At 48.2% G+C, this 132,580-nt stretch overlaps 1 protein-coding gene across 1 annotated transcript; it reads left to right on the forward strand.

The window, feature by feature from the left end:
- Positions 1-11,965: 11,965 nt before the first annotated feature.
- Positions 11,966-114,810, forward strand: WSCD2 (WSC domain containing 2). Its single transcript, XM_079942466.1, has 9 exons — positions 11,966-12,091; positions 69,559-70,506; positions 80,682-80,796; positions 83,898-84,082; positions 96,951-97,072; positions 100,045-100,219; positions 104,555-104,719; positions 106,438-106,638; positions 112,734-114,810. Exons 2-9 carry the CDS (start codon positions 70,128-70,130, stop codon positions 113,084-113,086), a joined length of 1,695 nt encoding a protein of 564 aa, XP_079798592.1. The 5' UTR covers positions 11,966-12,091; positions 69,559-70,127; the 3' UTR covers positions 113,087-114,810.
- The last annotated feature ends 17,770 nt before the right edge of the window (positions 114,811-132,580 follow it).

Genomic DNA, 132,580 nt, shown 5'->3' on the forward strand with positions numbered 1-132,580 from the left:
AAGCGAGGAAGCAGGAAAAACAATGTCCATTCCGACTCCTAGGTCTTCGGGTGCAATTGTGGGCAGAGTGGTGGGTGAGTTGGGCATGTTAAGGATGCCAAAAGCAGGGCTCACACGCTCTTCTTTCTGACTCGGAGTCTTTCCTGAGCTGTCTGGGAAGTCGGGAGCCAGGTGGCAGATTGATGAGGCCACACATCCTAGTAAGAGGCAGAGGCTATTTCCTGTTCTGTGAATCTGGGCCATGGTGAGTCGCTGGACCAGTAGAATGTGGCAGAAGTGATGTCCTGGGCCACCCGAGCCTGGGTTCGTATGGAGCCTTGCTGAAGTAGTAACCAGAACAAGCAGCGGCTCCCAGGAGGGCTGTGGACCGCTTTTTATGAGACCATCCAGGAAAATTGATACACTCTGATTAAATACACTTGACCCAGTAGACCTGCCTTCCCACCGCACACAAAGGGAGTTCCCCCCATGCACTTTAGCATTTAGCCCTGAGAAGTCCCACATTAAGGAATCCTTTCATCTCCAGTGAACCCAGAGTTACCTTGTGACACCTTCTAACATCTTCCGTTGTAACTTACTAACGCTTTAGGGAATGCTAGCCTAGACGCCCACATTAAAGATCTTTGGGGCAGAGGAGTTTTACAGCTTGGAGAAAAAGCCCTTGTTTCTCCCCCTGACACCCTACACACCCCCAGTCTTTTTAAAACCTCCCTCCTCTGTGAATGGGGTAGGGCCAACCTTGGCAAACCAGCGTCTACAGCCGTTCACCTGAACAGAATTAAAATGATATTACAGAAAGGGAGTCAGGCTATAGGCATCTTCGAATTACCTAGACTCTCGGGAGACACCAACTGGGGGTGAGGCCCAGAAATTGTGGAAATGCAATGCATAATAGCAACCATTCCCAAAAAAACTGAAGAAAATAATTTGGAGATTATTGAGTGCCAGAACCCCAAAGCTCTAAACAGGATGTCTGAAACCATTTCAAGCATAAAGATCACAATCTGCAATTTAAACGGATAGCTGTTGCCTTTTTTCTTGGTTATGGTTGGGTGCCACCAATTAGTCGAAGTGTGTGTGTGTGTGTTTTGTGTGTGTGTGTGTGCGTGTGTGTAAAGGTTTTTCAAAGAGCGCACTGGGAATCAGGCTGGGTTAGTTGACAGCCCCTAAGCCTGAAGCCCACACAGGGGTGGGCACATCCTTTACTGCATGAGAACACGCAGGACTCTCATGCTACACGGTGAGGGCCTTCTTCCTCATTCTGAAAAAATAAAAACATAACCTACACCCTGGATCACTGCAGCTCTCTGCAGGGGTTTTACCCTGAAGAAATGAATCACTGTAAGATCACCCCTGGGGTGGCATTGCCCACCCAGCCCTATGGTGGTTATTAACTTGCGTCCTATTTATCGACATGGCGAGGGCGATGGGAGGGAATCTCTTCAGTTGAAGATTGGCGTCAGTCCTTTGAGCCTTTGCTCTGTGGACAGACACCCGACAGAGGTTATTTTGTGGCTTGGGCAGGGCTCAGTGAGCCGATAGCCAGTGAGCCTGCATGTCCTTCTCAAGGTTGGGACCCTTTCTGCCATTCATGGGAGGGGGGCTGTGACAGAGTTAGTCAGAGGGGGACTGAATTAGGAGTGGCTGTCAGGACAGGGTCTCTTAAACTGTCATGTGCACATGAATCACTCGGGCATCTTTGAGGTTTAGGTAAACTACTTCCTAGCATCACTGCCTCAGCCTCCATTCTACATGGCCAAGTAACCTACAGGGACGTTGAACTCACACTAGCCCCTTCCACAAGTGCATGTCCTAGACAACAGTCTGAAGAGTCATGAGTAAACGTTAAGTTCCTAATATGACTCCCCCAAAGGCCCTTGTGGTAAACATCCTCCCCTGCCTCCCGGGACCATGAAGCTCCCCCAAACTCCACTCTTTCTGGTTTGAATTGACAAATCTGGCTTCAGTCTGGGAACCCCAAAGCGCTCTATCTGTGGACCCTACTAAAGGCATGTGCACTCTGCCTTGCCCTCCTCTCATGGCCCCTTGAAGTGGCTGCCTGTGGCCTCTGGGACCTGTGAGTAACAAACGTCTCTATTTATTTCCCTAGTGACTCTTTTTTAAAAACTGTGGCTCGGCATCCAACCCCCCAGGGCTCTACAACAAACGTTAATTTAACAAAGTCACAACAGTCTTATTGAAACGCAGGTTATGACTGAGTAGGTCTTGGATGGAGTTTGAGATTCTGCATTTCCAAGGAGGCTCGCGTGAGGCTGTTGCTGCTAGTTTTAGGAATAACCCTTTCACCGGCAAGCCTCTGGACCGGCACTGTTGGATAGAACATTCTGGGCCAACGGCAGTGTTCTCTATCTATGCTGCCCTTTATTGTAGCCAACAGCCTCCTATGGCTATTGAGTACTTGAGATACGGCAAGTGAGATTCAAAACCTGAATTTTAAATTTTACCTAATTTTAATTATTTTTAAATTTAAATAGCCACATGTGGCTAGCACAGTGAGCTCTGTATCAGCAGGGACCATATATATATATTTTTTAATTGGAATATAGTTGCTTTACCCTGCTGTGTCAGTTTCTGCTGTACAGGAAAATGAATCAGCTATACATATGCACATATCCCCTCTTTTTTGGATTTCCTTCCCATTTAGGTCACCCACAGTGCACCGAGTAGAGTTCCCTGTGCTATACAGGAGGTTCTCATTAGTTATCTATTTTATACGTAGGATCAATAGTGTATATATGCCAATTCCAATCTCCCGATTCATCCCAACATCCCCCCCTCCCCCTTGGTGTCCATACGTTTGTTCTCTATGTCTGTGTCTCTATTTCTGCTTTCAAATAAGATCATCTATACCATTTTTCTAGATTCCACATATATGTGTTAATATATGATATTTGTTTTTCTTTTTCTGACTTACTTCACTCTGTATGACAGTCTCTAGGTCCATCCAAGTCTCTGCAAAAAACACAATTTTGTTCCTTTTATGGCTGAGTAATATTCTGTTGTATATATGTACCACATCTTCTTTATCTATTCCTCTGTTGATGGACATTTAGGTTGGGACCATATTTTTATTTCACTTTTGTGCCCTCATCACTTAGCAGAATGTCTGGTCCACACCAGATCCTTAATACATATTTATTGACTACCTTATTACATAATATAAGTGGAGAAGGAGTTTTAAACCATGTTTGTTAGAACGCTATGGTTGTAAGTGACCAAAACTCACCTTGAACTTGAACCTACCAAAGACTTTATTTGCTCTTATGACCTAATGGCTGATCTTGGGGAGGATTGGAGCCAGGAACTAGTTTAGCAACATACTTCTTCTCTAGCCTTTTGTCTGCATTCTGGTTCATTCCTTCAAGCTAGTCATCCTCACTGGGCTCAAACCAATTTCACAAGTAGCTCTGGACCTCCAAATCTAGAGCCTTCCTCTGACCGCATGAAATAGGGCTATTTCCCACCAACATCAAGCAGAAGCTCCCAGGAAAGTTTTCTGATTGGCTGAGCTTGGGTCATGTGCCAATTTCTGGACCTATCACTGTGGCCAGGGCAATAGGATTCTAAGACTGGCCCAGCTAGACTCAAAGGTGCCCCTCCATATTCAGGGATGGCTTCTTCGTGACACAAGAGATTGGAGTGGGGAGGAGCAGTTCTCACAAAGATGGGGAATGCTCTTCTGAGCAAATAGAACGGTAAATGTGGGGAGGAGGGTGGAAGGAGGGTTCCCAGCTTCTGTAAATGGTTGTTGAAAGGTATTTCTTTGAGCTAAACTCAGGCTATGGAATTGCCTCCTCTGGTTATGGCAAAAGGCATAATGAGAATAATAAGATTCCTTTGGCCAAACTGGTATCCTTCTACTCTCCCTGACCCTGCTACGTAAGTGAGACAATGGGATTCTAGAAAGCAAGGCATCCCAAGGGAAGGCACCATTTGAAATTGAAAGATGACCAGGAGCTTGTTGGATGGAGAAGCGGAAGGAAGGAGATGAGATTTTGGGGAGGAAAAATAGCCCATACAAAGGTGAAGTGGGGAATGAGCAGGGCATGTGGGAGAGGGATGAAGAGTCTGCTGTGGAGGGTGGACGGGAGCAGAGGGAAGGGGTGCAGGAAGTGGGCTTGAGGCAAGACTTCAGGAGGCCTTGAGTGCTGGGTGAAGGAGTCTGGGCTTTCAGCTGTAAGAAACAGGAAGCCGTTTGGAGGTCTTTAGCAGGGGAGTGGTGTAGTCAGAGCTGTGTGTGTTCTAAGATATTGCTGTGGCTGGGTTTGGAGGGTGGACAAGCTGGTGATGCAAGGCAGGGTGCCAAGGATGAGGCTGTCCCAATAGGTCCTTAAGGAACAGCTGCCTCAGAGATGGGTGGTGGAACTCCAGGCTCCATTCTGCCTGCTGGTGTCCTTTCTCCCCATCTCATGCTCAGGCCTTGGCCGGGCTGGGCCCGGGTTTCAGCAGCACCACTTCCCATCTCTGTGATGGGTAGCTTACCTTATTTCCCGAGCCTCATTTTCCCCATCTGGAAAATGGGAGTAGGGATACCCACCTTGCATGGTAGTTGAGAAGCTGCGAAGTGAAATGCATGTGATGGCCTGAGACCAGTAGACCTCAGACCTGCACGTAGCAGGAGCTCTGCAAATGTTGCTGTTGTTATTAACGGACGGTTGCTCCTGAGTGTGTTTGCTTGGGAAAAGCTCAGTGAAGACGTTCAAATTACTGAAGCTTCTTAGGGCAACTCTGCAACCAGGTCACACTGGCTTCTCCTGAACCCCAAGGTAAAAATCCACCAACCCACAAGCCCATGGCTCTCTCTCCTCCCAGGAGACTCGTGTGTCCAAATTGGAAGATGCCAGAAAGGCTGGTTTCCAAGAACATTTCCCTGGAGGCCAGGCTGGAGTTTCCAGGGACAGTGAGGGTGCCATACTGCATTTTAGACTGCATCTTGGACTGACCTTTTTGCCAGGCTGACAGCCATGTGTCCCGGTGGAAAAACCCCAGTGTGGAGCCAGGCTGTCCCAGGCCTGAAACCTGGAAGTTCTTCAAGTTTAGGAAAGTAGCTTTGCCTCGATGGGACTCAGTTTCTCTGTTTGGAGGGTGGGAACAGTACTGTGCACGGGGAAGCTGTTATGAGGATTAAATCAACCAATGTAGGCGGCATGTGGTCACATGGCTGTGCGTCCAGATGGGGATGAGGAGTGTGCATTTACGGAGTCTCTTTGACGTGTAAGCTCCTTGCTGAGTGTGAACAATACACAGACAAGGAAGATATGGATCCCGGCTTCAAGGGCAAGCTTCGGATACACATAACTGAATGTACCACAAATGATGATGTGACAGTCTCTGCTTGGCACTGTTCCTCTCTATGAAAGGTGTGTCAGTGTATGTTGAATATGATTTTTCCATGGAAATCATGATATACTCTGAGATAACATTCATGTCTTGGAGACTGAGGCTTATTCTAATTTGTTTGACTAAGCACGAACACTAAAAGTAACCGTCTATAAATGTCTCCCTGGTGTAACAATAATGGTAAAAATACTGTGATAGCAGTATCTCATTTGATCTTTGAAACAGATGAATATCAATAATATCTAATGGGTAGATATTATTGTCCCCATTCTATAGATGAATAAACAAAAGTTCAAAAAAAGGGAGTTGACTTGCTTAAGGTCACACAGATCAGAAGAGCCGGGTCTAGAACTTAAACCCAGATCCAACACCTAATCCCTCATCCTTATCACAAAGATGCCGCATGGAACATCCTCAGGAAATGTGTGGCCATCAACAAACCCAGAGGAGCTGGTCAGGAGAGTTTGTCAGTCCACAGATATTAACTGAGCATCTACGACACGCCAGCCTTGCTCTATGCACAGGTTAATTCCTGCCCGTGTGGAGCTTACAGCCCAGTGGGTAAGACAGCCATCCAATAAATAATTAAAATGGGTGCTCTTAAGAGGCGCTCTGCACCCCGGCTCATAACCAATGTGCTGAGGAAACCGATGCTCATTTAGCCTTCTGTAAAATGTGCCGACATATCCCAGGGTCTGCTGGTCTGAAGACTAGCAGCCTGAGCCATCCCTGCCCAACCTGGGCTCCACCAATGGGTAGTCTTTGCTCTGGGGCTCCAGTTGGGCTGCCTAAGCCTTTCTCACAGTTGTGCTGTGTCTGAGGCTCTTCCTGCACAGTCTTTCCTCCTTCTCCCTCTCCCTTCCTGATGTCAGACTTGCATCATAGTCTGAAGCCTTTCTCTGCTGAATCCTGCTCCGTCTCTCTTTAACCTGTATGGAAGTTTGCTTCAATGAATCCCATGTATATCTCCTTCCATCTTGGTGTCTGCTTCACAGAGGACCCGGGCTCCCTGACTGTCCGCCGAAATGAGGTTCTCCCTGAGGCCTGATGCATGAGTAGCTAGAAGAGCATCCTTGGAGGAAGGAAGAGGAAGTAATGGCAGCAGGAGGTATGGCTGGTGAGGGAATCGGTTAAAAAATAAATGATTCCATTCCTTTCTGGTGTTCACTATAGGGTGACTCATTTAACCTCTCTGTGCATCAGTTTCATCCTCTGCAAAATGGGAATAATAATATGGATATTACTTCCTTCTTAGGGCTGTTGGATTAAATGAGATAATCCGTACTCTGTGGCTCAGAGCTGTGTCCGGGGGAGGCCGTGGGAGAGCCTCAGCATAGGACCAGGAAGGAGGCCTGCCTGGAGCCCCACAGGGATCCAGACTAGCTTACCTCTCTGTGGCCTCTGCAGAGTCTCAAAGAGCCCCCGAAGCTCCTCTTGCAGAAATTAGACCCGGGGCTGGCATAGGACTCTCTGCCCACAAATATGGCCCCAGGGAAAGAGTCTACCTTGTGGGTGTTTTGGCTGGGACGTGTGGTGTCACCATGGCAGTTTGACCATTATCTGGGTCATTTGATCCCAGGAAGCTGCCAAATCAGATAATTTGGGTGTTTGCCTGTCTCTCTGGATCGGGTGTCCTGAGTAATGGCCCTTGTCTCCACCTGGCCAGGTCCTGGGTAGACAATCCCCCTTTTCAGTGAGCCAGAAAGGGAAGCTGGTTTCAGCTGGTATGTTCAAGGTCAAGGCTTAAGAGAGGATGCTAATTTAGAGGCCTACACTTACCTCCTTCATTATGTGACTTGATCCGTGATGGAACATAGGCTTCAGTAACTAATAAAGGTTGAAAGACTGGAATTGGCAAGTTTTTACATTAAGGAACATTTTTTTTTTTTTTAATGTTGAGCCATCTTTTAATTTATTTATTTTTATTTTTGGCTGTGTTGGGTCTTCGTTTCTGTGTGAGGGTTTTTTCTAGTTGTGGCAAGCGGGGGCCACTCTTCATCGCGGTGCGCGGGCCTCTCACTGTTGTGGCCTCTCTTGTTGCGGAGCACAGGCTCCAGACGCACAGGCTCAGTAGTTGTGGCTCACGGGTCTAGTTGCTCCGCAGCATGTGGGATCTTCCCAGACCAGGGCTCGAACCCGTGTCCCCTGCATTAGCAGGCAGATTCTCAACCACTGTGCCACCAGGGAAGCCCAAGGAACATTTTAATTGAAGTGTAATATATGTCCAGAAGTGTACAAATAATAAGTGTACAGCTCATGCATTTCACAAAGAACACACCCATGTCACCAGCACTCAGATCAACAAAAGGAACATTATCAGCCCCTGGGAGCACCTCCCAGCCCACTTCCATCAGCAGCCTCCCACCCAAGTGTAACCACTCTTCTGACTACTAGCAGCCTGGTTAGTTTTGCAGTTTTTGAACTTTATATAAACGGCAGCAGACGATATCTCTGGGGCTGACTTCTTTTGTTCACATTATGTTTGTGACATTCATCCGTGCAGTGGTGGCAGCTGTAGTTTGTTCATTCTCACTGCTGGATCATATTCCTTTGAATGAATACAACAATATTTGTCTGTTCTTCGTTGACGGACATTTGAGTTGTTTCCAGTTTGGGGCGATTACAAATAGTGCCATCTAGTTACAGTAAGTGTATTTTTGTGAAGAGTGATGCATGTCTGTGTTAGGTATCAGGTTTTGTACTGTTTAAAAAAATATAAAGTAGAAAGGAATGAGCTCGTAAACATTCTTCTTCTCAATCTCGTTCATGATGATATCGATATACTTTGGGATTGGGAGAGGAAGGGGTGAAGCCACACCAGGACAGATCCCCCCTGCCTCTGGGGTCTATGTCTCAGTTTTAGCAGGTCTCACATATGACCATCATCGGTCCCTTGGAAGGAAGTGAGGGTTTCTACAGGTTTCATAGGAAGAGCTTTGGAGCAGAGACCCCATACCTAACCCAGAGGGGGTCCTCCTCACACAGATGCTCCTCAAATCTGCCTCCCACGTACCCCACCACCTCAGATGACTTGCTCAACCTCTCAGTCTCAACCATTTTATCTGCAAAGACAGATTAGAAATGAGTGATCTTGTTAGATGTTTCCAGTTCTCAAATGATTTGAAATTGACTGCTGTTGACAATTAATTATGATATGAACAGTTATTTGCTGAGTGCTTGCCTGGTTTTCAGCGTTTGTATACATTATCTCATTGAATACTTCCAAGGTTTATTATCCCCATTGTAATGTTGAGGAAACTGAAGCTCAGAGAGGCTAAATTCCTTACTCAAGACACACAGCAAATATCAGAACGGGGATAGGAATTAAGCCAGTTCTATTCTAGCCTTCACTCTCAACTGCTGCTTCAGTTTTCTTTGTTTTTCTTTAATGAAATATTTCAGGCACACCAAAAACTGCAGAGAACATTTTCTGTGCATCCACCAAACAATCTCAGAAATAGAACATTAAAAACATAGTTAAAACTCTCTGGAATCCTCCCAGTCCCACTCCCTCCCCCTAAGCAGTGGTAACCTATCCCCTGAATTTGATGTTCATCAGCCCCGCATGTGTTTCTATGCTTTTACATGTATGCACTCATAAAAATATTCTGAATTGTTTTTCAGACTTTCGAGCTTTATTAAATAGTATTATTCTGTCTGTGTCCTTTTGCAACTAGCTTTTTCTTTTCACTCAATACTAATTTTTGAGGTTTATTCATGATGATACGTAGAGTTCTAGTTCATTCATTTCACTGCTGCATAGCGCCTCCCTTCAAGGATATACCAGAAATGATCCATCCATTCTCCTGGTGATTAGCATTTAGATTCTTCCCACTGCTCTGCCATTAAAAGGTGCCTCAGTATACATTCTTCTACATTTATGTCTCTTTCCCTCTTTTACTGAAATTTTAATGGGTGAATTTTCTTAATCACACCAGGTTTTCTTTTAATCTGTATATATCTGTGGGAATACTGGACAGTTTCATTCATTCATCTATGTCTTCCTGAGCACCTGTGTTACAGATTGAATGTTTTTGTCCCTCTAAAACTCACATGTTGAAAGCTAATCCCCAATGTGATAGTATCAGGAAGTGGGACCCTTTGGCAGGTGATTTGGTTATGAGAATTGAGCCCTCAGGAATGGGATTAGTGCCCTTATCAAAGAGACCCCCAAAAAAACCCTTGCCCCCTTCCACCATATGAGAGCACAGCAAGAAGATGGCCATCTATAAACCAGGACATGAGCTCTCACTGGACACTGAATCTACCAGTGCCTTAATCTTGGACTTCCCAGCCTCCAGAACTGTGACATACATTTTTGTTGTTTATAAGTCAGCTTGCCTATGATATTTTTGCTATAGAAGCCCAAATGGTCTAAGACAACCTACCATGTACCAAGCACTGTGTTGGGTGCTAGGCGAAGAGAAGTGGTTAAAAGACACAACTCTTGATCTCTGGGAGTTTGCATGGTTGACCAAGCACCAGTTGCTGTCAGATGAGATGGGAGATGCTGGGAACTCACAGTAGGGCTCTGAATGGTGGGGTCAAGGAGCAGAGAGAGATTCCACGGAAGAAGCAGAAATGCAGGGTGTTAGAGGGAGTGACCAGCCCACCCTGGACGTCGTGCCCAAACTCCTTGCAGTTAGAAGACCTCCTCCATTGTGTATCTGCACCAGGACAAAATCACAGCAACCTTTGCAATTCCCCCTTCTCAACCTTAGTCTCTTTCCCTCACATTAACAGTGATGTGTGAGTCAGTTGCTTAATGCATAAAAAAAAAAGTCTGACTCTGGGAAACCCACACATGCTTGAATTGGAATTCTGTTCAGAGCCCTAAATGAATGGCATCCTCACATCGCCTTAGCTTTGTCCTCTCCATCTGGAAACATGATAATAAAAAGGTCATGGTTTATGTGCATAATACATGTACTGTGGGAAACAGTCTATATATGCCTATCATTTAATCCACACAAAATCCTCATTCTCTATTTTTTAAAAGATGAAGCCCAGAGATGTTAATTAATTTACCTAAGGCCACACAGCTAGGAGGTGGCAGAGTTGGGGCTGCATCCCAGGTCGGGCTAACTCCAGCATCCTTCATCTTAACCTTCTGACTTCTGCCAGGATTTGCCTAGCATTTCTGGAGGCAAGTTCTCCTCCTTTCCACTTGAGAAAAATGCCATCAAGTGGGGGGTTACTTACCGCCTGACACAGCCTGTTCTCTACTCTCATAGTCTCTCCATTTGCATCAGCTACTCAGGAAATGAGAGCAAATCCTATTTTTAGATGCTGGGGTCCAAATGACAGTGATGTATGGGTTAGTGGCTCATTTTTATGAAAGTAGCTCAGAGGTGTTACCTCTTCTCATGCTCAGAAGCTCTCTTACATCACCGTTTTGATCTTTATAGTTTATTTCAAAGATCGCTTTGTTTCTTGCCTCTCTTCTCTGAGTCCTGCAACAGACTTTAGCCAGAAACAATAACATTCTGAGCTGAAATAGATGGCATGGAGAGAGGATGAGACTCTTCTCAGAAACCTGAAGCACAGATGATGGCAGGGATAAGCAGAGAGTGGAGCAAGTCCTCCCCTCAAATTAGACTTTGCCCAGTGTTTGAGCCTAGAAGCAGCAGACTGGCCCTTCCTGCCAAAACTGTGTGTTTTAGTCCAAAAAACCCTACAACTTTGCTACTTACTTTTTATAGCTAATCACCATCTCTTAGTTTCAAAGGCCAGCAAGGGGGCTAAACTATGTTTGTGGGGAGCTCTGGTAACCCTAAGACTTAGGCAAGGAAAGAAAAAAACAGAAGAAGAGGGATGGAGATGATGGGAAGTGAAAGGAACAAATACAGAGTGTTCGATGCATGCCGGCAACAAATCTAATTTAATCAGTTTCATTCTCTTGTCAATACTGGAAGGGACCTTTATTCCCATTTTACAGATTAGGCAACCGAGGCCAGAGTGGTCAAGCAACTTACTTCAGGGCACACTGCTGGTAACTATGAGGTTAGGATTGCAAGGTTTGCAAAATAAAAATACAGGACACCCAATTGAACTTGAATTCCAGATAAACAATGAAAAAAGATTTAAGTACGTCCCATGTAAACTTATAGACTTATCCTAAAAATTTAACTGGGCATCCTGTCTTTTACCTGGCAACCCTCGCTGAGGTTCAAGCTCAGTTCTTTCCATTATTTCTCAGGCACTCCTTTACTTTATACATAATACTTTTATATATATTACTGCAGAATATGATTCACGATCATTGTCAGCCAATATTGGTTGAATGCAGTGCTTTGCATCTGTTATTTCACTTGAACCCCTATCATTCTCACAGCACCCCATCAAGTAGGTACAATTATTGTTCCTATTTTCTGGATGAGGAAACCAAGGCTCAGTGAGATACAATAACTTGACCATGGTCACATGGCCAGAAGGTACCAGAGAACAGATTTGAACCTGTTTCTGTTTTGCCTAAGAATTGTCACTTAAAAAACAGCTTTTTCAAAAGTGGAATTAACACACATGCAGAAAAATACTCAATATACAAACATAACTTTCAATGACTTATCACAAACATTTGTGTAGGTACCAACTGGATCAAGGAAGAAAAGATGTCCAGCACTCCAGAAAACCCATGCGCTCCCTCCCAGTTACACCGCTCATCCTCCTCAGAGATGCCATCATTCTGGCTTCCAACCTCCAGTTGAGTTTGCCTTCATCCAAACATTATGTAAGTGAAATCCTATAGGGGTATTCCTTGGTGTCTAGTTTCTATCACGCAACGCTATGCTTGTTGGATTTACCCTGTGGTGTATATCTGGAATCTGGGCCTTTTCATTGCTGTATAGTGTTCCACCAGCTATTATACACAGTGAATCCAACCTGTTTTTGGTGAACATTTGAGTTATTTGAGATTAGTTTAAAATGTGATTGTTTTAAAAAAAATTATTGAAGTATAGTTGATTTACAATGCTGTGTTAATTTCTGCCGTACAGCAAAGTGATTCAGTTATACATATATTCTTTTTCATATTATTTTCCATTATGATTTATCACAGAATATTGAATATACTTCTCTGTGCTATATAATAGGACCTTGTTATTTATCCATCCTATATATAATAGTTTGCATCTGCTAATCCCAAACTCCCAATCCTTCCCTCCCCCACCCCACCTTGTCAACCACAAGTCTGTTCTCCATGTCTGTGAGTCCATTTGTGTTTCATAGATATGTTCATGTGTGTCGTTAAAACGTGCTGTTGTGAGCAACAAAGATTGCTGTCTGCGAACATTCTTGTAAATGTCTTTTGGTGGACATAAGCATTCATTTCTGTTGGATATATACCTAAAAGTGGAAATGCTGGTCAGAGGCGGTATATAGTCAGCTTTGGTAGATGTGCCACACAATTTTTCAAAGCGTTTGTAGCAATTTACACTCCTAACAGCAGCACTTGGGATTGTCAGTTTTTGTAATTTTAGTGTAATGGTATCTCCTTGCAGTTTTAATAGGCATGCCCCTGATTTCTAATTAGGTTGAACACCTTTTAATGAGTTCATTGGCTCTCTGAACATCTTCTTTTGTGAAGCCTCTGTCCCAGTTTCTTGAGCATTTGATTTGGTTTTCTGTCTTTTACTTATTGATTTGTGGAAAGTTTTTTTATAAGTTCTGAATAGGAGCCCATAGTTCTGGGTGTTGGAAATGTCTGCTCCCGCTCTATGCCTTGAGTTTTCACTCTCTTAAATGGTGTCTTTTAGTGAAGAGAAGCTCTTATGATTTTAATATATGAAATATATCGGTGTTTTCCTTTATGAATAGCTCTTTTTCCCTTGTTTAAGTCTTTTCCTACCCTCAAGGTTATAAAGACTGCCTCTGCTATAGGCTTCTGGAAACTTCGTTGTTTTGCCTTTCATATTTAGATCTACAGTGCAATTGGGATTTATTTCTGTATATGGTGTGAGGTAGGGGGATTGGAAAACTCAATACTGTAATGATGGCAAATCTCTTCAAAGTGATATGTAGACTCAGTGTCATCCCAATCCAAACCCAACAGGAATTTGTTGTTGTTGTATGAGGGACCTGATAAACTGCTTCTAAAATTAATAGGCAAATTCAAAAGGCCAAGACTATCCAAGATAGTCTTGCAGAGAGAATGATGAAAGAACATGTTTTATTGATGTCAAGACTATTATAAAGCTATAGTAATTGAGACCATGCGATATTAACGTAAAGATAACCAAATCGACCAATGGAACCAAACAGAGAGCCCTGAACCAGTCTACGTGCACGTGGGGATATATGCTATATCCAACAAAGGTGGACCCACAGATCAGTGGGGGAAGGACAGTTCTTTCAGTACATCGTGATGGGTCATCCATATGGGGAAAAACAAACTTGTCTCCAGCGCTCCCACTCTTCAGCACTTCACAGGGCCATGGTACTCTGTTCTTATATGCTTGTATGATGATGACAGTAATGATTATAACATCACCATTATATATTTATGATTTTGCCACTCTCAAGGTGCTTTCCAATCTGTTATTTTCCCAAAACCCTAAGAAGCAGGCAGGAAAGACATTATTAGTCCTTTCATGGGTGATGAAGCAGAGACTCCAAGGGGTGAGTGACCAACCCAAGGACACTTGCCTAGCACTTGAGCCTCACCTGCTGGATTTCAAGCCTGCGGCTCTTTCCACTTTGTGAGGAGCCCAATTCCCATTCCTAAGGGAGATTAGGGAGGCACAGGAAGAAGTGGGCTTTGGCAGAGGTGGACTGGGAGTGGCTGGAGGTTAATCACACCCTCCTCAGACCCCCTACTATCCTGCAGTGGGCTCCTTGACCAGGTGCCAGTCCCCGGACATCTCCCCAGAGGAGGTTTGTCTCCAGGATAGAGCAAGAGGGTTGTGAGTTGTGGTGGGAAGAGGAGGGCATGGGAAAGGTGCAGAGGGTCTGCCATTTGGAATAATGCTGGCACCCAGTGGTGGGGTGGGCAGAAAAGCTGGGGTTCTAATTCAAGCTCTGCCATGAACTTGCTGTGTGCCTTTGGACAAATGACTTCACCCTTCTGGGCCTCAGTTTTCTGTGACTTCATCTTTCAATGAACCAATTCCAATATTTACCACCTAAGATGTTTGTAAAGAATTAACAGTAATTGTGCCTGTTGCTTAGCAAGGACTCAGCAATTCTTGGCAATCGATATTAGTATTATTCAGATCACTTCTTTCTGATAAAAAGCAATGGCCGCCATTGAGTGAGCATTTACGTGTCTTTTTCTCACGTAAAACTGGGAGCTCAGCCTTAGCAAAGGATTTATGAGTTGCATTTGCCAAGCCCTCTCCATCTCCTGATACAGAGTGGATGATTCTCTTTGTGCCAACCACTTTTACACGTAGGTATAGAAGAAAGACTGGAAGGAACTACATCCAGATGTTAATAATCATTATCTCTGGGTGATGGGAGTGAGGTTGATTTGCTTTTCTTCATATTTTTAGTGTTTTCTGAATTATCTGCATTAAACAATAATTAATTTTATAATTGGGAAAACAATCGCTCTGATAAAAGAAATGCAGATATGAATTCTTCTTGCTAGTCTCAATGAGGAGTAGTCTGCAAAGCCTCTCCTTGAGTCCCAAGCTTAACAGATAATGGTTTTGGAGTCAGAAAGTCCAGGGTACAAATCCCAGCTCTGCTACTTTCTAGCTGTGCTAAGCCAGGTGAGTCTCTGAACCTCTCTGAGCCCCAGTTCTCTCATCTGAAAGATGAAAATGGAACTAGCTGCCTCCTAGGGTTGTTTTGATGACTTAAGGAGATGTGTTTGAAAATACATAGCCAGGTGTCTGGCGTTTAGGAGGCTCTCACTCAGTGGTCGCTCTTCCATGAGATGGACTCCTTTCCCAGAGTTTCACTGGAGATCCTTTGAAGGCCGGCATTATCTACCATCCCACTCTACAGAGGAAGATACAGAGGTTCAGAGGGGGGACCTGTCCAACATCACAGAACTCGGAAGGAATCTTCTGAAACAGGCTCAGAGAGCGTAAGTGATCAGCCAGAGGTCACACAGCTTAAACTTACTGCCTATGTAGTTTGTAAAACAACAAACTAACACCACCACCCCCCAAAAAAACCCAGAGTGCCATTTATTGGGGGTTTACCATTGTGAGGCACCGTGTTAAGCCTCTTGAACAAAACCAGCAGCAACAATAACAAATACTCTGCCGTTTATCGAGTGCTTACTCAATGCCAGGCAGCTTGGCACTTCCCACAATCGTCTCAGTTAATTCTCCAGACAACCCTATGACGTGGGTCTCTAGAGCCCATTTTACAGACGAGGATACTGAGGCTCGGAGGCTGAGGCCCTTGCCCCAGCTCCGCAACAGGCCTGGCACCGGGTCTGCCCAGCTCCCCGGGAGGCTGCGGGAGGGCCAGGTGGCACGCAAGGAGTTAAGCGGTAGGCAGTGCTGTGGCTCCGCGCGGAGGAGCGCGCCGGGCTGAGGCGCGCTGCTGGCGGCGGCGGCGGCGGCGGCGCGGGGAGCTCGGGCTCCAGACGTGAAGTCCGGGGGAGCGAGCGAGGCAGCGAGGGAGGCAGCGAGAGAGAAGGAAGCGAGGCGGCGGGAGCCCCGCGCCCAGCCGCAGCCCGTGCTCGGCGCACAGCGGGCCCGGGCATCCCCGGGCGGGTGCCTGCGCGGGGCCTCGCCTTGGCGTGGGGCACCCGCAGTGCCGCCCGCCAGCCCGCCCGAGCGCCAGGCTCGTAGGAGCCCGGTTTTCACTTCCTCTCGCCTCCGCCCGCCTCCCCGGCTCTCCAGCTGGCGTCGCCAACCGCCTCCTCGTCCCAGGCCACCGCTGTCGCCGCTGCAACCCAGGACGTACACTCTTCCACTTTCCCGCTGGAGGCGCGGAGGATGTCCCTTGCACCACACCCGGAGAAATAGACCCCCGGGCCCGCCAGGAAGCGCCTTGGTGGCGAGAAAGAAAATCCAGTCTCTGCTTTCCTTGATGCCACTGCAGCAGCTGGCAGCTGGGAAGGTGCCCCCAGAGCGGGCGCACGAAGCGGGACGCGGGAGTCACAGAGACAGAGACCCCAGGCGCCTGCTGGGCTCCGCTGGCAGAGTTTGCAAGTGGCTGAGACCCTCAGGTAAGGGCTGAGGGGCCTGGACCTGTTAGGAGGGCACCATAATGGAGGGGGTGCAGAGCTGCTGTGAAAGGATTCCTGTCCCCCATCTGGGCTGCCTGTTCCAGCCGCTTCCTGGAGGCTGGGGTTCAGTGCCCAGAGCCAGGTGAGTAAAGAACCCTGAGTGGTGACAGCCCAGCTCTGGGTAGATGACAAACTTTCTCTCCTCTGGCAGAGGGTTGGACGTTCCGGCTCATCCAGGCGTCCTTCCTCCAGGCATCTCACTGGGTCCCCAAGGCAGGCACGTCCAGGGCTTCTCAGGATGAGCTGGGCCGGGGGGAAGGCAGTGGGCCCCTCTCATTTGGTTCATGAATCACCGCCTTCTTGGCCAGTTCAGAGTTCTGAGGGAGAAGGAGCTGGACGTGTTTTCAAGTTGACTTTACAAGGTGCTTGTCGGGGGTGATACTCTGGTGAATGAGATTCCCCGTCATTTGGAGCCAGCAGCCAGGGCTGCCTGGGTGATGGGCTCTGTGTAGAGTCCTTTGCAGTCTTGCTTACGTCCATTCTGGCGTGTGTGTGTGTGTGTGTGTGTGTGTGTGTGTGTGTGTGTGTGTACGTGTAAGGAGGAGGAGAAAGAACTGGGGGCGGGGGCCCGTTCAGCCAGATCGCCCCTATCCAAGCCCTTCCAGCAGCCCCAAGCGTCATCACAGGAGCAGAATCACCTCCTTGGCAGAGATACTAGGAGCGGTAGGGAATCACCTCCCGTTCCTTGCAGCTCCTTAGATGAGCAAAAGATTTGGGGGAAGTTTCCTGAGCTGCTCAATGAGACCATTCAGACTGGAGCCTGGGGGAGGTACAGACTTTTACAGAAAAGAGGTTGGAATTGACATTTTGGGTGGAGGCTCCTGGCGCTCGCATCCCCAGCTCTGAGGGTGTGGGTACCCCCCACCCAATCCAGGCCCCTTGAGGCTCTGCTGAGCCCAGCACATAGCTCATGAGTTTGGCCAGATTATCTTTCCTTCTAATGAAAAACATGCTCCAAAGAGGCCACCTGGTCTCCAAGGATCATTTTGGAGCCACCCCTGTGGTCACAGCCCCCTAGATGGCATCATGCTTCCTCCCTAGGGTTCCAGCCTAGGGCTGGGGTCATATCGATGGACTAGTTGGTCAGTGAGGCAGGCAGTGGAGGTGCTTCTGGCCATGACCTGACAGCTAGATGTATTTCCCTGGCCCTGTGGTCACTCTTGGCGTTTGCCTCTAGGGAATAACATTGCTGTGTGGTTCCTGGACAGTACTTGAGGCATGAGGTGGGAGTCTGAAGACCTCCTGCCCTTGCTTGGCATTCTGACCTGGGGCCAGGCTAGGAGCTGCTTCTCTAGGCTGCTGGGACCCATGGATTCCTCCAGGGTGTCAGAGGCCAGTACTTGATGTTCTGGGGAAACCCCATCTTTGGGTCAGGAGGTTGAACTTCAAGTCTGCCCTCAATTTGCTATGTGACTTTGGGCAAATCACTAGACCTCTCTGGGCCCATTACTGCTTCTGTAAAATGAAGAGATTTCACGTATCCTCAGAAATCCCAGTTCAGACACTCTTGTGGCCCTGAGTGATTGTCACAGATGCAATTTTCAGAATCCCAGAAGGCAATGTAATTTAGTGTTTAAGAGATCTAGGACTCAGATCCATCTGAGTGTGACCAGTCACTTCACCCTCCAAACCTCGGTCCCTCCATTGTAAAATGAGGAGTTCATAGTTCCTACTTCAGAAGGGTGTTGGGAGAACAAACTGAGATGGTGCATGGAAAGTGCTTAGTGTATCTAGTGAGCTACACGGATGTGGCAGCAAGGCTGTCTGCTTTGGGGTCTTGTGCAGGCGTCTGGGTGCTGTTATCCCCGGGGAGGCTGGCCCTGTCCTATCTGAGCACCAGGTGATCGTTGACTGAGGAGCAGGGTCCTTGTTCTCTCCAATCACCTGACACCTGCAGTCCCCGCCCCCTCACTGCTTCCTCATAAAAGTGCTTCTGGACCAGCAGCTCCTAGTGGGGAGCCCCAGGCGGTCTGAGAGGACTGGATGCATCCAGCTGTTGCATTGCCAGAACAACAGGAGATAGAGGTAAGCTGTCCCCACGGCTTCAACTTTGCAGCTGCGTAGGGACCCAGGACAGAGAAGTCCAGTATGTCTGCCCTCCCCAGACTAGGGTTTCTCTGGGACCATGCTAAAACCTCGACGGGGAAGGCAGACCTCATCTTGGCCAACACGGAGTGAGTTAACAGGCGTGCAGTCAGGACTGGGGCAGGAGGAACTCCACCATGTGTTAGCTCGATCTGCGGGCTCGCCTTTCAGGATGCAGAAAATGAACACTTTGCTTTCCTGGCCGAGTAGGATGTGTGTGTCTGTGTAGACACATGTGTGTGAACGTGTGCATATGTATGCATTCTCATGTAGGTATGTGTACGTGTGCGCATGTGAGTATGACTTACATAAAAGCCTTAAGTGTGTGTGGGCACATGTGAGACTAGTGTCAATATGAGAGTGTACTCGTGAGATTGCATGTCCATGGATTTATGGGTGTGTGTGCGTGTGCGCGTGCCTCTGTGAGTCAGTGGGAGTGTGGGTACGCGTATGCACTTGTGAGCGTTAAGCAGTTGTATGTATGTGATTAGCTGCACAGATGCAGCTGTGTGTTGTGAGGGTCTGTGTGCTGAGCCCTGTGTTTGAGGAGCGGTGCGGGTCGGCCTGGGCGCATGCTTTGGTAGCCGTACGTGCTGTCTGCACATCTGTGTGGGCATCTGTGAGTGCCTGCATGTGTGTGCATGTACACATGTGTGTTCAATGATGTAAGTGTAAACTTACGCGCGTATCTATCTACATGCTTTTCAATGTACCTTTGTGTCTCTGAATGCATATATGTGCATAGCACTGCACACTTCTCTCTGTGTATGTGTGTGTGACTGTTTGCCATGGTGGAGCCCCTGTGAGTGTCTCTATGTATACGTGTGAGTTTCTGAGCATGTGCATCTGAGCGGTAGAGGGTACATTTGATTGTGTCTGCGTATGTGTGTGTTCCTGTGGGTGTGTACCTGTGTGTCTTGCAGTGTTAACTTGTGTATCTTTGCGTGTACACACGTGTTTCTGAGTGTGTGTACCTATGTGAAGCATTGCGTGCTTGGTTGTATCTCTGTGTATATGCATGTGTTTCTCTGGGTGAGTTCGTTGCCGTGTCCATTTGAGTGTGTCTCGGTGTGCACGTGAGTGTCTCTGAACGTGTCTTCCTGGATGTTGCAGTGTGACTTTTGTGCATGTCTCCGTGCAGAAGTTTCTGAATGTGTGTACCTGGGGTGTTGCATTGCATCTTCTTATGAGTCCCTGGGTGTATGATGTGTGTTTCTGCGTGTGTTTGCCTGTCCGTGGGGCAGTGTAACTTTTGTGCGTGTCTCATGTGTACGTGTGCGTTTCTGAGCGTGTGCATCTCTGCAGGTGTGTCTGAGTGTCTGCAGGGCTATAAAGGTGTGGGGTGGCGGAGCTGTAAACACAGCCAAGAGCGTCCAAACAGAACACATCTCCGAACCTTTAAAGCTCCTCTTCTGTCTGCTCTGCACCTCTGAACTGTGCTCATGCGTGTACCTTCCGAGTGTTGATTCAGCGATCGGTGGTGCCAGGTCTGAGCAGAGCGTTGGGATGTCGGATGTTCATTTTCCCGAGTGCCTTTGCTCTGAAGCCCGTGCCTTCCTCTGCCTCCGACTCCTTTGGCCCCCACAATAGCCCACGTCTCCCTCACCAGAAGCCTGCGCTTAAGCCAGTCGCTGAACAGACTCACAGATGTTCAGAGCACAGGTATAATTTTAGGCAGAAGGTCTGAACATAGGCAGCCTAGGATGCACCAAACATTTCGACAGCAGTTTCTAATTAGGAGCAACTTGTTTTCCTTAAATAAACAAATCAAGTGAGGAAAGAAATTGCCAGAGATGAACGGCTCCCTGGAGCAGGTCCAGATGTTGGGAAGATGGGGATGGGGTCCCCACAGACTGCAAATGTTACTGCTCAGGGTCTTCCAGATTTTCACCAGGAGGTGATGAGGCAGGGGCTGCGGAAGCTGGTGAGGAGAGCGCGGCAGTGCAGTGTGGGAACCCTTTCCGAGGTTTGCCTAGTGTTTGGTTATTGGGGTAAATACATCACTGGCCCCAGTTCCTCCCTCCTCCCTGTATCCACGCCCTCAGCCATGCAGCGTTGCTGTTCTTCCCACTCAAGGGGCAGGCAGGGTTTATGCTCCTGATCCTTCACTTTGGGTTTGGCCATGTGTCTACCTTTGGTCACTGGTGGAAGTGACAGTGTGTCCATTCCAAGCTTAGGCCTCAGGGGCCTTGCATGTTTCAGCAATGGCTGGGAGAAGGGCTCCCCTGGGGTAGCTGCTGCCTCCTCAGCCTGGCCCCAGAATGAACACATGTCAACAGTGTTGACACAGCCTTAGTTTACCACCTTAGGAAATAAAATAAGGAAGGCATGTGCCTTAGTTTGCTCATCTGTAATATGGGAATGATAATAATAGTGCCTTCTTCTAGGGTTGCTATGAGTATTTACTAAGTAAATTCAGCCCATCTGCCCTCTCACCCACCCCCCTGGACACTGTAAAAGTGGGATTTGCCCGAGGTTGCAGAGGGTTGGTGGCAGACCTGAGGTTAGAACCTGAGCCTTCTACATCCCAACCCATGACAGGTCCACAGCCCCTTAGATCCCATGCTACTTTCACATGTGAGCATATTAGTTTCCTGTTGCTGCTGTAACAAATGACCACAAGCACAGAGATGTAAAACAATACAAACTTATTCTCTTACAGTTCTAGAGATCAGAAATCTAAAATGAGTCAGCAGGACTCTGTTCCTTCTGGACTCTCTAGGGGAGAATCCACTTCCATGCCTTTTCCAGCATCTGGAGGCTGCCCACATTCCTTGGCTCATAGCCCAACATCACTCTGACCTCTGCTTCCATTGTCATATCTCCATCTCTGACTTCTGAATCCCCTGCCTCCCTGTAATAAGGACACATGATGACATTGGGCCCCTTGGATAATCCAAGAGAATCTCCCCATCTCAAGATCGTTAACTTACTCACATCTGCAAAGTCCCTTTTACCATGTTGGGTAACATTGTCCTAGGTTCCAGGAATTAGGACATGGATATCTTTGGAGGGTAGCTGTTTGGCTACCACGGTGAAAAAAGTGAATGAATTATTCCACATTCGTTGATTCAACACATATTTACTGAGTGCTTAGATGCACCAGGCATGAATATTTACTGGGCACCTACCATGTACCAAGGTCTGTCTAGGCCCTGGGGATAAAGTGTTGAGCAAAGAGAGGCCCTGCTGTCCTAGGGGTGATTCCAGGAATGGGAGTTAGAACAAAAATGCATAAATAAATAACTGAATAGCTTCAATTTAAATAGTGATGAGTGCAGTGAGGAAAGCACAACAGGTGATGGCGGTGGCGTCTTCTGATAGCCCCTGTTGCGGTCCTCTGCATTCAGGAACCTCCCTCCCCTGCCCCTTCTGGTCTGGGGGTGGTCACGGCCCCTCTCTGTTGCCAGGCCCCAGGGGATGCACTACCCACCCCTAGTGGCTTCCCCACACTCTGCCCTCCCATCATAACTGTCCTTGGTCACACCGTTGGGGTGAGCCGTCTGTTATTACCTGATGGTCCCTGACTGATACAGGTGCTTTTACGTGCTGGGACGTGTGCTCTGCCCTTTTTGTGTTTCCATTCATTGATCTTTTTTTTTTAAATATACATTTATTTTTGGCTGCGTTGGGTCTTCATTGCTGCGCGCGCGCTTCCTCTAGTTGCGGCGAGGGGGCTACTCTTCATTGTGGTGTGCAGGCTTCTCATTGCGGTGGCTTCTCTTGTTGCGGAGCATGGGCTCTAGGTGCGCAGGCTTCAGTAGCTGTGGCATGTGGGCTCAGTAGTCGTGGCTAGTGGGCTCTAGAGCGCAGGCTCAGTAGTTGTGCACAGGCTTTGTTGCTCCACGGCATGTGGGATCTTCCCGGACCAGGGATCGAACCCATGTCTCCTGCATTGGCAGGTGGATTCTTAACCGCTGTGCCACCAGGGAAGTCCCACTCATTGATCTTTATAACATCCCTCCGAGGAAGATGCTCTATTATCCCTTTCTCAGGTAATATAGCCATGTTCATAGCACCGTTATTCACAATGGTGGAAAAGTGTAAGCAACCCAAGTGTCATCGGCATGGGATAAACAAAATGTGGTCCATCCACAAGTGGAATATTATTCAGCCTTAAAAAGGAACAAAATTCTAACGCACTACAACAAGGATGAACCTTAAGGATATTATGCTAAGTGAAATACACCAGACACAAAAGGACAAATACTGTATCATTCCACGTGTACAACATTCTTTTCTTTTTTTAATTTTTTATACAGCAGGTTCTTATTAGTTATCTATTTTATACATATTAGTGTATATATGACAATCCCAATCTCCCAGTTCATCCCACCACCCATCCCACTTTCCTCCCTTGCTGTCCATATGTTTGTTCTCTATGTCTGTCTCTATTTCTGCCTTGCAAACCAGTTCATCTGTACCATTTTTCTAGATTCCACATATATGCATTAATATACAATATTTGTTTTGCTCTTTCTGACTTGCTTCACTCTGTATGACAGCCTCTAGGTCCATGCACGTCCCTACAAATGACCCAGTTTTGTTCCTTTTATGGCTGAGTAATATTCCATTGTATATATGTACCACATCTTCTTTATCCGTTCATCTGTCAGTGGGCATTTAGGTTGCTTCCATGACCTGGCTATTGTAAAGAGTGCTGCAGTGAACATTGGGGTGCATGTGTCTTTTTGAATTATGGTTTTCTCTGGGTATATGCCCAGTAGTGGGTGTGCTGGATCATATGGTAATTCTACTTTTAGTTTTTTAAGGAACCTCCGTACTGTTCTCCATAGTTGCTGTATCAGTTTACATTCCCACTAACAGTGCAAGAGGGTTCCCTTTTCTCCACACCCTCTCCAGCATTTGTTGTTTGTAGATTTTCTGATGATGCCCATTCTAACCAGTGTGAGGTGATACCTCATTGTAGTGTTTTTTTTTTGGGGGGGGGGGTACGTGGGCCTCTCACTGTTGTGGCCTCTCCCATTGCGGAGCATAGGCTCTAGAGGTGCAGGCTCAGCGGCCATGGCTCACAGGCCTAGCTGCTCCGTGGCATGTGGGATCTTCCCGGACCGGGGCACAAACCCGTGTCCCCTGCATCGGCAGGTGGACTCTGAACCACTGCGCCACCAGGGAAGCCCCCTCATTGTAGTTTTGATTTGCATTTCTCTAATAATTAGTGATGTTGACCAGCTTTTCATCTGCCTCTTGGCCATCTGTATGTCTTCTTTGGAGAAATGTCTATTTAGGTCTTCTGCCCATTTTTGGATTGGGTTGTTTGTTTATTTAATATCAAGCTGCATGAGCTGTTTATATATTTTGTAGATTAATCCTTTGTCCATAGATTCGTTTGCAAATATTTTCTCCCATTCTGAGGGTTGTCTTTTCGTCTGTTTATAGTTTCCTTTGCTGTGCAAAAGCTTTTAAGTTTCATTAGGTCCCATTTGTTTATTTTTGTTTTTATTTCCATTACTCTAGGAGGTGGGTCAAAAAAGGTCTTGCTGTGATTTATGTCAAAGAGTGTTCTTCCTATGTTTTGCTCTAAGAGCTTTATACTGTCTGGGGTTACATTTAGGTCTTTAATCCATTTGGAGTTTGTTTTTGTGTATGGAGGTAGGGAGGGTGCTAATTTCATTCTTTTACATGTAGCTGTCCAGTTTTCCCATCACCACTTATTGAAGAGACTGTCTTTTCTACATTGTATATCCTTGCCTCCTTTGTCATAGATTAGTTGACCACAGGTGCGTGGGTTTATCTCTGGGCTTTCTTTCCTGTTCCATTGATCTATGTTTCTGTTTTTGTGCCACTACCATACTGTCTTGATTACTGTAGCTTTGTAGTATAGTCTGAGGTCAGGGAGTCTGATTCCTCTGGCTCCGTTTTTTTCCCCTCAAGATTGCTTTGGCTATTCGGGGTCTTTTGTGTCTCTATACAAATTTTAAGATTTTTTGTTCTAGTTCTGTAAAAAATGCCATTGGTAATTTGATAGGAATTGCATTGAATCTGTAGATTGCTTTGAGTATATAGTAATTTTCAAAATGTTGATTCTTTCAATCCAAGAACATGGTATGTCTCTCCATCTGTTTGTGTCATCTTTGATTTCTTTCATCAGTGTCTTATAGTTTTCTGAGTGCAGGTCTTTTACCTCCTTACATAGGTTTATTCCTAGGTATTTTATTCTTTTTGTTGCAATGGTGAATGAGATTGTTTCCTTAATTTCTCCTTCTGATCTTTTGTCATTAGTGTATAGGAATGCAAAAGATTTCTGTGCATTAATTTTGTATCCTGCAATTTACCAAATTCATTGATTAGCTCTAGTAGTTTTCTGGTAGCATCTTTAGGATTCTCTATGTGTGGTATCATGTCATTTGCAAACAGTGATAGTTTTACTTCTTCTTTTCCAATTTGTATTCCTTTTATTTCTTTTCCTTCTCTGATTGCCATGGCTAGGACTTCCAAAACTATGTTGAATAATAGTGGTGAGAGTGGACAGGCTTGTCTTGTTCCTGATCTTAGAGGAAATACTTCCAGTTTTTCACCATTGAGAATGATGTTTGCTGTGGACTTGTTGTATATGGCCTTTATTATGTTGAGGTAGGTTCCCTCTATGCCCACTTTCTGGAGAGTTTTTATCATAAATGGGTGTTGAATTTTGTCAAAAGCTTTTTCTGCATCTATTGAGATGACCATATAATTTTTCTTCTTCAATTTGTTAATATGGTGTGTCACACTGATTGATTTGCATATATTGAAGAATCCTTGCATCACTGGGATAAATCCCACTTGATCCTTTTAATATGTTGTTGGATTCTGTTTGCTAGTATTTTGTTGAGGATTTTTGCATCTATATTAATCAGTGATATTGGTCTGTAATTTTCTTTTTTTGTAGTACCTTTGTCTGGTTTTGGTATCAGGGTGATGTTGGACTCATAGAATGAGTTTGGGAGTATTCCATCCTCTGCAATTTTTTGGAAGAGTCTGAGAAGGATGGGTGTTAGCTCTTCTCTAAATGTTTGATAGGATTCACCTGTGAAGCCCTCTGGTCCTGGACTTTTGTCTGTTGGAAGATTTTTAATCACAGTTTCAATTTCATTACTTGTGATTGGTCTGTTCATATTTTCTATTTCTTCCTGGTTCAGTCTTGGAAGGTTGTGCTTTTCTAAGAATTTGTCCATTTCTTCCTGGTTGTCCATTTTATTGGCATGGGTTTGCTTGTAGTAGTCTCTCAGGATGCTTTGTATTTCTGCGGTATCTGTTGTAACTTCTCCTTTTTCATTTCTAATTTTATTGATCTCCCTCTTTTTCTTGATGAGTCTGGCTAAAGCTTTATCAATTTTGTTTATCTTCTCAAAGAACCAGCTTTTAGTTTTATTGATCTTTGCTATTGTTTTCTTTGTTTCTATTTCATTTGTTTCTGCTCTGATCTTTATGATTTCTTTCCTTCTGCTAACTTTGGGTTTTGTTTGTTCTTCTTTCTCTAGTTCCTTTAGGTGTAAGTTTAGATTGTTTATTTGCGATTTTTCTTGTTTCTTGAGGTAGGGTTGTATTGCTATAAACTTCCCTCTTAGAACTGCTTTTGCTGCATCCCATAGGTTTTGGATCATCGTGTTTTCACTGTCATTTGTCCATAGGTATTTTTTGATTTCCTCTTTGATTTCTTCAGTGATCTCTTGGTTATTTAGTAACGTAGTGTTTAGCCTCCATTTGGTTGTGTTTTTACATTTTTTTCCCTGTAATTTATTTCTAATCTCATAGTGTTGTGGTTGGAAAAGATGCTTGATATGATTTCAATTTTCTTAAATTTACCGAGGCATGATTTGTATCCCAAGATGTGATCTGTCCTGGAGAATGTTCGTGTGCACTTGAGAAGAAAGTGTAATCTGCTGTTTTTGGATGGAATGTCCTATAAATATCAATTAAATCTATCTGGTCTATTGTGTCATTTAAAGCTTGTGTTCCTTATTAATTTTCTGTCTGGATGATCTGTCCATTGGTATAAGTGAGGTGTTAAAGTCCCCCACTATTATTGTGTTAATATAGATTTCTTCTTTTATGCTGTTAGCATTTGCCTTATGTATTGAGGTGCTCCTGTGTTTGGTGCATATATATTTAAAATTGTTATATCTTCCTCTTGGATTGATCCCTGGATCATTAGGTAGTGTCCTTCCTTGTCTCTTGTAGCATTCTTTATTTTAAAGTCTGTTTTATCTGATATGAGTATTGCTACTCCAGCTTTCTTTTGATTTCCATTTGCATGGAATATCTTTTTCCATCCCCTCACTTTCAGTCTGTATGTGTCCCTAGGTCTGAAGTGGGTCTCTTGTAGACAGCAAATATATGGGTCTTGTTTTTGTATCCATTCAGCAAGCCTGTGTCTTTTGGTTGGAGCATTTAATCCATTCACGTTTAAGGTAATTATCGATATGTATGTTCCTATGACCATTTTCTTAATTGTTTTGGGTTTGTTTTTGTAGGTCCTTTTCTTCTCTTGTGTTTCCCACTTAGAGAAGTTCCTTTAACATTTGTTGTAGAGCTGGTTTGGTGGTGCTAAATTCTCTTAGCTTTTGCTTGTCTGTAAAGCTTTTGATTTCTCTGTCGAATCTGAACGAGATCCTTGCCAGGTAGAGTAATCTTGGTTGTAGGTTCTTCCCTTTCATCACTCTAAATATATCATGCCACTCCCTTCTGGCTTGTAGAGTTTCTGCTGAGAAATCAGCTATTCACATTATGGGAGTTCCCGTGTATGTTGTTTGTCATTTTTCCCTTGTTGCTTTTAATAATTTTTCTTTTCTTTAATTTTTGTCAATTTGATTACTATGTATCTCAACGTATATCTCCTTGGGTTTATCCTGTGGGAGACTCTCTGCACTTCCTGGACTTGAGTGGCTGTTTCCTTTCCCATGTTAGGGAAGTTTTCAACTATAATGTCTTCAAATATTTTCTCAGGTCCTTTCTCTCTCTCTTCTCCTTCTGGGACCCCTATAATGAGAATGGTGGTGTGTTTAATGTTGTCCCAGAGGTCTCTTAGGCTGTCTTCATTTCTTTTCATCCTTTTTTCTTTATTCTGCTCTGTGGCAGTAAATTCCACCATTCTGTCTTCCAGGTCACTTATCCGTTCTTCTGCCTCAGTTATTCTGCTATTGATTCCTTCTAGTTTATTTTTCATTTCAATTATTGTATTGTTCATCTCTGTTTGTTTGTTCTTTAATTCTCCTAGGTGTCTGTTCTTTAATTCTTCTAGGTCTTTGTTAAACATTTCTTGCATCTTCTCAGTCTTTGCCTCCATTCTTTTTTCGAGGTCCTCAATCATCTTCAGTATCGTTATTCTGAATTCTTTTTCTGGAAGGTTGCCTATCTCCACTTCATTTAATTGATTTTCTGGGGTTTTATCTTTTCCTTCATCTGGTACATAGCCCTCTGCCTTTTCATTTTGTGTATCTTTCTGTGAATGTGGTTTTCATTCCACAGCCTGCAGGATTGTAGTTCTTGTTGCTTCTGCTGTCTGCCCTCTCTATACAACATTCTTAAAGTAGTCAAATTCATAGAGACAGGAAGTAGAATGGTTGTCGCCAGGGGTTGGGGGAGGGGGAAATGGGGAGTTCGTGTTAATGGGGTAGAGTTTCCATTTGGGAAGATGACAACGTTCTGGAGATGGATGGTGGTGATGGTTGTACAACAATGTGAATGTAATTAGTGCCACTAAACTGTATGCTTAAAAATGGTTAATGTAGAAAATTTTATTTTACGTATATTTTACCAGAATAAAAATAAATAAGTTAAAAGTCTAGAGAGGCTGGGATTTGAACCCGGGTCTGACCCTAGAGCCTGTGTTCCTTTCTCCGTACAGTATGGTCTCAGCCCCAAAGCACCATGCACACCCAAAGGTGGGTGTGCAAGCAGATTTTGAAACAACATGGGAGAATATGGGATGGGGCTTTGGACGCAGCAAAGGGAAGACCCCCAGTGTTGAGGAGCCCATGGTACGCTGGTACCATGCACTCCCTTTCACCAAGGTTTACCCATTGGTCTATTGGACAAATTTCTATTGAGCACCTACTGTGTGCCAGACCCTGTGGAGATAGTGGAGAGAAAAACAAGATACTAACCTGCATATAATTCCTTGAAGTAACTGCCAGGAAGGAAGGTCTCTGACACTGGGGGTGCAGAAATTAGGGCCTTTGAAAGGAAGACTTCCTCGAGAGAGAAAAATGTGCTGGGCTCTGAAGGATGAATAGGATCCATCAGGTGAAAAAGGTTGGGAAGATAGCAGAACCAGCATGTGCAAAGGTCCTGAGGTGAGGAAAGTGGCATGAACCAAAGGCTTCTAGATTGTAGAAGAGTTGGTACACTGTCAAGCAGACAGTTCTCAGGGCCTTGCCAGCCCCATAAGTGTTTTGCTCTTTATCCTTCCAGCAGTGGGGAGCCTTGTAAAGGTTTGAAGTACAGTGAGTGAAATGAGTCTATTAAACCCTGACCAGAACAATAAGAAGAAACCACACCCCCGTGTGAGGTGGGAGCCCGTTGAAATCCCCACAAAGAAGGAGCTGGGTGGACAGCAGTGATTTCAGGATTTTAGCTTCATTATGCAAACTACACAGCTTTCCAGGGGAGAGGTGAGCTTTGGCAAAAAGAGTCAACAAATTAGTTTTTTAATCTGCTTTAAGTTGCTGAAATGCCTTTGTCTTCCTTCCATTGTCACCTGATGGCCCGTGGGCTATTTTAACTTTAATCAGAGAATTTTTTTTTAATTAAGGGTGTTTTTTCCTTTTGAAAAGCAAGTCCCAGCTGTGTTTTGATAAGATAGAATTAAAAATGGCATGGGGGAAATGCCACAGAAAGCTTTGATTTTTCTCCTTGTGGCATCTGAACTGATTTATATAATAATTATATATTTTACTTTGATGCAGCGTCTCCTCAGCCCTTCCTGGCCTCCCCCAACACACCACAGTGTACCAGTAGCTCTGAACACAGGCTGTTTCTAAAATCCCCAACTCTTGGCTCCTAGAGACAGAGGGACAGCCCTGTAAGAAACCAAGATTTCTGACCTAACAGCTTTAGGTTTAGGGGAAAGCTTGCTCACATCCAAGCGCTACCAATTCACAGCTGTGTGGCTTTGGATAATTTATTTCAATCTCCTTAGCTTCCAATTACTCATATGTAAAATGAAAATAATGATAGTATTTATATTCGTGGGATTCTTCTAGTTGTAAGTGACAGAAAATCCAGTGTAAACATCATTACACTCTTATTCTCAGGCATAAAAGGGACTGTATTGGTTCATGTAACTGGCAACTAGCTTCAGGTTTGGCAGGATCCAGGACTTTGACAGAGTCTCAGGGCATTCTCTCACTTTTTCTCTCTCTCTCACCGTCCTTCCCAGTCTCTTGACTCTCCTTTTTCTCTGTAGTGGGCTTCCTTCTCCAGCTGGCTCTGGCTATCTTCATCTGTGCACAGATGCCTACCAGTAACTCCATGATTACATGGTGTCGGCTGCAAGCCCTGTTCCCACGAGTCCTGGAATTGAGACCTTGTAGGTCTCCTGGAATCAGAGAAATGGACTATGCTGTTCAGTCAGATGGGGGTCATATGACCACCTTGGATCCTCCTGGTGGGGAGGGTGTGAATCAACCTTTGTGGTTTCCTGAACCACAAAGACCAAAAGTGGGAGTAGGATGGGTCCCCAAAGGAAAATCAGGACCCAGTTAACCTAAGAAGAGGAAGTAAATGCTGGTCACACTAAAATGACCTATTGGCAGTCCTCATCTCAGAGGGTTGTTGTGAGGTGAAGATTTAATGATATTGATCATGCCAGGTACTTAACACTGACCCCGGCATGCAGTGTACTCAGTAAATGTTATTACTACGACTACTACTGCTACGGCTCCTGCTCCTGCTCCTGCTACTACTACGATGTTATTATTAGCATGGTGATAATATAGGCCAGGGAGGGGCTCTTCAAGTGTTCAGGGCTATGGGAGACACCCATGACCAGAAGACTCAACCTGGACATCCCATTGGCCCCTATGAACCTTGGACCTGTCACTTTCCTTCCAATTTTGGTTGCCAAAAGCCATCATCCCCTAACAAACCACACCTCATGGATCACTTCACTGGCTAAAAGCCGTGATGGCTCAAAGGATGCAGGGAGTGGACGCAAATCCAGATGCCTCCAGGGGTAGGTGGGTCCCTTAGGAGCGAGACAGAGCAGAGGGTCAGTGGTGAACCAGAAACCCAGTGGACCCTCTACTGGGAGCATCCACTCCCACCCCAGCCCACCGTCTCCCCACAAGAACAGAGCCCAGGTGGCCACATCTCTCAAAGATTTTTTCCAAGAAGATTCCAAGGTATTACACAAAATCTCTGTGGTTGTAAATGTTGGTCACCAATTCAGGCAGTTTTGAAACACAGCACAGACCAAACAAGCATGTCTGTGGGCTCAGCTGGACCTCTGCTGTAGAGCCAGGTCTCCCCCATCTGGGGGACACGGGGCCTGTTCTTTCTGAACCACAGTGAGCACATGTTGGGGATGCCCTTGGAAAACACACCAGCCCATTGTTTTGAATCAGTTTGTGTGCTGCATGCCGTCAGCATCCCCTTGGATGACCACTGGAAGACCTTCTTATTCTGAGCTGCGCCATTTGTAATAGGCTCCGTGGATCGGATTCAGTGAGAACGGCTGCTTAGAAGCAGTTCATTTTGCTGCCTGAGATTATTAAGGTTCTCTCTGATTTCCTGCTTCACTCTATTGATTTCCTGGGATAAAACTTCCTCTGCAGAGGCTGCGAAGGTAATTCAGCTGCCATCCCTCCATGTGAGGGAGGGTTGGATCCTGGCTCTCCCATCCCACTTCCTGCTGTGTGACGGAGGGCAAATCACTCCACCTCTCTGAGCCTTGGTTTTCTCATCTGCAACCTCAGGGGGTCATCATAGCTCCTGCCTCCTGAGAAGGTGTCGGGCACATAGCAGGTACTCACCAACCTTAGCTCCTCCGGTAAAACTCCAGCCCCAGCAGCCTGGTGAAAGGGAGATAGAGGCTCATGCTCCTTGTATGTACTTAGCACCCTCTCTATGGCAGACCCTTTCAAACCATAGTCCCCTTCTTTTACTCACAGCAGCCCTGAAGCTTGTGGCTTTACATCACTCTCCTGTTTTACAGATGAGGAAACTGAGGCTCTGAGAGGTGAAGGGATCTGCCCAAGGTCACACAGCTGGGACATGCTGGAGCTGAGACTTGGACTTCAGTGTGCCTGAATCCAGCAGTCCTGCCTCTTGAGAGGGGCCCTACCTTCTAAGGCAGCCAGCTGCATTCACACTAACCCATGGGCCCCAAGGACCCCTTAGTAGTGGAATCTAGACCCAACTGTGCTATTAACTTGCTGTGTCACCTCAGGAGACTCTCTTGATCTCTCTGGGCCTTTGTTTTCTCAGCTCCTTAAACTCACATTGCTCCCTTCCACCTCAGGGCCTTTGCACATGCCGTGCCATCCGCCCAGCATACATCCCTCTCCGCCTCCACCCCTCTTTACCTGGTTAATTGCAACTCCTCCTTAGGGTCTTGGGTGAAGCATGATTTCTGAGAATTCCTCTGGGGCTCCCCTGGGCCAGGTCAGACCTCCCCTGCTGTGTACTTTACAAGATTCATCTCTTTCCTTCAGGGTTTGTGATTACAGTGCTGTGTGATGATTTAACTAACCTGTGTCACCTCTGCCAGACTGCCCACTTGAGGGGGGTCTGGAAGCCATTTAGCACCGTTCCTATGCTCACACTCCAAGCCTGCCACATACATACAGCAAAAAGCTGTGGTTATTAACTGAAATTTAAAAAGAGCTCTTAGGACCCTCAGATGCTGCTGATAGGAGTGTGAATTAGTACACCTGCTTTGGAAAACTGCTTGACCATATTTTCTTAAATGGCATGATACATCCTCTAATCTGCTATTCTACTTTGAGATATAGACTCAATAGAAATGAGTACATATGTTCTTTTTATATATGTTGTAGTCATAAGTGTGAGAAACCAGAAACTACCCAAATGTCCATTATGGTAGAATAGACAAGTAAAATGAGCTTCCATCATAACGTGGAATAGTACACAGCAGTAAAAATGGGCAGGCTATAGCTGCATGCCACAGAGGGATCATGCAAAAGTAATGCCTAGCAAAGGAAGCCAGACACAAAAGGGCATATACTATACAGTATTAATTACAGAAAGCTCAGAACAGAAGCCAGAGTTTAGGAATGCACGCATGCTTGGTGAACACATTATAAAGAGAAACAGGGAAGAAATAGGATGGTTGTGATCTTGGGTGAGGAAGGGAGGGGGGTGATTTTAAAAGAGCACAGGGCTTCCCTGGTGGCGCAGTGGTTGAGAGTCCTCCTGCCGATGCAGGGGACACGGGTTCATGCTCCGGTCGGGGAGGATCCCACATGCTGCGGAGCGGCTGGGCCCGTGAACCATGGCCGCTGAGCCTGCGCATCCGGAGCCTGTGCTCCGCAACGGGATAGGCCACAACAGTGAGAGGCCCGCGTACCACAAAAAAAAAAAAAAAGAGCACAGAAGGGGCTCTGGGGCGCTGGCCAGGTTCTGTTTCTTGCCCTGGAAGGTGGTTACATGGGTGTGTGTTCACTGTGCAATAATTCATCAAATTGTACATCTTTGTTTTATGTTTTCTTTTGTCTGTGGGTCATGGGTTCCATGGAAAGACCCCCTATGTCCCCCACCACCACCACAGATAATTACCTCTGGGGGGACTCCATCTGGACCACCCTGCTTTGGTTTATGCACAGAGAACATCTCTGCTATCCTGTTTAAGCAAGTTTTTTTCTACTTTCAGCACAAAAAAATCGTATGTGGTGTGGGGTGTGCCCCTCTCTGTCCTATAAGGCCACAGGGGTCCAAATTTACATGGGCAAAAACAACCCAGTAACTTTTTGTCTTAACACAGAGGCCACCAGCCCAGAGGACACAGTTAGCCCCTTTTTCTCAGACTGTGATAAGAATGGGGGCTGGGGGGCAGGGGGGTTGATGGCCCCAGAAGAAAATAAAAAAGAAACTACGAAAGAAAGAGAAAAATAAAACCTGAGAAGCATTTTCAAGTTTCTAGCTTTTCAGGCTACCAAAAGATGGAGGATCAGCTGTCCTGGATGGAGGGTCAGATAACAGGGCTGGGCCAGGAAAAAGAACGAGGACGTGGAGCTCCGAGGTGGGGCAGCTGAGTGCCAGACCCAGGGTGGGCTGGCCTCCAATCCAGGAGAATTAGGTTGGTGGACTCACTGCTCCAGATCTTTTCCTACCACCCTGACCTCCATTTCTGTGCAGACAGGAGGGTGGGCCTGGACCCTACTCTTGAACCTGGGCCCTAGCTGGAGAGCAGAAACACCGTGATTGGTAATGGTCCTTGGAGCTTGAGGCAGAATATAACAGGTCTGCCAGGGGCTTCTAGAAGTCTGGCTGATGGTTTTGGATTATTAACTCCTTGACAATGAACTTTCTCCATCCATTTAGGAAACATTTGTAAGTCTCCTACTTAAGATTCGTTAAACAAATATGAATTGTGCTTACCTTGGGCTGGACTCTGCTAAGCATCAGGGATAGAATTAGAGTGACCAGCTGGTTTTGGATTGCCCGGGATTTTCCCAGTTTAAGCACTAAACATCTAAGTGTCCTGGGAACCCCTCAGTCCCAGACAAACCTGGATTGTTGGTCCCTGGTGAGCAAGATTCTTCTGACGCCTGACCTCACAGCCCAGTGCAGGAGGCAGGGAATTACAAACCAGCACATCAGTGTTTTGGTGGAGGACGCATGGGGGCTGTGAAAGCCCAGAGGAGGTCTCTCATCCAGTGGAGGGTTTCCAAGAGGGCTTCCTGGAGGAGGTGACATCTGAACCAAGCCCTTCAAGAGGAGTAGGGTCAGGCAGGGCTGAAGGATGGGGGAGGGTGGAAGGCAGTTTTCCCGATAGGAGAGAGAGGCGAGAGGCTGGTGTGTTTACGGAGGTGAATCAGGTGAACTGTGGCTGGAGGTGGAGAAGAGTAGGGCTGGGGAGAGGGCTAGGGGACCTGGAGGGGTAGGTCATGGATGACCTTTTGGGCCTGGGTGGTACACCGGGCATTTGGGAAACCTGGGTGGGGGTGGATCAAATTTCTATGTAAAGGTTGCCCGGGCTGCTGTATGGAGGGGGAACTGGTAGTGGGAGGTGCAGGTAGGGAGGGGTTAAGCATGGCTATAAAGAGACTGTTGGGCAGGGCTGTTCATTAATCCTTCCACATGCTCAGGCCAAAAGCCTCGGAGTCATCTTTGACTCTGAGCTTCATCTCCTGCGCCACATACGACTTTCAATAAATGCAGCCCCTTCTCACCACCTCCATCCCCATTCCTGGCATCCCGCACCCTTTTTCTGCTTTTTCTCCACAGCTCCTATCACCTTCTAATCTACCATATGATTGACATATTTATTTGTTTACGCTCTGCTTCTTCTCTCAAGAGCAAGGTTTCTCAGCATCGGAGCTGCTGACATTTTGGATCAGATCATTCTTGTTGGTGCTGTCCTGGGCATTCTGGGAAGTTTTTGGAGCATCCCTGGCCTCCCTACCCACTAGATGCCAGTAGCATCTCCTCCCCAGGAGGTGACAACCAAAAGAAACGTCTCCAGACATTAGCCAGTGTCCCTGGCAGGGGAAGGGGGCAACACCACCCCAAGTTGAGAACTACTGCACAAGAATTTCCGTTCTGTGAGTGCTGGGATTTCTGTGTCCTTCATCATTGTTTGCCCGATGCCTAGAATGTGAAGCTTGGCTCGTTCATAGTGATGCTCAATGAACGTTCGTTGAATGAATGAGTGAGTGTGAGATGATGGGGGCCTGAGCAAGGGAAGGGTTTGGGAAATAGTGAAGTGAATGGATCAATAAATAGAACTACCATTGTATTTATTATGGCGATGATCCCAGGCCTTTTCTTTATCCTCTCCGGAGCTCATATTCCTTTCATCATATGACAGAGGAGGGTCAGAAAGGTTAAGTGATGTGAGTAAAAACCCTGCAGGAATGAGTGGTGGAACCAAGTTTGAATCCAGGTCTTTAGGAATCAAGTTCAGAGTCTTTTCAAGTGTCAGATACTGTTATATAATAACAACTGCTGTTTATTGAGCACTTGTTACATGCCAGGCACTGTGCTTTGGATGGATCGCCTCGTTAAAGCCTCTAACAACATCGTGAGATGACTACGTCATCCTGTTTTTACAAGTGGGGATTGTGAGGATCAGGGAGGTGGAGTGAGTTGTCCAGAGTCACACAGCCAGGAGTAGAGCAGACCTGTCTGACACAGGAGTCTGAGGCTGACTCCCAAGCAGGAGTCAAGGATGCACAACCCCTCCCCCCTCACACTTTAGGTAAAGGCATCACCCCAAAGTGCTTTTCCTTTCCCTCTTGTCTGAGAAGGAGAAATGATCAAAGGATTCCCACTGACGTGTTAAGTATCAAGGCTGCATTTCAAAGTGCCCTACAAGGAGACTTGGTAAATTTCACAAAGCCCCCGGGCCATGTGAAACCTCTTCCTCCTTAACCTCGATCTCCCGGCCCGGCTGCACTGGCCTGATATGGAAGGCTGTGCTCTTAACCACTCTGCTCTCCTTCCCCTCTGATCAGACAGATTTCAAATAAATAATTTCAGGGAAGCATCATGAACGTTTCCGAGGGGAAAGGCTGGTGCATTATGGGAACCTAAAGGAAGGAGACTCGGTTTATTTCAGGGATTCAAGAGGGGCTCTCCAAGGAAGAGGTGTGGATATGGGGATGGGAAGGATGTGTGGGAATCTGTTCAAGGGAAGGCTCCTTCAGACAAGGAGATGGAGTGTCGCATCCTGCATCCTGCATCCGGCCCACCTGTAGCTCCGAAGCAGAAGAGGGAGGAGGTGATGCAGAGAGGAGTGGGTGGGCCCTGGGTGCAGTAGGTGCGTGCTTGGGAACGGGTCCTGGTCCTCACTTTGGCCTTCCCTTCGGCAGGCTCTCTGCCCATCCCATCCTGACCCATCCTGGGTCCAGAAGCAACACAGACAGCCCCCTCTTGGAAGTCAGGCCCCGAGCCCAGTGTGTCTAGCTGTGGCCAGGCCGAGTGGGCACGCTGGGCAGACCTCCATGAGAAGCTCTTAAGAAAAGCCCGTTGTTGGAGTTATGAACTAGCCTCCTGCTGCAGCGGCGGGAAGGTCTGACGTCTGACCCTGGGTCCTCGCCTCATAAACCCTCCTTTGACCTGAGTTTCTCCTGAGATCGGGGCTCCTGGCCCCTCCACGGTGTTGTTCCTTCTCATCCCGCCCCCAGGGCTCAGCCTCTGCTCCGCTGGGGCTCCTCTGACTGTTCTTCACCGTATCACACACCATCTCCTAGGATTCTTGCTCCGTTGAGGTCCCACTTACTGGTTTACTGGTCTAACTACTGACCTGCCATCTACAGCAGCGTTTCTCCACCTCGGCCCTGTTGGCATTTGGGGCTGGAGAATTCTTGGTTGTGGGTGCAGTCCTGTGTGCACTGTAGAATTGGAGCACTGTCCAATGCCAAGGACACCTTCCCCTTTGACTGTGACGACCAATGTCTCCAGGCATTGCCACATGTCCCCTGGGGACAAAATCGCCCCCAGTTAAGACCACTGGTTTAGATCAGTCATAATGCGTTCCTTGAGAATTGGCAAATCGCTACCCCCTTCGAAAGATAGGGGTTCTGTTAGCCAAGTAGAAGGAAGGGGATATATATAAGGTACATAAGAGTGTATGCTACACACACTGCTGTAGAGTTTCTTTCTTTTCCTTCCTCACCACCCCGCCTCCCACCCCAGCCTTCCTTTCTTTCACATTCCAACAGAACCTTCTTTACATCATTTACAAACACAGGCAGCTGGATCTGGGATTTGACCCTGTGGGTGCAGTTTACAGGCTTTTGGAATAAAACAAACAAACAAAAAACAAAAAAACCTCTCTTCGTTGAGGTAAAGTGTCCCCTTTAAGGCAGGCACTGTCATATTTGCCACCTTCTTTGTATAGTGTTATCTACTTAATAGATGGTAAATCCATTCTTTTTAAATTTTTTACCTTTTTTCCCCAATTTTTAAATCGCAGTAAAATACACGTAAAATTTGCCGTCTTGACCACTTTGAAGTGTACAGTTCAGTGTATTCAGTACATTCATACTGTTGTGCTCCCATCACCACCCTCCAGTTCCAGAACTCTGCTCGGTCAGAGGTGGATGAGCCAGAATCACCTAGACCCACCCTCTTAGTTTATATCTGGAGAAATTGATGATGCCCAGAGGGAAAGGGACTTGCCAGGAGACATTGCCAGTTAGAATCAAAGTCAGGATTAGAATGTAGGGCTCAGTCTGCTCGGTGTCCCCTTCCATGTGGCCCTCCCAGGCATCTCCCAGAATGCCTCACACACAAAGTCACCACATAGATATTTAGTGACCGTGCTGGCCAGGGACTCCACCGGGGTGCCCCCTGGGACTAATCCAGTTCCCTCTCTAATCTCTGGGAGTTTGGGAGATGAAAACCTACTCCAGAGGCTAATGGCCAATTAATTGCTTTCTTTGGCCAGATAACACGTCTCATCTTTTTTTCTAGAAATTGCCTTACCCCCCACCCAAGGTCCTACCTGTTCTTTCCAACGGCTCTCTTTACTCTCTCCCTGCCCTCCCCCTGCCCACACTGGGGCCAGACATCAGAAGGGCTGCTCTGTGATAAGAGGGCCATCGATCCCCTTTCTGGCCTCCTGGACCCATCTCAAGGTGTCTGGGGTACTTCAGTTACTCTCACAATGAGGACATTTAGCCAGACCCTCCTCCCCTGGGATGCACAGAAGCAGAAACTGGAGGAAGAGTGAGAAGAGAAACAGAGGAAACAAAACCCAGGAAAACCGCCCATTCCGAAGGCAATGCGCTGGGAGAATGAGGCCCAGCCAGCTCTGATTTCTGAGATTTTTTTAGGAAGCGCCTCTGCGTGGCTTGTTTTCCCCGTTGGCAGGCTCATAGGGGATGGCGCCCAAGGCAGGACAAAGTTAGAGGCCCCACTCAGACAAGCGAGGCAAGGGTCCAGCCTGTGCTGGGAAGGGTGGGGGCCAGGAGAACAAGGGTTCTGTGTGTTCGTGGGCACAGGGATGGGAACCACGGGCTCCCACTGGCTCCAGCCAGGCGCTGGATGCCATCAGAAATGCACGAGGCTGGACAAATACTGGGTCAGGCGGCACTGGTGCTGGGCAATTGAGACAGCCGTGAGCAGAGCCCTTTCAAGTGAGCTGCATTTGAGATGATGACGAATTCCCCCTCTCGGTGGCCAAGACTGCTTGGGATGAAAATGACTGCCAGGAATGAGCCAAGCCCATCCCAGGAGGCTGAGGGGAGGTCTTCGGTCTTCTTGCCCTGGGAAGAAGAACCCAGGGAAGGGGTTGCAAACTCAGATGTCCTCAGGGGCCAGGCAGGTGACCTAACGCAGGTCACGTGGGGCTCAGTTTACCATAGTTGACCGCTGAGCTAGGTTCAGCTCCCAGCTCTTCTGCTTGCTTAGCCGAGTAACCTTGGACAAGTGATTTTAATCTTCGTGCCTCCCCATTTAATCCTCGTGCCTCCCCATTTCTATATGGGGAAATCTTCGTTTCCCCATATAGAAAATTGAGTTACTGCTAGTACTTACCTCGTTGGGGTCATTGAGAGGATGAAATGAGCTAACACACAAAAGCACTTAGAACAAACTGTGCTGGTTCGTTTTATCGTTCAAGAGAAGCGGACCTGTGGGTTTGTATTCCAAAGCTCCAAATCATTAGCTGTTAGCCGTGAGCTCAGATTGGAAAATGAAATACAACCTGTTCCCTGGCTCTCTGCAGCCCACAGCCCATGGGCTGCCCTGGCAACCTCTGGCCAAGGGCTTTGGACAGAACTGGGCTCCAGTGCTGTCTCTCCCACTGCCTGGTTCTGGATCCTGGACAAGTGACTTAACTTGTCTGTGTCATGTTTGCATCAACTATGGTCGCAGCAGAAGCCAGGGGGAAGCCATGACTCACTATCATGAAGTGGGGAAATCGCAAGGAATGGTGCAGCACATCAGGGTTTGTGCCAGAGGGGAGCTGTTACCACCTCTAGTCCTGAAAAGGCGGAGGGCGAGAGAGGTGACAGAAACCTGGAGAAAAGTGTGTGGAGAGGGCCACCTGAGGGACCGTGGTCTTTGGTAGAGGGACTCAGCCAAGCCTGGTGGCCCCACAGGGAGAGAGTGGTGCTGGGGGAGGGAATGCCTTGACCATTTTCTACCCACCTTCTCATCTCCTGCCCTCATATTGGCCAAACCCAAGTGGAAGTCAGAGAGCCCGTTGATGTGGTCCATGCAGACCACCGCAACTAAGGCAGAGAGCAGTGTGGAGAAGGGGAGGAGTCAGTGTGGAGGGGCGTATGAAAGACAGGTGATGCTACCACCTGCCTCGATTCTGGAAGGCTTTCCTCAGCTAGCAAACGTGTGACTCTCAACACACAGATGTGGCAATAGGCCGACGGTGTTCTCATTGTTACTGAAGGAGGGAAGGCAGGGGCACTGGAAGGGAGACTGAAGGATCCCTCTGGGTGTCCTCAGAGTATGTAAGCGGCCCCTTAGAGATGTTGAAGGGTGTATGTGTTTCCTATTGCTGCTGTAACAAATTACCACCAACTTGATGGCTTAAAATAGCACACATTTATTCTCTGATAGCTCTGAAGCTCAGAAGTCCAAAGTGGGTCTCACTAGGCTAAAATCAAGCTATGGGCAGGGCTCTGTTCCTTCTGGAGGCACTAGAGGAAATGGTTTCCTTGCCTTTTCCAGCTTCTAGAAGTTGCCCACATTCCTTGGCTCATGACCCCCTTCCATCGTCAAAGCCGGAAATCACATCACTCGGGTCTCGGCTTCTAATGTCCCATTTCCTTCTCTGACTCTGACCTCCGGCCTCCCTCTTCTAAAGACTCGCGTGATGACATTGTGCCTCTTGGATAATCCCCATCTCAAGACCCTTAACTTAATCGTATCTGCCAAGTCGCCTTTGCATGTAAGGGAGCAGAGTCACAGGTTCTGGGGATTAGGACGTAGACATCTTCGGGGGTCTTAATTCTGCCCACCATGAAAGGGATCTAGGAAGCTTCTCGGAGGGAAAATACCTTCCCACTGCCATGCCCAAGAATTCAAAATCCCCTCCATTAACATCTCTTTTTCAGACGAATGATGTTCCCAAACTCCAGCATTTCTTGATCTGCCTTCAGGGGTTTTCCCAGAGCTGCATGTTTCCCTTTAAATGAATCTTCCATCAACTCACTATTTTATTCAGCTTCATCCTAAGTAATAATACATGGAAAATCAAGGTTCGATATAAATAAATTAATTATAAATTTTAATTAAAAATTACTTATAAATTTTCTAAGTATTCCCATTAAAATAATTACATAACTATTGACATTTTAAGGAAACTTGATATGTGAACCACCTAAAAGTGCCTCATGGAATACTATGAGTGTGTGTATCCCACATGGCAGAGAACTCTGGATGGCCACAGGAAAGGGCAGATAGGTTTCCTAGATGGCAAATATGCCCTGAATCCCAGCCTACTGCCTGCACAGTGATTGCATTAGTCAGGGTTCTGCAGAGAAACAGAACCGAGAGAGACAGGAACAGAGACAGAAAGAGACAGAGATTTATTGTAAGGAGTTGGCTTACTCAATTTCAGAAGCTTTGAAGTCTCAAGATCTGCAGTCAGCAGGCTGGACACCCAGGAGAGCTGATGGTGTAAGGTCCAGTCTGAGTCTGAGTCTGAAGGCAGAAGACCCATGTCCCAGCTTGAAGACAGTCAGGCAGAGAGTGAATTCTCCCTTAGTCCACCTTCTCATGTCACATCTTCTTCTTTGACTCTGACCCTTCCACCTCCCTCTTCTAAGGACCCTGGTGATGACGTTGTACCCGCTGGATAATCTGGGATAATCTCCCCATCTTGAGACCTTTAACTTAATCATAGCTGCAGAGTCCCTTTTACGTGTAAGATAACAGTCACTAGTTCTGTGGATTAGGACATGGACATCTTTAGGGGTCTTAATTCTGCCCACCACGAAAGGGATCTAGGAAGCTTCTCACAGGGAAAACAATCTTCCTACTGCCATGCCCAAGAGTGGGGGCCACCCATATTGTGGAGGGCAATCTGCTTTCCTGAGCTACCAGTTCAAATGTTCATCTCATCCAGAAACACCCTCTCAGGCACACCCAGAGTCATGTTTGACCAAATATCTGGGCACCCAGTGACCCAGTCAAGTGGACACATAACTTTAACTGTCACAGTGCTCTTGTGGAAGGAACTCAGAGGGGAGTGAAGAGACCTGGGTTTGGGATCTGGATCTGTCTGTGACATTAGCCAAGTCTCATTCTTTCCTGGGGCCTTGGTTTCCAAATCTGTATGGTGGGGACAATCCGATCCCTAAGGTTCCCTCTAGCTCAGACGTGATATGGATTTGCTCTACGCCCATTGCTATGTCAGTAATCAGACACTGGAAGATGACAAAGGCCAGTTTTGACATGGATTCCATGGAATATGGCGTACGGTTGGCGGCATCGTAGGGATCCGTCCAACCCAGGACCAGCATTACTCATTCTTCCTGGACCTCACCTAGCACCATGTGCACACATAGATTGTGGCTCTTAGTGGGGAGACTATTTTATTCAGTCTTGTAGCCATCACACCAGACCTGGAAAAAGGACTCGGTATATTCTCTGGTTGTTGAATGACTGATTGACTGATAGAATAAAAGTCAGTGTGAGGTGTGGGATAGTGTCAAGAGGTCCACGTGTGCTGAAAGGTCCCTCATAGACTGGAAACCCCCATAAAATTAGTGGTGAGTATATGGGCTCTTTGAGTCCTGCAAACCTGGGTTCAAATCCCAGAGCCACTGCATAGGAGCTACGTGACCTTGAGCAAGGTACTTCACCTGTCTGAGCCTCAATGTTCTTTTCTGTTCAATGGGGATAATAATAGAACTGAACTCATAAGTTTGTGATGAGATTGAAATGAGATAATCTATGCAAAGGGCACAGCCCGGTGCCTGGCACATAGCTAGTGCTCCATAAATATTAAAAATGACAGCTATTAATGTTGCTATCATCCTGCCTTGCACATTGTCTGGGGAAGATGTAGATGATCCCATGCCTTTCCCAGGCCATGCAGGGGATGTAGGGGACTGTTGTTGACCCCATATATAAGAAGGCACGTTAGGTTCTTTGAACTATACACTGACCACCCTCCCCAATACAGGACACCCTACCCCATCGTTCTACATCAATGAGCCATCTGTGCTGTTCAAATATTGTTCAAATGTAATATTTTTGAAACTATTGTTAAGATGCTTCCTAAATGCTTGCCAAAACTCTAACAATCCCACGTGAACCAAAAATATAATTGTTCATTGGCTTTGCATTGTGGGAATGGATTGTCAGATGGAGATACCATGAAGGCAGTTGATTCAATTCACCACAAAGAGGAGGCGAAGATGTGCTGGGTGCACACCTGGCTCTGCCACGTTCGCCCAGGTAACCTCAGAACAGTCATTTAGTATCTCAGAGATGTTTCCTCCCCTGCACGATGGGTTACTCATAGGTTAACCGATCGGGTTGGCTCAGTACCTTGTAAGCCCAACCAGTAGTCACTGCTAAAACTGTTTAAAAGGATACTTATGAAGTGACCTTTGTAGATGTTAGTTTCGTCACAAGCTGGACCCAGTAGTAGAGGGATCAGTGGATGAATTTTGGATGGATTTGAGCAGAGCCTTTCTAAGAATGGGTTGCAATCCAGCCCTGTCTGTGTATTTGAGGAGCCAGCACATTTAAGAATTTGGTTTGACAGATTGCTGAATTCCATTGAGGTGGGAAGGTGTGGGTGGTGGGTATCAAGGAATCTATTTAAGGCCACAAATTCAGGTGTGCCAGAAGCATCCACCTTCTTAAATCTCTAAGTGAATTCAAATTAGACTTGGAGTCTCTCCTGGGTTGCAAGAAGCTTAATTTTCATCATTACTGGGTCTACCTGGTCACCATCAAAACCCATTCACCTATCCTGTTTCCTCCAAGTCTGAAAACTGCTACTTCTGGGCCAAGCTTGGAACGGGGGAATCTGTGCCTAGATCGGTATTTCTGGCATCAGGGGTCCACCCACTCCCCTTGGGGCTCTGCCAGGACTTATTTGCGACCTCTGGCCTGGTTCTCTGTCACAGAGAAATTGTTTCCTCTCCCCCAGCCTCCTCCCCAAGACCCCTCTGTAGGCCCATCAATGAGCTTTCAATAGGGTTTGCTAATAGTTGTAAGACTGAACGAGGCCCCCAGATGTTTCACTCTGGCTTGTGATGTTTGTTTATTTAATTAATAGACTTTGTTTTTAAACGTACAGAAAAATTGAACAGAAAGTGCAAAGAGGTCCTATATAGCCTTTCAACCCACCCCCATGCCCCCTCTGCCCAGTTTCCCCTATGATTACCATCTTGTATTAGTGTGGTTATTTGTACAACTGATGAGCCAGTAGCGGTACATTATTATTATTACCTAAAATCCATAGTTCACATCAGAGTTCACTCTGTGTTGTACATTCTATGGGTTTCGCCAAATGTATAATGACATGTGTCCACCATTCCTGAGTCATGCAGAATAACTTCATTGCCCTAAAAAATCCCTGTGCTCCATCCCTCCCTCCCTCCAACCCCTGGCAACCACTAATCTTTTTACTATCTCCATAATTTTGCCTTTTCTGTGTTTTTTAAATTAATAATTTAGCTTCCAAGATTTAAAAAGTGAAATATTTTCTATAAAAACCCAGATGTTCAATATCTCTCCAAAAATTGGAATAGCCCAGGTAACTCTGGGCTGGAGCTGAGTACCAGGTGCTGCCCTCTCAGAGGGGTGTGGGGTCTCCCATTCCTTCTTCTGCGTCAACTGACATGTGACCCCCATTCTCTTCCTTGGCCCCTGTAGGCATTTGAGTTTGCGACCACCCTCTGGCCCCCTGCACAGAGCAGAACAGCCTTTGACTCATGGGCTGCTTCTATTTCCTGCCCTGCAAATATATCCCTGAGGCCCGGTGTCACAACAAGATCAGATACCTGCTTGAAGTGGGGAAGAGAGAAACATATAGGGAAATCAGGCACAAATTAAACCCTCTGAAAATTGTCCCGTCATCCGTGGGAGGCTCATCTGAGGTCATGCAAACACCCAGCTGTAGGGATGTCTGAGGCTGGAACGAGGTCAGCCAACATCCTACACTTGGCAAGTTTCTTCTGCGTTCTCTGCACAACCTGAACCTACCAGTTGTCTGAGGTTGTGGGCCCCGGCATGGGTTACATGCAGTGTCCTTCAGTGGCCGCCACAGCATGGGTCAATAATTTATGCTAATGATGCAATTGACCCTACTGACCTCCTTCCTGGACCGTGTCAGGGAACTGGACACCCAGAGATTAAATTGCCCCTGGAGTGGGTGGAGGGGGGGGTGGAATGGAGTGGGTGGTGACGAGTGCACGGGGAGACAGTAGGAGGTTCAAGGCCAGAGCACCACCTGCCAAGACACAGCCAGAAATGAAGACAGCCCTTTAACGTGGCTGCAGGGTTTCACTTTGGGGAAGAACCCGAGTCTCCAAGCAGCGAAATGCGAACCAGAATGTTATGAGGGTGCTCCCAGCCTTCTGCCTACAGCAAAGCCCCTGGATGGTCCTTCTGCCCAGGGCCTCCGGGACAGACTGAGCAGTCAAAAGAGCACTAGAGGCAGAGTGCAGTATCTGCCCCTTCAGTGCTGTGTGGTCTTGGGCAAGTTGCTTTGTCTCTCTGAGTCTCCATTTCCATCTCTGACATGGAGACTCACACACACACACACACACACACACACACACAGACACACACACAATGAAGGTAGTAATAATGCTTGTCTCGCAAGAGAATAAATGGGGTTGTCATATCCCAGGGGGTCCTCTATATCTCCTCCCCACAGCACCAATATCTTGTCCGCTGCCCAAGTCATCATACACAAGTCCTTCCTCTTTTTTGCCCTCTATATTTATTCCATCCACAGCAGTTCATTTCTTTTTTTGTTTCATTTTCACCCACTCTCCTGTTGAAGAACACGTGGGTTGTTTCTCCAGCTTGGGGCCGTAGGGAGCTGCTAGGAATGTTCTTGTACAAGCATCTTGGTAGATAGAACACTCATTGCTTTTAGATGTGTGCCTGAGGACGGAATCGCAGGGTCATGGGCCAGGCAGATGCTTAGCCTTAATAGACCCTGCTGGTTCTCCAACCTGGAGCTCATCTTAGAAATGCCTTCCCTGCCCAAATCCACTTTCTCTCCAGAAGACCCATCTTCCATCTCCATACTGCAGTGGTAACTGGAATTACGAGACAACCCAGCCCAGCAGAGCATCTTCTGACTCAGAGGTTTGGGGTGGGTGGGACATCGGAGAGGATGGAGAGGAAAGAGGGGCCCACTCTCCTTTCCACTTGGGCCTCGTTCATTCTTTGTTAGACCCTCCCGTTTGCTGAGTTGATGAGACAGAAGTTTGGGGTTCATACGACGGTGTGGTAGAGACATCTCCCAGACTTAACTCATCAGCACACCACCTTTGTGATTTTTGCCGCATTTGCTTATTTGAATTGACTTACTTTTTAAAAAATGAAAACCGTTTACTTAAGAAGGGAACTTACCTTAGAATGTAAAATCAATATGACTTCCCCTAAATAGAGGTTAATCACTATAAATGCTAAAAAACAAAACAAAACAAGGTTGATCAATTCCAGCCAGACGCTGTTAGTGGCTGGGGACTATGAGCCTGAGACCTTCTTGTACCTGTAAGGTACTCATTCCATGACTCTGATCTTGGTATGATCATGATGGGGACATCTCATGAATCTTATGGCTGGCAGTAGGAATGAACGCCCAGGACGCGCCTGCATTGTGATTCTGTGAGGGCTTCCACTCCTCAGCAGAGTCATCTGTTAGCTTCAGCACAGTCCTCTGCCATTCTGGGGGAGTGTTTATTGCCCTTGGAATCCTGCCAAGGTTAAGTGGAGAAAATGGTCCTGGTGAAACTCACTCGCTTTGTCATTTGCTCACAGACACTCCAAGTAAACCCGTCCACTGGAGGGTAAACAGGCTCTACCCAGGGCACCTGCTATTAGAGGGGTGGTGACATGTTAGGGTCGGGGGTTTCCATGACAGACCCACCTGAGTGCCAAGCCCAGTTCTGCTCTCTCCTCACTGTGCGCCTTGAGTACAGTGGGTATACCACTTCTCCTCTCTGGATCTCAATTTGCTTATCTGTAAGTGGGAATACTCACCCCTACCTCATCGGATGGTAAGAATGATCAGATTAGGTAATGCACAAAATACAATAGCCAGATACTTAGTAGACAAAAACCATTATTACGGTTCTTCTTTCTTGAGGAAGCCATAGGCTGTATTTAAATTCTCTGCAGAACTGATTCTGCCTCTTGGAGACTCATAATCATCCCAAATCTTTGTCTCAGAAAGCCCCTCACCATCCAACTTCAGTTCCATCCCAGATTTCTGCTTTCCCCACGGCCCAGACCGCAGGTGTTCACAGATCTGGGTGAGAATCCTGTAATAGCTCTGACACAAGTAAAACTGTTTTTATATTCAAAGTGTCAATAACACAACTCGGATGGACTTTCTAAAATGAGAATAATTTATTTTGGCTCCAAACCATCAAAATCTGTAAGTATCTTGCTTTAGGTGTGGCTTGATCCAGGCTCAAAGGAAAACCATCATATCTTGGTTTCTCTGCATCTCCACCTTACCCTGGTCTTTGGCTGCCCCAATAATAGCGAGATGTCCCCAGGAGCCCAAGCTCATTTCTCCTATATGCACTAATCCATAAGAAACCAGAACCTCTTTCTCCCAGCCAGTCTCATTGGTTCTAATTAGATTAGCTGCCTGTTCCTGAGCCCTCCCTGTGTTGGGAAAGGGAGATGGCTACACTGATTGGCTCAGTCTAGTCAGGACTCATCTTTGGAGCTGAATGTGGGGCTAACCCTACTCAAACTACACTGGCTGGAGGAGATGTGGGTTCTGTAGGGTGTTGAAGCCAGAAGAAGGGGGGCAAGGGTCAAAGGATGCTGCAGTTGCATTAACCAGTGTCTTGAAAACTTTCTCAAAGAAACAAATTTTCCATTAGAAACCTAGTGATGTAACAAGATTGAAGGTGCTTCTCCCCCGCCCCCCCACCCCCCACCCCGCCCCGCCCCACCGCCTCTCTCTCTCAACTTATTCCCAGTGCTGTGTTGCCTGAAAATAACAAGGTTGGAGTCAGAGTGATGAATGGGGCAAGATTGACTCCGCACTAATTTTGCCTGGAAGCCATAGCTATTTTGGGCTCTTACTGAGCCCTGGTTTAGCTTAGCTGGTTAGAGAGCAGGGCTCACAAGGTCAAGGGCATAAAAAAGGAGCAGAAACATGGGCCTGGAGGCAGAGTCCTGGGGCCAGATCATGCTCTACCACTTTGAACCTAGAGTCTTCAAGTAGGTCACTTAGCCTCCCCCAGGCCACTATCTCCCCATCTCCCCCAAGTGTCCTTTCCTCCTGCCCCACCTCCTTCACCAGGCACCTCCTACACATCTCTCAGGTCACAGCCTGATTTCTCACTTCAAAACTAGATTGGATGCCCCTCCATGTAATTCTTAGCCCCAGGTTCCTGGGTTCAAGTCCCAGTTCTTCCAGTTTCTCAGTGAATGACTTGGGCCAAGTTTGTCAGCCTCACTGTGCCTCAGTTTTCTCATCTGTCAAATGGGGATAATGTAGGTAGTACCTGTCTCATGGGGTTGTTGCAGTAATTACATTGGGTGATTTTTGTGAGCATTTAACACAGGGCTAGGTTCAGTAAATGCTAGCTTAAAACAATGATGACTGAAATTCAGGCAGAATATTAAGCTAGTGAAATCAAGCTTCTGCTCTCTTATCATGTAAAATACACAAAACTGGGGTTTCGTTTCGTTCTCTCCTCTACCTCACTATCTAGAAATGTGCCTGGTGTATAGCAGATGCTCAATAGAATATGTTGAACAAATGTCCAGTTCAGCATGTTCTAGGGAATCCCCCTAGTTCTGTTGAGAGCCCAGAATTGCATGATTAAGTTTTGAGAGCCCAGAATTGCATGATTAAGTTATCTCAGGTCTCACCAGAAATGTCAAGTTTGCAAGGCCAGCGTGAACTGGGAGTGGGAGGCTTCCTGTATAACAGTTTGAGCAGTGCTTAAGTTACTTCCCTTCTTTGAAATTCCATTTTCTACTCTCTCCAGTTCCCACCCACCCAGAGCCTTGAAATTCAGGAAGATCCTGCTAACATGCAAATACCTGCGCATAAATTCATTATCACCTTGGTGTCACTGGCTTTAAAGAATTAATTAGAAGAGCAGCCTGGGGAGGGGATCAAGACACTGGGCTGATAAACTTTGTGGAGTCAGGGGTGGAAGAATGAAGAAGTCACCAAGAGGCTACCTCCCTGGGTGAGAGGAAAGGCAGCCAGAGAGGGCATCTTTGGTTCTGCCCAGACCTTGACCTATAGCAACTCTATATAAACTTGGTTGGCAGTAGTGCTAACAATGAATAAATAAAATACCCCATACAAGGCCCCCTCTGTTTGAGTGGCCCATTAAAGACCCAAGGGAGGTTATTTCACTTGGCATCTTCCCCCATGAGTGGCCAAGAAGCCGAAGTTGGAGGCTGTTTTTCCTGAGCCTTCTTTTTTTTTTCAATGAGCAAATTCCATCTATATTTATCAATACAGTAAATCTCAAAAACATAATGCTATATAAAGAGACAATGAAAGAAATGAGATTGAGTTATTTGCAGTGAGGTGGATGGACCCAGAGGCTGTCACACAGAGTGAAATAAGCCAGAAAGAGAAAGACGAACACTGCATGCCAACATATATATACGGAATCCAAAAAAAAAAAAAAAAAAAAAAGTGGTTCTGAAGAACCTAGGGGCAGGACAGGAACAAAGACGCAGATATAAAGAATGGACTTGACACGGGGAGGCGGAAGGGCAAGCCGGGACGAAGCGAGAGAGTGGCATGGACACATATACACCACCAAACGTAAAATAGATAGCTAGTGGGAAGCAGCTGCACAGCACAGGGAGATCAGCTCGGTGCCCTGTGACCATCTAGAGGGGTGGGATAGGGAGGGTGGGAGGGAGACACAAGAGGGAGGAGGCATGGGGACACATGCACATGCATAGCTGACTCACTCTGTTACACAGCAGAAACCAACACAACAATGTAAAGCAACCATACTCCAATAAAGATGTCAAAAAGAAGAGAGAGACAATGGTTTTTTGATGCTAAGTAAATACTAAAACCCCCGAATAATACATATTTTTAATTAATTAATTAATTTTATTTATTTTTGACTGTGTTGGGTCTCTGTTGCTGCGTGCCAGCTTTCTCTAGTTGTGGCGAGCAGGGGCTGCTCTTTGTTGCGGTGCACGGGCTTCTCATTGCGGTGGCTTCTCTTGTTGCAGAGCACGGGCTCTAGGTGTGTGGGCTTCAGTAGTTGTGGCACGCAGGCTCGGTAGTTGTGGCTCTCAGGCTCAGCAGTTGCGGCTCACGGACTCTAGAGCACAGGCTCCTGAGCCTTCTTGTACTGGGAAGGAGAGAATAAATTCCACAGGACCTGTGGCGGGTGACTTCTTTTTCTCTCCCCAAAGGCATTTTCAAAGCTGTGTGGTGCAGTGTTCTTTGGCCAAAGAAAATACTCCTGGGAGTATGTGTGTGTATGTGTTTCAAACAAGAATTCTCTTTCAGCCTTACCTTTTTTTGGTTGGATTTAACCTAATTTATTGCTTAACCTGCTTAAGAAACTTGCTTAAGGTAGGCTTGGCAACTCTGTGCCCAACACTGTGCTTTGTGCTCACAATACACATGGGGAGGTAGAAGATGAGGATGAGGATAACCGTGATAACATGGATGATGATGATGATGTAACTGATGATGACCATGATGGTGAGGGTGGTGATAACGATGGTGATGATGGTGATGAGGATGGTGGTGGTGATGGGACAGAGTCTACTGAGCATGTACTATGTGCCCAGCACTCTTCGAAGTGCTTTCATTTACTTTACTAATTCATTTAGTCCTCACAACCACCTTATGAGAAAGGGTCTATTATCGTTGAATCCATCATTTGCTAGTTGTGTGGTGCTGGGCAAGGTATTTCATCTCTCAGAGCCTCAGTTTCCCCATCTGTAAAATGGGGAGAAAAATAGCATTTCTCTGTAACATAGTCAGTGTTTGACATAAGTGTACAGGAGATAAAAGTGACACTTATAGTTCCTCATTTGACACTCCTACCAACCCTGTGAAGAAGGAGGTATTAGATGATACCAGTGTTACAGAACAGTGGGCAAGTTCTCCCAGTTAGGAGTGTCTGAGCTGCGGTTCAAAGCCAGGCGTAGACTCTCAGTCTTGTTGGCTCGCAGAAGTTGTTTCTGCAGGGCTGTTTCTGATCCACAGGATTCCTGGGCTTAGGCTGGGGTCCGAGGTCCACAGGAGCCCAGATTGGCTCAAGAACAATCTGGACTCAGTCAGCCCCCAGCAGGGCCCTCAGAGGGGGTGGCCTGGAGCTGCCCAGAGGGTGGGGGTCGGGCTGGAGGTCTTGGGCACATGGAATGAGTCACCTAGTACCTAGACTAGTCTGGATGCCAGAGAAACAAATTGTTCAGCTCCCCTCCCTCCCACATAAGGAGGCCATGGGGCAGCAGCACTGATGCTTCTTGACTTGGAGTCTGATGAGTCTAGATAGTTTTTCCAGCTCTGCAAATCCACAACAGGTATCCAGCTCTCCTGAGCTACACCATCCACTATGGTGGCCACTGAACTCTGAGATGTGCAGTATGTGTAAAATGCACACCAGATTTTGCAGTCTTCATATGAAGAAAAGGAATATAAAATATCTCATTGATAATATTATTTTATATTTCTGTCATGTTGAAATGACAATATTTTAGATATATTGGGTTAAATTAAATATGTTGTTAAACTAATTTCACCTGTTTCTTTTTACATTTTTTAACGTGGCTACTAGAGCATTTTAAGTTATGCGTATGGCTCATATTGTGTTTCTCTGCTCTGAAGCTTATAGTCAACTGGGGCGACTTAACAGCTTGGTTAAGAGTTTCAGCCCTAGAGTCAAACAAACCTGAATTCAAATCTTCAGTTAGCCCCTAAACAGCTGTGTGACCTTGGGTAAGCCACTGCCCCTCTCTGCGCCTCAGTTTCCTCACCTATAAAGGAAGGGTAATAAGAATATCTGCCTCATAGGGTTGTTTTGTGGGTAAATGAGAGGTGATGTGGACAGTAGTGAATAAGATGCCTGGCACGAGGTGAGCATTTCATAACTAAGAGCTGTTATTGTTGTTCCTTTAGCTGATATCAGCTAACCCCACAGAGCTCAAACCTCTCCAGACCTAAGAACTGACTTATTATTCCTCCCTTCTGTGATTGGAAGTATTTTTGTTTCTCAAACAAACTTCATGATTTTAAATAATTTTTTTTCACTAAATTAAAAAAAACTATCAGAGACACTGATATTTACTGATGAGGAATTCTGCTTGTCTTAAGAATGGACTCTAACACTGAGTCAATCCATTTCCAGCCAAAAAAAGCACAGAGTTGTACCATTTTTGAGGATTAAAGTTTAATTTCTAGGGTTTTGGAAATCCTAAGAGGTCCCATGGACCCCTGTGGTACCATTGGGGACCTTTAAGAGCTATGAGAGGGAGAGGAGGAGCATGATATCTTTCAATCTCCTCATCCTTATGGACAGAGGAACAGATGAGCAGAGAGGTTAAGCAACCTGTTCAATGTCACACAGCAAGTTGGTGGCAGGTCATCTGGCTCCAGAGTCTGTGCCTGGAGCCACTTGCTATACTGCATCATCATACCCAATCATCACAAAAATACTATAATTATTTCTTTTTAAAGATGAGGGGAAAGGACCAGAGAGGTTAAGTCATTTGTCTACCAACACACAGCTGCAAGTGGCAGAAGTAAAATTCAGTACCTGCTATGTTGGGTTGAAGAGTGTGCCCCCTCCCCCAAATTCATATCCATATGGAACCTCAGAATTGGACCTTATTTGGAAGTAAGTGTCATTCATTAAGATGAGGCCACAGTGGATTCAAGTGGGCCCTAATTCAATGAGTGGTGTCCTTATAAGAAGCGAAAACAGAGACACAGACACACAGAAAGAATGAATGCACGTGAAGATGGTGACAGAGATTGGAGTGATGTATCTACCAGCCAAAGAATGCCAGAGGTTGCCAGCAACCACCAGGAGCTCTGAGAGAGGCATGGAACAGATTCTCCCTCAGAACCTCCAGAAGGAACCAATCCTGCTTCCTGCTGACACCTTGATTTGGAACTTCTGGTCTCCAGAACTATGAGAGCCTAAATTTCTATTGTTTTAAGCCCCCCAGTTTTGGTAATTTGTTATAGCAACCCTAGGAAACATCCACCAGGCATGACATGCTGGCTGCCCCTTTACTGTGAAAGCCCCATCTTGTTCCTGGGAGCTGTCGAGATGTGCCCTCCTCCTGTCCCCAGACCCTCCCACCAGCCTGCAGCAGCTGCTGGTCCTCGAAGTGGCTCCACAGGCTCTGGGCTGTGAGAAAGGCTGGCTGTGGTGCAACTGTGCCGTTCCGTCTGCTCCTTGCATTGTGAGCTCTTGCAAATTACTGTTTTCAGTTGAAAAGAGGCTCCACGGAGCTCTTCAGCTGCTCAGCAGGAGCCGTGGATGCTCTTGAATTAACATGGAGAAGCAGAACCTTCTATGGCTGATGGCCCAGGGGGTCCCCCTTTGTCCTGTCCCTCGGTCAGGCCTGGAGGGACAGTGGTGCCTCTCGGTGTCTCCCACAAAGGCAGTCTCTGTTGAGACTCTGAACGCAGAGTTGCCTGTGTTCAGCATGTCTGTTGAGAAGGGGTCAAGGGATGCTGAATTAGGCTCTGCACTTTCCAGGGGTTAGCAGGCTTCTGACTCCTATGGTAGAAGGGCCTGCATGGGCCACTTACCTAATTGGCAGCCTGTCATTGGTCAGCACACACACAGTGGACCTCTATTTGGTCCAATCGGGCAGGAGGGCATTGAGGAATAACCAGCTCTGGCTCGTGTGTGTGTGTGTGTGTGTGTGTGTGTGTGTGTGTGTGTGTGTGTGTGGTGGGGACTGTCTGGGATTCAAACACCCTTGCTTTGCTGGGTGTTTTGATGTAAACTCACCTCTCCCTCTGGTTTCCACCTTATCTGGGTCCATTCTCCCCATAGCCTATTGAACGTATCTATCCAACTAATATTTATTGAGCTCAGGCCATTTTCTAGGCTCCAGTAAGCACTTTACAACATTATTTCGTTTAATCTTTACAAAAATCCTGTCCTGTATTATTGTCATTGTCCCCACTTTACAAATGCCAAAATGAGGCCCCCCCCCACTTGCCTGAGCTCACAGAGCTGGTAAGTGGCCAAGTGGGATTTGGATGCTGGTAGGTCTTGCACCTAAGTCCACACTCCTTACTCTATAAATCTCAGCAGATTTTCTGCTTTTCAACCACATTCCCTCCCCCATGCATCTAACAATAGATGCATGTATCTGCGTCTATTGTTAAAAAACAACCAGAGCTGGATAGTAGTTGAAGTGGAAAAGCAGATTTTATTCAGGACTATTGCAATGGGAGAAAAGAGACATCTGGACAGAACCAGCTCAACTCTGAATACAGCGTGGGCAAATGGGCATTTATAGCTAAAAAGCAAGGTGGGGTGGGGGGATCAGTGGATGGAAAATGATGAAAAGCAAACATCAGGAATAGGGGAGGATTCTGACTAAACCAACCTAACAGGATTAGTGCTGAAGGCAGACCAGGTGACCTGACATTACCTGGGATTGGTGAAGGGTGAGAAAACCTATTAGATTTAGCAGGTGACCAGATGTGGAGGATGGGAATTCTGCTAAACTGACTTAGCAGGATTCTTAATAAAATTGGACAATGCAGAGACACCTATGTGTAAAAGAATTCAGGGAAGCCTGAGTAGAGTTTGGTTAAGGAGGGAATCACTGTCACTATTTGTTCCCCATCTCATCCTTAAAAAATATTTAAGGCTGCAGCTGCCTTAAATGGAGTGTGATAATCAGAGACTGGGCCCTGGCATCGGACATCTCTAGGCTCAAATCCCAGCTCTACCACCCACTAGCTCAGTGCCTCAGTTTCCTTACCTGGAAAATGGGGATAATCATGGACCTCGATCCCGGGGCCAGGTGAGGTGATGTGGGAACAACCTGACTCATGGTGCAAACCCGCATGGTGGCCAGAGTCTGATTGCGGGACACTGTCCTCCAAACCAAGGCGGCTGGTGGCCGTCAGTATCACTCGTGCTGCCATGGTTTGCTCATCCCACAAAATGCCTTTGAGCCTCCAACATGTGCATTCTAGGCACTACGGAAAGAGCCAGGGGTGCGGAGGTGCAGGAGAGAGTGTCAGTGCTCTCTTTACGTGGGTCTTGGAAGGCAGAGGGATGCTGAGTTGAGCTCGCTTGTGTGTATCTTCACGCGTGTGCCAGTGGTTCTCAAGCAGGGGCGATTTGGCAACGTCTGGAGATATTTTTGATCGTCACGTCTGGTGGAGGGATGCTGGTAGGCAGAAGCCGGGGATGCTTCTGAACAGCCTGCAATGTACAGGGCAGCCCCCCTCAACAGCGAATCATCCAGCCCCAAATGTCAGTGGGGCTGAGGCTGGGAAATGCTGGTGCGCGCACAAGTGATTTCGGTGAGCACTTTTATCGCCTTTGCACAGAGACCCCAGGGCTCCCTTGGAGTGGGAGGAAATGCATGCCTACCGAAAGCATCCTCCTTCAGCCTGCCCTCTCCCATCAGCTGCTTCCAGCCAGATAATCAGCCCTTCCCACGTTTAATAGAATCCAGGCTGCTGAAGCAAATGTAAAAACAAAACCCCGTGCAAATGTGTTTTTTTGTAAACCCAGCAGGGGGTGGCGGCTGCCTGCAGAGAAAGTACCCTGTGGCTGGTACTTCTCAGAGCAAAAATAACCCTGAATGTGTTCCTGTTCTCGGAGCAGAGCAGACAATGAGATGACAGTCACGGCGGGAACCCAGGTGCTCATGGGAGCTGTCCTTGCCCTGGCTGAGCCATCCCTTCCCTCCAGGTGAGCATCCCAGGAGCCTGGAATGAGAAGTGAGCAGGTGTTGATTCTCTTGGAAGCATCCCTTCCCTTCGGGGCTCAGCCAGCATTGTAGGAAAAAGCACAGTGGGTTGGGATATTTTTTTTAACGTTTCTTTCTGAGTATCATTTGCCTACAGTAAAATTCACCCATTGTAGTTTATAGCTCTGTGAGTTTTTAACAAATACATTCAACCATGTAACAAACCACCAGAATCAAGATATACAACAGTTCCTTCACCCTCAAAAATTCCTCTGTGGCCCTTTGTAGTCAGTCCCTCCCCTGATCCTAGCCCCTGGCAACCACCAATCTGTTTTCCCTTGGCCTTTTCTAAAACGTCATGTGGATGAACCATATAGCCTTTGAGTCTGGCTTCTTGCACTCAACATAATGCCTGGGAGATTCATCAGTGCTGTCGCAGATACCTATCAATAGTTATTCCCTTTTTATGGCTGAGTAGTACTCCCTTGTATAGATGCACCAGACTGGAGTTGTGGGGAGAATCCTGGGATCCTGTGGATGAGATGAGGAAAGAGACATTTTCCCCCACAGATGATGCATTTGTGAAGGTTTTGCATGATAACCTCTCCCCATGGGTGGATCTGCTGGTTCAGGCCAGGCCCGTGAGCAAACCTTGGCTTGGCAGATGGCTGGCACTCAGTGAATGTTTGTTGAATGAATGAATGAGTGAGTGAGTGAGTGAATTGTAATTAGAACTGCCAGGGTGAGAGGGAACAATAAGTAGGAACCAGAAGAAAATTTAAGGTAGTTTTTGTTTTTGTGTTTTACGAAGGAGAAACTGAAGGCACAGAGAGGGTAATCCACTTGCCCTGGGCCACACAGTCATAGATTGAGCTTGAAAGATGGGGCAGGAAGAGGAAAGGAAGGGAGAGACCAGGCTTGCATCTCCACCCGGTGCCCTGCATGGGGCTAGGAATTTTAGTCACGAGCCTCCTTCCGTTTTCACAACTACCCCAAACCAGCTACCTACTTTGCAGGGCCCACTACAGAATGAAAATGCCCCTTGTCCAAAAATTATTACGAAATTCAAGACAGTGACAGAAGACAATTAAAACCAAGTGCAGAGCCCTGTGGGACCACACAGGTCACATGCCCTTGAAAATGACCCTGCAACAATTTCAGTTATAGATGAGGAAACCCCAGCTCAGAGAGGCTGCACGTCTCACCCAGGACACCCAGCCTGTCTGCAGGGGTATCCACATTCAAACCCACAGACCTTAGTGATCATCTAGTCCACCCCTTCACTGAACTAGCCTTGCTGGTGAGCCCCATGGATCTAGCATCCGAGCACCCTGGCTTTCCATCCAGCACTCTGGGCGGGGAAGAGGGGAGCTTCCCTCCCCGCAGGGCCCTGGCTGCTGAAGCCTCCAGCGTCAAGCCAGCTCGCCTGCCTCCCTCTTCCTCCTGGAATGAGGAAGGTCGGTAATGAGACAGACCTTCCTCTCTCCCACCCTGGCAGATTTATTCCTGGGGGTGTGTGGGTGGATGTGTGTTTGTGGGGGCATATTCTAAATTTAAAGACATCATGACAGCAGCGACCTATTAATGTTGGGGCTGGGGAGGCCTCTCTTGTAGAAGAATCAGAAATAAGTTGAGAGATAAGGTGCCTCCTCCAGTTCCAACTTCTGCCCCAGGCCCACCCCGCCTGGCTCTGTGCCCGCCAGCCCTCCGGAATGGGGTAATAACAGTCAGGCACTGACTGGCGCCAGATGCCCGTGGGCGACCTTGAGAAGTGGCGTGTTCCTGCCCATTTTACACCTCAGGAAAAGGGAGGCTCAGAGAAGGGACGTGCCCTCCCAAGGTCTTGACTTATAAGGTGACAGAGCTGAACTACTAACATATTCCAGAACCCATGTGCCTTCAGCCGTGCTGTAGCTGCCTGGGTTGATTCAAAAATGAAGTTAACCGTAATTGTGATTATGCTGAGACCCACAGCACGCCTGACCCCGAGCTAAGCATTTTACACGCGTTACTTGAACTAACCCTCTAAACAACCCATGCAGTGGGTACTGTCATCCTCATCCCATTTTCTGAGTGAGGAACCTGCAGCTTAGAAAAGGTGAGTGGCTTCTACACGTTCTCAGTGCTAGTAAGTGATGAAGCCAGTTCCAGCCCAAGTCTAACGGACATCAAAGTGCACATGCACTCTCCATCTCTTTCTCTAAACCCCAGCTGATTGTGAAAAAAGAAAATGCAGATAAGCCAAGTGAAAAAAAAAAAATCTACTCCGACACCTACCCTGCGAGAGGTAACATCTTTATGTACATTGGTGAGTTTCCATCCAGCTGTTTTTCTCTGCTGAAGGGGAGGTTCTTGCTCCCAGCACATGACCCTTGGTGTTCTGTAATTGCTGAGCAACTTAGAGATCACAGGAAGTATATAATTCATGGGTGCATCTTTCATCCTGGTCGCTGGAAGGCAGCGAGGCATGGCTGTCTCCCAGGGAGAGTTGCAAGCTGGACATGGGAGGAGATGGGATCTTAGGGGCTTAGAACACAATTTCAGAATCAGAGAACCTGCCAACGTTGAAACTGACCCTGGAATCCCAGCACAGAATGCTAGAAGTCGGGGCTCCTAGTATGGAAACTTCTAATAGCATCTTTTGAAAGAGCACTAGGATAAAATCTAGAACTGAGCTTTAGAGTTGGAGACTGCAACTTTGAAAAGCTGGAGTCAGATGGGTCAAGAGTGGTGTTCTGGTCCACTCTTCCTTTATTCACAAGGGCAAGATCTAGAACAATGTCTAGGGACATTTTGCATTGTCATAACTGGGGGGTTGGGGAGTTGTGGGAGGACAACAGCGGCATCTAACGGATGGAGGCCAGGGATGCTGCTTTAACATCCTACAGTATACAGGATGGCCTCCCACACCCCTGCCAGCAAGGAATTATCCAATATTCAGAATAGTGGTGCTGAGGTTGAGGAACTCTGGCCTAGACTTTTGAAGACATGTGCTGGCTTATGCTTTTGACAATCCCAGGGGCTAAGAAACTATGTTTGGTCAAAGCGAGAAGCTTCAGCTTCTTGTTTTACCTTCAACACTAAACATGTTTCTTGGGCAAGTCACAGAGCGCCCTCTGTGTCTCATCTGTGAAGTGGGCTGAAGGATTCCTGCCACGTGCTGTAAATGGGGATGGACCAGTAGGGATGGGTACGTGTGCATATGTGCTGTGAGGGACGTGGGGGATGCACATGTTCACACACGCGTGTCTCGGTTGGCACATGCACCTGTGTGGTCGTGTGCCCCCTCAGTGGTGTCCAGATGGTGATCCAAGAGGCTGTCGTGTTGGTCAGTTTCTGGCGGTGGTTGCCCGCGTGGGATGGGACATCTTTCTGTTGGATGCCAGAACTCCTTGGGCCACGGAAGGACATGGTGAAGATACCCCAGGGGTCTGGGGACCCCTATGCCTTCTAGAAGAGGTTCACTTCCCTCATTCCCAGCTGAGGAGCCCCAAGAAGGGTGCCAGCTTACCGAGCAGACTCCCTGGAGAAAGACCCCTGGACGTGAGGGCTTCCTAATCAAACCACTCACCCTGCAGAGGTCAGTGGAGGGCACTGTTGCAGGAGGTTATGATTAACATCCTGGAGTCAGACAGGCCTGGGTTTGAGTCTCACTCTGCCGCTCCCCAGCTCTGCCTTCTGGTGAGTTGGCTGACCTTTCCTACCTCGACTGCCTCATCTGTACAGTGAGAAAACCAACCTACCGAGCAGAGTCACTGGGGACAGTCAATGACACCGTTTAATGGAAGGGCCTGGCACATAGTAGGTGTGCAATAAATAGTGGTGCATCCACTTTCCTTCCTCCCCAGGTAAGGTGCCAAGGCTTAAGGTCTGGGTCTGGGTAAGTCACTGGATGCCTGTGGGGAGTCCCTCCGCCTTACCCTTTAAGCCTCAGTTTCCGCATCTGTCAGTAAAGAAGCTGGCCTGGGGACTGTGAAGGGTCCTCCCTCCAGCTCTGATGGGCTCTGAGCCTACCTGTTAGTCCTCCTCTGAGTCAGCTGCAGGGGGCCGGTGACCCCTCCAAGGGCACTGGGTGCTCCATGCTGGAAGAGAACTTGAACCCGTACAAATGGGCTGTGGGCAGAGACCCCTCCCCCAACACACATATACACACACACACACACACATACACACCTACACACTGGCTTAGACAGAAAATCTAGGCTTGCTTGATTGGAGGGTAGGGACAGTGGTTCTTGCTGGTGAAACCCCTGGTGGAAAATTCCTCTCTGGGAAGAGTTGCTAATGAGAGCTATCACTATTCCTAAATTAGCGCTTGAACCTCCATGGCCAGCATGGAGCCTGCAAGCGGCAAGTCACCCGTCACGGTAGGGTGGGAGGTGACGGGGGCTGTCAGGGAGAGGCATGGGCACTGGGAAGAAACCTGGAACCAGCTCAGCCCTGGCCTGGCTGTGTGACCCTGGGCAACTCTCTCAGCCTCTCTGAGCCACTGAGGCATGGCCATAGCCCACTGGGGCAGGGAGGGTCCTTAGGGGACTCCTCCCCCACCCTCCACGTTGTGTGCCAGAAGAAACAGGTGTGGGTCACACTGCAGTTCAGAAACAGTCCTGAGCAGAATCCGTGGCCCCCGCAGGATGGGGTCCTGCTCCCCAGCCCCTACTCTCTCCACTCTGACCCTGCCCCCGATTCAGGTTCCTGGGATGTTTGGGGCGCTTTCCCACCTCGCAGTCTGCATTGTGTCTTCCCGGCCTGCAAGAGTCTTGCCCCAGATCTTCCCATGGCTGTCTCTCTCTCATTTTTCAGGTCTTCGCTCAAATGCCTTCTTCTCAGTAGGTCCTTCTGTGACCACTCTACCCAAAGTAGCTCTTCCCTACTATTCTCTCTCAAATGATTTTTATGGACCTACAGGGAGAAATGCACTTTACATTAGGATCCAGTATATACGCACACAACTAAAGCAAAAGGTTCACAAAATCATACTCCTTACTGCATGTGAGTCAGGAATGATTCACTCTGTTCATTCCCTTCCATCCCATTCCTTCCCCTCCCTCCTTCCTTCTTCTCTGTTCTCTGCCACCTCCTGTAGGTCTGCCCTGTAGGTAAACATTCTGCCCAGAACCAGTAGAGTCATCCATTATCTCCCCCAGACAATTAGCAGCCTATTAAGGACCTCTATGCAAATGTGCACTAATTGACCCACAAGACAGCATCTCCTGGAGGAGGAGGACTCCAGATGACTTAATGATAGGGATTTAGGGCCTTTCTTTAGAAGTCCCTGTTGGGGAGGAAAGTGATCTGGGCTCAGAGAAGGGCTGCCAGCTGCCTGACAGGGAAGACCAGTGGATCGGGTGACCCTTTCATCAAACCACTGGACAAGGGGAACTGTCAGTTTATCATGACCTTTATCCCCTGCCCCACCCCTGTTCCTTCCTGCAACTCTTTCCCTTCTCCCCAGCTCAGAGTTTAAATGGCTCACTGACATCTACTCCAATGGGTCCGTGCCTTTTCAAGTATATAATTGCCTCCCCTTTTTAAAAATTGACTTTACTTTTTAGAGCAGTTTTACGTTCACAGCACAATTGATCGGCAAGTACAGAAATTTCCTGGACATCCTGCTGCCCCCCACCACAGACAGCCTCCCCCGCTATCAGCGTCCCCCAGCAGAGGGGACATTTGTTACAATTGATGAACCTACCCTGACACATCATTATCACACAAAGTTGATAGTTTACATTAGGGTTCATTCTTGGTGTTGTACATTCTACAGATTTTGACAAATATATAATATGTATCTACCATTGTAGTATCATAAGAGTTTCCCGACCCTAAAGATCATCTGTGCTCCACCCATTCATCCCTCCCCTCCTAACTCCCGGCGACCACTGATCTTTTTGCTGTCTCCATAGTTTTGCCTTTTCCAGAATGTCATATATTTGGAATCACACAGCATGTAGCCTCTTCAGATTGGCTTCTTTCACTTAGGAATATGCATTGAAGTTTCCTTCGTGTATTTTCATGGCTTGATAGCTCATTTCCTTCTAAAACTGAATAATATTCCATTGTCTGGATATACCACAGTTTATTTATCCATTCACCTACTGAAGGACATCTTGGTTGCTTGCAAGTTTTGTCAATTATGAGTAAAACTGCTATAAACAGCTATGTGCAGATTTCTGTGTGGGCATAAGTTTTCGACTCCCTTGGATAAATACCAAGGAGCATGATTGCTGGATCATCTGGTTAGACGATGTCTAGTTTTTGTGTAGTGTACCTTTGAGGACTAACTGTAGCTAACTCTTATTGAGTCCCCTTGGTTAAGAGTGCAGGTTCTGGAGCCAGATTGCCTGGGTTTGAACTCTGCTCCACCATTCCTAGCTGTGTGACCTTGCACAGGTGACTTAACCTCTCTGAACCTCAGTTTTCTCATCTGCAAAATGAGGCTAACCAATGAGACCTTTCGTATAAGATTGTTCTAAGGATTAAACAACGTAATATGTAGAACAGTGCCTGTCACATAGTAGGTGCTCAATAAATATTAGCTATGTATTTTAAACACATTAGCTCATTTAACCCTTATACATTCCCAATGAGGCAGAATAGATTGGTCCTGTTTTACAAGCGAGGAAACTGAGTCTCAGAGAGGCCATTTGCTGAAGATCACACAGCCACCATGTGGCTGAGGCAGGTTCAAGCCAGAAACGTCTGACACTAGATATGACCTCTTTCCATGTTTCTCACTATGGCTCAGCCTGATTCCCTGTAACAAGTGATGATGGCCATAAAGTTTGCCCATGGAGCAAGAGGCACTGAAGTCATTACCCAGGGAAACAAAATTTTAATATTTATTTATAATGGGCACCATATGTTCCCTCTGATTTTTTTATTTAATTACATCATGGCAGATGGCTGGATGTTAAAGGACTTTAAGCTAATGGCACTTTGCCTTCTCATTTATTTTCTCGAGTTTTGGGAAAGACAGATGAAAATGGACATGGATGGTGAGCTGTGAGTGCTGGGCGGTGGCAGGTGAGTCTCTGCCCTGGAAACCAAGGGAAGGGAGTGTAGGGGTTCTGGAGACTCTTCCTGGGAGATGGGTGAGGATGCAGGAGGCAACACGTCCTGTGATCAGGAGCCCGGAGCAAGGTTCCCCCTGTGTGCACACACAAATATGTGGAATCTTGGATGAAAGCAATCCCCTTTTTTTTACCCAGGAAGTAAGTCTATATGTACAGAAGTGCCCATTGCAGCTTTGCACAGAGTGGCCAAAAACTGGAGAAAAGAACACAATATGTCCATCCTGGGCACGATGGGCTCATTACACTATAGCGCACCCATGAGTGGGAGGGTGTGTCCTGGAGGGGGTTCACACACCAGGTAGGGGTGCGAAATTCTTCCCCAGGGTTTGTTGGGGTAATTAATTTCTGGATTCCTAAAGACCATGAGTGAAAGCCACAAGACTGACAATTATAATGGTATTTCTCAGACTATTTCATTACCTCTTTCACTGGCCAAGTGACTGGTCCAGGAGCAAGAAGGATGAGAAGGAACTTTGATTTAAAGGAGTGGGGGGTTCATTTACCTGGAGAAGAAGTGTTTGAGGGATGTCTCCAAGCTCAGGAAGCTTCCTTCCTTTGAGGCTGGGATTCAACTGAGAGATGCAGAGTGTAAGAGAAAGGACTAGCTCTCCTGGTGGTCTGCACCATGCGTGCCATTACATCATGACGTTGAGACTTAGTTCTGCACTTGAATTCATGCCCCACTTCTTGCTATCTGTATGTGTGGGCAAGTGACTTAATCTCTGTGAGCCTTAGCTTCCTCATCTGTAAGATGGGTATAATCGTGCCTACACTTCACATTCATGAGAGGTCCTATATTGCCTTCCAGGAGTCTGGTTAAGATCTACGTTTGGGAGGTTTAGCATAGCACGACTTATTTACAAGGAATGAAAACTGGAAATATTTTACACATCTGATGATAAGGAAAAGATTGGATGACTCAAGATATATTCCAAGTAATGGATTGCATGAGTAAGTAGTTTATTTAGGTGAAGAGCACGCTAACCCCTTTCCTTCCCTGAGTGGGCAAGGAAGACAGGGAAGGGAAAACACCAAATAGAGTGTGGTGCTGTTAACTCAGTTACCACTCAGGGTGACTGAGGCTGGGGAAACTCAAGGAGCCTGTGCAAACACAGCCTCAGAGTTATTCTATCAGTGGGGTTAGGGAGCTGGGGCATTTATACACCAACTCCCATCAGTCATTCCTTGAGGCTGCTTCCGAATGGCATTTGGAAGTCAACTCTATAGGTAGGGCACATACAGTATCTATTACAGATCTACCAGACTGGCAGCAGTGAAGAAGGGTAACAACATTAAGTGCTGATGGGAATTGTAGCCATAGGCATGTTCATACACTACTGGGGGGAGTTGTCACTACAGCCACTTCAGAAAACAAATCAGCATTTCTCGGGGTAGTCATAAGATGCTCTCACAGTAGGGCCCAGCAATTTCACTCCCAGGTATATACACACCCTACGTTAATTCTTGTACACATATATCAAGAGATAAGGACGAGAGTGTTTGCAGCAACCAGGGAGGGGATTCCGTTCTGCCCAAGCCATGTGAGCTGAGAATTAATGATGAGGAAGCCCTGTGAAGGAAAATGGGATCCTTATACCAGGAAAAAAGGGGCATTGGGAGGCAAAACCACATATATTCTCTACAAATTATAATAAGAGGTAACAGGTAACACTTGTACCTAATAATTCGATTTAATATTTAGTCCTCACACCAACACTATGAGATAAGTACTGTTATTTCCCTCATTTTATGGATGGGGAAAGTGAGATTAATAACCATCTCAAAGGGTTCTCGTGAGGATCAAGTGGTGCAATGGAAATAAGATACTCAGCACAGTGCCTGGCACATAGTAAATGCTTAACAAATACCAGTGATTTCTGATGTTGTTATTATTTGGCCTGGGCTCTCCGTTTCTTGGAGAAAAACTGAAGAAACTGAACTGTCACAAACCTGGTTTCTCAGCAGCTATTTCTTGGCAAGTTTAGATGGTCAAGGGGTCAGTTGGTGCCTGGGCTTATGCCCTCAAGTCAAGTTCAGGGAGTTGTGGAGGGAGAGCCGGCTCCTGCCCAGCCTTCTGGGCTTCTAGCCAGACTTACCTGCTCCCCAGAATCTCCGGCCCCTCCCAGGGAGGGAGCCATGGGGCAGGTTGCACCTCCCGGTTTCCCTTCCCACAGGGCAGCTCTGCCCTGTCCATCATTCTCTTGGCAACTCAGCACCCGAGGTTCATTCTGGTGCTAAAAATAGGCTGTGTTTAGACACTCCAGGGCTCCGGCTGGAAACACAGACTACAGTAACCAAATACTGTCATGCCCGCAAAAGGGGGCCTCTCAGCCTCACCCTCGTGGCAGCTCACACTACCCTGGGGGCAGGGTAGGGGGCATCCACCACTTTCAACAGATGGGGAAACTGAGGCTCAGAGGGCGGTCTCATGTAAAACACAGAGATATGAAGCAATGACAGCCAGCTTTTAGCGAGTGTCAACTCCGCCCCTATGGGTTATCTCCTCAAGTCCTCCCTAAACGCCGGGAGGGAGATTCTATGGGCCGCCCACTCTGCAGAGAGAAATCGGCAGCTCAGAGAGGTGAAGACACCTTCCCGACTCTCACACCCATAGGTGACGGGAGAGGATGTTAATGTGATTCTGGCTTCCAGCATGTAATGAACAAACAGAAACTGAGAGGTGAAGGGGCGTTCTGGAGGCCAAGCCATGCCCCCTGCCCAGGGTTGGACAGACACAAGCTGTGGAGTACGGGGAACCATCACACCTGCCTTGCAGGTTGCCAGGAGGGAGGAGTTTGTGAGAAGATGTTTGTAAAACCTTTAAACACAGTGTTCAGCCTATGGTAGGTTTTCAGCCAATGGCAGTCAGCTTCATTCCCCAGTTCTGTCTGGACAGACAGAGGCAAAGAGAGATTGAGAGAGACTTGGAGAGAGAGAGAGGGAGAGACAGGAGAGAAAGGATGATGGATGGGCATGAGAGAGAAGGTTCCCTGGGGGAAGTGGGACTGTGGCTCAGCGGGGGCCCCTGCACCCCAGGACCACACAGAGCTGCCTCCACAGCGCCCTGAATTTACGGCTCCCTTAGGCTGTCACGCGGGGCGTTTGGCACATGGCATGGACCCACTGGTGTAGGTTTAAGCCCCAGGGAGAGGTCAGTCCTCTGAGTCTTCTCACTCATTTTCTGCACTAGTGTTTCTTGGGGACCTACTGTGTCCCAGAGGCTGGGGCTGACACTGTGAGAGCACAGGTCGGGTCCCACTTACATAGGGCTCAGATTCCAGAGTGTTCTCCGTCCAGGTGACCCCCCCACCTCCTGGCACTGGCAGGATGGTGTGGGTGACTCAAGTCAGAACCCCCCTTCTCCCGCTCACTCTTCCCACCACTGCTGCCTCAGTCTCTTTCTGTTCCCTGCCAGCTTCTAATGAGCTCATTATCCTCTTAAAACCCATTTGGCACCCACTTAGAGGAAAGATGTGTTGAAATATAAAAGAATGAGAAGGGAACAACAAAAAAGAACTACGCCCAGAAATATCCTCAGAAAGACAAAAAGCCACAGGGAACAGAACAGCTGAAATCTTTGCTGTCTTCATGCCCGCAGCAAATGTGCTGCTGTAGCAAGTGACTCTGATGGCAGCTCACATGTGCTCACGAGAGGGACAGTGGCCGGAGGCTTTTCTTGAGCACCTACTATGTGCCAGGCAGTCTTCCTACAATTTTTAATGCAATCCTGCCGGCAGTATTTGCGGGGCAGGGGTGGTGTCAAGCTTCTTATTGTCCACTCCCCAGGAAAGGAGCCTCAGTCAGTGAGAAGAGGTGTCTTGCCCCAATCACATAGGTGGCGGGCGGAAGAGGGAGGGTTTGACCCCAGGTCGGTCTGCCTCCAGAGTCCATGCTCTTGCTTGCCTGTCTCTGGAATGGCTGGTGTCCCCTGCACATTCCCTTGAGGGCTGCTGGCCTTTTTTCATCCTGTCCCAGCTGCAGAAATCTCTGCCATGTGTGTGATCTACATGAAATACCGTGGGGCACAACCCACTGCCTGGAGGTTTTCTAGCTGATAGGAGACTGGTGAAACTTCAGTTAGAGCACAGTCCAGACTGCTGAGCTTGGCATTCAAGGCTCCCCATGGTCTGACCCCACCCAGCGCTTCTCTGCATTCTCACCATGGCCTAAGCTCCTTGGCTGCCTCCACCCCTGTGCCCTGCCGGCCGCGTGTGCTGTTCCTCCTCCCTAAGGTGTCCTTCTGCTGTTCCTTCACACAGAAAGCTGACTCCCCTTGCAAGACCTGCCAGCTTAAAGACCCCTCCTGGGAGAAGCCCTTCAGGGCAGCTACAGTCCCTCACTTCTCTGGGCTCCTGCATTCCAGGGCCTCTTACCCCGGGGTCCAGAAACCCCTTGACATTGTAAGCCAAAATCTAGGAGCTTATGTGCAAGGGCTCTTTTCTGGGCATATGTCTGTAGTTTTCGCCATATTCTCAAAGGGATATAAGTCCGGAATAGGCGTGTGGTTAGGAATACAAGCTGTGAAATCAGATGGGCCTCGGTTCACAATCCAGCTGCAACTTCATAGCTGTGTGGCCCTGGACAAGTTGCTTAATAATTCTGAGCCTCGTTCCTCGCCTCTGTAAAGTAGATACAGATCTCCCTCATTGAATTGTTATGAGGATTAAATCAGAGTATGTAAGCATTTAGAGCAGTATCTGGCACATAATAAGTGCTGGGTAAACATTAGCTATTAATATTAATTGCTGCTCTATATCATATATACATCTACTATGGGATTTATCATTGTCTATGTAGTATAGTGATTTAGTATAGTGATTGTTTAAATCGCTGGCCCCCTCAGTAGACTCTGAATTCTCTGAAAGCAGCAACTCTGAATTATTTATTTCTGCATTCCAAGCACACATACAGTAGGCAAGCAACACATGTTGTTAAATGAATGGAAGAATGGGTGGATGAATGGATGGGTGGAGAGTCGGATGGATGAGTGGGCTGCTACAGTTCAGATGAATGGATAGATGGATGGATGGGTGGATGGATTAATGAATAGATGAATGATGAATGGATGGAGGGGTAGGTGAATTGACAGATAGATTAAAGAATGGTTGAAGGATGGGTGAATAGATTGTGACTTGACAGATGGGTAGGTGGACTGCTGGATAGATTAAAGGATGATGGATGGATGGATGGATGGATGGATGGATGAACAGATAGTCTGACCCCGCGAGAGCATGGATTTGGGGCTGTTTTGTTCATTTAATTATTCCAAGTGCCTGCAACAGTAGCTGGTGCATGTAGGTGCTCAGTACTTAGTTCCTGAATGAATAGGATGGCATATGGAGGGACACTGGACTCTACCTTGAACCACAGTTACACTCCCATGCTGCTGTCTGGATTGGTAGGGGCTGTTACCATTCAAATCACCCATTGGCTGACAGCTGAATTCTTTGCGCTGGGCAAGATTGTCACGAGGCCCCCTGCTGGTGGTACAATGAAACAACATAGGCCAAGTGGAGTCTTCTATTTTCTAATTTAGATTCTATTTTCCTCCTGGCTGATGATTCTGAATGTTGACTCATAAAGCCGTGGTTCTCAAACCTTTGTGCTCATTACCATCACCTGAGGGCACCTTGTTACACCTGTAGGTGTCCTCTTCAACCAGAGATTCTGGTTAGAGAGGTCAGGAAACTTCATGTTTAACCAGGCTGCCAAGTGTTTCTGAATCAGATGCTCCTCAGACCACACTCTGAGGGACCCTCAAAGGATGAGCCACTGCTGGTCATTGGAAGGCAGTGGAGATGGGCTGCTGCTTCGGGGGCTGTCTCTGGATTCCCAAGTGACGCCCAGACCATCACTTGGAGAAAGAGCGTCAAAAAGGCAGGGGTTCAGAGCTGTGGTTTTGTGTTTGGACCATCCTGGGTTCAAATCCCACCTCCACCACTCACCAGCTGTGTGTCCTCAGTTTCCTCATCTGTAAAATGGGAAATAGTTACTTCCCACAGGAACATGGGGAAGAATCATTAATACACATAGAAGGCTTGGCACAAAGCAGGGCATACCAGAGACACTCAATAAATACTGAGTGAATGCGTATGTTGCTAAATAATTCTGCTTTCCTTCCTTCCTTTCTTCCTTGGATAGAAGAGGGGGGCTATGGATTTGATCTCTCCCATTACAATGTGAGCCCTGTGAGGGATGGGACTGTGTCTCTCTGGTTTACAGCTTTATTTCCAGCACCTAGGACAGTGCCTGCTACACAGTAGGTGCTCGCTAAACATTTGTTGGGGAAAAAAATGAATGAATTTGATCTGGTTCAGTACCAGCCAGGTCCAGCAGACAGTTCAGCAAGGACCTAGGAAGTACTTTTTGGCCTTGAAGTAACCCACGAATCAGTGTATATTTGACAAATATGCAGACGTGTGGGGCATAAGAACCTGTGCTTGTCCAAGATAAAGCTTGCCCTCAAACCAGGACCCAGTAGGATTCGCTTCTACCCAGCACTGCTGGGTGCTTTGAGCCGCTGGTTTCCTCCCCTCTCTGACTCTGCATCCCCCCTTGAGAATGTTCAAGAACGCTTCGAGTTCTGGCCTCTATGAGGAGATTTCTTATGCCTGTACCTGTGCTGTTTTGCAGGTGACAGCCCTGAGCCCGAATGCTTAACCGGATGGAAGCCCGCTAGCTTCTGTTTCTGCCAGGTGGACACGCTGAGCTTGGTCCCCAGCTGGGGAAGAGGCCAGACACGGCCCTCAGTGAAATAATCCAGCCCCTATAGGCCTGAGCAGCTGAGAAAGGGCGAGAAGCGAACTCCAGCTGCTAGTGAAGCCTCCCAAAATCCTCCTCCGATGGCTGTTTTCAAAGTTCTTCGGGAACGCTGAGGCAAAGAACAAGATGTAGGAAAATGGGACCAACTCCTGCGTGGCCCGAGCCTCAGAACCCCTGTCATGGCCCAAAGAAGCTCTCCTTGGCTCCGGGAGGGCTGGTGAACTCTGTCCTCTATTCTCTTGGCTTCAGCCAGGCATTGGACTTGCCCTCCTGCTCTGATCTTGGCAGTCATCTTCGCAGATGGATTAAGACTGAAGACCCCCAGGGGCTCCATCCCTAAGGGAAGCTTGAGAAGCAGAGCCCTGCCTCCATTCCCTCCCTGGATCACACCCCTCAGCCCCCAGCGGAGCCGAAACGATCCAGTCCGGAATGATCCCGCTATGGCCAAGCTCTGGTTCAAATTCCAGCGGTACTTCCGCAGGAAGCCTGTACGTTTCTTTACCTTCCTGGTGCTCTACCTGACAGCTGGGAGCCTCGTCTTCCTTCACTCTGGTTTTGTGGGTCAGCCTGCTGTCTCCCAGAACCAGGCCAACCCCGCTGCGGGGGCCCCAGTGGAGGGCGCTGAGCTGCCCTTTTTGGGTGACTTAAATCTGGGCAGAGCCTTCCGGGATACAGGTGAAACCTCGAGCATCGCCCGCAGGTATGGACCCTGGTTCAAGGGCAAGGACGGGAATGAGAGAGCCAAGCTGGTGGACTACGGGGGAGCCTGGAGCCGGGCCCTCAAGGGGAGGGTCATTCGGGAGAAGGAGGAGGAGCGAGGTAAGAGGGGTGAGCATCTGGGCTTGGAAGGTGGCTGAGGAGAAGGGAAGGGGGATGATGATGATAATAACGTAATAACAGCTGCCAGTGTTCAGTGTTTAATAGGAACCGGTCATCATACATGCAAGAGGTTTCACAGAGGAGAAAATTGAAGCTCAGAGACATTAAGTAGCTTGCCCAAGGTCACACAGCTTGTAAACAGCCAAGCTTAGATTTGAACCCTGAATCTGTCAGAGTCCAAAGTCTGACCCTCCCCTGCAGGCGTTTTTAGCCCTTGTTACATACACTTGAAAATCAAAACACCTAGCATCTACTGAGCACTTACTAAGGGCCAAGTACTTTTCTAAGCACTTGACATGCATTGAATTATCACCACAACTCTATGTGATAGGTGCTGTTATTCCCATTTTAAAGGTGAGGAAACTGAGGCACCGAGAGCCCAAGTGTACACAGCTAGCTAGTGACAGAGCTTCTGCTCCGCTGCATTGCTTCTCAGTTCACTTTGCTGGATCTCTCAGTGATGGCACTTGGGGAACCTCATCGCCCTGGGCATACTTCGTTGCATTTTCTTAGCCTGTCACAGTCCAAAAGGGCTTTTCTTGGGCTTCCCTGGTGGCGCAGTGGTTGAGAGTCCGCCTGCCCGATGAAGGGGACACGGGTTCGTGCCCCGGTCCGGGAAGATCCCACATGCCGCGGAGCGGCTGGGCCCGTGAGCCATGGCCGCTGAGCCTGCGTGTCTGGAGCCTGTGATCCGCAACGGGAGAGGCCACAACAGTGAGAGGCCCGCGTACCGCAAAAAAAAAGAAGAAAAAAAGGGCTTTTCTTCGTAAGTGCATTACCTCATTTGATTTTCACTACACTCCACGGACTTAAACAAGGAATATGAACTTATGCCCATTTAACAGACGTGGAAACAGGCTTGAAGAAGTGAAGACTCTTCTCCAGGGCCGCATAACTGGTAAGTGGTAAGTTCAAATCAGACCCATCTGGCCTGGATGCTGGCTCTATGACTACCTCCCAGAGTCAGCCAATGTCTCCCCATCTAACCCGCATTCTGGGGAGGACCCCACAACCCCTGCAGTTCGTGAGATTAACACGAATGGATGTTTCCAGAATCTGGGACAGATGGTTTGGGAGGATCTACGACCAATCGGGACAGAAGGAAAACCTCCCTAGCCCTTGTGTTCCCTGCCACGTGCCATGCTTCTGCTGTGATTCAACCTATGAAAAACCCCTTCTCCCACCGCGGAAGGAAGCAGGACTAATGGAGGGGACTCATCCCGGGGAGCACATTTCCCTGCTTCAGTCCCACCCTGCACCTGGCTCAGGAGCCTCCAGCAGACCCTACCGTCTCACCCTCAGGAATTTCCTAGAATTCTGCCTCTTCGAAAACTTCACAGGGAGGTGAAGGGGATTGTGGGAGGTGGCAGAATGGATTGGAGGACTTGGATTCATAGTCCAGGTCCACTCCAACCAGCCGTGTGGTCCAGGCAAGTGGCTTTACCTTCTCATGCCTCAGTCTTGTCATCTGTAAAATGGGAATAATGACCCCCTCCCCGCCAGGTTTCTCCGGAGAGTTCAATGAGACATGGTTATGGAAACACTTAGCACACTGCCTGCACACAGTAAATCCTTAGGGATGATCAGGAAATTCTTGTAATCTACCTGGGTAAGGGACCCCATCTTGTAGGCACAGTTGAGGTGTGAGGTGCTACAGTGATGGAGAAATCATGATGTGGGTTCCCTCTCTACCTTCTCCAATCAGTAAGCTTCGTCTCACCCCAGCCACACCAAACTCCTGCTACTTTGCAAACCCCAAAGTTTGCCACAAGCCTGCACCTTAGGATATGCTCCCATCATACTTAGGATAAATTCCGGAGTCCCCACCATGGCCCACCAATCCAGCCTCACGTTATAACATTTCCTACCCCTCCTCACCACACACTCCTCTCCGTTGTCCTTCTTGCTGGTCATTGAACACACCAAGTCTTATCCTACCTCGGAATCTTTGTATAGATAGTCCTGTCCACCTGGGGTGTTCTTCCCCGTATCTTTGCATGGCTCCCTTCCTCCCTTCCTCCTGGACCTCAGTCAAACCTGGCCACCCTGTAGAGGTCTTCCTGGACTGTCCCAAAGTAGCACCACTTTGTGCCTGGTCAGGACCAGGTGCCCCAGCTCTATTTTTGTCACAGTACTTACTGCTATCTGAAAGTATCTCGTTTTTACTCGCTTTCTTGTTTATAGTCTGTCTCTACTACTAGACCGTCAGCTCCAAGAAGGCAGGGATAGTGCCTGTCCTGTCACCTCATTCTATCAGCACCTGGGACAGCACCAGGAACAAAGATGGCGCTCAATACCTACTGGTTGAATGAATGAGTGATTGGATGGACAAATGAATGAATGGCCAGCCCTCTGCCTGGAGTGTCTCCACAGGCTTGGCTCTACTCTTCCTCCAGATCTCAGCTTAGCTCACCTCCAGAAAATTGTCCCTGACCCCACCTCCAGGCTTGATCGAAGGTTCCTCTTCTCTACTCCCTGTCATGGCCCTTATGTAAATGGTAATTGCCTGTGTTTATCAAGGTCCTTTGGTAGAATATGATTCCCTAGTGGCACAGTTGATCTATCCAACGACAATAACAACATCCCCCCATTTGTTATGAGAATGAAATCCCACTGCCACTATCACGAGTAATTATTACCATTTCTTGAGCACCTGCTTCATGCCAGTCACTGTCCCACTTGCTTTTCATATGTTATTTGCATGGAACGATATATGTAAAATGCTTATTACACCTCCTGGTTTATAATAATAGGTCACTTAATAGTTTCTGCTGTTAGTAGTAGAAATAATAGCTAAACATCTGTTGAATGGTCATTATTGGCTAGACCATGCTATAAGTGCTTCATTGCCTTATGTAATTATCACAACAACTCAAAAAGTTAGAGACTATTATCCTATTTTACAAATGGGAAAATTTAAAACTCAGGGAGAGGTCACTTACCCCAGGTTACACAGATAGTGAGTGGAAGAACTGAGGTTTGAAACAAGGTCCATTTAACTCCAAAGCTTGTGAGCCTTCTTCTCTACCACACTAGCCCCGCTGCCTCTGGAAATCTTATGTATTTTATAAAATATAAAGAGAGAAGGAAGAGAAAATAAGAAAGAAGCCTGGACCCCAGAGCTCTCATCAGGCAGCTTTAGAATCAGGTGGTCTTAGTAAGAAAACACAAATTCAGACTGTCCTTGATTAACTTATTCCAAGTTCAGCAAGGAAATACAACATATTAGATTAACGCTAATAAAAACGAGACACTTCTTTGACCTGATGCTACACCCATTTGGCTTTTCTCTGAAGCTGGCAAGGGCTCTGCTTGATGCAGTGATGCAAGACTTAAGCTGTAAAGGATTCGGAGCCCATCACTGCGTAGTTGGTGAGGGTGGAGCTGCTCCCAGGCTGGGCTGGGGCTGGGCAGGAAGTCTGACTTCCTGGGTGGAGCTGGCACCTACAATGTGCCAGTCACCTTGCTAGGCTTGCGAAATCCTGTGCTCTGAGCAGCCAAATGAGGGTTCAAATCCCAGTTCTGCAGCTTGCTGGCTGTGCACCTTTGGGCAGGTCACTTCACCTCTCTGAGCCTCAGTTTCCTTTGGGAGATAAAAAGTACTTAACATCAGATGACTGATGTGATGATTATATAAGATAAATCGATAGCATGCTCTCTGAATGCCAGGCACTGTTCTAAACCCTTTGCATCTATTACTTCATGTAATCTTCGTAGCAACTCAGTTAAGTAGACACTGTTATTAACTCCCCCATACAGGGAAGAAACTAAGGCACAGAGAGGCTAAGTAACCTGCCCAAGGTTATCCAGCTGGAGGAGTGGGTAAACCAATATTTGAACCCAGGTGGTTTGAATCTTACACCTGAACCTTAAGCACTACATCATCTCCCTTCTCAGCACACAAGTACTCAGCACAGAGTGTGGCACACAGTAAGCAGTTAGTATGTGCTGGTTATTATTATTAATATTGTAATTCTGTAGGACAAAACAGAGATGATTTGACTTACCTTAGGTGACCCAGTTGTTGGGACCAGAGCCAGGAGCCAAATCCAGTTTGATTTCAAAGTCTGTGCTGTTTCTGTTCCCCCCAGATTACAGAAAGGGTGGGCTGGGTGTAAAGAAGGACACGGGGATATTTAGTCAGCATTTTTGGAAGGGGCAGCAGGGGACCCACTCCCCATCTCCTCCAGCTGAAGATGCAATCTCTGCAGATTACGGAGGGTCTGCTCTGTGTCGGAGACTGTGTGCTCATACTCAGCCTCACATCAGGTAGGAAGTATTAAACTCTTTTCATACATTAAGAAACAGAGGCTCAGAGAGAGTAAATGACTTGCCCCCCATGTCACACAGCTGCTAAGAGGCAGAGCAGACTCCAACCCAATTCTGTCTGAATCCAAAGCTCTTATTCTTAACCACTGAGCTATAGAATCCCCAACTGCAATCATTCATTCATTCATTCATTCATTCCATATTTACTGCACGTCTGTATGCCCCACCCTGTGCTGGGAGGTGGAGACACAAGAATGATTCAAGCAGTGTTTTTTTTTTCCTCTGAGGAGTATTCACACCCTCCTGGGGGAAGACAGGCAAGTAAAAGATAAATTATGTTTTCAAAAATAACTTTTTTCTTGATTATCAAAGAAGAAAAATTAGAATACATAGCAAAAAAGAGATGAAAATAAAAATAGCCCAGAGTCCCACCATCCAGCAACAGTCCCAGTCAACACTGTTGGTGTATCACCTTTACCTTCCTGTCTTTTTCCTCTATGTGTGTATTTCTAAAGAATAGAATGGTGTATATATAGCATCATATCCTGCTTTCCCCTACGATAGCACTTTTTCATTTTATTAAAAATTCTTCCCCAATGGGCCTAAATTATTTCTAATTTGACAAAATAATGGACAATACTTGGAAAATTGTTTCAGAAAAGTGTTAAGGTGGGGTAAGCCAGGGGACTCTGGGATCCCAAAGGAGGGATCGTGTTCGGTCATGGGGCTGTATCATGGCTGCCTTCCTGGGGGAGGTGATAGTTGAGCTGAGCCTGCAAGATCCGTGGGCCTTGACCAAAGTGAAAGATGCATCCCTTCTACCCCAGGGAAGCCTAGATATGAGCAGGAAATTCCATTCTCTCTGCAAGGAAACCCAGACAGCACTGGAGTGATCCTCTTGAAGGACAACTTTCCAAGATGGCGGAGAATCCTCAGCAGGAATATACAGTTTCTCTTCTCCATGAAGAGATCAATCTTACAATCAATCTTAAAATTACCCTTGTATTAGAGTCTGAGGGCTGCTGTAGCAAAATACCATGAACTGGGTGTCTTGAACAATGGAAACGTATTACCTTGAAGTTCTGGAGGCCAGAAGTCCAGAATCAAGATGGGCTCTCAAAGGCTCTAAGAGGAAATCTGTCCCAAGCCTTTCTCCCAGCTTCTAGCATCAGCAGGCGCCCTTGGCATTCCTTGCAGCTGTATAACGCCAGTCATTACCTCTGTTTTCCCATGGCCTTCTCCTTGTTTCTCTGGGTCTTCAGAGAGCCACTTTCTTACAGGGACACCATTCACATTGGATTGGGACCCACCTGCTCCAGTATCACCTCATAGGTAATTACATCACCAATGACCTTATTTCCAAATAAGGTCACATTCTGAGGTACTGGGCTTAGGACTTCAACCTATCTTTTTTTTTTTTTTTTTTGATGAGGGGCACAATTCAACCCATAACTATTCTCACTTTTCAGGCAGGAGCTTGAGTAATTCTGCAAGGCTACTGCAGTGTCAGGATTAGAACCCCGATCTGGTGGACTCCAAAACTCTTCTTGTAGGACACTGTAGTGCCTCCTGTCTGTGAATCTACTCACAGACGGTAAATAAGAGGAATACAAATTAGCATACGTGTAGCTATCTTTTTAACGAATTACTTTCATTGAAGAGAGCAAAATTTCTTGAAAAGGAAGATTAATTGAAGCAAAAGAAAAAAAAAAGGAAAGGAAAGGGGAAGAAACACAGTCAGGAGAGCTCCTTTCCAGATGCCTGTGCTCTCCTGGGCTCACCCCTCACTGGTTTCTGTGCTTGAGATAAATAGGCGGACTGGGACAGGACTTGGCCATTTCAGCAATATTTAGATGGCTGCAGAGATAAACTGACAGATTATGTGAACTCGGCCATTAATTCACCCTCGAGTGACCTGTGATTTTTGTCCCTGTGCTACATATTCGATCTCCACCTCATCTCCGGGAGATTCTGCCACCACAGCAGAACTTGAGGCGGGCCTTTGGAAAATGGTGGAAGTGGGTTGGACAGTACCCTTGCTGATGAGCTCATTGCTAGCAGGGTGATAGAACTCCAGGGACAGGGTCACCGGTTACGTTGGCCACAGCCTGCACTGAAGGGTCAGTGGGGAAAGAGTCACCAGCACTTGCCCAGGGCAAGGAGGAAACAGATTCAATATCCATTTCCTGACCCAAAGAGCTCAGCCCGTCCATCAGGTCACAGTATGTAACACGCCCATTCTTCTCCAGAGCATCAGTGAAGGTACCATGTATCTCTTTTTTCCTCCTGTTGACAGATGAGGAAATGGAATGTCATCTGTTCACCCAACAAGTCTTTGAGCACCTGTTATGTAGGACATCTCAGTCTGATGCCTGGCCTGTGGGAGGGTTAGGGAAGGGGTGGTATAACATTTAAAAGCCCAGGCTTAGGGGCAGTTGGACCTATGGTCAAATCTCAACTCTTCTCCCAAAAGACCCTCCCTCTCCCATCATCCCTCCAGGAAGGCCTCTCTTGGAGGATGGAGAAGCCCTTCTCCCAAGCTGAGACTGAATGTGGTACATGGGAAAAAGCAGCCTAGACATGGTGTAGTCTAGACTCTCCAAGCTGGGTGGACTTAAGCAACTTAGCTTGACAATCAGCATATTAGTCAGTGCACCTTTGGTGGCAAGGGACAAAAACCCATCTTGAATCAGCTTAAGCTAAAGAAGAAAATGTATTGTGTCTTGTCTCCAAACTACCAAAGGGGCTAGATTTTCAAATGAGTGATTTGTGCCCTTCTCTTCCTAACTCTCATCTCTGCTCACCTCTGACTTAGTTTGGTTCTTCTCCTGTACAGACTGACTTTGATGCCAGGGATTGTGGCTGTTGGTAGCTCTGGGCTTAGAGAATGCCAGTGTCATAACCCAAGGGAAACAGATTTCTTTCTCCCAGCTTTAATCTATAAAAATCCAAAGAATGGGTCATGTGCCCTTCCCTGTAGCCATCAATCACTGGCTGGTGGCAGGTGCAACATGATTGGCTCTTTCAAGTTCAGTGTCTCCTCATGGTCGGGGCAGCTAAGATCTGTTAACAGAAAAATAGGAAGAGGGGGTGCTTTGAAGGTACAAACAGTACCATTACAGTCTTCCCCTTAACCCCGCAGAGGACGTGTGTGTACATACACTCGCACTCCTATTAATTTGATTATAAAAATCTCATCTAACACAATCCACTATCCCATATATGGCCAAATGCACCTACCCTCACCCTAAGGTGAGACCACCCATGGTCATAGTACACCCAACTCCAAGCCTGGCATTTCTGGGTCACGAGTGTTACTCTCCATCAGAACTCAGTGTGGCCTCCTGTGATCCTGAAGTCTGTGGGCCAAATGGAAGTGAAGCCCCCCCCCCAAATGTAAAATGGACGGAGGACAGATCTGGGCTTAAATTTTAAGTGAGACACTTCCAAGCTGTAGTAACATAGGCAGACGACATAGTTTCGAATTCTACGTAAAAACGAGTAACATGGAGTAACATGAGTGGTTACCAGTCAGAACATATACCATATGCCAAAAGAAAGGTTTGCATCTAAGACAGAGAGATGTAATAGTCATTAGGATCAGCCTCTTCATCTATAAAATGGGTTAATAAGAAGGGTGTGAGGACTGAATTTTTTTAAATAAGGCATGGCACTTAGTAAAGTAGATAGCACATAGTAGACACTCAATACATATTCTCTCCCCTCTCTCTCTCTCTCTCTCTCTCTCTCTCGCTCTCTCTTGCTCGCTCGCTCTCTCTCTCTCTCTCTCTCACACACACACACACACACACACACACACACAGTTTTTGATCTGATGACAGTGACCTCATGCTGACAAAGTAAAACAACCACTTCCCCCTTTCCCCTCTCCCTCCCTCTCCTTCCTCCTTTTTTTTCTCCTCCTGCCCATCCTTGGACACTCTGTCCTCTAGTGACCTATTGAGCTGAAGTTGGTGTGAAGCTGTCACCACCATGGCCCATGGAAGTTCTCGCTCCCAGCCCAGATGTAAGCAAGCATCCGTGCCCCAGGGCCATGGTTCCTTCTGTGACACAGGAGGGACATACATTGTTGAACAAGCAGTGACAAGATGTAGGCTTTTCCAGAGCTGTCACCATCTGATGCGCCCGCTCCAGGGAGGCAATGTTTCTTTTAAAGATGGACGGACTGTTCTTAGTTGACCAAATCACCTCTGTCTTATGAAAGAAATTCAAGGTGATCAGGGATGAGACGCATCTCCAGCGAGGCTAACAAATTCTGCACTTACCAGGGTGGTGTTGAGGGAAACAATTGCTCCATAATGAGCCTGTATCCTCTGCTAGACCCTGCTCTCCACCATGAGTGAGGGGGACAAGAAGCCCACAGTTTAAATAGATAGCAGCCCACCCATGAACCAGATCAAGTGGCATGTAGTATTTCCCTCAGTCGTTCCCTATGAGGGCCATTTAATTCCAAGGGCTGGCTGGGTCCTCGGTCTAACCTTCAGTTATTTCCAAGTGCAAGGGTGGAAAGAGCACTGGTTTGGGGTCCCATAGATCTAGATTTAAGTCTTTGTTCTACCATCAATTAGTTTCAGGTCTCAGACAGCTCACTTCACCTTTCTGGGCCTCTGTTCAATCATCTAAGAAAACAGTTTAAGATGCCAAGGGTCATTGCACCTGGGTCATTGCAAAGATCCTCGGATTCAAAGAGAAACAAGCGGTAGTTCAGAACATGGGCTCTGCAGCCAGATTGCTTGGGTCCAAACCTAACTCCACAGGTATAAGCTGTGTTTCCTTGGGCAGGTGACTTAGCCTCTCTGGGCCTCAGTTTCCTCTTCTACATTGAGTGGGAATATTAATACTTACCTCATAGGGGTCATTCTAAGGATTCGCTGAGACAATATGTGTAAAGCAGTTAGCAAAGTGCATGTCCAAATTAATGATTATAAGAACATATGGGAAAAGACTTTATAAACTGTAAAGTACCATCTTTGTGTAATATTTACCAGGAAGTACAGGAACACGTGTACTACTTTAAGAAAACTAAGTGAATGGTTTGTACTTGGATAGTTGTTTTACATTATTTAAAATTTTCCTTTTGGATGAAAGCATTCACCTTGGCCCACAAGGTGGGCAAACTGTAAAGTACTTATACAGCACTGTGAATGGCCGGTTTTTTATTCCACTCACCTTAACTTTGTGCCTGTTATATTCAAGACACTGTGGTAGAGACGTTTATACAAATAAGTCCATGTTAATCTCGTTGGGCTGACATTTTCATCCCCACAATGAAGAAAAGTAGGCCTCAGGGAGGTAACTGGCCTAAATGCACTAGGTCAGCACGAGAATGTTACCAAAGTGATACGACAACCTAGATCTTGAGATATCCCAGGCCAGTGTTCCTTCCAAGGGAAAATAACACCTTAAGCCATCTTGCAGAAATGATAACAGGCTGTCAACTTATCAGGCTCTTCAGAGCTGTCCTAATACAGGTCTCATCTGCTTGGTGCTTAGGGAATGATGCTGGCTTGGGTTACTGGGTGCCCAGTTGTCACCAGTAGAGCCCAGGGGCATGACCTTAACCCTGGCCTTGGAAAGGTCCCTCCCTCCTCTCTGTTGACCTCCAGGGCCCACAGCCTCACCCATGGGACACCACTGCCCTTATAGATCATGTTCTGCCAATGCACATGAGTTTCAGTCTCTCTTGTTTCTACTTTACTGCTCAGAGGAAGGAATTGGTACCAAAAGGTCAACAAGGCCACATAGCCAGAGGCACACTGGTTACTCGTGAAACCCTTTCAGCTTTGTCCCCCCTGCCAAATCTGACTTTTCTCATCTCCCCAAAGCTAAGTACATCGGCTGCTACCTGGATGACACCCAGAGCCGGGCCCTTCGAGGCGTGTCCTTTTTCGACTACAAAAAGATGACCGTCTTCCGTTGCCAGGACAACTGTGCAGAACGGTAGGGCCCCACCAGTGTCCCAGGCATTCAGATCCCTTCCTTCTCAGATTCCTACCTGTGGTGGTCTTTCTTTTTCCATGGGAGGGCATGATGGAGGATGAACATGTGGACAAGGAAAGGGTGATGTGTGTGTGTGTGTGTGTGTGTGTGTGTGTGTGCGCGTGTGTGCATATGCATACGTGCATGCAACTGAGCAGGGAGTTGGTCTGTGGGAATTTGTGAGACTGCCTAGGAGTGAGTTTGCAGTGTACTACCGTATGCAGGGTCATATGTTTGTAAGCTTAATGCCAGTACCTAACTGTCTTTAAATAACAGTAGCTCTGAGTGCAGGAGTCTCTGTGGATATGTTTGCAAGGGTCCTGAATTGTGGGGAAAGCACAAGTGGCTGTTTACACGCAGGCAAGTGTGAGTCTGTGAGCGTGAGGCTTGTGTGGTGCCCGTGGGAAGGGTGAGGTGGGAGCCCGGGATCAGGGCTATTTAATGGTTTACCAGCCAAGAAACTATTTGTTTCTCTACCAGAGAGAAACACTCACCTGTCCAGACAGTGTTTTCCAATCTAAGAATAAAATGATGTTCTTGATTAGAACATGCACTGCGGGGAGGGCGCTCACTTTCCAAGAGTGGATGAGGCCCCAGAGGACTGGCGAGTTGGGACCCTCAGTCCAGGCCTGGGAACCAGCACTGCTGCCCTAGAGGCACTGTGGAGTGAGCTGACCTTCTCCTCCCCTGTGCCCTGGGTCCCCTGATGTGTGATGGCTTGTGAGAGGCCTCTAACATGCTCATCTTCAGGCTCTAGCCTGATCACAAGCTCTGAAGGAGCTCCACTGCATGGCTGGAGTGGAAATGGGCAAGTGGGTGGCCAAGGGACTCTTCCCTCAGTTCCTGACTAGAACACACTGTCCCCTTTATAATCAGCTTCCATAAGAGTTCACCATTGAAATCCTGAGCCCAGGACCATCTCCAGCTTGGGAAAGACTCCAAGCTCTTGAGGATGTTGATTCTTTAATTTATTTATTGAACGGTGGGGAGACAGAAGTGAATTTCAGAGTCCATGCCCTCAGAGAGGTCTTGTGGGAGTTGAAGAGTTAACATTTGCAAAGCAAATATTTGAGTGCCTGGAAGAGAGGAAGTGTAAGCTATTGGCATTCTGTGGCCCAAACCCCGTTCTTGCTTCTGCCTCCCCAACTAGCTGGGGAGCCCCTTGGGGGCAGGGCTGCAGCTGGCTCATCTCTGCATCCACCTGGTAACCCATGTGGGCAGCGCTGAACCAGAGTGAATTACGCGAGTTGATCTGACTCGTCTTCTGAAGCTCCACCTTGGCTGTCACCTCCTCTGAGAAGTCTCTCCTGACATCCCAGGCAGGTTGGGGGCCTCTTCTGCATTTCCACAAGCTGAGACTTACCCCGTCTCAACCCTCATCTCACTATGCCGGCGTTTTCTGGTTAAGCGCTTGTCACTCCATCTGGGCTGTGACGCACACGTCAGCATCACCTGGAATCTCTCAGGATTGCCGGGCCCCACCCGCAGCTTTTGATTTGGTGGGTTTGAGGTAGGGCCCAAGAATCTGCATTTTTAACAAGTTCCCAGGTGACACTGGATGCTGTTGGTCCTGGAACTATGGTTGGAGCACCACTGCTCTGATTTTCACACCCAGCTGGGAAATTTTAGAAACTCCTGCTGTCCACTGTTCCTTCTATCAGTGGGTCCATTTATATGAGACGGGCCCCAAGGGCACCTGAGAACCAAGGCTTGAGAGAGACAGCGACAGACAGGTGGAAGAAGGAGGCTGGCCCAGCTCCAAGATGCCCAGATAGTTTAAGCTGCTCTTCCTGCGTCTGCCCAGGTGACCGTGTGATCACACGCTACCCGAGTAGTAGGGGTGTTTGGAGACATGAGTCTGGGTGGGTCTGTCCCTCCAGCCCAGCCCCTGGAAGTCCCGAGTGATGGCGTGAGCTGACACCTCCCGTAGATCCAGCCTTGCATGACCAGTATTTTGCAGGCTGCTCCCCCAAGGAGCTTTCACGATTCTGGAAAGTGCCTCAGAGGCCACAGTGGGCAAGAGGACTGCGCAGGGGTCGTCCTACTCCCCTCTCCCCCACCACTTCGTACCTACCCTGTGAGGCAGAGCAAGCGCTTCCCTTTTCATCTGTTTACAGAACAGGTCCTCACTAAAAGTCCTTTTTAGGAAATGATTCCAGAGCTATGAAAAAAAATTGACAATCTTGCAGTGCCTGGATATTTTTTTTTGTTGTTTTAAGGAAAGGAATTTTTTACTTGGCCGGATACGTGACCTTGGTTTTGCCACCTTCCAAAGACATACGAGAGTCCCTGCCCCCTCCCCTGGGTCCAGCTCCTCTCAGGGGACATAGAGGCATCATTCCTGGGGGATGTTTCCTGGAATAAAGAGGCTGGACTTTGCAGATAGGATTGGCTTGTGGCTCTAGACAGGGAAGAGCAAGATAGTGGGTGGGGCAGAGGGACCACAGGACCAGAGGGGTGTGTGTGTCAAGTGTCCTGTGTGTTGAAGGTATATGTAGATGGGTGTGAATATGACGTTGTGTGTCTGTGTGGGTAAGTGTATGGGGGTGTGAGACATGAGGCAGGAATGGAAGCAGGTGGTCCCTGGGGTCTTGTCCCCTTCCAGAGTCTCCCTGTCCCCCAGGGACCTCTTTGTATTCCTTCTTGGCTTCCTGCCCATCCCACCTCCAAGACTTTCTAACCCCTTAGCCTCCCTGACCCTCTCAGGGTCTCCTTATTCTCAGTCCCGATCCCCCTGTCCCTTGGAGTATCCCTGTACCTCAGATCTCCTTGGGTCTCCCTGACGCCCAAAGTCTTCCTTGTTTCCCCTCTTCCAGGGAGATAGGGAGACCCCCACCCCAGTCTCCTTACTCCTCTGGGATCTCCCTGTCTCCTGGAAGCCTCTGTCTCCTGTCCCGTGAGGTCTCCCCTGTCCCCCTTCCATCGTCTGTCTCTCCATTTCCCCTGGGACCTCCTGGTCCCCAGAGCCCTCCCGTCCCCCAGGCCTCCTCACTAGGTGAGTCACCCTGTCCCTGGGGTCTCCATGGTGGCAGTTACCCTGGCCTGACAGCAGCCTCCCCCAGGGGTTACCTGTATGCTGGGCTGGAGTTCGGCGCCGAGTGCTACTGTGGCCACAAGATCCAGGCGACAAACGTGAGCGAGGCGGAGTGTGACATGGACTGCAAGGGCGAGCGGGGCAGCGTGTGCGGTGGCGCCAACCGCCTCTCCGTCTACCGGCTGCAGCTGGCCCAGGAGTCAGCCCGCAGGTGTACGTGAGTCGGCCCCTCCCCTCTCTGCCCTCGCCCACCTGAGCGCCCACCTGTACCTTCCACGGCTCCCCCCCCCGCTCCTAAGCCCTCGGCTGCCCTCCAAGGCTGCCACCATCCTGCCCCAGCCTCACCTCCAGCCACGCCCCTCTTCCTCCTTAACAAACAGCTAGAGCCTGAGCTGGCCTGTCCTTCCTCATTTTCTGAAAGCAGCTTGTGTCTAACGATGGTGACAATGACGACAGCAAACACTTCATCGTTTTCCAAGTGCCTCCTATGGGAGAGCACATCTAATCCTCGTGATGACCCTTGAAATCGCACTGTTATCCACCCACTCCCATTTTACAGATGAAGAGACTGAGGCTCGATGTCACACAAACAGCAGAGGATTGAAACCAACTCCAGAGCTTGTGTCTTTAATGCTCCTGTAGAGAGAATTTATCCCTCGCCTGCCAGTGCTTCAGTCTTGTTGGAAAAACTCTCCAGTTTCCAAACTGAGGGAGGGAAGGGGATGAATAGCCGAGGACAAGAGCCACCCCTTCTTCTGCGGATATTGTCCCGTTGTCCCCTCTCTGGGTGTTTAATAGCAGTTAATGTCTATTTATCAAGCATCTGCCGTGTGCCAGGCACGTGCTGAGCCCACTGCAAGCCTGATTTTGTTTCCCTTCCCTACAGACTTTTCAGGCAGTTACCATGGTTAAGTATCTCCATTTTACAGTGAGGAAACCGAGGCTTGATGAATTTAAGTAAGCCTGCCCAAGGTCACACAGTCTTGTGACCTCAAAGGTGACCTTCAGACCTATACGAAGAGCTAATGGCCTTGACGAAAGACAGAGGGCTGAGGTTTGTCCTGGTTACTCTTCTGATGCGGGCCTGAGGTAGGAATAGGAATCCAGAACTAAGAATCCCAAATCTGAATGCTCCAATGAACCCTAGGGAGATCTTGTTAAAATGCAGATTCTGATTCAGCCGGTGAGATTCTGCATTTCTAAGGAGTTCCCAGGTGATGCTAGGTTGCTGGTCCATGGACCACACTTTGAATAATAAGGCCTTAGACCTCCATGGAACTGACAAGTTCCGCCCAGAATGTCAGCCTGCCCACCCAGGTGGATTTGGCAGAACCTTAATGCCTGTCTGCATGCCGCCTTTTCCGTATGAATGTCATTGTTTATAAGAATTCCTTGCTGGTGTGCTTGACACTGTGTTCTGTTTTCCAAACCCCGTGTCTCTGAAGCCCTGTTCAAGCTTTGCTTTACAACGGGGTCCCGCATGCCGCCAGTTTACAAAGTGGCTGATTTCTAGAAACAGAGGCACCCTCTGCCCCCGCATCGTTGCCTCAGTTCCTCCAGCTCTGCAGGTCTGGCTGGCAGAGGGCGGGGAGGGTGTGTGAAATCCAGGCTGGATGGTGTCCATACAGCAAGTCTCTGGTTTGGCCATTAGTGTAATGAGGTTTTAATTTGATAGCAGATTTATCATCCCCAATACTGATTTCTTTATGCCAATGTTTACATTATTTTGATGGTGACGTTGACCATATGAAGAGATGGCCTTAAAGTTGTGTGTATTTAGAGGGAAAGCTGATGCCACTAGAACATTCTAGTGGATGATGCTGAGCTGGATAACAAGAATTGGGCTGTGTATGTCATCAGCCACTATCAGCTAGACCTCCTTTTGGTTAATGTTCAGATTGGTGGAGTAATACGAACATTCTCCTGTCTTTCTCTCTCTCTCTCTCTCTCTCTCTCTCTCTCTCTCTCTCTCTCACACACACACACACACACACACACACACACACACACACACACACACACACACACACACACACACTATTGAGATCACCTGGTATAATAACACTCTCATGGACCAACAAAGATTTTTCAGTCATCAGGTGAAATATATAAACCTCGACACACCGAGACCACTAGATCCCGCTACAATTGGGTGTGTTTTGCCCTGGTAGCAGTGGGAGGGCTGTCTGGGTGGTGGCTGGTGAGAAACCCCTGAGGCTGATGGGAATGCTGCTGTGCCCCTCAGCTTGCCCACCTCTGCAGTGGTGTTTTGTTCCATCTGAGAAAGGAATCTTTGTATTTATGTCGAAGACGGGACCCCATTCATTTCTACTGAGCGGGGAGTCCTGGATTCTGTAAGTCCAGCCCAGTTGTTCTGAATCGTCGCTGTACAAGGCTGGAAGCTTGGGCACCTTCAGCTGGAAACTCCAGAAGGAAAGCTAAGCCTTGCTAATCTCAAGGCTACTGTGGCTGAGATGAGAATGGAAGTGGCTTGGATAAGGAGACAGATGGTTTGTCACATTGGGACTCCTGGTGGGCTCCCAGTTGGCAACATGGTATTTGGAGAGAGCGTGGGGACTGTTCATTAAACACGTGATTGCTCCCATGTGCATTAGGCATGGAGAGGACAATGGGGAATAAAGCACAGTCCCTGCCCTCAAGGAGACCACCGTCTAGTGGAGAGACAGACCCAAGACGAGTGGGATCTGTTCAAGCATGGCGGGTATATATAGGAGCCACGGGAGCAACATTTGAGCTGAATCTCATTCTAAGATTTCCAGGTGAAAGGGAGAGTCGTGTATTCAGCCATGAACAAAAGGATCCTCAAAGGTGATGTTCTGAATGACCTGTTGGAAGCCCTTTCCTCACTGATGCTTCATTTTACGGCTTTAGAAACTGAGGCCCAGACAGCACAAGTGGCTAAATTGAACAGCCCTGCGGGAGGCTCCACAGAAGAGGGCTGACTGATTAAGGCCTTGAAAGATGTGTAAAAGAGGAGGATATCCAGACTCAAGGAATTGCCAGAGGGTGGGGGAGAAATCTAGGCAGAGGGAATAGAGTGTGCAAAAGCTGAGAGGTAATTTCTAGACGTGACGGGCAGGCATGATCTTTCCAAGGCCACAGCGCTTCTTAGGGACTGAGCATAGGCTGGAACCCAGGTCTCTGACTCCTAGTCTGAGTGCTAACTCTATATAGTGCTGTAGACACCTTGACCTCTTGTATCGGATTTTGGACCCCATTGCCTCTCCTTTGGGAGTGTTCCTTGGATTTAACTTACCTCCTCTCTTCCTTGACTCCTGACCTCTCCTGCTGCCCTGCGTCCTGACTCTACACCATACAGAATATCCAGTGCCTTTGTTCTGACTCAGTGGCTTCCCATTCCTGAGATCTGATTTATACACAAATAAGTCAGAAAGGGAGGCCTTCCACTGGCACACGACACTAGCATGTATTACATTAGGGAGGGCAATGAGCAAACACTCCAGGAAACAGGTATGGTGGAAACCAGATTCCATTTGTAGGGTCATTAGTTTGTATTAACACCGTGTCCTAATTGTGTTTCCCTGAGCAGTGGCACAGAACTCTTCATAATTGTGAAGATCCAAAGGAGGCTTATTATCGCCCAAGCACCACTCTGGTGGGGTGTCCACCTTGCGTGGGGTGCCAGCCTGCGTGTTTCCGAGGTGACGGAATGCTCCGACAGTAGTGAGAGCATTAGAAGGTTGGCAGAGCAAATGTCTGCAGGCATCCTGCTCTTCTTTCTTGCCACAGACACTCGGGCACACGGACTCTTTGCCCTTGTTAGAAAAGAACTGAGAAATGGACTTCCTTCTTGGTTGGCTTACATTTTTTCACAGCAGTTTGCTAAATGTGTCAGCAAGTGTAGCTTCTCCTCCCAGGGGCAGAGACCTGCTGGTGATTCGAGAGTATTATGGCTTTATAGGGTGTTGCAAGAGATTTCATTTGCCTGAAAGATTCTTGCAAGATTCGCATTGCAAGGTTCATTAGAATTACACAAAATATACAATATGTATGTGGGTCCCGTGGGTGGCTGTCCGTGGTGCTGACAATCCTTTAGTGCTGCCTAAAACCCCCATGACTGCAGACCAGCCTCTCCCAGGACCCGGCACTTTTCCCTCTTGTTTTTTCTTTTCTGTCTTGGTGAAAGTATTATGAAGCCATGTTGTCACCGAAACAGTAGATCTTGACTCGTGGGTCACACTGTACCTGGTGACTCTTGTGTACTGTTGCTAGTTCTGGCGATTTTTTGTCTTTGAAGGTTAGAAGGGAAACGTTGTGCAATGCTTGTAGTTTTTGTTCACTGATACTCCGTTTTAACCAGTTCTGCTGAGAGGAGCCTCAGATGACCATGGAAAGTCATATTGGATGGGTGGGCTATGTCTAGCTCCTTCTTTGCCGGGCCTGGAGGCCTCTCCTTTCCCTTGATATATGCCTGGGACCCCTGAATTTTATAATTCATATGGGTCTTCGTGTGTTCTGCTGTGTAGGGCCAAGGAGATGTTAGCTAGAAAATTTTTTCTCCTTCTGCATCATGATGGGGGAGAATTGGTTTGCTCTTCTCCGTGAACCGTAATCCAGGAAGGCTATGGGAGCAATGATTGTAGATTTTGAAATCAGGCAGACATTGTTTCTATCCCAACTCCTTCACTTACTTGCTGTGTTGATTTTGGTCAAGCCACTCATTCTGTCTGAACCTCAAATGCCTCATCTGTAAAATGGGGACAATTCCAACCTTGAAAGATTGCTCTGACCACCAAGTGAGATAAAGTTGAGAAAGCACATAGCACAGTGCCTGTTATGAAGTAGTGGTGATGCACCCTCCTTCCTGAAATGAAAATTCCTCAACTCACTCCGAGTAGCACCCAACTCAAGCTATTTGAATTTCCAACAGCTCACAGGAGCCGCTGGTGATGCCTAAAAATAGCTGGTTTGAATTCTCCTCGGACAGTTAGGCTCTTTGTGTAATTCAATCTCTCTCTGATTATAGGTAGCCATTAACAGCTCCCAGCTCACTGCCTTTCCTCCTCACCAGCATCTTTAATGCAGTAGAGCTCGGCCTAATTACCCGGGGGGTGATGGCCTCTTTCAAACCAAGGAGAACTCTTCCACGCCTGCCTTTAAGCTGATGCCTGGTGGGATTTACCTCATCTTTGTGAAGCCCCAGAACAAAGAGATGATGGACTTCAGAGATACTTGCAGCTGGTTCCAGGATGTTCTTCATCTGCCCCCAGTAAAGGGAGTTGATGAACAGTTGCTCTGCTCGCCTCTTGCTAGTAGAAACTCCAAGCTTCCGAGGTCATGCACCATCCCAGCTGGCCTGGCAATGAAGAGCTGACATTATCAGAATGTGGGGCATGGACTTTTGTGATCCTCGGACCCCTACTGTGGCGCCTCAGAGGGTTTCTGGGAAATTCAGGTGGCTGGCATGGGGTCTCTGGAGCCCAACCATGTTGGAATTCGGCAGGCCTCCTGCAGAATAGCAGAGAGGTGGGAACCTAGGATGTGATGTCAAATAAGATCAGGGTCAAATCCCTACTCCGCTCCCCACTAGCTGTATGAGCTGGAAAAGTGACCAAATCTTGTTACGTCTCGGGGTCTCCACCTGCAAAACAGGATAATAGCATCCTCTACCTCTTAAGTTGTTGTGAGGATTAATTGAGGTGTGATATGTGTAACATACTTAGCACTAAGGACATACAGTAAACAGCTGTTATTATTACCTTTGTTGCTACTCTTCAGCAAGGGTTGGTCGTTAGGAAGACACTACTCAGGGTTGCTGCTACTGTCCACGGACTCTGTACTGCACAACTCCAGGGAGCGCCCTTCTCACAGGCTACAGGCTGTGAAGAGCAGTGGCTCTGAACTCTGCAGGATTTCCCTTGTGAATTAAGAATGCTCAAAGATCCAAGATATTTTAAGTTGGGTTCTCCCAGAGACAAGGATGTGAGCTCTGGTTTACTTGAATCATGACCCCAGGATGCACCTCCAGGGGAGTGGAGACGTGAGAAAGGGAAGGGAAGGAGCCAATACTTGCCCTTTACAAAGCAGGTCACTGCTGAGGACAGCTGAGGCTTAATCCCACCGGGGAGCTGTGGGAGGTGGTGGAGAGCGTGCTTCAGAGATGTCCCATTGGAGGAGCAGGAAGCTGCAGTATTTATCCTCCAGCGTTCACCCATCATTGGCTGAGGGTGGCTCCCAGGGAGATTAACTCCCTGGCAAGTGCAGTCTGTCCCTCACATACCCTAGGTGTTTACAGTAGGTCACTGTCAGCCTGTACTGGGATGGTGAGTGCCAGGAGTGTATTAATGGGGCACTGATAGTGTCTCCTACCTGCAATCTAGCCACCCTTCACATATCATGAACGAGCAATGAAGAAGGAGCAGGAAGACACATTGACTGAATCCTGGTAGGTCTCAGGCACTGTGAATGTCACTGCATCGCCTTCTGTCCCACCTGTGCAGGGTAGAGATAATCATCCCCATATACAGATGAGGAAACCGAGGCTCAGTCCAAGGACACACAGCTAAGTAAGTTGCTGACCCAGGCCTGTCTGAATTCAAAACCAAGGCCCTTTCTGCTGGGCACGAGAGCTTTTTTGCAAACAGGAAGGCATCTACCTACTGCTGTGGAAGTCCAAAATTCTTTGTATCACAGGAAGAGTGTTAGGAAGGTCAGGGGACCCAGGCTGGCCACTTCTCTTTTGTTTTCAGACGTAAGAGAAAAGAAAACCTCTCACCACTGGTGTGGAGAACCGGTGACGCAACCCATTTTACAGATGGAGGAAATGAGGGTAGCAGGAGGATTCAACGTGTTGGCCACCGTGCATGTTCTCAGTGTTCCAATCACCAAGCCATAATGGAGAGCAACCTGCAGAGAGAGGTGGACTCCAACGTGTTCCCCAGATCCCTGGGAGTCCGACCTTCCCGTTAGACATCACAGAATTCTCTGTGAATCCATGTGGTTTCCCTCCAAAAGCAGAATGGGCAAGACTGTAGGAAGACCCCACATCCAGCAGGTTTACTGTTCCTAGAACTAACTTCCCAAACCTGTTCCCCTCCCCCCACCACCCCAGTGCATACCTTGACCAAAGAGAGACTCACAGCAGCAGCTTCTGATCCCTCTCTGGCCCTTTAAGGCCTCTGAAAACGTCACCTTACTTGGTATTCAGGGCATTCAGCTCAGCTCTGCTTTCTAAGGTGGGAGGGTCAGGGACTCATTAGCGGATGCTTAAATGTCAAAGGGAGACCTGTCTCAGCAGAGCTGGGCTTACAGAGTCTTCCTTCCTCTTCCCACACTTGCAGTCTGGCCTCCTGGCATCCAGGAAGGCAGGAGAAAATCATCTGGGGAGAAGCCAGGGTAGGAATTCTACTTCCTGTAAGGAGACAGATTCACAGCCCCTTGCCTGTCCCTTCCACTGTACTGACAAATCTCATTCCTGTCCGGCTCTGAATGATCCACCCAGTATTTATGCCTCCATTTTAGAGATGAGAATACTGAGCCTCTGAAAGGAGAGGAAACATGCCAAGGTCAGTGAAGCAGGGTGGAGCTGCCAGTGTGCACTGTGTGGAGGAGAGCTGCCCGTTTGACAGGTGAAGACGCCACCTTTCAGGGAGGAGAAGCAAAGTCGGGATTAGAACTCGTGTCTCTGAGCCACTGGTCTTCTGCTCCTTGGCCAGGGCAGCTCATCCAGAAAAGTGCCATGGTCCTGGGAAGTACCGTGGCCTTCCGGTGTGGTGCCAGGCCGGATGGCCTCTTCTGGAGCCCTTGGGTCAGAGTTGGGCCCTCGGGGCCATCTGGAGATGCGTGCTGATCTGGCCCAAGAGACGGGCATCCAGCTGGGGGTGATAGGAGGGCAGAGCATTTGGCCAGAGGCCTAGATGAAGAGCCTGTGGGCTCACAGGGCCCTGAGTGATACCCCAGTGCCCTCAGTTACTCAAGGTCACATCTGCAAGAGGATCCAAGGGTGAGCCCCTCATAGCAGGTGACTCCAAAGACTACCATGGGTGGACTCCTGCTCTCACATGCCTACGGTCAGACACACACACTCCTGTACAGAGACCCGTATGCAAGGTGTTCTGTGATATGCAGGAGCTGGACCGATACCACCAGGGCACCTGTCTGTGGGCTCCAGGTGGAAGGGTCTCTGTGGTCTTGACACCCTGGGGAGAGACTCAGTCTGGGCTGGACTCCAGCAGAGGGGCCCACCCTCCTGTTCTGCTCTCTCGTGTGGCTCAAGCATGAAGTGGCCTTGCACTGAGGAGACGAAAGTTTTTGTTCGAATCTGGGTGCTGGCTGTTCAGGGGTTGCTGGGAAATGCCCAACCCTGGTGGCATTGGGCCAGTCCGGTGGGAGGCTGGCTGAGGCTCAGCCAGGCCTTCTGGTAGAAGAGGGGGAGCTCTTCTCTCTGGTACATGGTTGCCAGGCAACCCAGAGAGAGCCTCCAAGATTATGTCTCCTCCCCTTGATAAGACTCATCCCGTAGAGGTCCAGTGCACAACCATACAGTCACAGCCCGAAGCACACAGCCACAGCCAGGTGCCCACTGTCACGAGGCCAGGCAGGCAGGTGGACATACACCTGCTCATACAGGGTCCTAGACTCCCACGTGGACAGACCCAGATGCGCTCAGATGAACCAGGTCCACGGGGGCCCATTTGTGGTCTCAGAGCTCAGTATCCATGCACCCAAATAGGTAGATCTCTACTCACACCATCACAAACCCAGTCACGCACACACGCGCGCGCACACACACACAAGATGCACACACTGCCTCCCTGTCACACACACTGCACAAGTGTCCCACCTCCCAGACACACCCTCACTACAACCAGGCCCAAGCTACCCTCATGGTCTGCATCTCCTGCCCCATCGGTTCCCTCACACCCACACATACCCCCAAACCTCCAATGCCTTCTGATACAACTCTGTCTTCCCCTGCACAGTCCTGGGTTGGGGAGGGTCTCAGACCCCCCAGGGTGGTGGAAGAGGGCTCCAGGAAGGATCCACCCTATAGGATAAAAGGTGGTGGGCTTTGCACCCCTACAGTGTACCCAGGACCACACCAGTCCTGAAGGGGCCTCCCTTGGCCTCAGCCCCAAAACCATTGCCCCAGCTGGGGCCCAGGAGGATTATAAGGTGGTCCGTCGAATAGGGTCCTGGTGGGGAAGGGGCAGGTTAACAACTTGAATATGGTTCTAGAGACTCAGTGTCAAGTTCTAGGCATTTTTAGGTGCTTAAAGAGAAACCAACTCCAGAGTTGAGAGACCCCAGAGTGACAGCCTTTGTGAATGATTCGTGGTCAAAGGGGAGTGAATATATGTCTCAGTGTTTTGAAAATGCTCAAACAGGGCCTGGGGGTGGTTCCTTAAAGAGGGACAGCCCAGAGTGTGAGGACTCTGAGCTCAGACGTTCCCAGGTTAGAATCCAGATGCTGCTAGTTGTCAGCTGTGTGACCTTAGGCAAGCCACTTACCCTCTGAACCTCTGTTTCCCCTTCTGTATAATGGGGAGAGTGAGACTTTCTTTATAGGAATTAGGAGGATAAAGTATATCAAGTGCTTACACAGTGCCTGGTACGGCGAGAGCATTCGATAAGATCGTCAAGAATGGAAGCATCTCAGACTTAGATTCCAGTCTCAGCTCTGCCTCTTATAAGCTGGGTGACTTGTGTCAAGCGGTTTCAGCCCTCTGAGGCTTGAGTTTCTCCATCTGTAAAAATGGGGATCCTTATACCACCAGAATGATGCAAGGGTTCAACGGGGCCACATGTGTGAACAGTTTAACCTAGTTCCTGGCTGATAGCACGTGACCCATATATGGTGGCTGTGATGATAACAATGATACTGTGATATGACTATAAGCATCTAATCATCATAGTAGCATTATTATTATTGGAAGAAGCGTAGACTTGGGAGACAGAGCAACTTGGCTTTGATCTCACTCTGTCCTTAGACAGCTTTGTGGCCCTGGACGCCAGAGCGCCTCCTTGAGCCAGCCGTGGCAGCTACTGCTCGTGGCTGCTGCGAAGATTCAGTGGAGCCAACGCGCCCAGCTTGGAGCCTGGCATCCGTGTGGGCTCAGTAAACACTGGTGGAGTCTAAAGAGAAAAGGCGAGTCCCCTTACTTCTGAGAGTAAGTCCAGCGTCTCTGCCCTGGGACCTGATTGGCGTCCAGCTAACTAAGTTTCCTGGTTACGTGAGGTTTCGTCCACACTGCTTCCGGCTTCTCATCTCATTGCTGTAAATCTTTAGCTTAAACGCCTGACTCCCCTCCGCATCCTCACCTCGTACGGCACGTTCTCTGAGCATCGTTAACTCTTCCTCAGGGTGACCAATGAAATGGCGCGTCCCTCGGTGCATCCTGGGCCACGGGATGGGAGACTGTCCCGTGTTCCCCCACGGGACACTAGTGCCATTTGGGGTCTGGCAGTTCCTCATTTGGGGGATGGAGGGCTGTCCTGCACAGAAGAGACTGCATAGTCTAACCCCCTCCCTATCATTTACATGTGGGGAAACTGAGGCGTGGACCACAGCGTCCACCACCGTCACTTCTCACCAGCCTCTCGCAGCAGCCTGGAGTGAGAGGTGGGGAGTGGAGGAGATGGTGCTGGGTGGCGGGAGCCTGCAGCATGCTCTGGAAATCAGTCATTTAACCCAATTCCAGATGTCTTCTCAGCTTGCTAGATTTGCCTCCACGATGAGCAATTTCAGGCTACAGGGTGCCAGGTGGCAGAGGTAATCACTAGGGTGCCTTTGACAGCTGAGATTTAAAATTTTCATTCCTAGACTCCCTCCCCGCTCCTCCACCATCCTTCTGCCCGGGGAGTAATTTCATATCCTTTTCTCTGCACTTAAATATAGATATATACGTATATGCTAAAAAAAAGAGGGCTCCTTCCTGGGGGATCTGAGACCCTCCCCAGCCCAGGACTGTGCAGGGGAAGACAGAGTTGTATCAGAGTTGTTGATTTTTGTAGCTTGCTTCACTTTTCCCCAAGGATTAGCATTGTCTTTCTGAGATAATCCTTAGCACGTTTTCGCTAACAGTGGGTCCCTAGTATTGTCACATAACCTCCCCTCTCTAAGCCCTGCGTCTCTCATCCGTAAAATGAGAGTTTACTATGGACCCTGCAGAGTTCCCAGGAAGGTAAAATGAGACGGCATTCGCAAAGTTCTCAGAAGAGTGGATCACACATGGTAGGTGCTCAGTAAATGGCACCTACTTTTGTGCTCCTGATTTTGATTCACTGCATCAACAGTGTCCTTTATTTCATGTGAAAGCTGTGCTTCTAGAAAAGTGTATACAGCTCAGATTTGAGAACAGTGGAACCCAATTGAAAATGGGCACCATGAGTCTTTAGATAAATTTGACAGGGGCCACTTATAATTTTTAAAATTTGTCTTTATTACATTAAAAAATAACTATGCACTGTCGAAGAAGTTAGAAAGCGTTTTACAAAAAGGTGGAAATAAAAATTGCCTATATCCTATCAGAGTTCCCCAGAGAAACAGAACCAGTAAGATATATGCAAATATATAAATCAAGAGATTGATTTAAGGAATTGGCTCATGCAGCTGTAGAGGCTGGCAAGCCTGACATCCAGAGGCTGAATTCCTTCTTCTCTGGGAAACCTCGTTTTTTCCCCTCATCCCTTCAACTGATTGGATGTGGCCCACCGACGTTTTAGAGGGAAATCTCTGTTAAGTCTCCTTAAAGTCAATGAACTGTAGATATTAATCCTATCTTCAAAAAACCTTCACAGCAACACCTAGACCAATGTCTGACCAAACAACTGGGCACCATAGCCTCACCAGGTTGACACAAAACTTAACCATCACGTCTGCTATTAAGAGATAACCATGGTTGTTAACGTATTAGTCTATGTCCCTCCAGAGATTTACACTGAGAGAGAATTTGCGGACACAATTGATATTTTATAATATGTGGAGTTTCATGGTCTCAGTTTTTATTTAACATTCTATCTCGAACACATCTTCATCTCTTTAAAGTAACCTTTAACATCATTATTTTTGATGGGGCATAGAATCCCATTGTGTTGTCATTCCCTACTTTATTTGTCCAGTACTTCATTGTTGGACAGCAAGGTTGCTTCCAGTCTTTCACCTGTTAATTTAAATAAATGCTGCAGTGAGCATCCTTATTGATGTCTTTGTGTACACCTGTAATGGATGCAAAGGGTACCCACCCAAATCCTCTTTACCACCAATGGCTCACATCTGCCCCCTTGCCCCAGCAGCCTTCCAAATGACAGACGTTGGGGAGGGGGGCACATAGGGCCAAGGTCGGCCCCTTTCCTTAAAGTGGGACCAACTCTGTGGTACAGTTTACCCTCCGGGCTGGAGGTGGGACCCAGCCAAGATCACATGCTTACTTAGCTCCTCCTCTGCCCTGTCCTGCTTCTCCTGAAAAGCCATAAAACATTGTCTCAGGTTCAGCTTCAAGTAAACCCAGCTGAAGACAACATCTCTGAGTATTGTTTTGAGGATGACTTCTATTAAAGAGATAGCAACATCTTCTGAATTTTCTGTTGCGTAGCTGGGATGTTTCCAGATTAGGTTATCTGAAGGGGAATCTCTCCAACAAGTCAGTCCCTTAGAGCACTGATGGGGCAGAGGCTCCCGAGGCCCCGGTTTTTCCCCTAAAGCCCAGGACAATGGGAGGGAGAGGGGGCACCCCAGTGCTGGAAGGAGGGGCAGGAGAGCTCTGGACCCTTTGCTTCCCTCCGTCCCAACCCTCTCCTGATGAGATCACGAAAATCCTCCATGGCATCTGTCATTTCCCTAAATGAAAAGTTGCCACCACCAAGAATGGGAAAGCGAGACATAGGAGTGGTGACAAAGAAAAGGGGATTATATGGCCCAGCAAGAACATCTCAGTGACCTGTGTTGTTGACAGAGATGCCAGGGTTGAGGACATTCTTTGAATTTTCTAGCTCATGAGTCTCCACTGTGGCTCACTGCGTGACCTTGGGCGAGACTCTTGCCTAGAAGGTGGCTCTCCCAGCCTACATCTGACTAGTTCTTTTCCCTCTGTCTCTCCAGATGGAAGTGCAGTCTTCCGAGGCTGCTTCCGCAGGCCCGACAACCTCTCCCTGGCCTTGCCCGTGACGGCTGCCATGCCCAACATGTCTGTGGACAAGTGTGTGGACCTTTGCACAGAGAAGGTGAGCCTGGTTCTGTGCACGGAGCTCTGGGGAGGGTGGTGTGGAGCAGCTGGAGGAACGGGATGCTTGGCTGGAGGAGCAGCAGCCCAGCTGGGATGAGAGAGGTCATTACTGTGATCTGTGATCTGTGACATGGGGGGAATGTGACTGTTTCATGTGGATCCGGAGGGTAGGAGTTACATGGGGCCCATTTCTTTCCCTCCAAAGAAGTGTGTTTGTTCTAATAGTGAGGACTGCTCAGGAATGAGGGCCACATGTGAACTGGGCCGAGAAGCGTGTGTAGAAGATTGCCAGGTAAAGGCAAGGACAATCCCACCTTGTGACAGTGTGAGTTCCCCGTCACTGGAGGTATGCAAGCAGAGGGAGAGCGGCTGTGGCATACGGAACTTTGGACACTGGATATCAGTTGGACTGGATGATCCAACTGGCTGATCCTTTCTCAGCCTGAGATCCTTGATGGGTGACTGTTTATCCTTCCTCCCAAGCCAGACAGGGAACACCACAAGAGCAGAGACTGTGGCCCAAAACATTTTGTGACCACTCCCAATACCCAGCACAGAGCTAGGCTCATCGCTGGCATTCAGTGATGTCTGAGGAGCTCCCTCCTTCACTCAAGGTGAGCTAATTACACGAGGGTCCAAAGGAGAACCAGCCCTCCCCAACCACAAGAAGGTGGTTGCCCATTTCGTTCATTCACTCAGCTAATATTTGATGAGAACCTGCTTTGTGCCAGGCCCCTGTGCTCAGTGCTGGGGGTGCAAAGTCAACAAGATATGGTCTTTATCCTCCATGATGCTGACATTTGCTGGGGGCCAACTTTGTGGCTCTTCCTGGGTGCTCAGCGTGTGCCCCAACTGCTGAATGCCCCCACCTGCTCTGACTCATCCTGCTTGGCTTTTCTTTCATCAAGGCTCCTAATTCACAAAGCATGTCTCAGGAAGACTGAAAGGATCATCATAGAAACTGCCACTTACCGAGCACCTCCTCCATGCAGCCCTCTGCCCTACGGGTCACACAGTTTACCTCTCACAACAAAGCTAGGTGTTGGGAATTTTCATCCCCATTTCACAGATGACAAAAACAAGGCTCAGACAGATGAAGTCACTTGCCCAAGCTCACAGCGCAAGCAAGTGGCAGAACTGGGACTGACACCAAATCTATTCTCTTGACTTCTGAGCTACCCTAGAGACCCCACAGAGAGGCTTCCAGGAACCATTCAAGGGCAGCCAGGCCACTTCAGGTCACCAAGCATTTCCTGAGTGCTTGCTCTGCTCCCAAGAGGCATCCTGGAAGGTCAGGGGCGATGTTCATAAGAATGAAGGAGGTTTGACCATCTTTTTGTCCAGCTTTCTCTCTTGGGCAGGAATCCCCCTCCCATGGCATCCCCTCCAGGTGGACATTCCTCTGTCCTGAGGGCTCTGGAGGAACCTACAGATCAGCCAGAGGTGGAGGACAAACACAAGACAGTGAGGTCACAGGGCAAACCAGGATGGAAGAGGGTCCAGCTGCACATAGGACTGGAGGGAAGCAAAGGTGTGGGCAGGTTGTGTGGGCGGGGTGGGGGGCGACAGGAAGACCCCGCTGCAAACCTCCCTCTTCTAGTTTCTTCTAATCTCCTTAGAGCACCACAGGAGGAAAATTGAGGGGATTAAGTGGACAGGGGTCCAGAGCTGCTTGTGTCAAGTGGTGGAGGGTCTGAAAGACTTAGGGTATCAGAGGAGGCTTCAACATGGGTCACCGGCTAGAAAATACCATCAGTCCCAGCCCAGGTCCACCCACCTGTATCAGCATCTCTCTGATCTTTGGCTACGTGCTGTAGCTCATATTTAACACCTGTGAGAAATAAACCAAACCTACCTACCACGGCAAAGCTCACCGGAACCAGCCACGGCGGTATGACCTTGGTTTGTTACCACATTATTCCTGGACCAGCTGCCAGGGAGAATTCAGCTTCATGCGTCTGAGCAGAAGCAAGTTGGACCAAGGACGGTCCATTGCCCTCCAGATCTCAGGCCCAGCCTGCTCCCACTTAGCTCTTTCATAGAACAAATAAAACAATTAGGAGCAGCTCTCCCAGCAAAGACTGCGGCTACGGGTAGGTATCAACATCCTCTTTGGCTTAAAAGGAAGGATTCAGACAGCTTTTCCCAAAGCATGGGCTTCATATCACTGTCAGACACAGAGGATTTACTCTGGCATAATGCATGGCCATAAGAAAAACTTTTCTTTTTCAGTTTTCTTTCAAGACCTCCAGGAGAAAGCTGCTTTTCAGTGCTAAAGTATCTTTAACACCTCTCTCCCCTCACCTAATCTCCCTTTTGCAGGAAAAACAGAGTCGACCCCAGGCTCAAGTTCTTGGCAGGCAGAGTGCCTAGTTAGAATTTAATCATGTGGTTTTCTTTCTGCAGTATTGGGGTTTACAGTATGGAAATGTATGGAAGTGATACTTCTCAACCAGTGCTACTTTCAGGAGTAATAAATAGTTCCTTTGAATAGAGAAAGCCCGTGCGCAGCAACGAAGACCCAACACAGCCAAAAATTTTATATATATATATATATATATATATATAAATTAATTTTAAAAAGTGACTTGACACATAAAGGAAACAAATAAATGAATAATAGTACAGGAAAGCAAAAAAGAAAATGGTAACTGTGAGGTGATGGGTGTGTTGACTAGCTTGATTGTGGTGATTATTTCACAATGTATACATACATTGAAACGTCAAGTCGCACATCTTAAATAGATGCAATTTTTTACTTAATTATACCTCAAAAAAGCTGGAAAATATAATAGTACAGGAGGTACGCAGGTAGGGCAAAATCTTGCTGCTGAAGCTTGGGGACCCTTGAGCTGGGGAGAGTGATGGAGAAGGGGACGATTGGAACGCAAATCCTGTTCTGCACCCAGAGTCCGGGCTGTCCAGGGATTTGGTGACTTTCTTCCCTTTCCTCTCCTGCTTCATCCCCAGGAGTACCCACTGGCAGCCCTTGCGGGCACCGCCTGCCACTGTGGCTTCCCCACTACGCGATTTCCCCTCCACGAGAGAGAGGACGAACAGCTCTGTGCCCAGAAGTGCAGCGCGGAGGAGTTTGAGAGCTGCGGGACACCCAGTTACTTCATTGTGTATCAGACGCAGGTCCAAGGTAAGCCAGGTCCGCCCCGACCCAGCAGACCCCCAGAAGCTCTCCCAGCGGCCTCCCTCCCAGAGATGCTCCAGCCAGTCCATTCCAGCCAGCCTGTCAGCAAGAGGACTGTGCAGGCCAGAGAGCAGAGGGCAGAGGGCAGAGGCAGGGCTGGTGAGCATAGCCAGGCTTAGAGATCCTGCATGGGCAATGGAGGGAGGGCCCCCGGGGGGCGATGGTTCTGAAAACCTTCATCTCTATCCCTTATACTGAAGACCCCCTTGGTGGCTCTTCCTGTAATGGGGGCTGTGAGCTTGAATGGGAAAACATCTGATCTGGGAGTAGGAGACTTGGGTCTTCAACACAGACCCACTGCATGATCCTGGGCGAGTCATGTCCCCTTTCTGGGCCTCAGTTTCTCCATCTGTAAAATGAAGCTGTAGATGGTTAGCCTTCCAATTCTAAGATTCTGCAAATTTACCTGTAACTTTTTCTTCTCTTTCTCTGTCTCACTCATCCTTTCCGCTTTTATCCTTCTTCCTCTGCTAGTGGAACCCACACTCAATGTTTATCTCCTCTTCCATCTGTTGGGGTACCGGACTGTGATGACGATGGTGGTGGTGGTGGTGATGGTGGCACTTAGGGACTTTCTTTGTGCCAGACTCAGTGTTGAGTCCTTCGTATGCATTTTCTCACTGATTCCCCTCAGCTTTCCTGTGAGGCAGGAATAGTCATTATGCCTTCTTTACAGGTAGGGAAACTGAGACTCAGCACAGGTAAAGGACTTGCCTGAGGTCATGGTGTTTATAATATTTCTAGATGAAAATCTTTTCTCCTGCTGGAGGCATCATGAAAGGTGGTGGCACTTGGAAAGGTGCCTTGCTGGGATGCTCAGCCCAAAGGAAGCCCGTGAAGGATTACCCCAATATCTGAAAAAACTGTCCACCTGCGACGTGCAGTCCTGTGCCAAGCTTCATCTCATTTAATGATGGGAAGCCCACAGTAAGCCTATGATCAGGATGATACCATCCCCGTTTTACAGATGGGAGAACCAAGACTCAGAGAGATTGAGAACTGGCCATAATCACACATCTACAAGAGTGATTTGCTTTCAGGTCTCTGACTCCAAAGTCCCTGCTAGAAACCTCTACCCACAGTGCCAAGGACACTCCCCGCACCCTCTGAAGCCTGGAGAGCTAACAAAACACCACTGGGCTAGACCTCCTCTTCATCTCCCAGGAACTAGACTGCCATATATGGTCGGGCAGGTTGCGCACTGCACAGGCATAACCTAGAAGAAAAGTAATGCCTGAAAGCCAGCCTGTGCTCTGCCTGTCATGCCGTGCACTCTGGATGGCCGCACATCTGCCCAGAGGAAGGGGAGGGAACCTTTACCTGATTTTTACAAAGGTGCTGTAAGAGCTAGTGGCAGCTTCACCAACAGCCTGTCCCCTGTTTGGCCTGATGGGGGTACCGGTGGTGGCCAACTGCGGCTGCTTCCATGGCAGCTGAATATTGCTCAGAGCCCAGTGAGCAGAAATGTCTTTAGCCAGTGTGGCCCTTGGCTTTATTTACACTCTGGTGAGGAAGGATGAGTGTTTGTTAGTTTCCAGGAAGTGTTGGTTACTCTGTGCAGAACTGTGTTACCCCAGCTTGGGGGAAGGGTCATACACAGCTTAATTATCCCGTGACCATGAACAGCTTTGATGTGGACAGAACCGACACTGGAGCCTTTTCAATAGCCCCTGATTGATGGGTTTGCTCATTCCCAGTGCCTGGCCCCAGGCCATTACTGATGTTCAATTTCCCATGTCACACTTGCAGGCCCTACACACTGGGGTGGCTTGAGAGTCATGTGGTTCATGAGGCCGCCAAGAGTCTGGTCCACGATGGCAGCCATTTATTGAGTACCTACTGTGTGCCGGGTACTGTCTAAGCTCTTTAGACTGAATTAACTCATCTAATCCTCATAACAGTCCAATGACATAGGTGCTGTTATTATTACCGTTTTACAAGTATGGCAACTCGGCACAGAGAGGTTGAGGAGCTTGGCCAGAGTCACACAGCTGGGACAGAACAGAGTTGGGATTCAGACCAAGGCAATCTGGGTCCTGAGCCTGCACTCTTAATCTCAGCTTCTCAACATATACTGCAAATACTTCACATGCATTATCCATCTAATCCTGTAAGGTTTATTAGCCCCACTTTACAGGTGAGGAAACTGGGGCTCAGAGAGGTGAAGAGCCTTGTTCAGTGTCACACAACTAGGCCATGATCATCCGAGATCGAAACACAGGTCTGTCTGATTCCAAAACTATATACAACACTGCCTCCAGCATCTGTTTCGATTTGTGGAGCTTAAGAACCAAATCAACTTCCTTTTTAGTGCTGAAAATAACCAGCTTTATCCTCGCCGCCCAGGCAGTATTTGAATGGAGAATTCTGTTTTCAGGGGAAATTGAGGGGCCAGGTTCTTTCTCTCTCCCAACATTTTATTATGAAAAAATGTCAAACCTCCAGAAAAAAATGGAAAGAATTACACAGTGAACCTGCTAGACTTATCCTACAGATTTTACATCTGTCGACATTTTGTTCTGTTTACTTTATCATACATCTCTCCATTTCTCCATCCCTCAATTTTTATTTTTGGATGCATTTCGGAGTAAGTTGCAAACATCATTACACTTCAGTCTGCATATCACTAATTATAATTCAATATTTACTTATGATTTTTTTTTTTTTTTTTTTTTTTTTGCGGTACGCGGGCCTCTCACTGCTGTGGCCTCTCCCGTTGCGGAGCACAGGCTCCAGACGCGCAGGCTCAGCGGCCATAGCTCACGGTCCCAGCCGCTCCGCAGCATGTGGGATCTTCCCGGACCAGGGCACGAACCCATGTCCCCAGCATTGGCAGGCGGACTCTCAACCACTGCGCCACCAGGGAAGCCCCACTTATGATTTTTTGAAGTAGCATTTACATAGAGTGAAATGCACAAATTTTAAGTGTACTATTTGATGCCAACTGGGTCCTATGAAATCCACACCCCTGTCAAAATATAAAACATAACCACTCTCCAGAAAGTTTTGCATCTAGGCTCCTTTTTGCAATGTGTTCCCGTGAAGACCATTCCCAGACACCTACTTGGCTTGATAAAGATGCTTTTTGGTTTGTTTTTTTCCAAAATCTGCTCTCCTCTGAACAAACAGATTAAACCTGCATGACGGGGAAGAGACCTGGTCTCTGGCTAGCAGCATCAATACTAAGAGCTCACAGCATGTGAGCCCTGTGTTAACACTCAACACCCATTCTCTCTTCTAACCCTCCTAACCAACCCCCAGGATGTCATCATTATCAGCATTCCCATTTTACAGGTGAGGAAACTGAGGTTTATTCAGATCCATCATTTTTCCAAGGTTACCCAGCAAGGAGATGGCAGAATTGGAATTTAAATTTAGGACTTCAGACTTTTCCCTTGAAGCGCTATTGTGAGAAAGCAAGTAAGGATAATAAATGTTTCTTGGATGGATGGGTAGATGGATGGTTAGGTGGATGCCAGATAGTATGGAAAGTGCCAGGAAATCAGCAAAGGACAATATGGGCAGGGTTTCTGACTAAACAAATAATGATTTGAATTACAGTAGCAGAAAGTAATACAAGAGAGATGGACATAGTACACTAATGATAGCCCAGGGAGTCAGAGAAGGAAGGGAGGGAGGGAGGGAAGGAAGGAAGGAAGGAAGGGAGGGAGGGAGGAAAGAAGGAAGGAAGGGAGGAAGGAAGGGTCCAGTTCAGCAGAGAGCAGGATAATAAGCAGTCAAAGACAGGTAGGAGGCAGTGAAGGCGGAGGGACCAGTGCACCTGAAGCTGCCAAGTCAGGAAGGAGCAGAGCACGGATGAGACAGTGAACCAAGTGGCTGGCAGGTGAGGGAGTTTGAGGGGAGAGCATGTGGGTGGCGTGAGCCCGGGAGGATGCAAGGGCCAGGCCACACGGGGCTTGAAGGTCAAGATAAAAACCTTGGACTCAGTCCCATGCAGATGGACGGCATTTGTGAGTTTTAATCTGGAGGCAGGTGTGGGGGTGATAAGAGACTCAGTGGGACAGGGGAGAAACTGAGGCTGGAGAGAAGGCTCATCCTCCTGGCTGACTTTTATTGAATCCCTACCATGTGCTTATCCTTTTTCATATATTATCTCATATAACCATTTTCCCGTTTCCAAATGAGGAGACAGGCCCAGAAAGCACCGGGTCGTACAGCTGGGAGGTGGCAGGGATGGGACTCACACCCTGGTCCCTTCTAAACAGGCTCCTTCTGCTGTGCCCCTGCCACTGACCCCTGTCTGTGCCCTGCCCTTTGCAGACAACCGCTGCATGGACAGAAGGTTCCTTCCAGCCAAGTCCAAGCAGCTCATCGCTCTGGCCAGCTTCCCAGGTGCCGGCAACACGTGGGCTCGCCACCTCATCGAGCTGGCCACCGGCTTCTACACCGGCAGCTACTACTTCGACGGTTCTCTCTACAACAAAGGTGAGGAGGCGGAGGGGAACAGGGAACGGGGGCAGGAGCTCGGGAAGGACCCCCTGGGAGGGCATGGGAATACCCCTTCCTGAGCACCTACTGTGTGCTGCTCAGCTCACCTAGGCATGTTTATCGAGACCTACTATATGCTTGGTACCTTCCCTTCACTTACATCCCACAAACATTTCCTGAGTATCATGTCCTGGGTACCTCACCTGCTTCTGTCAACATTAGACACTTATTAAGCACCTACTATGTGCCTGGGACCTTCCCTCCATTTAAGTCATTCCTTCAGCACTTACTGTATGCTGGGCACCTCATACAGGAAACTGAAGCCCAAAGACGTGACACGATGTCCCAGATCACTCATTTGAGTTGGACACACAGCCAGTGTCTTGAAGGTCTAGTATTGATACATTAGCATTCTAACTGGCTTCGAAGAGCCCATCCAAATGCCTTAACTCTCATGGGCATGGGAGGCCAAGATGGAGAAGAGCACAGTCTTGGGCAGCAGGATGGCTTAGCTTTGAACCTTATTCGCAACCCCTACAAGACCCTCATGGCAGAGTTCAACCGCAAGTATGGCGGACACATCGGCTTTGCTGCCCATGCCCATTGGAAGGGCCTCTCGCTAGCTCTGTAACTTGGGCAAGTTATTTGCTCTCCCTGGGACTCAGTTTCGTCATCTATCAGATAAAACCCACAAAGGATTATTGAAAGGATCAGTTGTCTACTACATGAAAAGGGCTCAGAGCAGTGTTCAGCATGGAGTCGGTGCTATAGAAGCATCCTCCAGCTACCCAGAACGTCTTTCAGTTCCTCAGCTTTTGAAATGAGAACCTGATCCGGTCCCTCCTTCCTTTTGCTTAATTCCTTTTAAGGGCTGTGTAGTCTTTCTGGTCCAGTACTAAAACTCTTCATCACAACCCCCTCTTGCCCTCTGCTCTCCTGTACCAGTCGCTCATGTGCGACACATTTCTTCCCACCCACCACAGGACCTTTGCACCTGCTGTTCCCACCACCTTTCCCTCCTCACTTGGATTGGTAAATTCTTCCTCGTCCTTCAGTTCTCAGCCTAAGCACCTCTTCTCCCAGGAAGTCTTTCTGGATGCTGCCTGACTAGGTCAGTGATCTTGGCCAGGCTGGCTGGGCTGCTCAGCTGCAGACTGCAGGTTGGACCCGTGTCTGTTCCATGGGTCTCTCACCATCTGGGGCCAACAGGCTTCCAGGGCATGTCCTTCTCACAGTGACAGCAGAAACACACAGAGTGAACAGAAATGTGATGCATCCTAAGACTTTGGCAGAGACCCATTTCCGCCCTATCCGCTGGCCAAAGCAAGTCATACGGCGTGCCCAGCATCAGTGGGGTAGAGATGTAGACTCCACCCAAAGAGGAATCCTCCAGCACACCACTGTCAGGCCCCTCCTGTGGCACGTAGGCATGATGACTCCTCTTCTGTAGCTCTAACCACGGCAGTGACTTTACATTCATCTATGTCACTATTCAAATTATCTCTCAAAAACTAAGACCCATGGATGTTTCTGTAAATCATTTTCTCCCTGCACAGTGCCTGGCATGTAGTAGGTGCTCTGTAAGTACGTGAGTAAATGAATGAGTAGACAAATGAACGTCTGAGGATTCCTGAAGGGGTCCGGGAGGGGGTGGGGTGGACCTCTTGTCTCCCTCGGCTCAGTGCCACGTTCCCTAACCCCCTGGTTGTGGGAAGGGTTTAAAGGTGAGCGGGACCACTGGCGCAGCGGGAGGACCATCTGCATCAAGACGCACGAGAGTGGCCAGAAGGAGATCGAGGCCTTCGACGCGGCCATCCTGCTCATCCGCAACCCCTACAAGGCCCTCATGGCGGAGTTCAACCGCAAGTATGGCGGACACATCGGCTTCGCTGCCCACGCCCATTGGAAGGGCAAAGGTACTGCTTTGGAGTGGGGGGGTGGAGCCCTAGGGTGTAGAGGGCAGTGCGAGGGGCTAGTGCTGTCTCCTGCCAGGAATCCAGGAGGGCATCCTTGAAGGCATGTGTGTAAGTGTCCAGGTCCTTCTTACAGATGAGGAGGTATGCTTTGCACGTCCCACCATACCCACCAGCATCACCCTCTGTGAGCCAGGTTGTTACCGTGGCACAGTGGTTAAGGGCTTGGGCTCTGGACCAAGACTCCCTGAGTTCAGATCCCAACTCCACCACTTCCTAGAAAAGCGCCTTCACCTCCATGAACTTACATTGTCCTGTTTATAAAGTAGAGGTGGTAAAATCCAAGAATTTCACCCTTTAAAAACACTCAGTGGACCCTCGTATTCAAGAGCCCTTTCCTGGGATCTGAATCCAGCCCAAGGTCAGTGGCTGAGTGGCCATGAGGTCACCTATGAGCTCCTAAGATCATCATTCTGTGAACCCCCTCCACTACTCTGGATTGGAAAACTCAGAGAGGTTAATGACTTGCCCCAGGTATAGCTGGGAAGTGACAGTGTCAGTCTCCGAGCACTAAACTTCATTAAGATGACCTGAATTTGATGTTCACCTCTGGTGCTTAGTAGATTCCAGAATGGAAGAACGTCTCAGTACAGAGCAGCAGCCCACAGTAGTGGGGAGAGCTCCGAAGTCAGACCCAGCCTCCTCAAAATCCCATGTCAGTTATCACCCATATCTCCATTACCATAATGAAAGTCACCTCCATGCGTGACCAGAATGTCAGCAACACCCCAAGGTGAGAGGCAGCCTGGTAGCTAATGCCTGGGTTAGGTTCACACAGTTCACCCTGTGTCATGGATGGTGCAAGCTAGTTTCAGGGAGGTGAAGGCACTTTTCCAGGAAGTGGTGGGGCAGGGGTTTGAACCCAGGGAGTCTTGCTCCTGAGCCCACACCCTTAACCACTGAGCTATGATAATGAGTTAGACTGAACGTCAGTGGCTACAGATCCCCCCGCTCAGAGCTCCTGATGCCAAGTAAGTACTCTGTGAACGTGAGCCCAGCCAACCTCATCCAGCTTCAAGGAACCAGGCTGCTGCAGCCTCTAGGCCCAGGGGTGCTTCCCACTCCTCCAAACCCTCCCCCTGGCCCCCAGCTGCTCCACGCTCCAGCCCCTCCCCAGAGAGAACTGGAGCAGGCAGGACAACATTAACTCAGCCAATCACATTCTCAGCACTGATGTCACTGATGGAAACTCTTGGGCCTGCCTGACCAACTGTGCCCTGGGTTCCCAGTTTGCTCAAGGGGCCTGTCTGTCCCTTCCCCTACTTCGCCCCCTCTCTCAGTGAGGGGGTGGAAGCTTGGACAGGGGATGACATTTGTTCCCAGGGGTAAAGAGACCTCTGAATTATTTATTTGTAGAACAATCAAAAATGACCACTGTTTGGGGCCAGGCTGAGAAGTCTGCAGGTGCCAACGGCAGGATCCTGTCCCAGGAGCAGATGTTCTGCTTGTCAAGCTGGAAAGGACCTGGGAGATCGCTGAACCCAGGCGTCCTCAGCCCCAGCAGCACATCAGAATCCCAGGATGTGGGGAAGGCCCAGTTCCAAGGCTGCACCCCAGACGATCACTGGAGTGGAGCCTGGGCACTGGTATTTTTTAAAGCAGTGTGCAGGCAGGCCTGAGAACCATGGATTCATTCTCTATTAATGGGGAAAATGAGGCCCAAGAGAGGCAGGGCCTGCCAGAGTCACTCGGGCACATAATGACAGGACTAGAGTCCAGCTCTCCACCTCCCAGGCATCCTACTGCCCCAAGTAAAAAGGGAGGGAATTCACTTGGGAAGCTCATATGGGACCAGGCACTTAGCAATAATGATCTCATTTACATCTTCTAATTACCCGAGGAGGTAAGAAGGGCTGCCACGATCACCATCCCAGGAAGGGAGCGGGTCATGTGGCGGAGGCCCCAGGAGTTGAGCGAGCTGAGATCCAAACCCAGGCATTAGCTACCAGGCTGTCTCTCACCTCGGGGTGTTGCTGACATTCCGGTACATTCAGAGGCTCCCCCCTCCTGGCATAACCCCTCGTCTCAGGTTTAGGCAATTTCCTAATTCCCAGGAGCCACCTTGCCTCTTCCTTATTCAAGACAGTTGGGAGCTTTAAAACCGAAGATAAGGGAGGTGTCAGGACAGGCTGAGCCCAGAGGCTGCAGGGGATGGGAAAGAGGAGATTTCAGGACACACACCTCCTATGGGGGGCCTGGGGCCCCCTCATTAGTCTGGGTTGGGAGGGACCTTCTCCCAGTGCTTCCTCCCAGGCCTGACCCAGGTCTTCAAGTGCTCTGCCTGAGAGCCTTCCCCAAAGAACCCCATCCCCACGGACCCCACCCACTCAGTCCTCTCATCTGCATTAACATCTGACCCTGTAGGCACTTGAGTTTGAGACCCTTGCCTGCTCCAGCAGCGTCAGTATCACTTGGGAATTCCTTTGAAATGCAGATTCTCAGGTCCCACCTCACGCTTACTGGATCAGAATTCTCATTTTAACAAGATTCCTTCCAGAAGCTTCTTGTGAGCTTTCAAATTTGAGAATCACTGCTTTAGGACACGCTCGCCGGGAATGTGAGGGTTACTCCCACCTAAGAGCAGAGGTCACTCACCTGCTGAGAGGTCACTCACCCGTGTCCCCCTCCCAGTTATAGCTGGGTCGAGGCTCGTGTCACCACCACCCACCCCCCCCCCGGCTTTTGTTTCCATAACATTGATTTTATGATATCCCTGGAGTGGGCCCAAAGCAAAGTTTTATGTGATACGATTACACAAGGTGAATTGTCCTGGATCTGTTTAATGAAACAGAGACCGTGTTTAATGATTCCGTGGAGAATTAAATACAGTTAAGCTATTAATCAGACCCCGGTTCCTCCCTTTGACAGGAAGATGAAGCAGAGAGTGGCCAGCGCGTGTCCCGCCGGGCCCTTGTGGGGGACGGTTCTGGCAGAACCAGCGCTCATCACCAGTGGTCCACGGCACAGTGTGCCTTTATTACCCAGTTTGAAGGCAGCCATCAATTACCGGGAATCCTGAGCTAAATGAGGGCTTTTGTTTTTCATTTTCATTTTTGTTCTTCATTCCAGCGAAGTCATTCAGGAGCTCCAAGTGAGGGATCTTTGCTCTAGGAAGGGGTGGGGAGGGGGCGAGTATCTGCTGCCCCAAAATGGTGGGCCACTTGGGGCATCTCAGAGATGCTGGGGACCAACATCGAGAATAGTTGTAGCCAACATTTATCCAGCGCCTCCTGTGTCCCAGGCCTGGTGCCAGGGTCTGCAAATCTTATTCCATTCCATCTGTATGGCATGTCTAGGATGGAGTTCTTGGCACAGTTGCCACTGTGCAGATGGGTAAACTGAGGCTCAAGGAGACCTCCTGACATCCCCAAGTTCACACAGCCAATATGGAGAGGAGCTGGGTCTTGAACCCTGGCAGTCTGACTCCAAAGTCTTCAGTGAACAGACCCGTGTCTTAGATGACACCTGAAGGTGAGGTAAGCGGATGTAGACTAGGATCTGGGGCGAGAAGAGTGCTGGAGATGGTCAGATCAGGTGCTCTTAAAGGGTTTGCCAGGAGGGCAGGAGCCAGGCTCATTCCCGTGTGTAAGATGGAGCTAGAGTAATTCCTACTCTCCAGGCTTCTTGTAAGGGGCACTGCACGAGGTAGTGCGTGCAAAGTGCCCAGCACAGTCCTGGCACACAGTAGGTGCTCAGGCAACATACATTCCCACCCCAGGGAAGTTTGCAGTCACAGGGATGCCATGTCATCTCCCCCCAACCTGTGTCCAAGGCCAGGGGCACCACCTGGGGGATCCAGGCCATCATGCAGACAGGCCCTTCCTTTTTCTTGAGGACCACCCTCCAGGCACCTCTTGAGATGGTCACAAGTGGCTAAGCCTGGAAGTCCATCCAGATGGACTGAGTAACTGAGTGCCTTCCGCATCCATCTGGGTTTCTGCCATGGGAGCGGCAGTTGTCCTGAATCACCAGGGATGCTGTGAGATGACTCAGGAATGGGGACATTCTTTCTCAAAAAGTAAAGCAGAGTATACACATGCTAGATTTTTTCCTAATCACACAGATACATCTGGTCTTATAACAGTACGGGCCCAGTTAGCTAGATACATTGTAAATAATCTATTTGAAGGATAAAAAATATCTTTGTCAGGGGCTTCACTGGTGGCGCGGTGGTTGAGAGTCCGCCTGCCGATGCAGGGGACGTGGGTTCGTGCCCCGGTCTGGGAAGATCCCACATGCCGTGGAGCTGCTGGGCCCGTGAGCCATGGCCGCTGAGCCTGCGCGTCTGGAGCCTGTGCTCCGCAACGGGAGAGGCCACAACAGTGAGAGGCCGGCGTACCGCAAAAAGAAAATATATCTTTGTCATCAGCATAAATATTTCCCAAGCGGCTGTGGTATTCCAGGGGGTCACTGGGGAAGCAGGAGCCTCACCACAGATTCTGATGTGCTCTGCGAAGAAAGAGGAGCCCTTTATCAGATCACAGCTTGGCGGCTGGGAATTTCAATTTAGTTCAACAACCATTTATTAAGCCCCTGCTGGGTGTGAGGCAGTGGGAGGGAGTGGGGGTGAGGCTGCTGGTGCCTAGGAAAGATGGGGGCCTGGAATCAGGCAGGCCTGGTCTGGATTATGCTTCCCGGCTGTGTGACCTTGGGCAAATTACTTCACGTCTCTGAGCCTCAGCTTCCTCACTGGTGACAAATGAACAGTAGTCTTTTCCTTTCAGGGTAGTTACTATGATTAAATGAGATAAGGGGTATCCATCATCCAGCAAAGGTTGAGGATTTAGTTATTAAGGACCAGCTGGGCTCCCCAGCGCAGCTTGGGAGACTCACTGAGCCTCGTTCAGTAAACATATCCGTCTGGAGGGTGCAGGATGGTGCTGCCCCTGTGAGAAGCAGGGGGTATGGCTTCAGGGTTCCGGAGTACAGGCCCCGTGATTCTCCAGCTGGGGCTCAGAATTGAGGCTGCAAATCCCTCTCTCTGTTCCCAACATCCTCCAAGACCCCCCTCCTGGGTTCCCCTTTATCAGAGTTTCAACAGCTCCTGGGGCTGGCTGGCTGGCTGTCTCTCTGAGGTCCTCTCCAGGGCTCTCTGGTGAATTTCCCACATTCTGTTGTAGCCTGTCTCTTTCTCGAGTCAGGGGATCCCAAACACACACTCCCAATCTGGGTGAAAATCCATCCTGTCCTTTTACCATGGCAAGGGAACAAACAGCACAAAGAAACAATGTGTGATACTTCAATAGAAAGCAAAGAAAGAAAGATAGGATAGAAAGGTGTCAAAATGACAATGTAAATAATCTGATTTAAACTGCCCTCAGCCCAGAGGAGGTACCTGCCTGAGCCTGGGGAGTCAGGGAAGATGACATCTCACCTGAGAACAGAATAATCACAGTAATAATAGCCAACGTTTACTGAGCACCTACTGGGTACAGGGCACCATGCTGAAAATTTTGTATGCTTTTTCCACTTCTCTGTACAAAGGCCCTATTACTATCCTGTGAGAAGATACTGTTACTGCACAGGATAACTGTTCCTACACAGGATAACTTGGTAGTTAAAAGCCCAGACTTTGATGCCAGACTGTTTGGTTTCAAATTCTGGCTCTGCCAGTTATTAGCTGCGTGACCTTGGGCAAGTTACTTAACCTCTCTGTGCCTGAATTTCCCCTTCTGTAAATGAAGAAAACGATGATGCCTGCCTCACAGTGTTCTTGTGAGGAATAAGTGAATTGATCGCTCTATTAGTATATTTATTATACTCTATATTAAGATCAATATATATTAAAATATAAAAATAGAGTAACAAGGATTTATATATGTCTGTGCCTGGCATGGAGTAAGCACCAGACAGATGTCATTCTCCCCAGAGAGAAGGAAGGGCTAAGATGATTCCAGGCAGAAGCAGCAGCCCTGAGGTGGGAGGAGGGAGGCGAGTTTGGTGATCTAAGGGTTAACAGTGGTGGCGCTGCTGTGAATAGCCAACGCCATCTGACCTGTGTCCTCCCGCTGACCTGGGCCTCCTTGCTCTGTCCACAGAGTGGCCAGAGTTCGTAAGGAACTACGCCCCGTGGTGGGCCACGCACACGCTGGACTGGCTCAAGTTCGGCAAGAAGGTGCTGGTGGTGCACTTTGAGGATCTGAAGCAGGACCTCTTCGTCCAGCTGGGCCGGATGGTCGGGCTGCTGGGTGTGGCTGTCAGGGAGGACCGACTGCTGTGTGTGGAGAGCCAGAAGGACGGCAACTTCAAGCGCTCGGGGCTCCGGAAGCTGGAGTACGACCCCTACACGGCGGACATGCAGAAGACCATCTCTGCCTACATCAAGACGGTGGATGCGGCCCTTAAAGGGAGGAACCTCACGGGCGTTCCCGACGACTACTACCCCAGATGATGGGTCGGAGCGGGGCGGGGAGCTGGCAGTCCAGACCGAGCAGGCCCTGGGGACTCCGGACCCCTGGGGGCCCACACCCATCAGTCCCCTCTTCGATCTGGGGACAATCCCCATGGCTGCTGTTGCCTTTCGCTGAGTTCCCTGCATGACAAAGGAGGCTCAGGCGAAGAGGCTGTGCAGGCACGCCCCGCCTACTCACACCGCGCCCCCAGAGATGGAGGGGGCAACTGGGTTAGGGAGCTCTAGCCACGTGGACCCTTCTCTGTCTCCCGTGTCCCTGTGCCCACCACTCTGGGCTCCACTTGTGGGAAGGAGGGCTCATGGGTGTCCCAGAGACAAGGGTGCCCCACCGCAGGTGTTGAGGACCCTGGTGCAAGAGCTAAAGAGAATGACGTGGAAAAATGTGGCCCCAGACTCTGCTCCGTGCTGAGCTGAGCACTCATAGCTTCCCCGTCTCTGCCCCGCCCAGGAAGCACTGACGCCAGGGTTTATCCCAGCCACTTCTGTTTGAAGAAAGATTGCTGGGAAGTTTCTCTGCGGCCTTAGGTTTCTGACATTCTGGGTGGGCCAGGGAAGCAATGGTGCTCAGAACAGGTTAACTGGGGCCACCGCGTGGGGTCACTGACATCCCAATCCACCCCCCTACCAGGTCACAGTGCTCCTGAGAAATGACCCGGTTCCTGTCCACCTCGAGGGCTGGAATTCTTCCCTTTCTTCCCCAGCTGTATCCAGGTGGTGACCCACTTCCAGGGTCCTCAGGAACCAGCCATTATCTCACCAGGACGGCCACAAGCCACATGCAGAATCTGAGCGAGAATGAGAGCTCTGGTAACACCCCTCCCCACCGTGGGCTCCAACATGTTGATCTGACACTGCCCTTCTGACCCCTACCAGTAGGTCCCTTGCTATCCAGGAGAGAGAACAAGAGTGCTCCAAATCAGGTGGAACCCTGAGCGAAAGGGACCCCCCACTACCTTCCCAGACCGTAGACCTCCCTTTGGTCATAGGCCAGCTTCTCTTAGGGGGTTAAGGAACGGGGTGAACGGGGTGGTTGCTCATGTCCATACAAACGCTGCTCTTTTGATGCTGAGACATCAAACCAAAGGATTCCCGAGGACCTGAATCACTGATCGTCTATCTCAGAAAGCATCGAGATCCAGGATCCCATCTCTCCCCGCCACCTTGGGTACCGGTGATTTCGCATCCAGCCCACATGTGTGCACCTAACCATCCCCCCACCATGTAGGTGCGAAAGCCATAGGTCACAGCTCTTTGCTGTTCTGTCTGGAGCAGCCCCCCAAGCAGCCACCCCTGAAGCCTTGGGGTGCAAATAAATGCTCATTCCCAGATAGCCAAGGGACTGTGGAGAAGGCGAGTGTAAAGAGATATATTTTTCTAAGAGGAATATGACTAATACATTCCACCCCTTCGAACGTGGCCATGCAAAGAGGAGGGCCAGGGGGTTGGACCTGTGGTTCTCTTCCCCGAGCCCCTCACCTGTAGGATTCGGGCCACCCCGGGGCCCAGCCAGGGGGCTCTGAATGTATTTTGTACTGTGTTTCTTTCCCCCAGGCAAATTTCTAGTCTTCTTTCACGAAGCAGTTAGAGGGCTTGGCCTCCCTTCCCTCTTAGAGGTCAGCTCTCTCTGGGAGACTCTGGCCCAAGACCTGGGCCAGTTCTTTGCTGGTGGTCACCTCAGGCCACCAGCCTCTGTCTGAAGATTCCTCAGGTCAACACCATCATTAAAAACAAGTTTTGTTGATAATTCTACCACGTGATAGACTGTCATGTAAGGCAAGGTCACAAATGGAATGTTTTTCTGGTGTGTGTGTGTGTGTGTGTGTGTGTGTGTGTGTGTGTGTAAGAGACAGAGACAGAGAATGTTCTGGGAGCATCATTGCTTTGAGGTCTGTGCAACGCTAACTGCCTGTGGAGAACTGTGTATCTTGGTGTGTAACGTTGTCTCTGCCTCTGTGTTCAGCTGCCCTTCTGTGTGGTGATGCATCCCCCAGGCTGGTGTGATGACCGCCCAGTGTCTGATGTGTCTGTGTGCCCTCTCCAAAAAGTGCCACCCCAACCCTGGCACTTGAGGAGGAAGGAAAGCTTTGCATTCCAGTGGTCCCCAGGGCAGGGGACATGCCTGGCCGGCAAGCCGGGACACGCAGGCTCTCATCCTGCTGTCACCTCCGGTACACCTCCAGAACTCAAGGAGAACAAACAGGGCCCAGCATCTGCTGACGGCTGGGATTTCCTCCTGATTTCTCCAGGAACCCTGGAGGCCGCTGCAAACATATCCCTGGTAGACAATGTGGGTGGGAGAAAAGGATGGGGAGGCAAAGGGGATGGTGGGGGGCAAGGTCCTACAGGGACCCAGCTCCTCCTAGAGGCTTTCTTCCCTTCCCCCATCTCTCTTGCATTGGTTTGTTTTCTGGCCATCCCCACCCCCCGTCACTGTTTTTCTTTACACTGCCTCCTGCTCTCAATTTCTTTCTTTGTGGTCTCTTTTATTTCTTCCAGCTGCTCATTAAACCTCTTTTCTTTCTTGTCTTTCTCCTCTCTCTCTCCCTCCCCCCACCCCTGAATCTCTCTCTCTCTTCCATCGTAATCTCTTTCTTGATTTCTGCTTCTCTTTGTGCAAGCAACTCTCTCCCTGTCTCTCTTAATCTCTGTGTCTCTGCCTGTCTTTTGCTCCCTGTCTCCCGTCCTCCCCACCCCTGTTGTTCTCTCCCACCTCTTCCTCCTCATCTTCCTGGAGAGTGGGGGCGACTCAGTGGGATCCAGACCCAGTGAGACAAATGCTACCCAGGCCGGTAACCAAGGAAGTGGTTTCCTTAGCAACAGAATCTGCAGGCACGCGCTCCACTGCCCCATCCCTTAGCTATTACAGTAAGTACTGAGAGGGCGGGGGGCAAGCCTGGAGATGGGGCAGTTGCTATAGACGCTGCTGTATTGGTCCTCTTGAGAGGGGACAGCGGTCAGAGACCAGCTCAGTTCCTGGCACTTTGGGGACACTCAAAAAAAAATAGAGGGGCTGTGGGGTCAGAGAGAGGCAGAGAGAGTAGAGACAGCTGGGGAAGGAGTCCACAGGACCTGGTGACAGGCTGGATTCAGGGAAGGGGAGGTGGCCAGGAAGGTAAAGGGGCTCCAAGATTCTGTGCATCTCCAGAAGGAGGTCCTTTGACTGAGATGGAGAACAGGGGGCAGAGGAGCAGGTGGGGGTGGGGGTATGGTAAACTGACATAGCTCCCTGTCCCCAAGAGTTCACCATCTCGTTGGGGGGACGTTGTGGGAGGGAAGGTGGCAACAGACAGAAATATCTCACTCAATTCTCCCTACAAATTGGCAACAAGGAGCCCCGGAGAAAAAAGCACAGCCCCGAGGGTGGTGAGAGACTCAGGGACGGTAAGTCATTTGATCGTGTGGCCCAAAAGTTGGTGGTGACACTTGGATTCGAAGGATCCAGAACCTGTCCCGAAGATGGAAGACAGAAGAGGGTAGAATATAAAGAGACAGGCAGAGAAGGAGACAGGAAGAGAGAGAGATTTAAATCATCCATCTGGCACTTTTTCCTACTGGGAAAACAAAAATATGTTCAGTTTTAGAGAAATGACAAAGGGGGAGGGAGGAAACAAAAGCACCCTACAGGATGCTAGCTTTTGCAGCTATAACTATCCCCAAAGAAAACACCTGTCAAGATGCAGTCACTCCCAGGGAGACGGATTGTGTCCCTGGCCTAGGTTGATATTTAAATGACTCAGAGCGGGTTACGGGGGTGAAGGGCAGAAAATTGATCAATGTAACATGAGAACCTCGCTCTGCTTTTCCCCAAATGCAATAAAGCATGCAGGCGAGGAGAGCTGTAAATCTGGATGATAATAATATCCGTCCCCGCAAAACCAACATGTTTATTTATCACGTTTGCACATTTACTACTTCCCCTCAAATTTACAGTCTGCAATCTGCCGGCGTGCAGGGGGAGAAGCATGGAAATGAGAACAAACTGGCAGAACATCAAGAAGGGAAGAAATGATGAAATATTTATCCCCTCTGTCCACTCGCCCGCCACCCCCCACCCCGGCTGCCTTAAATCCACTTTCAAACCAAGGTGGTGATTTATCCGAGGAGTACCGTGCATCTCTATTTCAGGCTCTGCCAGCTAATTGAAATGATGTCATTATAGAACGGAATGTGTTGCAACAAAATGATTTTTGTGTATTCTGGAGTCATTTGCTGAACAATTATGGGGAATGAACCATCCTCCAGAAGTGAGAGAGGGGGTCGATCTTAGGGGGGGACAAGACTTGTGTGTGTCCTAGTGTCGGGGTTGAGAGGGAACAGGAAGCAACTTAGAGGCCAGATTCTCTTCCAAGACCTGAGTTAGGCACCCAACCCATAGTCAGAGTTCCCCGGGCTTCCAAAACGTGGAATGCCCATGCCTTATCCTAGACCTTCTGGATCAGATTTCCCAAAAGATGGAGTCCAGGTGTGGATGTGAAGGATCTGGTGGGCTTGCTGGGAGGCAAAGTCGTATTTACAATTGCCTTGTTGATAATTACTGGCTCCGATCTATGCTCTATGGTAGAAGCATTCAAAGGATTGTTGTTACCATCCCTACATCCATGGCTTTTCACGCATCGTGATCTACGTATCCCTAGAACTAGCACAGTGCTTGGCACACAGCAGGTGTGACCGAAATGCTTGTTGATTTTCTGAATGAGTGTATCACGGACTCTTAAAGGATATTCAGAGAAAAACCACAAGTCATCAGCCAAAGCAGGCCCTTAGCTGCCCTGAATTTTCTCTCCAGTAATACTGAATTGTTTTTCTATTCTCTCACCCCCAGCCTGAGCCCCTAAAGCCGATGGTGTGGTGCAGCCCACTTATACTAGCTCTCAAAAGCCCATTGTGCACATCTCTTCTCAAATTCACATTCAGTGACATCACATCGGTAGCTTGAAATTGGCCATGGTGAGAATATTTACACCATGGAAATTGGCAACTGCTACAAATCAGGTGAGTGGTTTTTTCGTTTTGTTTGGAGAGTTGTTAAGTATCTGCCAGCACACCACTGCCCAAAGCACACAGGCACATATGTGCTATTTCTAGTCTTTTCCATGCCTTTATTCATGCTGCCCCCTCTACCTGGAAAGCCTCCTTAAGACTCAGCTCAGGATCTTCCTCCTCCAGGCAGCTTCCCCTGATCACAAAGACCAAATTCAACTCCTCCTCTAACAGCTCTGGACGTGGCCATTGTTGTGATCTCTTCAGTAAGCTGGTGCATGTCTCTCTCTCTCAGTGCTCAGGGCATGAGCTCTGTTAGGGCAGGAACCTTGTCTTCGCCTCTGGATTTCCACGTGCTTCCTAGCCCAGATGAGCAAAGGTTGACCCAGTGAAAGAATGAATACATCGATTGCATTTAATACCATCCACCAGCCTCTCAGCTATCACAGACTTTGTGGTGAGTGGATAGAAGGATCCACCTGACCAGACAATGGCCAGGAAGGCAGGAGAATGAAAAACTATTCAGAGTGATGATAGTAGCTAATATTTATTTAGTACTAATTGTATGCTGGGCGCTGTGCTAGGAGCTTCATAGGTATGAATCATCGCCAGAACTCTGGGAGACAGGGACATTTAGTCTCCCCACTTTACAGTGAGGGAAATCCAGGTTCAGAGAGGTTGACTACTTTGCCCAGTGTCACACAGCTGGGAAATGATAGATCTGGGCTTTGAATTTAGGCAGTCTAGCTTCAGAGTCCATATGTTTAGCCACGATGCTGCCTCGCAGGGGGAGAAATGAGCGCAGAGCCGAGAAGGAAGGGGTGGTTTTCGGGTCAACACAGAGGAGATCGCTGCAATGGGAGATGAGGGAAGAAAACACATCATGCAGAGGATTGGCCTTTCTGGGGTTGAGGAACCACCGGGTGAAGAGGAGATAGAGACAAGGCCGGAAGCTGGTGCTCCAGACAAGTCTGGGTTCTCAGCAGCAAGGTTGGTTTATAGGTTCCCATGGCAACTGCCAAGCAATAATCTCTTACTCCACAGCTCACTGATTCTCTGGAAAGTCCTTCCTACTCTCTGTCACTACCACTCCTCCCAGCCGACAGAGGCAGGGTGACGGCTTCTTCCCCAGGACAGACTGTGCTGGAGGAGAAGAAATGGCCTGAGACCCTTTCATGATGATGATGGAGGAGAAATTTGAGTGGGGGGACCAAAGAAAGAACAAAGAGGGGCATAAAACCTCACAGGTCTAATCATCAGACTGGGAAGGGGGTGTCAAATCAGCTTATAAATCTCATGAAAACCATGAACTGTCTCCCCAGAAAAAAGTGAGCATACACATATACCCATGCATGCAGAGTTTTGCATAGAGTTTCAAGGAACATTTAGGCTCTTTGGGACCTAAAGTAGGAAATTAAAAATCATGTAATCCAGTGGTTTCCAAAGTAGGGCAGTGGAACCCTATCTTCAATCAAAACCAAATGTGAACTCCTAATCTCTAATACAGTGGTTCTCAATCAAGGGGGATTTAAACCTGGGGATACCTAGCAATATCTGGAGATATTTTTGGTTTGGGTGGAGGCCAAGGATGTAGCTCAAAATCCTACAAAGCATAGAACAGCCACCACAACCAAGAATGATTTGTCCCAAAATATCCATAGTGCCAATGCTGGCAAACCCTGGTGTAATATAATAAAAGGGGAGCTGTTCATTCATTCATTCACTCATTCAGTGAAATGGGCAGGGAGCGGGGTATGGAGCTCCTCCAGCATCAGACTAAACTGACTTACCTTTGGACTCAGCTGTGTGACTTGGGACCAGCTGCCAAAGATCTCTTAGCTTTAGTTTCCTCATCTCTAAACTGGAGATTATCATGGAATATAACTACTGGACTTCTTGTCCTGGGCACAGTACTCTATACACAGAGGGAATAAAAAGTGCAAACGTATTCTCTTTATTATCATTACTATGATTATTCATGGTGTTGTGGAAGATTCTTGCAAATGAAGAATTAATTCAGTTTGTAATAACCCGGAAAATTGTCTGCCATTGGCTAACTTGAGGGATCAAGAACAGCTATAAACTATCTGTTTGTGTCCTCCTGAAATTCATATATTGAAGCCCCAGTCTCCAGTGTGATGGTACCAGGAGGTGAGGCCTTTGAGAGGTGATTAGGATTAGGTTAGGTCATGAGGGTGGGGCCCTCGTGATGGGATTAGTGCCCTTATAAAAAGAAGAAGAGGCACTAGATCACTTTCTCTGCGCCATGAGAGGACACAGCAAGATGGCAGCCATCTGCAGACCAGGAATTGGGTTCTCAACAGACACCAAATCTGCTGATACCTTGCTCTTGGACTTCCCAGTCTCCTGCCCCTCTGTAAAACCAGAGCACTGAACTGGGCGATCCCCTAATGATCCAATCATCCCTAGGATAGGACAACTAGGGGCATATGTACAACTTAGAATCACACAAGCCAACCCACTGGGAACAAGGTCTGGAGGGGGAAAGAGGTTTGCTCAAACTGTATTTCACACCTACGTTCCCTTTGGTCAAAACTATGGTTCGGAGAACAGTCACCCACCACGTGCCCTTTCTCTGTGTGTTGATGGGCTAAGTGGACTAAGGCCACTGGGTCTTGATGGGAGGCTGGCAGGAGCCCCACCTGGGGAAAATCACACCCTCTTCCTCCTCTTGGTTGCTGCCCTGGAAAGCCAGCCATCCACTCTTCTCTTGCCTCCCAGGGCTGTGGAAAGTGTTTAATTAATAAACATACCTTCAAAGCAAGCTAATGTTTAAAAGCAATGTTTCAGTGCTAATTATTGTTATCAGAGGCTGCTTTCCGCCTCATTGGTGGCATGGATTCGGTCATTGTTAGCTAATCCCCAAGGAGAAACCAGCGCCCCCTCAGGTGTTAGGACTGCATCTTTCCCTAGCAACTGGCCTGATTCCCAAGCCACAGGATGGCCAGTTCTTTGGTCTTGGAGCCTGGATGAGGTGCCTTCACCTTCCCAGGTTCAAGTCCCAGCTCTGCCACTTCCCAGGTGTGTGGCCTTAGAAATGTTGTTTCATGTTCTTGAGCATCAGTTTTCTGGTCTAGAAAGTGAGACGTGTATGTGGAGCACCTGACCCACTGAAGGGATTTAATTATTATTGTTGTCAATATCAGTATGTCTTCCACCGTGGGCTCAATGTTTTCTTTTGCTTTTTGATCAGGTTTATTGAAATATATTTTGCATATAACAAAATTTGCCCATTTCAGCTATACAATTTGATGACTTTTAACCATCACCATATACAATCATGTCACCACCATCACCATCATGCTATGGAACATTACCATTTCCCCCCAGAAAATTCTTTGATGCCCTTTGCAGTCAATTCCTTCCCTCCGCCCCCCACCCCACAGCCTCTAGCAACCACTAGTCTGCTTTCTATCATTATAATTTTCCAGAATTTCATGTAAATGGAGTCATACAAGTCTTGCTTCTTTTAGCTAACATAAGGCTTTTGAGATTTATACTCAATGTTGCATATGTAAATAGTTCATTCCTTTTCACTCCTGAGTAGTACTCCGAGTACTCTTTTTTTTTAACCCATTCACCAATTTATAGCAATTTGACTTCTTTCCAGTTTTTGGTTGTTATCAATAAAGCTACTACAGATGTTCACATGTGGGTCTTTGTGTGAACATAATGTTTTCAGTCTCTTGAGTAGATACCTAGGAATGGAATTGCTGCCAGATCACAAGGTAAATAGATGTTTAACTTTAATAAAAGAGACTCTGCCAAACTTTTCCAAAGAGGCTGCACCGTTTTGTATTCCCTCCAGGAGTGTATGAGAATTTAGTTGTCTGCATATTTAAATTTTGTGCAGGGATTCACATGACAAAACAATCCCCTGCCCCATCAGTTGGGGATGTTTTGGACAATAAGTATTAGAATATCTGACTCACAGATATGTGAGCCCCCATGAGAACAGGGACTTTGATCCCTCCCCCTGCTATTAGTGGCTGCCATTTTGCTGGGCCTATTCAGAAGCAGGCAACTTCCCAGCATGTAGTTCTCACACTAACCTTACAGTTCAGAGAACACCACTAACCCCTTTCACAGCAAACGGAGGCTTAGAGGATTAAATGAATTGCTCAAGAGAAGCATGGAATAGTCAGGACAAGGGCTTGAACTTTGGTGGGTCTGAGACCAAAGGCAGAGGCTTGAACCACTTGTCAACATGGCGCATGGCAGCAGGTGGGGAAGGATGGTGGGGGAAAGATGCTGCCATCTCATGTAGGAAGTAAGACATGGACACAAATAGACCAGAACGCAGTTTATTAGAAAGAAACCAGAGCCTTGTGCGGAGTGCTTTGGGGGTCCAAGGAAGCAGAAAGTCTGAAATCTCCAAGAGCCCTTTTTTTCTCCAGCTCTTTTGTGGTTTGCAGTCCCCAAGCAAAGCTTTCCCTTAATCCAATTAAAACGCACTTGTTTATGCTTATCAGCTCTTTATTTGGTTTGTTAAAAATGTGCAAATTACCCAGAGGCCTCTTCGTCCTCTGAACCAAAAGGCATCAATAAAACTATTAAGTTAAATCCAATTAAGCGCAACTGCTGGAACTTGAGTGTGGTAGAGCAGAACAGAAGGGAAGGAGGGAGGGGAAAGGATTTTGCTGGGGAGAGGAGAGATTCTTCCTACTCCTTTCAAACATTCCGTGAGTGTGGGCAGGAAAAGGGCAGAAAGATCCACGTCTACCACATGCTGGATGGTGGATTTATATGTAGTGTATCGTTCAATTATGTCAGTAACTCCGACAGGTGGACACGATGGACCCATTTTGCAGATGAAGGAACTGAGACTCAGAGAGGTGAAGCTGGTAGTCCAGAATGTCCCACGACTGGGAAGTGGCAAAGGCAGGATTTGAGTCCTGATCTGTCTAAACCCTCTGCCTAGAATCTTGGAATGTCAGAGCTTAAAGGGTCCTTAGAGGTCGTCTGGCCAAGAGCAAGCCTCTGGAAACACACAAACGTGAGTTTCCACATCCATAAAATGTGTATAGCCATGCTAGCCTCCCCGGGTTTGGGGAGGATTCGATGAAGTGATGTGTGTCTTAAGTACCTGGTACATAGTAGGTACCTGTTATAGGCTAACTTCTGATAACTGCATTCCTGTCAAAACCCATCTCCTTCCCCTTCCCTATTTTTTCAGAAAGAAAGGCTGAGATCCAGAAAGGGAACATGACCACCTCAAAGTTACAGAGACCCCGTGACAGAGGTAGGACTCAAACACAAGTGTCTTGCCTTCTGATTTAGCACCTCATTTCAGAACCTGCACTGCTTCTCCATTTTGCAGATGAAAAAAAAAAAAGAAAGAAATTGAGGCACAAAGTGTAGAAGACACTTGGTGACCAGGTCATCAAGTTCAATACTGAGCCCAAGAACTTGGCAGCCGCCATGTCCTAAACTCTAGTCTTGGCACCGCTATTCCTTAGCTGTGTTGCTTGGGCACATGTCTTGACCTCTCTGCGCACCTGGTTCCTCCTCATTAAAATTGGGGCTCATCCCCCTCGTCCCAGCGAACTTTTAGGGTGCAGTGAGGTCAGGCAGGTGAAAGCCTCTTGTAAGCCAGAATGGCTGCCAACAGCACTGCACATGGAACATTTGGGGAATGGCTTGAGCATCTGTTCTTGTAGTCTCCAAAGATCCAGGATGGGTCTCTAATTCCCGGCAACCCTCTGACCCAGGGGACGCAGAGAGCTCAGGAAGGGAGAGAGGATGCCCAGGGTTCCAGGCAACATTAATCCTATTACAGATGCATTAGGAGACTAACGCTGGCTGAGTCCCAGGTCTCGGAAATCTGGGAAGCAGCTCACCTAAGGGGGCAGAAAATCACATGCGGCTGTGCACAGGAGCCTGATTACAGCAACACCATCCCTGGGCTGCAATGATGCACTCTTCCTAGTGCAAGGATAAACAGCTTGAAGTCAGACAAAGGTGGGTTCAACTCCCATCGCCATACTATCTCCCCAACCCAGTCACCTTGGTCAAGAGACTTCACCTCTCCAAGCCTCCATTCCTCCTCCGAATGTGAAATGTAGAATAATTGTCAATAATTGTTGAAAGTTGTTAATAATGATCTTAATAGTGATCATTATGACTTTTTCATTCCACTTTTTAAGACTCAAACCCTGTTGGGAGCAGCAGAAAGTCAAGAAGTAATGGTAACAGGTGGCTCTTCCGGAAATGATAATAAAAGGAAGCTTTTATTATTAGTGTTCCAATTGCAACATCTTTGTCCAATTGGCCCCGAGAGGCTGTGCACGTGAGGGGAGAGTTGGACCTGTTGTATAAGAGGAAGAATGATGGGATATTCTGCTCTGACACGCGCAGTGGGATTTGCAGCAAAGCTGTGGACTAAAGGCGAGCTGTTGTCTTGAGGAAGGATTTTCCAACTTCCTTTATTCTCTTCTTTTAACACACAAAAGAAAGCCTAGCTCCTGGATTCTGCCAGGGTGCAGAGCAGTCCCCCTTCCTGCTACAACTCCGAGGCTTACCACCAGATGATAGGGGAATACAACATAGGGAGAGGAAAAGAAAAGATGCTTCTTTTTCCAGAGCCAGGAGTCGTAGAAGGAGAAGGGGAGAAGGATTCAGGAGAGAGGACTGCCTAGACATTTGCTTGGCCTTCCTTCTTGCAGCTTTGCCCCAGGTACAGTGAGGACAGGGGGGCTCTCTAGATCACAGCCTCATCTCACTGGCTTTCTCAGCACCCTCAGTTCTCATGTGGTGTGGATGTGGGGCAGGACCAGGTGACCTTCACACAAGCTGGGATGCCTCACCTCAGTCCAAACTGGGAGGAGGGCAGAGGAGGGGTGCTGGGGTTAATATTCAGGGGAGCCACGGGGAAGCTAACCAGGCAAGCCCAGGGCAAGATCCTCTTGCCCTGGTCTTATACTCACACACACAGGACCAGGGAGAAGGGAGACATTTCTCCACACGCACTGGGTCAGGGAGCCCTCGGGAGCTCTGGACTCCTCCACAATCCCCTGGGACCATCAGACCAAGCCCCGCCCTCCACATGCCCAAAACCACCCCAGGAGAAAAGCAGGAGGACAATTAACCTCAGGAACCTGTATAACTATCATCTGGACTAAAATGTCAAAACGGGGTTAGACTCGTTTGCTAGAGCTGCTGTAACCAATTACCACAGATTGGGCGGTTTAAACATCAGAAACACATTGTCTCACAACTGGAGGCTGGAAGTCCAGGATCAAAGTGTCAGCAGGGTTGGTTCCTGCTGAGAGCCTGGAAGGGAAGATCTTCTCCACGTCTCTCTCCTTGGCTTGTACTTGGCTGTTTCCCCCTCTGTCTCTTTATGTCGTCTTTTCTCTGTATGTGTCTGTGTTCAAATTTCCCCTTTTCATAAGGACACCAGTCATATTGGATTAGGACCCACCCTAATGACCGATTTCAACTTTATTACCTCTGTGAAAACTCTATCTCCAAAGCAGGTCACATTTTGAGGAACGGGGGGTTAGGAGTTCAACACATGAACCTGGGGGACACACTTCAACCCACAACATGGGTAAAGCTTAATTGTTTGTTTTTTGTTTTGTTTTCTGCCAATGCAGGGGGGTGGGAGAAGTTGGGACAGATGTCATAAGGAAGACCAGATCAGCTGCAGACAAAGAAATTACATTTTCTTCACACACCAGCATTGCAGCAAGCATTCGAGGTGCAACCCCAATACGTAATTTAAGCAGATTTGCACGGCCTCCTGAAACAATGGTCTGAATTAGGCACGGCCCCCAGAGATAACAAAGCAAGTGCAGTCTGGTAGCTCCAGTAAAAGGGAAAAAATGGAATAAAACATTACAACAGCGAGAGCTAGCAACTTTGGGGGGCATGTAACATTGTCCAGATGCTGTGATAAGCTCCTGACATGGATTATTTTATTGAATCCTCATGCAACCCTGCAAGACATTTTCCCCACACTCCGAATCGTATGGATGGGGAAACTGAGGCTCAGAGAGGAAAAGTCATTTGCCCAATCAACCTGGCCTCATTCCAGAGACTATGCGTGTGATCACTGTCTACTGCACCCGCCTCTCTTTCCTGAGCTGGCTGACCTCCTCTTAAGGCCTCCAAAGAGCGTGTCCCTCTCCTCCAAGGGAGAGGGTGGGGTCCAGACCTGAGGTGGGGCTGGTGTGCGGAAAGCTCAGATTAGTCAGACCTGCAGATTTCCCTGGGCTTGAGGGTCAGGCTTCAGAAGCTCAGCTATACCTAGCTTCTCGGGGGAGAATCCATCAGGGAGTTACAAAAACAACAAGGGCCAACAATGACACTTCTAAAAAGGAAACAATCTACATGTCCCTCAATAGGGGGTTGCCTAGATAAGTTGTGGTTCTTTTTCTAGGTTTGCTAGGAAATCAACTGAGCAATTAATGCTCTATAAAGGAATATGTGGTGGACACAGATTGATGTGTCTGAACCAAAATGTGAGAAAAAGATGGAGCTGTTGAAGGGGATGGACAACCACACTGAAGAGCAGAGAACAGTGGAGCCGGCTGTGGGGACATCTGGGTTCTTGCCCTGGCTCACCTCCGATGGACTGTGGAGTCCCATCAGGGATCCAGTGGAGCGGCTCCACTAGACTGACCATAAGGGTCTTGTCAGTTTTGACGTGTTCAGCTTGAGCAAGCCGTTTCCATAGAACTATCTGCATCCTTGAAGATGCTGTGGCCAGGGGACCAGGATGAGGTTTATAAGCAGGTGACACACCTGGGAAATCCAGGAACAAGAAAGGGGTGACATTTAAGATTCCAACAAGCTGAAAACCCACTGTCCCTATGGTGAGCTTGTTAGGGGAGCAGGGAAGCCCCTGTTCCATTCCCAATTTCTTGTTCCTTCAACCTTCTCGGTTCCTGCAATTCCACCTTCAGCATGCCGTTCGCTTGGGCTAAGCAATGCCAGCTCCCTGATGCTCTTTCAAAGGAGGGAAGGAATATTGGATCAAATCACTCTTCTATTTTGAGGAGTCAGAGATGGGGGAGCAGTCGCTGACAGATGCATCCTGGCCCCCAGAATCAATCCCAGTTCAGCAACTCCCAGCCAAGATGCAAGTCTTCTCTCTCTAACTCCTGGGAGGTTCAAGGCTTTATAACAGAAAGCCTTTCTCTCCCTTCTGTACTAATTTCTTCATACCTCATTTATTAAACACAAGCAGCAGCATATCTAGTGAAAGAGTATGAGCCACCGAGCAATACAGGTGTGGGATCAAATCTCAACTCTTCTCCATACTAATATGTTGTAAGATTCAGGAAAGTGAGGATAGTGATTGCTATCATATCCCCAGAGCCCAGCACAGTGTAGGTGCTCAATAAAAATCAATGAAACTTCCCAAGTTTCATCAATATAGAAAAAAAGGTGAAAACAATTTGGAAATGGTGAATTGTAATAGCCATTGTCATAAACTCGATGATGATGATGATGATGATAAAAATAACATCAGCTTGTGCTTATTTCTTCATTCATTCCACAAAAATAGTGTGAGCACTTTTTGTGTACTAAGCACAGCTCTGAGTGCTGGGGATACAGAGGTGGGCAAGATATACACCAATCCCTGCCTTCATGGAGCTCACCGCCCAGTAGGGGAACGGCCTTAAGGCAGTTAAACACAGAAATAAATGAAATGATTCCAGATGGCAATAAGTACCCTAATGGATATCCGTGTGGTTCTAGGAAACTTGAGCTCTTGAGTTTCAGCTTCTTCATCTCCAAAGTTAAGACGCTTTTACGCTTCAGGCTCCTAATGAGGATGAAATGGGATGATGGATGTGGAATTGCCTAAAATCCCGTCATGAGTCAAACCTTCCCAGTAAAGCGCTGGACCCTGAGCATCGTAAACTGCCTGCCGTGAACCAGGGGCTCATAGGCTGTTAGCAGCCACAAGCCAAGGCTGAGAGCCCCCTTTCCCACCTCCCTGTGTGTGTCCCTGCTCTGTGGCACCAGCATCTGGGAGCCAACCAGAAACTCATTCTATTATCCAGATGTTTACTCTATAGGTGTGTCAAACATCTGTATGATGGAAGCCAGGGAGAAGATAATCCAGATCCACCTCTCCCAAAGCTAGACATCTGGGTTCCAGGGACACTTGGGCATCAGGGAGTCATTATCTGGCTGTGCTTCCTGCTGTAGTATCACCCAGTGCCCAACACAGACCTGGGGCCCAGTTGATTGCTCTATCCATGATTTCTAAGTGGAAGCTTGTGGTCATGGTTGTACCAGCCAAATCCTTAACAGAGTCCTGGTCCGGAAAAGAACTACAAAACAGTAGGAGGAGGGGAAAGAGGAGGAGGGAGGCATCTGGTTCCTTTAGTTTCAGGCTGCAATTAATCAGACAAAAGGGAAGGGAAAAAACCAAGGGAGGTAGAAGCACTCCATGGAAGCCTCCTTCATTTGTGACCGCTCCTAATGGTACAAGGGAAAGAACCGTGGCTTCTCCACTTCCAAACTAGGTGACCTGGGGCCTCAGTTTCCATGTCTGTGAAATGGGGGATAGTCCTACCCTTTCCAAGTTCCATCAATATGGGAAAAAATGTGAAAGTACTTTGGAAATGATGTAATCATGATTGTCATGAAATTAGATGATGATGATGATAAAAATAACATCAGCTTATGTTATTTTTTCATCTGTTCAACAAAATCCTGTGAGCACTTTTTCTGTGCTAAGCACCACTCTGGGCACTGGGGATACACAGGTGGGCAAGATGGGCACGGTCCTTGCCCTGATGGAGCTCACTGCCCAGTAGGGGGACAGTCTTAAGGCAGCTAAACAAATAAATCAAATCAATCCGGATGACATTTTCAACCATGATGAAAATGAAACAAGAGATCTGATAGACAGTGAATGGGGATGGAGGCTACTTTAAGTGGGGGAAGGGGTCAGGAAGGACCTCTCTCAGGAGGTGACACTGGAGCTGAGATCTGGAGGGGGTGGAGGAACCAGTCATGCAAACAGAGGTCCCAGGATAGCAGACACGAAGGCCAGAAGTGGGAACAGCCTCGGATGTGTTAGCATTGTTGCCGTTGTTAACCTGCCTCTTTTGTTTTGGGGACGCAGAGAGGAATGCCTGACTGGGGAGCATCACGAGATAAAGATGGAGGAGGTGATGTCAGTCCTCTAGGGCCTCGTAAGCCACAGTAAAAGGTTTGGATTATTGTACTCCGTGACGGATGGATGCTAACTCTGGCTGCTTTGCAGTGATTGGTTGTCGGGGGGCAAGGCTGGAAGTGGGGAGACCAATGATGGGGTGGATGCATGTCTAGATGAAAGAGGGCAGTGAGTGTGAGCCCAACACCTGCTAAATGCTTACACGCCACATCTCCTTTAATCCCCATAGCAACCCCGTGAGCTGCAAGTTCCTATTATACCCATTGTACAGATGAGAAAACTGAGGCTTTGGAGATGTTGAGTAGCTTGCCCAAGGTCATAGAGCCTTAACCTTAGCCCTAACCCTAGCTGATGTAAATGGTGGAGCTGAGGTTCCAACCCACTCAGTCTGACTCCTGAGCCCATGTGATCCTGGACCTTAACCATCAGAAGCCCTTTGAGTCAGGGGACAGAGCTGGGCAGGGTATGCTCAGTCTTTCCTAAGGTCCTGCCTCTTTGGATAGACCCTGCAGGGATTACCCCCCTCTGAGTTGCTCCCTTGAATCAGAGGGAAGCCCCCAAACCTGGGTCTGTCTATGCTGCCAATGCAAGTGGGAAGTCATTCCTGCAGACGCCATGAATTATTTTATTTTATTTTTAAAAATACTTTTAATTGAGGCGTAACTTAATTACTGTGAAGTGCATTAGTCTTATATGTACAGATAAATGGGTTTTTACATATGAAGACAGCCATGGAACCACCATCTACATCAAGATAGAGATCATTTCTCACCCATACCCAGGACAATTTTGAAGGGTAAAGTTTATGCCCCAAACACAGCATGTCTCTGCCCTGTACCAGGTTTTTCCAAGATCTCCTGTTTCCCCTGGAAGGAAGACTCTGCTGGAAACTCCCAGTGACTCCCAGATCTTAGGCAGGGGTCCTGCAGGGCAGACCAGCACCAAAGCCCTTGTCAACAAACTAAGAAGTGAAGAGGGTAGCTTGGTGAATGTCCAGGTCTGTAGAATAATGGTATTTAAAAATGATCCACATGAGCATTTCCACACACATCTCATTTCACAGCAGTCAGTGAGGTAGGAAGGAGGTCCCAATATTATTACAAAAAAGCCTCAGTTTCACCATCTGCAAAATGGGGGGATGGGAAGGGATGAACTTGATGAAGCAGAGTTCCTTCCAAACTCAACAACCCTAAGATTCTCAGGCTCAGGAGGAAATGACAAAGCCACCCAGACACCACTTCCTCCCTCCAAACGAAAAACCTATCTCTCAGATTCCCCCACTCTCACCGCCTCAAAATCTGACAGTGGAGAGAGAGCACATGCTTGCCATCGTTCTCCAGGGAGGAGTCTCTTCAGAGGACAGTTTATGTTTGCAAGTTGCTTTAGGATCCAAAGAGACTGGGGTTTGAATTCTAGCTCTACCACTTACTAGCTGTGTGACACTGGGCAAATCACTTCACCTCTCTGAACCTCAGTTTCCTCATCTGTACAGGCAGATGGTAATGGTCCTTACCACAAAGATCGCTGTAAGGATTCCATGAGTTAATGACAGGAAAGTGCTTGCAGGGCGTCTGGAGGATCCCCCAGGGCAGAACTCGGTGACCTCCAAGGTTAAACCCCAAGTTCAAGCACTGGGAGTGTTGTCTGCTTAAATTCCCCTCAGCCACCACCCACAATTGCTGTATTAATATGCTTCCATTCCTCTTAGGTTAATATATGTATTATTTATAGGGCTTTATTAACTGCTCAGAGGGCTCCCCTGAGAAATATAAGTGTGCCTTGGGAGGTACATTTGAATAATATTTACAATTAATTTCCATCAATAAAGCAATGCACCGAGGTCTCTGTGCAGCTGAAACGAGCCCTGGGTTGGTTTCCCGCTAACCGGTCCCTGGAGAAAGCTTGGGTAGCTTTTAACTAGCTTTGGAATAGTCCATTTCTCTCAAGCTCCACCTTGGCTTCCAAAGTTCAGGCACCAGGGCATTCACCCGGATGCCGCAGCAGTCTCCCGCTTCCCCTCTCGCCCCTCTCTAGCTTGTCCCCCAGAGCAGCCCTGGGCATCGGGCATCCTTTTAATAGGCAGGTCTGAGCACATTACTCCCTTAAACGTGGCTTCCCCTTCACCTCCATCCCACCGTCTGGCCCTGTCTCCTCTCCATCCTATCTGGTCCCTATTCATTCTACTCGCTCTGCTGCAGCCTCCATCCCCTTTCAATCGCTCAGAGCCATTCTGCTCCCTCCCACATCGATGCCATTGCCCATGCTGTTTCCTCCACCTGAAACACTCTCCAGCACCTACCCACTGAATCAGTGCCTACCCACCCTTCACATCTCAGGTGTCGCTTCCCCCAGGAAATTTCCTTGGCCTTTGGACAGGGTCACATCCCTCTATAATATGTGGGTAGCATTTACTATGGTTGTTTTCCATTTGGGGTATATATTTTTTAATTGGCTGTCACCACTGGCCAATGAATGTGCGCAGGAGGACAGAGATGGTGTATGTACTGATCATCCCGCGCATTCCCAGTGCCTGCAGGGCCTCGCAAAGAGGACGTATTACATAGATGCTTGTGGAGTGGATGAATGGGTGGATTTATAAACAGGTGGTTATGGAAATGGATGGGTGCGTGAAAGGATGGCTAGATGAATGTGTAAATGGCAGCATCTGTCCTTGGGTGGCTCGATGCATGGACTTAGGAGTAAGGAGTCCTGGGTTTCAGTCCCTTCTCTGCCATGGCTTGCCATTTTGTCTTGGGTAAGTCACTACCTGTCTCATATCCTTGGTTTCTAGGAAAATTACATGAGTTGGAGGGAATATTTTTCGAGATGTGGATTTCTTGAAGTTCAAAATTTGGGGAATGGGAGGTCGGGAATTTCAGGGCTTCTCCTGCTGTCTCACAACATAGCTGTGTGACTTCGGACAGGACATGTCACCTCTCTGAGCCTCAGGTGGTATTCCACGAGTTGCGCGGGGAAGGCAAGGGTCAGAACCCCCCAGCATGGAGCCCCAGGCTTGCTTCAGTTTCTTTATTTAAGAGAAATGTTGTCCTCAGAGAGGGGAAGCAAGCGAGCCCCCTACCTCAAGGTCTGACGAGCAGCTTCCTGGTTCCCCTGGTCTTGGATACCAGCCCCAGTAGCAATTTTCCAAAGCCAGAGCATCACAGCAAGTCAGGAAGGAATGGGAGACGGAGGCCAGAGGCAGGAGTTGGGGAATAAATGACCACTCCATCCAAGCCAGCACCACCTAATTTTGCAGATTTCTCGAAGGGCAGCTCTTAGGACCTCAGTTCCCTCATCTGTAAAATGGGAAATACCTGGGTGGTTTGAGTTTG

The sequence above is a fragment of the Stenella coeruleoalba genome, assembly GCF_951394435.1.
Source record: "Stenella coeruleoalba genome assembly, chromosome: 14".
NCBI classification, from domain to species: Eukaryota; Metazoa; Chordata; class Mammalia; order Artiodactyla; family Delphinidae; genus Stenella; species Stenella coeruleoalba.

Coding starts and splice junctions, on each gene's coding strand:
- WSCD2 (XM_079942466.1), top strand. CDS start 70,128: ATGGCCAAGCTCTGGTTCAAATTCCAGCGGTACTTCCGCAGGAAGCCT. Junction 80,797..83,897: donor CAGGACAACTGTGCAGAACG/GTAGGGCCCCAC, acceptor AGCCTCCCCCAG/GGGTTACCTGTATGCTGGGC. Junction 84,083..96,950: donor CCAGGAGTCAGCCCGCAGGT/GTACGTGAGTCG, acceptor CTGTCTCTCCAG/ATGGAAGTGCAGTCTTCCGA.